Here is a 144179-nt window from a genome sequence, read left to right on the forward strand (position 1 = left end):
TCACTCTACACAACATTGAAAACATCACTCTATACATCACTCTACACAACATTGTATAAATCACTCTACACATGACTCTACACAACATTGAAAAAATCACTCTGTACCCCACTCTGCACAACATTGAATACATCACTCTATCGATCACTCTGCAGAACATTAAAAACATCACTCTACACATCACTCTCCACAACATTTAAATATCACGCTACACATCACTCTACACAACATTGAAATCATCACACTACACATCACTCTGCAAAACATTGAAAACATCACTCTACACATCACTCTACACAACATTGAAACCATCACTCTACACATCACTCGACACAACATTGAAAACATCACTATACACATCACTCTGCACAACATTGAATACATCACTCTGCAAATCACTCTGCACAACATTGAAAACATCACTCTACACATCACTCTACACAACATTGAAAACATCACTCTACACATCACTCTGCACAACATTGAAAACATCACTCTGCACATCACTCTACACAACATTGAAAACATCACTCTACACATCACTCTACACAACAATGAAAACATCACTCAACACTTCACTCTAAACAACATTGAAAACATCAATCTACACATAACTCTACAGAACATTGAAAACATCACTCTAAACATCACTCGACACAACATTGTAAACATCACTCTACACTTCACTCTGCACACCATTGAAAACATCACTCTACACTTCACTCTACACAACATTGAAAACATCACTCTACACAACAATCTACACAACATTGAAAACATCAATCTACACATCACTCTGCAGAATGTTGAAAACATCACTCTACACATCACTCTACACAACATTGAAAACATCACTTTACACATCACTCTACACAACATTGTAAACATCACTCTACACATGAGTCTACACAACAATTAAAAAGTCACTCTGTACATCATTCTGCACAACATTGAAAACATCACTCTACACATCACTCTACAGAACATTGAAAACATCATTCTACACATCACTCTCCACAACATTGAAATATCACGCTACACATCACTCTGCACAACATTGAAAACATCACTCTACACATCACTCTACACAATATTGAAAACATCACTCTCCACTTCACTTTACACAACATTGAAAACATCACTCAACACATCACTCTACACAACATTGAAAACATCACTCTGCACATCACTCGACACAATATTGAAAACATCACTCTACACAGCACTCTACACAACATTGAAAACATCACTCAACACATCACTCTACACAACATTGAAAACATCACTCTGCACATCACTCTACACAATATTAAAAACATCACTCTACACAGCACTCTACATAACATTGAAAACATCACTCTACACAACAATCTACACAATATTGAAAACATCACTCTACACATCACTCTACACAACATTGAAAACATCACTCTACACAACAATCTACACAACATTGAAAACATCACTCTACACAATATTGAAAACATCACTCTACACAGTACTCTACACAACATTGAAAACATAACTCTACACTTCACTTTACACAACATTGAAAACATCACTCAACACATCACTCTACACAACATTGAAAACATCACTCTGCACATCACTCTACACAATATTGAAAACATCACTCTACACATCACTCTACACAACATTGAAAACATCACTCTACACATCACTCTACACAATATTGAAAACATCACTCTACACAGCACTCTACACAACATTGAAAACATCACTCTACACTTCACTTTACACAACATTGAAAACATCACTCTACACATCACTCTACACAATATTGAAAACATCACTCTATACATCACTCTACACAACATTTAAAACATCACTCTACACATCACTCTACACAACATTGAAAACATCACTCTATACATCACTCTACACAACATTGTAAACATCACTCTACACAGCACTCTACACAACATTGAAAAAATCACTCTGTACCCCACACTGCACAACATTGAATACATCACTCTATAGATCACTCTACATAACATTGAAAACATCACTCTACACATCACTCTCGACAACATTTATATATCACGCTACACATCACTCTACACAACATTGAAATCATCACACTACACATCACTCTGCAGAACATTGAAAACATCACTCTACACAACATTGAAAACATCACTCTACACATCACTCGACACAACATTGAAAACATCACTATGCACATCACTCTGCACAACATTGAAAACATCACTCTGCACATCACTCTGCACAACATTGAAAACATCACTTTACACATCACTCTACACAACATTGAAGACATCATTCTATACACTACTCTGCACAACATTGAAAGCATCACTCTACACATCACTCTGCACACCATTGAAAACATCACTCTACACTTCACTCTACACAACATTGAAAACATCACTCTACACAACAATCTACAGAACATTGAAAACATCAATCTACACATCACTCTGCAGAATATTGAAAACATCACTCTACACATCACTCTACACAACATTGAAAACATCACTCTATACATCACTCGACACAACATTGAAAACATCACTCTGCACATCACTCTACACAACATTGTAAATATCACTCTACACATGAGTCTACACAACAACGAAAAAGTCACTCTGTACATCATTCTGCACACCATTGAAAACATCACTCTACACATCACTCTACAGAACATTGAAAACATCACTCTACACATCACTCTCCACAACATTGAAATATCACGCTACACATCACTCTGCACAACATTGAAAACATCACTCTACACATCACTCTACACAATATTGAAAACATCACTCTACACATCACTCTACACAAGATTTAAAACATCACTCTACACATCACTCTGCACAACATTGAAAACATCACTCTACATATCACTCAGCACAACATTGAAAACATCACTCAACACAGCACTCCACACAACATTGAAAACATCACTCTCCACTTCACTTTACACAACATTGAAAACATCACTCAACACATCACTCTACACAACATTGAAAACATCACTCTGCACATCACTCTACACAATATTGAAAACATCACTCTGCACAGCACTCTACATAACATTGAAAACATCACTCTACACAACAATCTACACAATATTGAAAACAACACTCTACACATCACTCTACACAACATTGAAAACATCACTCTACACAGAACTCTACACAACATTGAAAACATCACTCTACATTTCACTTTACACAACATTGAAAACATCACTCAACACATCACTCTACACAACATTGAAAACATCACTCTGCACATCACTCTACACAAAATTGAAAACATCACTCTACACAGCACTCTACACAACATTGAAATCATCACACTACACATCACTCTGCAGAACATTGAAAACATCACTCTACACATCACTCTACACAACATTGAAAACATCACTCTATACATCACTCTACACAACATTGTAAACATCACTCTACACATGACTCTCCACAACATTGAAAAAATCACTCTGTACCCCACTCTGCACAACATTGAATACATGACTCTATAGATCACTCTACAGAACATTGAAAACATCACTCTACACATCACTCTCCACAACATTTATATATCACGCTACACATCACTCTACACAACATTGAAATCATCACACTACACATCACTCTGCAGAACATTGAAAACATCACTCTACACATCACTCTACACAACATTGAAAACATCACTCTACACATCACTCGACACAACATTGAAAACATCACTGTGCACATCACTCTGCACAACATTGAAAACATCACTCTGCACATCACTCTGCACAACATTGAAAACATCACTGTACACATCACTCTACACAACATTGAAGACATCATTCTATACACTACTCTACACAACATTGAAAGCATCACTCTACACATCACTCTGCACACCATTGAAAACATCACTCTACACTTCACTCTACACAACATTGAAAACATCACTCTACACAACAATCTACAGAACATTGAAAACATCAATCTACACATCACTCTGCAGAATATTGAAAACATCACTCTACACATCACTCTACACAACATTGAAAACATCACTCTATACATCACTCGACACAACATTGAAAACATCACTCTACACATCACTCTACACAACATTGTAAACATCACTCTACACATGAGTCTACAGAACAACGAAAAAGTCACTCTGTACATCATTCTGCACAACATTGAAAACATCACTCTACACATCACTCTACAGAACATTGAAAACATCACTCTACACATCACTCTCCACAACATTGAAATATCACGCTACACATCACTCTGCACAACATTGAAAACATCACTCTACACATCACTCTACACAATATTGAAAACATCACTCTACACATCACTCTACACAATATTGAAAACATCACTCTACACATCACTCTGCACAACATTGAAAACATCACTCTACATATCACTCAGCACAACATTGAAAACATCACTCAACACAGCACTCTACACAACATTGAAAACATCACTCTCCACTTCACTTTACACAACATTGAAAACATCACTCAACACATCACTCTACACAACATTGAAAACATCACTCTGCACATCACTCTACACAATATTGAAAACATCACTCTACACAGCACTCTACACAACATTGAAAACATCACTCAACACATCACTCTACACAACATTGAAAACATCACTCTGCACGTCACTCTACACAATATTGAAAACATCACTCTGCACAGCACTCTACATAACATTGAAAACATCACTCTACACAACAATCTACACAATATTGAAAACAACACTCTACACATCACTCTGCACAACATTGAAAACATCACTCTACAAAACAATCTACACAACATTGAAAACATCACTCTACACAGCACTCTACACAACATTGAAAACATCACTCTGCATTTCACTTTACACAACATTGAAAACATCACTCAACACATCACTCTACACAACATTGAAAACATCACTCTGCACATCACTCTACACAATATTGAAAACAGCACTCTACACAGCACTCTACACAACATTGAAATCATCACACTACACATCACTCTGCAGAACATTGAAAACATCACTCTACACATCACTCTACACAACATTGAAAACATCACTCTACACATCACTCGACACAACATTGAAAACATCACTATGCACATCACTCTGCACAACATTGAAAACATCACTCTGCACATCACTCTGCACAACATTGAAAACATCACTCTACACATCACTCTACACAACATTGAAGACATCATTCTATACACCACTCTGCACAACATTGAAAACATCACTCAACACTTCACTCTAAACAACATTGAAAACATAAATCTACACATCACTCTACAGAACATTGAAAACATCACTCTAAACATCACTCGACACAACATTGTAAACATCACTCTACACATCACTCTGCACACCATTGAAAACATCACTCTACACTTCACTCTACACAACATTGAAAACATCACTCTACACAACAATCTACACAACATTGAAAACATCAATCTACACATCACTCTGCACACCATTGAAAACATCACTCTACACTTCACTCTACACAACATTGAAAACATCACTCTACACATCACTCTCCACAACATTGAAATATAACGCTACACATCAGTCTGCACAACATTGAAAACATCACTCTACACATCACTCTACACAATATTGAAAACATCACTCTACACATCACTCTGCACAACATTGAAAACATCACTCTACATATCACTCTGCACAACATTGAAAACATCACTCTACACAGTACTCTACACAACATTGAAAACATCATTCTCCACTTCACTTTACACAACATTGAAAACATCACTCAACACATCACTCTACACAAAATTGAAAACATCACTCTGCACATCACTCTACACAATATTGAAAACATCACTCTACACAGCACTCTACACAACATTGAAAACATCACTCAACACATCACTCTACACAACATTGAAAACATCACTCTGCACAGCACTCTACACAACATTGAAAACATCACTCTACACTTCACTTTACACAACATTGAAAACATCACTCTACACATCACTCTACACAATATTGAAAACATCACTCTCCACTTCACTTTACACAACATTGAAAACATCACTCAACACATCACTCTACACAACATTGAAAACATCACTCTGCACATCACTCGACACAATATTGAAAACATCACTCTACACAGCACTCTACACAACATTGAAAACATCACTCAACACATCACTCTACACAACATTGAAAACATCACTCTGCACATCACTCTACACAATATTAAAAACATCACTCTACACAGCACTCTACATAACATTGAAAACATCACTCTACACAACAATCTACACAATATTGAAAACATCACTCTACACATCACTCTACACAACATTGAAAACATCACTCTACACAACAATCTACACAACATTGAAAACATCACTCTACACAATATTGAAAACATCACTATACACAGTACTCTACACAACATTGAAAACATAACTCTACACTTCACTTTACACAACATTGAAAACATCACTCAACACATCACTCTACACAACATTGAAAACATCACTCTGCACATCACTCTACACAATATTGAAAACATCACTCTACACATCACTCTACACAACATTGAAAACATCACTCTACACATCACTCTACACAATATTGAAAACATCACTCTACACAGCACTCTACACAACATTGAAAACATCACTCTACACTTCACTTTACACAACATTGAAAACATCACTCTACACATCACTCTACACAATATTGAAAACATCACTCTATACATCACTCTACACAACATTTAAAACATCACTCTACACATCACTCTACACAACATTGAAAACATCACTCTATACATCACTCTACACAACATTGTAAACATCACTCTACACAGCACTCTACACAACATTGAAAAAATCACTCTGTACCCCACTCTGCACAACATTGAATACATCACTCTATAGATCACTCTACATAACATTGAAAACATCACTCTACACATCACTCTCGACAACATTTATATATCACGCTACACATCACTCTACACAACATTGAAATCATCACACTACACATCACTCTGCAGAACATTGAAAACATCACTCTACACAACATTGAAAACATCACTCTACACATCACTCGACACAACATTGAAAACATCACTATGCACATCACTCTGCACAACATTGAAAACATCACTCTGCACATCACTCTGCACAACATTGAAAACATCACTTTACACATCACTCTACACAACATTGAAGACATCATTCTATACACTACTCTGCACAACATTGAAAGCATCACTCTACACATCACTCTGCACACCATTGAAAACATCACTCTACACTTCACTCTACACAACATTGAAAACATCACTCTACACAACAATCTACAGAACATTGAAAACATCAATCTACACATCACTCTGCAGAATATTGAAAACATCACTCTACACATCACTCTACACAACATTGAAAACATCACTCTATACATCACTCGACACAACATTGAAAACATCACTCTGCACATCACTCTACACAACATTGTAAATATCACTCTACACATGAGTCTACACAAAAACGAAAAAGTCACTCTGTACATCATTCTGCACACCATTGAAAACATCACTCTACACATCACTCTACAGAACATTGAAAACATCACTCTACACATCACTCTCCACAACATTGAAATATCACGCTACACATCACTCTGCACAACATTGAAAACATCACTCTACACATCACTCTACACAATATTGAAAACATCACTCTACACATCACTCTACACAAGATTTAAAACATCACTCTACACATCACTCTGCACAACATTGAAAACATCACTCTACATATCACTCAGCACAACATTGAAAACATCACTCAACACAGCACTCCACACAACATTGAAAACATCACTCTCCACTTCACTTTACACAACATTGAAAACATCACTCAACACATCACTCTACACAACATTGAAAACATCACTCTGCACATCACTCTACACAATATTGAAAACATCACTCTGCACAGCACTCTACATAACATTGAAAACATCACTCTACACAACAATCTACACAATATTGAAAACAACACTCTACACATCACTCTGCACAACATTGAAAACATCACTCTACACAACAATCTACACAACATTGAAAACATCACTCTACACAGAACTCTACACAACATTGAAAACATCACTCTACATTTCACTTTACACAACATTGAAAACATCACTCAACACATCACTCTACACAACATTGAAAACATCACTCTGCACATCACTCTACACAAAATTGAAAACATCACTCTACACAGCACTCTACACAACATTGAAATCATCACACTACACATCACTCTGCAGAACATTGAAAACATCACTCTACACATCACTCTACACAACATTGAAAACATCACTCTATACATCACTCTACACAACATTGTAAACATCACTCTACACATGACTCTCCACAACATTGAAAAAATCACTCTGTACCCCACTCTGCACAACATTGAATACATCACTCTATAGATCACTCTACAGAACATTGAAAACATCACTCTACACATCACTCTCCACAACATTTATATATCACGCTACACATCACTCTACACAACATTGAAATCATCACACTACACATCACTCTGCAGAACATTGAAAACATCACTCTACACATCACTCTACACAACATTGAAAACATCACTCTACACATCACTCGACACAACATTGAAAACATCACTGTGCACATCACTCTGCACAACATTGAAAACATCACTCTGCACATCACTCTGCACAACATTGAAAACATCACTGTACACATCACTCTACACAACATTGAAGACATCATTCTATACACTACTCTACACAACATTGAAAGCATCACTCTACACATCACTCTGCACACCATTGAAAACATCACTCTACACTTCACTCTACACAACATTGAAAACATCACTCTACACAACAATCTACAGAACATTGAAAACATCAATCTACACATCACTCTGCAGAATATTGAAAACATCACTCTACACATCACTCTACACAACATTGAAAACATCACTCTATACATCACTCGACACAACATTGAAAACATCACTCTACACATCACTCTACACAACATTGTAAACATCACTCTACACATGAGTCTACAGAACAACGAAAAAGTCACTCTGTACATCATTCTGCACAACATTGAAAACATCACTCTACACATCACTCTACAGAACATTGAAAACATCACTCTACACATCACTCTCCACAACATTGAAATATCACGCTACACATCACTCTGCACAACATTGAAAACATCACTCTACACACCACTCTACACAATATTGAAAACATCACTCTACACATCACTCTACACAATATTGAAAACATCACTCTACACATCACTCTGCACAACATTGAAAACATCACTCTACATATCACTCAGCACAACATTGAAAACATCACTCAACACAGCACTCTACACAACATTGAAAACATCACTCTCCACTTCACTTTACACAACATTGAAAACATCACTCAACACATCACTCTACACAACATTGAAAACATCACTCTGCACATCACTCTACACAATATTGAAAACATCACTCTACACAGCACTCTACACAACATTGAAAACATCACTCAACACATCACTCTACACAACATTGAAAACATCACTCTGCACGTCACTCTACACAATATTGAAAACATCACTCTGCACAGCACTCTACATAACATTGAAAACATCACTCTACACAACAATCTACACAATATTGAAAACAACACTCTACACATCACTCTGCACAACATTGAAAACATCACTCTACAAAACAATCTACACAACATTGAAAACATCACTCTACACAGCACTCTACACAACATTGAAAACATCACTCTACATTTCACTTTACACAACATTGAAAACATCACTCAACACATCACTCTACACAACATTGAAAACATCACTCTGCACATCACTCTACACAATATTGAAAACATCACTCTACACAGCACTCTACACAACATTGAAATCATCACACTACATATCACTCTGCAGAACATTGAAAACATCACTCTACACATCACTCTACACAACATTGAAAACATCACTCTACACATCACTCGACACAACATTGAAAACATCACTATGCACATCACTCTGCACAACATTGAAAACATCACTCTGCACATCACTCTGCACAACATTGAAAACATCACTCTACACATCACTCTACACAACATTGAAGACATCATTCTATACACCACTCTGCACAACATTGAAAACATCACTCAACACTTCACTCTAAACAACATTGAAAACATAAATCTACACATCACTCTACAGAACATTGAAAACATCACTCTAAACATCACTCGACACAACATTGTAAACATCACTCTACACATCACTCTGCACACCATTGAAAACATCACTCTACACTTCACTCTACACAACATTGAAAACATCACTCTACACAACAATCTACACAACATTGAAAACATCAATCTACACATCACTCTGCACACCATTGAAAACATCACTCTACACTTCACTCTACACAACATTGAAAACATCACTCTACACATCACTCTCCACAACATTGAAATATAACGCTACACATCACTCTGCACAACATTGAAAACATCACTCTACACATCACTCTACACAATATTGAAAACATCACTCTACACATCACTCTGCACAACATTGAAAACATCACTCTACATATCACTCTGCACAACATTGAAAACATCACTCTACACAGTACTCTACACAACATTGAAAACATCATTCTCCACTTCACTTTACACAACATTGAAAACATCACTCAACACATCACTCTACACAACATTGAAAACATCACTCTGCACATCACTCTACACAATATTGAAAACATCACTCTACACAGCACTCTACACAACATTGAAAACATCACTCAACACATCACTCTACACAACATTGAAAACATCACTCTGCACAGCACTCTACACAACATTGAAAACATCACTCTACACTTCACTTTACACAACATTGAAAACATCACTCAACACATCACTCTACACAACATTGAAAACATCACTCTGCACATCACTCTACACAATATTGAAAACATCACTCTACACATCACTCTACACAACATTGAAAACATCACTCTACACATCACTCTACACAATATTGAAAACATCACTCTACACAGCGCTCTACACAACATTGAAAACATCACTCTACACATCACTCTGCACAACATTGAAAACATCACTCTACACATCACTCTACACAATATTGAAAACATCACTCTACACATCACTCTACACAATATTGAAAACATCACTCTACACATCACTCTGCACAACATTGAAAACATCACTCTACATATCACTCTGCACAACATTGAAAACATTACTCTACACAGTACTCTACACAACATTGAAAACATCACTCCACACAGCACTCTACACAACATTGAAAACATCACTCTACACAACAATCTACACAATATTGAAAACATCATTCTACACATCACTCTACACAACATTGAAAACATCACTCTACACAACAATCTACACAACATTGAAAACATCACTCTACACATCACTCTACACAATCTTGAAAACATCACTCTGCACAGCACTCTACACAACATTGAAAACATCACTCTACACTTCACTTTACACAACATTGAAAACATCACTCAACACATCACTCTACACAACATTGAAAACATCAATCTACACATCACTCTGCACACCATTGAAAACATCACTCTACACTTCACTCTACACAACATTGAAAACATCACTCTACACATCACTCTCCACAACAATGAAATATAACGCTACACATCACTCTGCACAACATTGAAAACATCACTCTACACATCACTCTACACAATATTGAAAACATCACTCTACACATCACTCTGCACAACATTGAAAACATCACTCTACATATCACTCTGCACAACATTGAAAACATCACTCTACACAGTACTCTACACAACATTGAAAACATCATTCTACACTTCACTTTACACAACATTGAAAACATCACTCAACACATCACTCTACACAACATTGAAAACATCACTCTGCACATCACTCTACACAATATTGAAAACATCACTCTACACAGCACTCTACACAACATTGAAAACATCACTCAACACATCACTCTACACAACATTGAAAACATCACTCTGCACAGCACTCTACACAACATTGAAAACATCACTCTACACTTCACTTTACACAACATTGAAAACATCACTCAACACATCACTCTACACAACATTGAAAACATCACTCTGCACATCACTCTACACAATATTGAAAACATCACTCTACACATCACTCTACACAACATTGAAAACATCACTCTACACATCACTCTACACAATATTGAAAACATCACTCTACACAGCACTCTACACAACATTGAAAACATCACTCTACACATCACTCTGCACAACATTGAAAACATCACTCTACACATCACTCTACACAATATTGAAAACATCACTCTACACATCACTCTACACAATATTGAAAACATCACTCTACACATCACTCTGCACAACATTGAAAACATCACTCTACATATCACTCTGCACAACATTGAAAACATCACTCTACACAGTACTCTACACAACATTGAAAACATCACTCCACACAGCACTCTACACAACATTGAAAACATCACTCTACACAAAATCTACACAATATTGAAAACATCATTCTACACATCACTCTACACAACATTGAAAACATCACTCTACACAACAATCTACACAACATTGAAAACATCACTCTACACATCACTCTACACAATATTGAAAACATCACTCTACACAGCACTCTACACAACATTGAAAACATCACTCTACACTTCACTTTACACAACATTGAAAACATCACTCAACACATCACTCTACACAACATTGAAAACATCACTCTGCACATCACTCTACACAATATTGAAAACATCACTCTACACATCACTCTACACAACATTGAAAACATCACTCTACACATCACTCTACACAATATTGAAAACATCACTCTACACAGCACTCTACACAACATTGAATTCATCACTCTACACTTCACTTTACACAACATTGAAAACATCACTCTACACATCACTCTACACAATATTGAAAACATCACTCTATACATCACTCTACACAACATTTAAAACATCACTCTACACATCACTCTACACAACATTGAAAACATCACTCTATACATCACTCTACACAACATTGTAAACATCACTCTACACATGACTCTACACAACATTGAAAAAATCACTCTGTACCCCACTCTGCACAACATTGAATACATCACTCTATAGATAACTCGATAGAACATTGAAAACATCACTCTACACATCACTCTCCACAACATTTATATATCACGCTACACATCACTCTACACAACATTGAACTCATCACACTACACATCACTCTGCAGAACATTGAAAACATCACTCTACACATCACTCTACACAACATTGAAAACATCACTCTACACATCACTCGACACAACATTGAAAACATCACTATGCACATCACTCTGCACAACATTGAAAACATCACTCTGCACATCACTCTGCACAACATTGAAAACATCACTCTACACATCACTCTACACAACATTGAAGACATCATTCTATACACCACTCTGCACAACATTGAAAGCATCACTCTACACATCACTCTGCACACCATTGAAAACATCACTCTACACTTCACTCTACACAACATTGAAAACATCACTCTACACAACAATCTACAGAACATTGAAAACATCAATCTACACATCACTCTGCAGAATATTGAAAACATCACTCTACACATCACTCTACACAACATTGAAAACATCACTCTATACATCACTCGACACAACATTGAAAACATCACTCTACACATCACTCTACACAACATTGTAAACATCACTCTACACATGAGTCTACACAACAACGAAAAAGTCACTCTGTACTTCATTCTGCACAACATTGAAAACATCACTCTACACATCACTCTACCGAACATTTAAAACATCACTCTACACATCACTCTCCACAACATTGAAATATCACGCTACACATCACTCTGCACAACATTGAAAACATCACTCTACACATCACTCTACACAATATTGAAAACATCACTCTACACATAACTCTACACAATATTGAAAACATCACTCTACACATCACTCTGCACAACATTGAAAACATCACTCTACATATCACTCAGCACAACATTGAAAACATCACTCAACACAGCACTCTACACAACATTGAAAACATCACTCTCCACTTCACTTTACACAACATTGAAAACATCACTCAACACATCACTTTACACAACATTGAAAACATCACTCTGCACATCACTCTACACAATATTGAAAACATCACTCTACACAGCACTCTACACAACATTGAAAACATCACTCAACACATCACTCTACACAACATTGAAAACATCACTCTGCACATCACTCTACACAATATTGAAAACATCACTCTACACAGCACTCTACACAACATTGAAAACATCACTCTACACAACAATCTACACAATATTGAAAACATCACTCTACACATCACTCTACACAACATTGAAAATATCACTCTACACAACAATCTACACAACATTGAAAACATCACTCTACACAGCACTCTACACAATATTGAAAACATCACTCTGCACAGCATTCTACACAACATTGAAAACATCACTCTAAACATCACTCTACACAACATTGAAAACATCACTCTATACATCACTCTACACAACATTGAAAACATCACTCTACACATCACTCCACACAACATTGAAAACATCACTCTATACATCACTCTACACAACATTGTAAACATCACTCTACACATGACTCTACACAACTTTGAAAAAATCACTCTGTACCCCACTCTGCACAACATTGAATACAGCACTCTATCGATCACTCCACAGAACATTGAAAACATCATTCTACACATCACTCTCCACAACATTTAATATCACGCTACACATCACTCTACACAACATTGAAATCATCACACTACACATCACTCTGCAAAACATTGAAAACATCACTCTACACATCACTCTACACAACATTGAAAACATCACTCTGCACATCACTCTACACAATATTGAAAACATCACTCGACACAGCACTCTACACAACATTGAAACATCACTCTACACAACAATCTACAGAACATTGAAAACATCACTCTACACTTCACTCTACACAACATTGAAAACATCACTCTACACAACAATCTGCACAACATTGAAAACATCAATCTACACATCACTCTGCAGAATATTGAAAACATCACTCTACACATCACTCTACACAACATTGAAAACATCACTCTATATATCACTCGACACAACATTGAAAACATCACTCTACACATCACTCTACACAACATTGTAAACATCACTCTACACATGAGTCTACACAACAATGAAAAAGTCACTCTGTACATCATTCTGCACAACATTGAAAACATCACTCTACACATCACTCTACAGAACATTGAAAACATCACTCTACACATCACTCTCCACAACATTGAAATATCACGCTACACATCACTCTGCACAACATTGAAAATATCACTCTACACATCACTCTACACAATATTGAAAACATCACTCTACACATCACTCTGCACAACATTGAAAACATCACTCTACATATCACTCAGCACAACATTGAAAACATCACTCTACACAGCACTCTACACAACATTGAAAACATCACTCTCCACTTCACTTTACACAACATTGAAAACATCACTCAACACATCACTTTACACAACATTGAAAACATCACTCTTCACATCACTCCACACAATATTGAAAACATCACTCTACACAGCACTCTACACAACGTTGAAAACATCACTCAACACATCACTCTACACAACATTGAAAACATCACTCTGCACATCACTCTTCACAATATTGAAAACATCACTCTACACAGCACTCTACACAACATTGAAAACATCACTCTACACTTCACTCTACACAACATTGAAAACATCACTCTGCACATCACTTTACACAACATTGAACACATCACTCTACACATCACTCTACACAATATTGAAAACATCACTCTACACATCACTCTACACAACATTGAAAGCATCACTCTACCCTTCACTTTACACAACATTGAAAACATCACTCTACACATCACTCTACACAATATTGAAAATATCACTCTGCACAGCACTCTACACAACATTTAAAACATCACTCTACACATCACTCTACACAACATTGAAAACATCACTCTATACATCACTCTACACAACATTGTATACATCACTCTACACATGACTCTACACAACATTGAAAAAATCACTCTGTACCCCACTCTGCACAACATTGAATACATCACTCTATCGATCACTCTGCAGAACATTAAAAACATCACTCTACACATCACTCTCCACAACATTTAAATATCACGCTACACATCACTCTACACAACATTGAAATCATCACACTACACATCACTCTGCAAAACATTGAAAACATCACTCTACACATCACTCTACACAACATTGAAACCATCACTCTACACATCACTCGACACAACATTGAAAACATCACTATACACATCACTCTGCACAACATTGAATACATCACTCTGCAAATCACTCTGCACAACATTGAAAACATCACTCTACACATCACTCTACACAACATTGAAAGCATCACTCTACACATCACTCTGCACAACATTGAAAACATCACTCTGCACATCACTCTACACAACATTGAAAACATCACTCTACACATCACTCTACACAACAATGAAAACATCACTCAACACTTCACTCTAAACAACATTGAAAACATCAATCTACACATAACTCTACAGAACATTGAAAACATCACTCTAAACATCACTCGACACAACATTGTAAACATCACTCGACAATTCACTCTGCACACCATTGAAAACATCACTCTACACTTCACTCTACACAACATTGAAAACATCACTCTACACAACAATCTACACAACATTGAAAACATCAATCTACACATCACTCTGCAGAATATTGAAAACATCACTCTACACATCACTCTACACAACATTGAAAACATCACTCTACACATCACTCTACACAACATTGTAAACATCACTCTACACATGAGTCTACACAACAATTAAAAAGTCACTCTGTACATCATTCTGCACAACATTGAAAACATCACTCTACACATCACTCTACAGAACATTGAAAACATCATTCTACACATCACTCTCCACAACATTGAAATATCACGCTACACATCACTCTGCACAACATTGAAAACATCACTCTACACATCACTCTACACAATATTGAAAACATCACTCTCCACTTCACTTTACACAACATTGAAAACATCACTCAACACATCACTCTACACAACATTGAAAACATCACTCTGCACATCACTCGACACAATATTGAAAACATCACTCTACACAGCACTCTACACAACATTGAAAACATCACTCAACACATCACTCTACACAACATTGAAAACATCACTCTGCACATCACTCTACACAATATTAAAAACATCACTCTACACAGCACTCTACATAACATTGAAAACATCACTCTACACAACAATCTACACAATATTGAAAACATCACTCTACACATCACTCTACACAACATTGAAAACATCACTCTACACAACAATCTACACAACATTGAAAACATCACTCTACACATCACTCTACACAATATTGAAAACATCACTCTACACAGTACTCTACACAACATTGAAAACATAACTCTACACTTCACTTTACACAACATTGAAAACATCACTCAACACATCACTCTACACAACATTGTAAACATCACTCTACACATGAGTCTACACAACAACGAAAAAGTCACTCTGTACTTCATTCTGCACAACATTGAAAACATCACTCTACACATCACTCTACAGAACATTTAAAACATCACTCTACACATCACTCTCCACAACATTGAAATATCACGCTACACATCACTCTGCACAACATTGAAAACATCACTCTACACATCACTCTACACAATATTGAAAACATCACTCTACACATAACTCTACACAATATTGAAAACATCACTCTACACATCACTCTGCACAACATTGAAAACATCACTCTACATATCACTCAGCACAACATTGAAAACATCACTCAACACAGCACTCTACACTACATTGAAAACATCACTCTCCACTTCACTTTACACAACATTGAAAACATCACTCAACACATCACTTTACACAACATTGAAAACATCACTCTGCACATCACTCTACACAATATTGAAAACATCACTCTACACAGCACTCTACACAACATTGAAAACATCACTCAACACATCACTCTACACAACATTGAAAACATCACTCTGCACATCACTCTACACAATATTGAAAACATCACTCTACACAGCACTCTACACAACATTGAAAACATCACTCTACACAACAATCTACACAATATTGAAAACATCACTCTACACATCACTCTACACAACATTGAAAATATCACTCTACACAACAATCTACACAACATTGAAAACATCACTCTACACAGCACTCTACACAATATTGAAAACATCACTCTGCACAGCATTCTACACAACATTGAAAACATCACTCTACACATCACTCTACACAACATTGAAAACATCACTCTATACATCACTCTACACAACATTGAAAACATCACTCTACACATCACTCCACACAACATTGAAAACATCACTCTATACATCACTCTACACAACATTGTAAACATCACTCTACACATGACTCTACACAACATTGAAAAAATCACTCTGTACCCCACTCTGCACAACATTGAATACAGCACTCTATCGATCACTCCACAGAACATTGAAAACATCATTCTACACATCACTCTCCACAACATTTAATATCACGCTACACATCACTCTACACAACATTGAAATCATCACACTACACATCACTCTGCAAAACATTGAAAACATCACTCTACACATCACTCTACACAACATTGAAAACATCACTCTGCACATCACTCTACACAATATTGAAAACATCACTCGACACAGCACTCTACACAACATTGAAACATCACTCTACACAACAATCTACAGAACATTGAAAACATCACTCTACACTTCACTCTACACAACATTGAAAACATCACTCTACACAACAATCTGCACAACATTGAAAACATCAATCTACACATCACTCTGCAGAATATTGAAAACATCACTCTACACATCACTCTACACAACATTGAAAACATCACTCTATATATCACTCGACACAACATTGAAAACATCACTCTACACATCACTCTACACAACATTGTAAACATCACTCTACACATGAGTCTACACAACAATGAAAAAGTCACTCTGTACATCATTCTGCACAACATTGAAAACATCACTCTACACATCACTCTACAGAACATTGAAAACATCACTCTACACATCACTCTCCACAACATTGAAATATCACGCTACACATCACTCTGCACAACATTGAAAATATCACTCTACACATCACTCTACACAATATTGAAAACATCACTCTACACATCACTCTGCACAACATTGAAAACATCACTCTACATATCACTCAGCACAACATTGAAAACATCACTCTACACAGCACTCTACACAACATTGAAAACATCACTCTCCACTTCACTTTACACAACATTGAAAACATCACTCAACACATCACTTTACACAACATTGAAAACATCACTCTTCACATCACTCCACACAATATTGAAAACATCACTCTACACAGCACTCTACACAACGTTGAAAACATCACTCAACACATCACTCTACACAACATTGAAAACATCACTCTGCACATCACTCTTCACAATATTGAAAACATCACTCTACACAGCACTCTACACAACATTGAAAACATCACTCTACACTTCACTCTACACAACATTGAAAACATCACTCTGCACATCACTCTACACAACATTGAACACATCACTCTACACATCACTCTACACAATATTGAAAACATCACTCTACACATCACTCTACACAACATTGAAAACATCACTCTACCCTTCACTTTACACAACATTGAAAACATCACTCTACACATCACTCTACACAATATTGAAAATATCACTCTGCACAGCACTCTACACAACATTTAAAACATCACTCTACACATCACTCTACACAACATTGAAAACATCACTCTATACATCACTCTACACAACATTGTATACATCACTCTACACATGACTCTACACAACATTGAAAAAATCACTCTGTACCCCACTCTGCACAACATTGAATACATCACTCTATCGATCACTCTGCAGAACATTAAAAACATCATTCTACACATCACTCTCCACAACATTTAAATATCACGCTACACATCACTCTACACAACATTGAAATCATCACACTACACATCACTCTGCAAAACATTGAAAACATCACTCTACACATCACTCTACACAACATTGAAACCATCACTCTGCACATCACTCGACACAACATTGAAAACATCACTATACACATCACTCTGCACAACATTGAATACATCACTCTGCAAATCACTCTGCACAACATTGAAAACATCACTCTACACATCACTCTACACAACATTGAAAGCATCACTCTACACATCACTCTGCACAACATTGAAAACATCACTCTGCACATCACTCTACACAACATTGAAAACATCACTCTACACATCACTCTACACAACAATGAAAACATCACTCAACACTTCACTCTAAACAACATTGAAAACATCAATCTACACATAAATCTACAGAACATTGAAAACATCACTCTAAACATCACTCGACACAACATTGTAAACATCACTCTACACTTCACTCTGCACACCATTGAAAACATCACTCTACACTTCACTCTACACAACATTGAAAACATCACTCTACACAACAATCTACACAACATTGAAAACATCAATCTACACATCACTCTGCAGAATATTGAAAACATCACTCTACACATCACTCTACACAACATTGAAAACATCACTCTACACATCACTCTACACAACATTGTAAACATCACTCTACACATGAGTCTACACAACAATTAAAAAGTCACTCTGTACATCATTCTGCACAACATTGAAAACATCACTCTACACATCACTCTACAGAACATTGAAAACATCATTCTACACATCACTCTCCACAACATTGAAATATCACGCTACACATCACTCTGCACAACATTGAAAACATCACTCTACACATCACTCTACACAATATTGAAAACATCACTCTCCACTTCACTTTACACAACATTGAAAACATCACTCTACACATCACTCTACACAACATTGAAAACATCACTCTGCACATCACTCGACACAATATTGAAAACATCACTCTACACAGCACTCTACACAACATTGAAAACATCACTCAACACATCACTCTACACAACATTGAAAACATCACTCTGCACATCACTCTACACAATATTAAAAACATCACTCTACACAGCACTCTACATAACATTGAAAACATCACTCTACACAACAATCTACACAATATTGAAAACATCACTCTACACATCACTCTACACAACATTGAAAACATCACTCTACACAACAATCTACACAACATTGAAAACATCAGTCTACACATCACTCTACACAATATTGAAAACATCACTCTACACAGTACTCTACACAACATTGAAAACATAACTCTACACTTCACTTTACACAACATTGAAAACATCACTCAACACATCACTCTACACAACATTGAAAACATCACTCTGCACATCACTCTACACAATATTGAAAACATCACTCTACACATCACTCTACACAACATTGAAAACATCACTCTACACATCACTCTACACAATATTGAAAACATCACTCTACACAGCACTCTACACAACATTGAAAACATCACTCTACACTTCACTTTCCACAACATTGAAAACATCACTCTACACATCACTCTCGACAACATTTATATATCACGCTACACATCACTCTACACAACATTGAAATCATCACACTACACATCACTCTGCAGAACATTGAAAACATCACTCTACACAACATTGAAAACATCACTCTACACATCACTCGACACAACATTGAAAACATCACTATGCACATCACTCTGCACAACATTGAAAACATCACTCTGCGCATCACTCTGCACAACATTGAAAACATCACTTTACACATCACTCTACACAACATTGAAGACATCATTCTATACACTACTCTGCACAACATTGAAAGCATCACTCTACACATCACTCTGCACACCATTGAAAACATCACTCTACACTTCACTCTACACAACATTGAAAACATCACTCTACACAACAATCTACAGAACATTGAAAACATCAATCTACACATCACTCTGCAGAATATTGAAAACATCACTCTACACATCACTCTACACAACATTGAAAACATCACTCTATACATCACTCGACACAACATTGAAAACATCACTCTACACATCACTCTACACAACATTGTAAATATCACTCTACACATGAGTCTACACAACAACGAAAAAGTCACTCTGTACATCATTCTGCACACCATTGAAAACATCACTCTACACATCACTCTACAGAACATTGAAAACATCACTCTACACATCACTCTCCACAACATTGAAATATCACGCTACACATCACTCTGCACAACATTGAAAACATCACTCTACACATCACTCTACACAATATTGAAAACATCACTCTACACATCACTCTACACAATATTTAAAACATCACTCTACACATCACTCTGCACAACATTGAAAACATCACTCTACATATCACTCAGCACAACATTGAAAACATCACTCAACACAGCACTCCACACAACATTGAAAACATCACTCTCCACTTCACTTTACACAACATTGAAAACATCACTCAACACATCACTCTACACAACATTGAAAACATCACTCTGCACATCACTCTACACAATATTGAAAACATCAATCTACACAGCACTCTACACAACATTGAAAACATCACTCTGCACAGCACTCTACATAACATTGAAAACATCACTCTACACAACAATCTACACAATATTGAAAACAACACTCTACACATCACTCTGCACAACATTGAAAACATCACTCTACACAACAATCTACACAACATTGAAAACATCACTCTACACAGAACTCTACACAACATTGAAAACATCACTCTACATTTCACTTTACACAACATTGAAAACATCACTCAACACATCACTCTACACAACATTGAAAACATCACTCTGCACATCACTCTACACAAAATTGAAAACATCACTCTACACAGCACTCTACACAACATTGAAATCATCACACTACACATCACTCTGCAGAACATTGAAAACATCACTCTACACATCACTCTACACAACATTGAAAACATCACTCTATACATCACTCTACACAACATTGTAAACATCACTCTACACATGACTCTCCACAACATTGAAAAAATCACTCTGTACCCCACTCTGCACAACATTGAATACATCACTCTATAGATCACTCTACAGAACATTGAAAACATCACTCTACACATCACTCTCCACAACATTTATATATCACGCTACACATCACTCTACACAACATTGAAATCATCACACTACACATCACTCTGCAGAACATTGAAAACATCACTCTACACATCACTCTACACAACATTGAAAACATCACTCTACACATCACTCGACACAACATTGAAAACATCACTGTGCACATCACTCTGCACAACATTGAAAACATCACTCTGCACATCACTCTGCACAACATTGAAAACATCACTGTACACATCACTCTACACAACATTGAAGACATCATTCTATACACTACTCTACACAACATTGAAAGCATCACTCTACACATCACTCTGCACACCATTGAAAACATCACTCTACACTTCACTCTACACAACATTGAAAACATCACTCTACACAACAATCTACAGAACATTGAAAACATCAATCTACACATCACTCTGCAGAATATTGAAAACATCACTCTACACATCACTCTACACAACATTGAAAACATCACTCTATACATCACTCGACACAACATTGAAAACATCACTCTACACATCACTCTACACAACATTGTAAACATCACTCTACACATGAGTCTACACAACAACGAAAAAGTCACTCTGTACATCATTCTGCACAACATTGAAAACATCACTCTACACATCACTCTACAGAACATTGAAAACATCACTCTACACATCACTCTCCACAACATTGAAATATCACGCTACACATCACTCTGCACAACATTGAAAACATCACTCTACACATCACTCCACACAATATTGAAAACATCACTCTACACATCACTCTACACAATATTGAAAACATCACTCTACACATCACTCTGCACAACATTGAAAACATCACTCTACATATCACTCAGCACAACATTGAAAACATCACTCAACACAGCACTCTACACAACATTGAAAACATCACTCTCCACTTCACTTTACACAACATTGAAAACATCACTCAACACATCACTCTACACAACATTGAAAACATCACTCTGCACATCACTCTACACAATATTGAAAACATCACTCTACACAGCACTCCACACAACATTGAAAACATCACTCAACACATCACTCTACACAACATTGAAAACATCACTCTGCACGTCACTCTACACAATATTGAAAACATCACTCTGCACAGCACTCTACATAACATTGAAAACATCACTCTACACAACAATCTACACAATATTGAAAACAACACTCTACACATCACTCTGCACAACATTGAAAACATCACTCTACACAACAATCTACACAACATTGAAAACATCACTCTACACAGCACTCTACACAACATTGAAAACATCACTCTACATTTCACTTTACACAACATTGAAAACATCACTCAACACATCACTCTACACAACATTGAAAACATCACTCTGCACATCACTCTACACAATATTGAAAACATCACTCTACACAGCACTCTACACAACATTGAAATCATCACACTACACATCACTCTGCAGAACATTGAAAACATCACTCTACACATCACTCTACACAACATTGAAAACATCACTCTACACATCACTCGACACAACATTGAAAACATCACTATGCACATCACTCTGCACAACATTGAAAACATCACTCTGCACATCACTCTGCACAACATTGAAAACATCACTCTACACATCACTCTACACAACATTGAAGACATCATTCTATACACCACTCTGCACAACATTGAAAACATCACTCAACACTTCACTCTAAACAACATTGAAAACATAAATCTACACATCACTCTACAGAACATTGAAAACATCACTCTAAACATCACTCGACACAACATTGTAAACATCACTCTACACATCACTCTGCACACCATTGAAAACATCACTCTACACTTCACTCTACACAACATTGAAAACATCACTCTACACAACAATCTACACAACATTGAAAACATCAATCTACACATCACTCTGCACACCATTGAAAACATCACTCTACACATGACTCTCCACAACATTGAAATATAACGCTACACATCACTCTGCACAACATTGAAAACATCACTCTACACATCACTCTACACAATATTGAAAACATCACTCTACACATCACTCTGCACAACATTGAAAACATCACTCTACATATCACTCTGCACAACATTGAAAACATCACTCTACACAGTACTCTACACAACATTGAAAACATCATTCTCCACTTCACTTTACACAACATTGAAAACATCACTCAACTCATCACTCTACACAACATTGAAAACATCACTCTGCACATCACTCTACACAATATTGAAAACATCACTCTACACAGCACTCTACACAACATTGAAAACATCACTCAACACATCACTCTACACAACATTGAAAACATCACTCTGCACAGCACTCTACACAACATTGAAAACATCACTCTACACTTCACTTTACACAACATTGAAAACATCACTCAACACATCACTCTACACAACATTGAAAACATCACTCTGCACATCACTCTACACAATATTGAAAACATCACTCTACACATCACTCTACACAACATTGAAAACATCACTCTACACATCACTCTACACAATATTGAAAACAACTCTCTACACAGCACTCTACACAACATTGAAAACATCACTCTACACATCACTCTGCACAACATTGAAAACATCACTCTACACATCACTCTACACAATATTGAAAACATCACTCTACACATCACTCTACACAATATTGAAAACATCACTCTACACATCACTCTGCACAACATTGAAAACATCACTCTACATATCACTCTGCACAACATTGAAAACATCACTCTACACAGTACTCTACACAACATTGAAAACATCACTCCACACAGCACTCTACACAACATTGAAAACATCACTCTACACAACAATCTACACAATATTGAAAACATCATTCTACACATCACTCTACACAACATTGAAAACATCACTCTACACAACAATCTACACAACATTGAAAACATCACTCTACACATCACTCTACACAATATTGAAAACATCACTCTACACAGCACTCTACACAACATTGAAAACATCACTCTACACTTCACTTTACACAACATTGAAAACATCACTCAACACATCACTCTACACAACATTGAAAACATCAATCTACACATCACTCTGCACACCATTGAAAACATCACTCTACACTTCACTCTACACAACATTGAAAACATCACTCTACACATCACTCTCCACAACATTGAAATATAACGCTACACATCACTCTGCACAACATTGAAAACATCACTCTACACATCACTCTACACAATATTGAAAACATCACTCTACACATCACTCTGCACAACATTGAAAACATCACTCTACATATCACTCTGCACAACATTGAAAACGTCACTCTACACAGTACTCTACACAACATTGAAAACATAATTCTCCACTTCACTTTACACAACATTGAAAACATCACTCAACACATCACTCTACACAACATTGAAAACATCACTCTGCACATCACTCTACACAATATTGAAAACATCACTCTACACAGCACTCTACACAACATTGAAAACATCACTCAACACATCACTCTACACAACATTGAAAACATCACTCTGCACAGCACTCTACACAACATTGAAAACATCACTCTACACTTCACTTTACACAACATTGAAAACATCACTCAACACATCACTCTACACAACATTGAAAACATCACTCTGCACATCACTCTACACAATATTGAAAACATCACTCTACACATCACTCTACACATCATTGAAAACATCACTCTACACATCACTCTACACAATATTGAAAACATCACTCTACACAGCACTCTACACAACATTGAAAACATCACTCTACACATCACTCTGCACAACATTGAAAACATCACTCTACACATCACTCTACACAATATTGAAAACATCACTCTACACATCACTCTACACAATATTGAAAACATCACTCTACACATCACTCTGCACAACATTGAAAACATCACTCTACATATCATTCTGCACAACATTGAAAACATCACTCTACACAGTACTCTACACAACATTGAAAACATCACTCCACACAGCACTCTACACAACTTTGAAAACATCACTCTACACAACAATCTACACAATATTGAAAACATCATTCTACACATCACTCTACACAACATTGAAAACATCACTCTACACAACAATCTACACAACATTGAAAACATCACTCTACACATCACTCTACACAATATTGAAAACATCACTCTACACAGCACTCTACACAACATTGAATTCATCACTCTACACTTCACTTTACACAACATTGAAAACATCACTCTACACATCACTCTACACAATATTGAAAACATCACTCTATACATCACTCTACACAACATTTAAAACATCACTCTACACATCACTCTACACAACATTGAAAACATCACTCTATACATCACTCTACACAACATTGTAAACATCACTCTACACATGACTCTACACAACATTGAAAAAATCACTCTGTACCCCACTCTGCACAACATTGAATACATCACTCTATAGATAACTCGATAGAACATTGAAAACATCACTCTACACATCACTCTCCACAACATTTATATATCACGCTACACATCACTCTACACAACATTGAACTCATCACACTACACATCACTCTGCAGAACATTGAAAACATCACTCTACACATCACTCTACACAACATTGAAAACATCACTCTACACATCACTCGACACAACATTGAAAACATCACTATGCACATCACTCTGCACAACATTGAAAACATCACTCTGCACATCACTCTGCACAACATTGAATACATCACTCTACACATCACTCTACACAACATTGAAGACATCATTCTATACACCACTCTGCACAACATTGAAAGCATCACTCTACACATCACTCTGCACACCATTGAAAACATCACTCTACACTTCACTCTACACAACATTGAAAACATCACTCTACACAACAATCTACAGAACATTGAAAACATCAATCTACACATCACTCTGCAGAATATTGAAAACATCACTCTACACATCACTCTACACAACATTGAAAACATCACTCTATACATCACTCGACACAACATTGAAAACATCACTCTACACATCACTCTACACAACATTGTAAACATCACTCTACACATGAGTCTACACAACAACGAAAAAGTCACTCTGTACTTCATTCTGCACAACATTGAAAACATCACTCTACACATCACTCTACAGAACATTTAAAACATCACTCTACACATCACTCTCCACAACATTGAAATATCACGCTACACATCACTCTGCACAACATTGAAAACATCACTCTACACATCACTCTACACAATATTGAAAACATCACTATACACATAACTCTACACAATATTGAAAACATCACTCTACACATCACTCTGCACAACATTGAAAACATCACTCTACATATCACTCAGCACAACATTGAAAACATCACTAAACACAGCACTCTACACAACATTGAAAACATCACTCTCCACTTCACTTTACACAACATTGAAAACATCACTCAACACATCACTTTACACAACATTGAAAACATCACTCTGCACATCACTCTACACAATATTGAAAACATCACTCTACACAGCACTCTACACAACATTGAAAACATCACTCAACACATCACTCTACACAACATTGAAAACATCACTCTGCACATCACTCTACACAATATTGAAAACATCACTCTACACAGCACTCTACACAACATTGAAAACATCACTCTACACAACAATCTACACAATATTGAAAACATCACTCTACACATCACTCTACACAACATTGAAAATATCACTCTACACAACAATCTACACAACATTGAAAACATCACTCTACACAGCACTCTACACAACATTGAAAACATCACTCTACACTTCACTTTACACAACATTGAAAACATCACTCAACACATCACTCTACACAACATTGAAAACATCACTCTGTACATCACTCTACACAATATTGAAAACATCACTCTACACAGCACTCTACAAAACATTGAAATCATCACACTACACATCACTCTGCAGAAAATTGAAAACATCACTCTACACATCATTCTACACAACATTGAAAACATCACTCTACACATCACTCGACACAACATTGAAAACATCACTATGCACATCACTCTGCACAACATTGAAAACATCACTCTGCACATCACTCTGCACAACATTGAAAACATCACTCTACACATCACTCTACACAACATTGAAGACATCATTCTATACACCACTCTGCACAACATTGAAAGCATCACTCTACACATCACTCTGCACAACATTGAAAACATCACTCTACACATCACTCTACACAACATTGAAAATATCACTCTACACATCACTCTACACAACATTGAAAACATCACTCAACACTTCACTCTAAACAACATTGAAAACATAAATCTACACATCACTCTACAGAACATTGAAAACATCACTCTAAACATCACTCGACACAACATTGTAAACATCACTCTACACATCACTCTGCACACCATTGAAAACATCACTCTACACTTCACTCTACACAACATTGAAAACATCACTCTACACAACAATCTACACAACATTGAAAACATCAATCTACACATCACTCTGCACACCTTTGAAAACATCACTCTACACTTCACTCTACACAACATTGAAAACATCACTCTACACATCACTCTCCACAACATTGAAATATAACGCTACACATCACTCTGCACAACATTGAAAACATCACTCTACATATCACTCTGCACAACATTGAAAACATCACTCTACACAGTACTCTACACAACATTGTAAACATCACTCTCCACTTCACTTTACACAACATTGAAAACATCACTCAACACATCACTCTACACAACATTGAAAACATCACTCTGCACATCACTCTACACAATATTGAAAACATCACTCTACACAGCACTCTACACAACATTGAAAACATCACTCTTCACATCACTCCACACAATATTGAAAACATCACTCTACACAGCACTCTACACAACGTTGAAAACATCACTCAACACATCACTCTACACAACATTGAAAACATCACTCTGCACATCACTCTTCACAATATTGAAAACATCACTCTACACAGCACTCTACACAACATTGAAAACATCACTCTACACTTCACTCTACACAACATTGAAAACATCACTCTGCACATCACTCTACACAACATTGAACACATCACTCTACACATCACTCTACACAATATTGAAAACATCACTCTACACATCACTCTACACAACATTGAAAACATCACTCTACCCTTCACTTTACACAACATTGAAAACATCACTCTACACATATCTACACAATATTGAAAATATCACTCTGCACAGCACTCTACACAACATTTAAAACATCACTCTACACATCACTCTACATAACATTGAAAACATCACTCTATACATCACTCTACACAACATTGTATACATCACTCTACACATGACTCTACACAACATTGAAAAAATCACTCTGTACCCCACTCTGCACAACATTGAATACATCACTCTATCGATCACTCTGCAGAACATTAAAAACATCACTCTACACATCACTCTCCACAACATTTAAATATCACGCTACACATCACTCTACACAACATTGAAATCATCACACTACACATCACTCTGCAAAACATTGAAAACATCACTCTACACATCACTCTACACAACATTGAAACCATCACTCTACACATCACTCGACACAACATTGAAAACATCACTATACACATCACTCTGCACAACATTGAATACATCACTCTGCAAATCACTCTGCACAACATTGAAAACATCACTCTACACATCACTCTACACAACATTGAAAGCATCACTCTACACATCACTCTGCACAACATTGAAAACATCACTCTGCACATCACTCTACACAACATTGAAAACATCACTCTACACATCACTCTACACAACAATGAAAACATCACTCAACACTTCACTCTAAACAACATTGAAAACATCAATCTACACATAACTCTACAGAACATTGAAAACATCACTCTAAACATCACTCGACACAACATTGTAAACATCACTCTACACTTCACTCTGCACACCATTGAAAACATCACTCTACACTTCACTCTACACAACATTGAAAACATCACTCTACACAACAATCTACACAACATTGAAAACATCAATCTACACATCACTCTGCAGAATATTGAAAACATCACTCTACACATCACTCTACACAACATTGAAAACATCACTCTACACATCACTTTACACAACATTGTAAACATCACTCTACACATGAGTCTACACAACAATTAAAAAGTCACTCTGTACATCATTCTGCACAACATTGAAAACATCACTCTACACATCACTCTACAGAACATTGAAAACATCATTCTACACATCACTCTCCACAACATTGAAATATCACGCTACACATCACTCTGCACAATATTGAAAACATCACTCTCCACTTCACTTTACACAACATTGAAAACATCACTCAACACATCACTCTACACAACATTGAAAACATCACTCTGCACATCACTCGACACAATATTGAAAACATCACTCTACACAGCACTCTACACAACATTGAAAACATCACTCAACACATCACTCTACACAACATTGAAAACATCACTCTGCACATCACTCTACACAATATTAAAAACATCACTCTACACAGCACTCTACATAACATTGAAAACATCACTCTACACAACAATCTACACAATATTGAAAACATCACTCTACACATCACTCTACACAACATTGAAAACATCACTCTACACAACAATCTACACAACATTGAAAACATCACTCTACACATCACTCTACACAATATTGAAAACATCACTCTACACAGTACTCTACACAACATTGAAAACATAACTCTACACTTCACTTTACACAACATTGAAAACATCACTCAACACATCACTCTACACAACATTGTAAACATCACTCTACACATGAGTCTACACAACAACGGAAAAGTCACTCTGTACTTCATTCTGCACAACATTGAAAACATCACTCTACACATCACTCTACAGAACATTTAAAACATCACTCTACACATCACTCTCCACAACATTGAAATATCACGCTACACATCACTCTGCACAACATTGAAAACATCACTCTACACATCACTCTACACAATATTGAAAACATCACTCTACACATAACTCTACACAATATTGAAAACATCACTCTACACATCACTCTGCACAACATTGAAAACATCACTCTACATATCACTCAGCACAACATTGAAAACATCACTCAACACAGCACTCTACACAACATTGAAAACATCACTCTCCACTTCACTTTACACAACATTGAAAACATCACTCAACACATCACTTTACACAACATTGAAAACATCACTCTGCACATCACTCTACACAATATCGAAAACATCACTCTACACAGCACTCTACACAACATTGAAAACATCACTCAACACATCACTCTACACAACATTGAAAACATCACTCTGCACATCACTCTACACAATATTGAAAACATCACTCTACACAGCACTCTACACAACATTGAAAACATCACTCTACACAACAATCTACACAATATTGAAAACATCACTCTACACATCACTCTACACAACATTGAAAATATCACTCTACACAACAATCTACACAACATTGAAAACATCACTCTACACAGCACTCTACACAATATTGAAAACATCACTCTGCACAGCATTCTACACAACATTGAAAACATCACTCTACACATCACTCTACACAACATTGAAAACATCACTCTATACATCACTCTACACAACATTGAAAACATCACTCTACACATCACTCCACACAACATTGAAAACATCACTCTATACATCACTCTACACAACATTGTAAACATCACTCTACACATGACTCTACACAACGTTGAAAAAATCACTCTGTACCCCACTCTGCACAACATTTAATACAGCACTCTATCGATCACTCCACAGAACATTGAAAACATCATTCTACACATCACTCTCCACAACATTTAATATCACGCTACACATCACTCTACACAACATTGAAATCATCACACTACACATCACTCTGCAAAACATTGAAAACATCACTCTACACATCACTCTACACAACATTGAAAACATCACTCTGCACATCACTCTACACAATATTGAAAACATCACTCGACACAGCACTCTACACAACATTGAAACATCACTCTACACAACAATCTACAGAACATTGAAAACATCACTCTACACTTCACTCTACACAACATTGAAAACATCACTCTACACAACAATCTGCACAACATTGAAAACATCAATCTACACATCACTCTGCAGAATATTGAAAACATCACTCTACACATCACTCTACACAACATTGAAAACATCACTCTATATATCACTCGACACAACATTGAAAACATCACTCTACACATCACTCTACACAACATTGTAAACATCACTCTACACATGAGTCTACACAACAATGAAAAAGTCACTCTGTACATCATTCTGCACAACATTGAAAACATCACTCTACACATCACTCTACAGAACATTGAAAACATCACTCTACACATCACTCTCCACAACATTGAAATATCACGCTACACATCACTCTGCACAACATTGAAAATATCACTCTACACATCACTCTACACAATATTGAAAACATCACTCTACACATCACTCTGCACAACATTGAAAACATCACTCTACATATCACTCAGCACAACATTGAAAACATCACTCTACACAGCACTCTACAAAACATTGAAAACATCACTCTCCACTTCACTTTACACAACATTGAAAACATCACTCAACACATCACTTTACACAACATTGAAAACATCACTCTTCACATCACTCCACACAATATTGAAAACATCACTCTACACAGCACTCTACACAACGTTGAAAACATCACTCAACACATCACTCTACACAACATTGAAAACATCACTCTGCACATCACTCTTCACAATATTGAAAACATCACTCTACACAGCACTCTACACAACATTGAAAACATCACTCTACACTTCACTCTACACAACATTGAAAACATCACTCTGCACATCACTCTACACAACATTGAACACATCACTCTACACATCACTCTACACAATATTGAAAACATCACTCTACACATCACTCTACACAACATTGAAAACATCACTCTACCCTTCACTTTACACAACATTGAAAACATCACTCTACACATCACTCTACACAATATTGAAAATATCACTCTGCACAGCACTCTACACAACATTTAAAACATCACTCTACACATCACTCTACACAACATTGAAAACATCACTCTATACATCACTCTACACAACATTGTATACATCACTCTACACATGACTCTACACAACATTGAAAAAATCACTCTGTACCCCACTCTGCACAACATTGAATACATCACTCTATCGATCACTCTGCAGAACATTAAAAACATCATTCTACACATCACTCTCCACAACATTTAAATATCACGCTACACATCACTCTACACAACATTGAAATCATCACACTACACATCACTCTGCAAAACATTGAAAACATCACTCTACACATCACTCTACACAACATTGAAACCATCACTCTGCACATCACTCGACACAACATTGAAAACATCACTATACACATCACTCTGCACAACATTGAATACATCACTCTGCAAATCACTCTGCACAACATTGAAAACATCACTCTACACATCACTCTACACAACATTGAAAGCATCACTCTACACATCACTCTGCACAACATTGAAAACATCACTCTGCACATCACTCTACACAACATTGAAAACATCACTCTACACATCACTCTACACAACAATGAAAACATCACTCAACACTTCACTCTAAACAACATTGAAAACATCAATCTACACATAACTCTACAGAACATTGAAAACATCACTCTAAACATCACTCGACACAACATTGTAAACATCACTCTACACTTCACTCTGCACACCATTGAAAACATCACTCTACACTTCACTCTACACAACATTGAAAACATCACTCTACACAACAATCTACACAACATTGAAAACATCAATCTACACATCACTCTGCAGAATATTGAAAACATCACTCTACACATCACTCTACACAACATTGAAAACATCACTCTACACATCACTCTACACAACATTGTAAACATCACTCTACACATGAGTCTACACAACAATTAAAAAGTCACTCTGTACATCATTCTGCACAACATTGAAAACATCACTCTACACATCACTCTACAGAACATTGAAAACATCATTCTACACATCACTCTCCACAACATTGAAATATCACGCTACACATCACTCTGCACAACATTGAAAACATCACTCTACACATCACTCTACACAATATTGAAAACATCACTCTCCACTTCACTTTACACAACATTGAAAACATCACTCAACACATCACTCTACACAACATTGAAAACATCACTCTGCACATCACTCGACACAATATTGAAAACATCACTCTACACAGCACTCTACACAACATTGAAAACATCACTCAACACATCACTCTACACAACATTGAAAACATCACTCTGCACATCACTCTACACAATATTAAAAACATCACTCTACACAGCACTCTACATAACATTGAAAACATCACTCTACACAACAATCTACACAATATTGAAAACATCACTCTACACATCACTCTACACAACATTGAAAACATCACTCTACACAACAATCTACACAACATTGAAAACATCAGTCTACACATCACTCTACACAATATTGAAAACATCACTCTACACAGTACTCTACACAACATTGAAAACATAACTCTACACTTCACTTTACACAACATTGAAAACATCACTCAACACATCACTCTACACAACATTGAAAACATCACTCTGCACATCACTCTACACAATATTGAAAACATCACTCAACACATCACTCTACACAACATTGAAAACATCACTCTGCACATCACTCTTCACAATATTGAAAACATCACTCTACACAGCACTCTACACAACATTGAAAACATCACTCTACACTTCACTCTACACAACATTGAAAACATCACTCTGCACATCACTCTACACAACATTGAACACATCACTCTACACATCACTCTACACAATATTGAAAACATCACTCTACACATCACTCTACACAACATTGAAAACATCACTCTACCCTTCACTTTACACAACATTGAAAACATCACTCTACACATCACTCTACACAATATTGAAAATATCACTCTGCACAGCACTCTACACAACATTTAAAACATCACTCTACACATCACTCTACACAACATTGAAAACATCACTCTATACATCACTCTACACAACATTGTATACATCACTCTACACATGACTCTACACAACATTGAAAAAATCACTCTGTACCCCACTCTGCACAACATTGAATACATCACTCTATCGATCACTCTGCAGAACATTAAAAACATCATTCTACACATCACTCTCCACAACATTTAAATATCACGCTACACATCACTCTACACAACATTGAAATCATCACACTACACATCACTCTGCAAAACATTGAAAACATCACTCTACACATCACTCTACACAACATTGAAACCATCACTCTGCACATCACTCGACACAACATTGAAAACATCACTATACACATCACTCTGCACAACATTGAATACATCACTCTGCAAATCACTCTGCACAACATTGAAAACATCACTCTACACATCACTCTACACAACATTGAAAGCTTCACTCTACACATCACTCTGCACAACATTGAAAACATCACTCTGCACATCACTCTACACAACATTGAAAACATCACTCTACACATCACTCTACACAACAATGAAAACATCACTCAACACTTCACTCTAAACAACATTGAAAACATCAATCTACACATAACTCTACAGAACATTGAAAACATCACTCTAAACATCACTCGACACAACATTGTAAACATCACTCTACACTTCACTCTGCACACCATTGAAAACATCACTCTACACTTCACTCTACACAACATTGAAAACATCACTCTACACAACAATCTACACAACATTGAAAACATCAATCTACACATCACTCTGCAGAATATTGAAAACATCACTCTACACATCACTCTACACAACATTGAAAACATCACTCTACACATCACTCTACACAACATTGTAAACATCACTCTACACATGAGTCTACACAACAATTAAAAAGTCACTCTGTACATCATTCTGCACAACATTGAAAACATCACTCTACACATCACTCTACAGAACATTGAAAACATCATTCTACACATCACTCTCCACAACATTGAAATATCACGCTACACATCACTCTGCACAACATTGAAAACATCACTCTACACATCACTCTACACAATATTGAAAACATCACTCTCCACTTCACTTTACACAACATTGAAAACATCACTCAACACATCACTCTACACAACATTGAAAACATCACTCTGCACATCACTCGACACAATATTGAAAACATCACTCTACACAGCACTCTACACAACATTGAAAACATCACTCAACACATCACTCTACACAACATTGAAAACATCACTCTGCACATCACTCTACACAATATTAAAAACATCACTCTACACAGCACTCTACATAACATTGAAAACATCACTCTACACAACAATCTACACAATATTGAAAACATCACTCTACACATCACTCTACACAACATTGAAAACATCACTCTACACAACAATCTACACAACATTGAAAACATCAGTCTACACATCACTCTACACAATATTGAAAACATCACTCTACACAGTACTCTACACAACATTGAAAACATAACTCTACACTTCACTTTACACAACATTGAAAACATCACTCAACACATCACTCTACACAACATTGAAAACATCACTCTGCACATCACTCTACACAATATTGAAAACATCACTCTACACATCACTCTACACAACATTGAAAACATCACTCTACACATCACTCTACACAATATTGAAAACATCACTCTACACAGCACTCTACACAACATTGAAAACATCACTCTACACTTCACTTTACACAACATTGAAAACATCACTCTACACATCACTCTCGACAACATTTATATATCACGCTACACATCACTCTACACAACATTGAAATCATCACACTACACATCACTCTGCAGAACATTGAAAACATCACTCTACACAACATTGAAAACATCACTCTACACATCACTCGACACAACATTGAAAACATCACTATGCACATCACTCTGCACAACATTGAAAACATCACTCTGCACATCACTCTGCACAACATTGAAAACATCACTTTACACATCACTCTACACAACATTGAAGACATCATTCTATACACTACTCTGCACAACATTGAAAGCATCACTCTACACATCACTCTGCACACCATTGAAAACATCACTCTACACTTCACTCTACACAACATTGAAAACATCACTCTACACATCACTCTCCACAACATTGAAATATCACGCTACACATCACTCTGCACAACATTGAAAACATCACTCTACACATCACTCTACACAATATTGAAAACATCACTCTACGCATCACTCTACACAATATTTAAAACATCACTCTACACATCACTCTGCACAACATTGAAAACATCACTCTACATATCACTCAGCACAACATTGAAAACATCACTCAACACAGCACTCCACACAACATTGAAAACATCACTCTCCACTTCACTTTACACAACATTGAAAACATCACTCAACACATCACTCTACACAACATTGAAAACATCACTCTGCACATCACTCTACACAATATTGAAAACATCAATCTACACAGCACTCTACACAACATTGAAAACATCACTCTGCACAGCACTCTACATAACATTGAAAACATCACTCTACACAACAATCTACACAATATTGAAAACAACACTCTACACATCACTCTGCACAACATTGAAAACATCACTCTACACAACAATCTACACAACATTGAAAACATCACTCTACACAGAACTCTACACAACATTGAAAACATCACTCTACATTTCACTTTACACAACATTGAAAACATCACTCAACACATCACTCTACACAACATTGAAAACATCACTCTGCACATCACTCTACACAAAATTGAAAACATCACTCTACACAGCACTCTACACAACATTGAAATCATCACACTACACATCACTCTGCAGAACATTGAAAACATCACTCTACACATCACTCTACACAACATTGAAAACATCACTCTATACATCACTCTACACAACATTGTAAACATCACTCTACACATGACTCTCCACAACATTGAAAAAATCACTCTGTACCCCACTCTGCACAACATTGAATACATCACTCTATAGATCACTCTACAGAACATTGAAAACATCACTCTACACATCACTCTCCACAACATTTATATATCACGCTACACATCACTCTACACAACATTGAAATCATCACACTACACATCACTCTGCAGAACATTGAAAACATCACTCTACACATCACTCTACACAACATTGAAAACATCACTCTACACATCACTCGACACAACATTGAAAACATCACTGTGCACATCACTCTGCACAACATTGAAAACATCACTCTGCACATCACTCTGCACAACATTGAAAACATCACTGTACACATCACTCTACACAACATTGAAGACATCATTCTATACACTACTCTACACAACATTGAAAGCATCACTCTACACATCACTCTGCACACCATTGAAAACATCACTCTACACTTCACTCTACACAACATTGAAAACATCACTCTACACAACAATCTACAGAACACTGAAAACATCAATCTACACATCACTCTGCAGAATATTGAAAACATCACTCTACACATCACTCTACACAACATTGAAAACATCACTCTATACATCACTCGACACAACATTGAAAACATCACTCTACACATCACTCTACACAACATTGTAAACATCACTCTACACATGAGTCTACACAACAACGAAAACGTCACTCTGTACATCATTCTGCACAACATTGAAAACATCACTCTACACATCACTCTACAGAACATTGAAAACATCACTCTACACATCACTCTCCACAACATTGAAATATCACGCTACACATCACTCTGCACAACATTGAAAACATCACTCTACACATCACTCTACACAATATTGAAAACATCACTCTACACATCACTCTACACAATATTGAAAACATCACTCTACACATCACTCTGCACAACATTGAAAACATCACTCTACATATCACTCAGCACAACATTGAAAACATCACTCAACACAGCACTCTACACAACATTGAAAACATCACTCTCCACTTCACTTTACACAACATTGAAAACATCACTCAACACATCACTCTACACAACATTGAAAACATCACTCTGCACATCACTCTACACAATATTGAAAACATCACTCTACACAGCACTCCACACAACATTGAAAACATCACTCAACACATCACTCTACACAACATTGAAAACATCACTCTGCACGTCACTCTACACAATATTGAAAACATCACTCTGCACAGCACTCTACATAACATTGAAAACATCACTCTACACAACAATCTACACAATATTGAAAACAACACTCTACACATCACTCTGCACAACATTGAAAACATCACTCTACACAACAATCTACACAACATTGAAAACATCACTCTACACAGCACTCTACACAACATTGAAAACATCACTCTACATTTCACTCTACACAACATTGAAAACATCACTCTACACATCACTCGACACAACATTGAAAACATCACTATGCACATCACTCTGCACAACATTGAAAACATCACTCTGCACATCACTCTGCACAACATTGAAAACATCACTCTACACATCACTCTACACAACATTGAAGACATCATTCTATACACCACTCTGCACAACATTGAAAACATCACTCAACACTTCACTCTAAACAACATTGAAAACATAAATCTACACATCACTCTACAGAACATTGAAAACATCACTCTAAACATCACTCGACACAACATTGTAAACATCACTCTACACATCACTCTGCACACCATTGAAAACATCACTTTACACTTCACTCTACACAACATTGAAAACATCACTCTACACAACAATCTACACAACATTGAAAACATCAATCTACACATCACTCTGCACACCATTGAAAACATCACTCTACACATCACTCTCCACAACATTGAAATATAACGCTACACATCACTCTGCACAACATTGAAAACATCACTCTACACATCACTCTACACAATATTGAAAACATCACTCTACACATCACTCTGCACAACATTGAAAACATCACTCTACATATCACTCTGCACAACATTGAAAACATCACTCTACACAGTACTCTACACAACATTGAAAACATCATTCTCCACTTCACTTTACACAACATTGAAAACATCACTCAACTCATCACTCTACACAACATTGAAAACATCACTCTGCACATCACTCTACACAATATTGAAAACATCACTCTACACAGCACTCTACACAACATTGAAAACATCACTCAACACATCACTCTACACAACATTGAAAACATCACTCTGCACAGCACTCTACACAACATTGAAAACATCACTCTACACTTCACTTTACACAACATTGAAAACATCACTCAACACATCACTCTACACAACATTGAAAACATCACTCTGCACATCACTCTACACAATATTGAAAACATCACTCTACACATCACTCTACACAACATTGAAAACATCACTCTACACATCACTCTACACAATATTGAAAACATCACTCTACACAGCACTCTACACAACATTGAAAACATCACTCTACACATCACTCTGCAGAACATTGAAAACATCACTCTACACATCACTCTACACAATATTGAAAACATCACTCTACACATCACTCTACACAATATTGAAAACATCACTCTACACATCACTCTGCACAACATTGAAAACATCACTCTACATATCACTCTGCACAACATTGAAAACATCACTCTACACAGTACTCTACACAACATTGAAAACATCACTCCACACAACACTCTACACAACATTGAAAACATCACTCTACACAACAATCTACACAATATTGAAAACATCATTCTACACATCACTCTACACAACATTGAAAACATCACTCTACACAACAATCTACACAACATTGAAAACATCACTCTACACATCACTCTACACAATATTGAAAACATCACTCTACACAGCACTCTACACAACATTGAAAACATCACTCTACACTTCACTTTACACAACATTGAAAACATCACTCAACACATCACTCTACACAACATTGAAAACATCAATCTACACATCACTCTGCACACCATTGAAAACATCACTCTACACTTCACTCTACACAACATTGAAAACATCACTCTACACATCACTCTCCACAACATTGAAATATAACGCTACACATCACTCTGCACAACATTGAAAACATCACTCTACACATCACTCTACACAATATTGAAAACATCACTCTACACATCACTCTGCACAACATTGAAAACATCACTCTACATATCACTCTGCACAACATTGAAAACGTCACTCTACACAGTACTCTACACAACACTGAAAACATAATTCTCCACTTCACTTTACACAACATTGAAAACATCACTCAACACATCACTCTACACAACATTGAAAACATCACTCTGCACATCACTCTACACAATATTGAAAACATCACTCTACACAGCACTCTACACAACATTGAAAACATCACTCAACACATCACTCTACACAACATTGAAAACATCACTCTGCACAGCACTCTACACAACATTGAAAACATCACTCTACACTTCACTTTACACAACATTGAAAACATCACTCAACACATCACTCTACACAACATTGAAAACATCACTCTGCACATCACTCTACACAATATTGAAAACATCACTCTACACATCACTCTACACATCATTGAAAACATCACTCTACACATCACTCTACACAATATTGAAAACATCACTCTACACAGCACTCTACACAACATTGAAAACATCACTCTACACATCACTCTGCACAACATTGAAAACATCACTCTACACATCACTCTACACAATATTGAAAACATCACTCTACACATCACTCTACACAATATTGAAAACATCACTCTACACATCACTCTGCACAACATTGAAAACATCACTCTACATATCATTCTGCACAACATTGAAAACATCACTCTACACAGTACTCTACACAACATTGAAAACAGCACTCCACACAGCACTCTACACAACTTTGAAAACATCACTCTACACAACAATCTACACAATATTGAAAACATCATTCTACACATCACTCTACACAACATTGAAAACATCACTCTACACAACAATCTACACAACATTGAAAACATCACTCTACACATCACTCTACAGAATATTGAAAACATCACTCTACACAGCACTCTACACAACATTGAAAACATCACTCTACACTTCACTTTACACAACATTGAAAACATCACTCAACACATCACTCTACACAACATTGAAAACATCACTCTGCACATCACTCTACACAATATTGAAAACATCACTCTACACATCACTCTACACAACATTGAAAACATCACTCTACACATCACTCTACACAATATTGAAAACATCACTCTACACAGCACTCTACACAACATTGAATTCATCACTCTACACTTCACTTTACACAACATTGAAAACATCACTCTACACATCACTCTACACAATATTGAAAACATCACTCTATACATCACTCTACACAACATTTAAAACATCACTCTACACATCACTCTACACAACATTGAAAACATCACTCTATACATCACTCTACACAACATTGTAAACATCACTCTACACATGACTCTACACAACATTGAAAAAATCACTCTGTACCCCACTCTGCACAACATTGAATACATCACTCTATAGATAACTCGATAGAACATTGAAAACATCACTCTACACATCACTCTCCACAACATTTATATATCACGCTACACATCACTCTACACAACATTGAACTCATCACACTACACATCACTCTGCAGAACATTGAAAACATCACTCTACACATCACTCTACACAACATTGAAAACATCACTCTACACATCACTCGACACAACATTGAAAACATCACTATGCACATCACTCTGCACAACATTGAAAACATCACTCTGCACATCACTCTGCACAACATTGAATACATCACTCTACACATCACTCTACACAACATTGAAGACATCATTCTATACACCACTCTGCACAACATTGAAAGCATCACTCTACACATGACTCTGCACACCATTGAAAACATCACTCTACACTTCACTCTACACAACATTGAAAACATCACTCTACACAACAATCTACAGAACATTGAAAACATCAATCTACACATCACTCTGCAGAATATTGAAAACATCACTCTACACATCACTCTACACAACATTGAAAACATCACTCTATACATCACTCGACACAACATTGAAAACATCACTCTACACATCACTCTACACAACATTGTAAACATCACTCTACACATGAGTCTACACAACAACGAAAAAGTCACTCTGTACTTCATTCTGCACAACATTGAAAACATCACTCTACACATCACTCTACAGAACATTTAAAACATCACTCTACACATCACTCTCCACAACATTGAAATATCACGCTACACATCACTCTGCACAACATTGAAAACATCACTCTACACATCACTCTACACAATATTGAAAACATCACTCTACACATAACTCTACACAATATTGAAAACATCACTCTACACATCACTCTGCACAACATTGAAAACATCACTCTACATATCACTCAGCACAACATTGAAAACATCACTCAACACAGCACTCTACACAACATTGAAAACATCACTCTCCACTTCACTTTACACAACATTGAAAACATCACTCAACACATCACTTTACACAACATTGAAAACATCACTCTGCACATCACTCTACACAATATTGAAAACATCACTCTACACAGCACTCTACACAACATTGAAAACATCACTCAACACATCACTCTACACAACATTGAAAACATCACTCTGCACATCACTCTACACAATATTGAAAACATCACTCTACACAGCACTCTACACAACATTGAAAACATCACTCTACACAACAATCTACACAATATTGAAAACATCACTCTACACATCACTCTACACAACATTGAAAATATCACTCTACACAACAATCTACACAACATTGAAAACATCACTCTACACAGCACTCTACACAACATTGAAAACATCACTCTACACTTCACTTTACACAACATTGAAAACATCACTCAACACATCACTCTACACAACATTGAAAACATCACTCTGTACATCACTCTACACAATATTGAAAACATCACTCTACACAGCACTCTACAAAACATTGAAATCATCACACTACACATCACTCTGCAGAAAATTGAAAACATCACTCTACACATCATTCTACACAACATTGAAAACATCACTCTACACATCACTCGACACAACATTGAAAACATCACTATGCACATCACTCTGCACAACATTGAAAACATCACTCTGCACATCACTCTGCACAACATTGAAAACATCACTCTACACATCACTCTACACAACATTGAAGACATCATTCTATACACCACTCTGCACAACATTGAAAGCATCACTCTACACATCACTCTGCACAACATTGAAAACATCACTCTACACATCACTCTACACAACATTGAAAATATCACTCTACACATCACTCTACACAACATTGAAAACATCACTCAACACTTCACTCTAAACAACATTGAAAACATAAATCTACACATCACTCTACAGAACATTGAAAACATCACTCTAAGCATCACTCGACACAACATTGTAAACATCACTCTACACATCACTCTGCACACCATTGAAAACATCACTCTACACTTCACTCTACACAACATTGAAAACATCACTCTACACAACAATCTACACAACATTGAAAACATCAATCTACACATCACTCTGCACACCTTTGAAAACATCACTCTACACTTCACTCTACACAACATTGAAAACATCACTCTACACATCACTCTCCACAACATTGAAATATAACGCTACACATCACTCTGCACAACATTGAAAACATCACTCTACACATCACTCTACACAATATTGAAAACATCACTCTACACATCACTCTGCACAACATTGAAAACATCACTCTACATATCACTCTGCACAACATTGAAAACATCACTCTACACAGTACTCTACACAACATTGTAAACATCACTCTCCACTTCACTTTACACAACATTGAAAACATCACTCAACACATCACTCTACACAACATTGAAAACATCACTCTGCACATCACTCTACACAATATTGAAAACATCACTCTACACAGCACTCTACACAACATTGAAAACATCACTCTACACAACAATCTACACAACATTGAAAACATCACTCTACACATCACTCTACGCAACATTGAAAACATCACTCTACACTACAATCTACACAACATTGAAAACATCACTCTACACATCACTCTGCACAATATTGAAAACATCACTCTACACAGCACTCTACACAACATTGAAAACATCACTCTACACATCACTCTACACAACATTGAAAACATCACTCTATACATCACTCTACACAACATTGTAAACATCACACAACATTGTAAACATCACTCTACACATGACTCTACACAACTTTGAAAATATCACTCTGTACCCCACTCTGCACAACATTGAATACATCACTCTATAGATCACTCTAGAGAACATTGAAAACATCACTCTACACATCACTCTCCACAACATTTAAATATCACGCTACACCTCACTCTACACAACATTGAAATCATCACACTACACATCACTCTGCAGAACATTGAAAACATCACTCTACACATCACTCTACACAACATTGAAAACATCACTCTACACATCACTCGACACAACATTGAAAACATCACTATACACATTACTCTGCACAACATTGAAAACATCACCCTGCACATCACTCTGCACAACATTGAAAACAACACTCCACACATCACTCTACACAACATTGAAAACATCACTCTACACATCACTCTGCACAACATTGAAAACATCACTCTACACATCACTCTGCACAACATTGAAAACATCACTCTACACATCGCTCTACACAACATTGAAAATATCACTCTACACATCACTCTACACAACACTGAAAACATCACTCAACACTTCACTCTAAACAACATTGAAAACATCAAACTACACATCACTCTACAGAACATTGAAAACATCACTCTAAACATCACTCGACACAACATTGTAAACATCACTCGACACATCACTCTGCACACCATTGAAAACATCACTCTACAATTCACTCTACACAACATTGAAAACATCAATCTACACATCACTCTGCAGAATATTGAAAACATCACTCTACACATCACTCTACACAACATTGAAAACATCACTCTATACATCACTCGACACAAAATTGAAAACATCACGCTACACATCACTCTGCACAACTTTGAAAACATCACTCTACACATCACTGTACACAATATTGAAAACATCACTCTACACATCAATCTGCACAACATTGAAAACATCACTCTACACTTCACTCTACACAACATTGAAAACATCACTCTACACAACTATCTACACAACATTGAAAACATCAATCTACACACCACTCTGCAGAGTATTGAAAACATCACTCTACACATCACTCTGCACAACATTGAAATCATCACTCTACATATCACTCAGCACAACATTGAAAACATCACTCTACACAGCACTCTACACAACATTGAAAACATCACTCTCCACTTCACTTTACACAACATTGAAAACATCACTCAACACATCACTCTACACAACATTGAAAACATCACTCTGCACATCACTCTACACAATATTGAAAACATCACTCTACACAGCACTCTACACAACATTGAAAACATCACTCAACACATCACTCTACACAACATTGAAAACATCACTCTGCACATCACTCTACACAATATTGAAAACATCACTCTACACAGCACTCTACACAACATTGAAAAAATCACTCTACACAACAATCTACACAATATTGAAAACATCACTCTACACATCACTCTACACAACATTGAAAACATCACTCTACACAACAAACTACACAACATTGAAAATATCACTCTACACATCACTCTATACAATATTGAAAACATCACTCTACACAGCACTCTACACAACATTGAAAACATCACTCTACACAACAATCTACGCAACATTGAAAACATCACTCTACACATCACTCTACACAACATTGAAAACATCACTCTACACAACAATCTACACAACATTGAAAACATCACTCTACACATCACTCTACACAATATTGAAAACCTCACTCTACACAGCACTCTACACAGCATTGAAAACATCACTCTACACATCACTCTACACAACATTGAAAACATCACTCTATACATCACTCTACACAACATTGTAAACATCACTCTACACATGACTCGACACAACATTGAAAAAATCACTCTGTACCCCACTCTGCACAACATTGAATACATCACTCTATAGATCACTCTACAGAACATTGAAAACATCACTCTACACATCACTCTCCACAACATTTAAATATCACGCTGCACATCACTCTACACAACATTGAAATCATCACACTACACATCACTCTGCAGAACATTGAAAACATCACTCTACACATCACTCTACACAACATTGAAAACATCACTCTACACATCACTCGACACAACAATGAAAACATCACTATGCACATCACTCTGCACAACATTGAAAACATCACTCTGCACATCACTCTGCACAACATTGAAAACATCACTCTACACATAACTCTACACAACATTGAAGACATCATTCTATACACCACTCTGCACAACATTGAAAGCATCACTCTACACATCACTCTGCACAACATTGAAAACATCACTCTACACATCACTCTACACAACATTGAAAATATCACTCTACACATCACTCCACACAACACTGAAAACATCACTCAACACTTCACTCTAAACAACATTGTAAACATAAATCTACACATCACTCTACAGAACATTGAAAACATCACTCTAAACATCACTCGACACAACATTGTAAACATCACTCTACACATCACTCTGCACACCATTGAAAACATCACTCTACACTTCACTCTACACAACATTGAAAACATCACTCTACACAACAATCTACACAACATTGAAAACATCAATCTACACATCACTCTGCAGAATATTGAAAACATCACTCTACACATCACCCTACACAACATTGAAAACATCACTCTATACATCACTCGACACAACATTGAAAACATCACTCTACATTTCACTCGACACAACATTGTAAACATCACTCTACACATGAGTCTACACAACATTGAAAACATCACTCTACACATCAATCTGCAGAATATTGAAAACATCACTCTGCACATCACTCTGCACAACATTGAACACATCACTCTACACATCACTCTACACAACCTTGAAAACATCACTCTACACATCACACTGCACAACATTGAAAGCATCACTCTACACATCACTCTGCACAACATTGAAAACATCACTCTACACATCACTCTACACAACATTGAAAATATCATTCTACACATCACTCTACACAACACTGAAAACATCACTCAACACTTCACTCTAAACAACATTGAAAACATCAATCTACACATCACTCTACACAACATTGAAAACATCACTCTAAACATCACTCGACACAACATTGTAAACATCACTCTACACATCACTCTGCACACCATTGAAAACATCACTCTACACTTCACTCTACACAACATTGAAAACATCACTCTACACAACAATCTACACAACATTGAAAACATCACTCTACACATCACTCTGCACACCATTGAAAACATCACTCTACACTTCACTCTACACATCATTGAAAACATCACTCTACACATCACTCTCCACAACATTGAAATATAACGCTACACATCACTCTGCACAACATTGAAAACATCACTCTACACATCACTCTGCACAACATTGAAAACATCACTCTACATATCACTCTGCACAACATTGAAAACATCACTCTACACAGCACTCTACACAACATTGAAAACATCACTCTCCACTTCACTTTACACAACATTGAAAACATCACTCAACCCATCACTCTACACAACATTGAAAACATCACTCTGCACATCACTCTACACAATATTGAAAACATCACTCTACACAGCACTCTACACAACATTGAAAACATCACTCTACACAACAATCTACACAACATTGAAAACATCACTCTACACATCACTCTACGCAACATTGAAAACATCACTCTACACTACAATCTACACAACATTGAAAACATCACTCTACACATCACTCTACACAATATTGTAAACATCACTCTAAACAGCACTCTACACAACATTGAAAACATCACTCTACACATCACTCTACACAACATTGAAAACATCACTCTATACATCACTCTACACAACATTGTAAACATCACTCTACACATGACTCTACACAACATTGAAAATATCACTCTGTACCCCACTCTGCACAACATTGAATACATCACTCTATAGATCACTCTAGAGAACATTGAAAACATCACTCTACACATCACTCTCGACAACATTTAAATATCACGCTACACCTCACTCTACACAACATTGAAATCATCACTCTATAGATCACTCTGCACAACATTGAAAACATCACTCTACACATCACTCGACACAACATTGAAATCATCACACTACACATCACTCTACACAACATTGAAAACATCACTCTGCACATCACTCTGCACAACATTGAAAACATCACTCTACACATTACTCTGCACAACATTGAAAACATCACCCTGCACATCACTCTGCACAACATTGAAAACATCACTCTGCACATCACTCTGCACAACATTGAAAACATCACTCTACACATCACTCTACACAACATTGAAAACATCACTCTATACATCACTCGACACAACATTGAAAACATCACTCTACATTTCACTCGACACAACATTGTAAACATCACTCTACACATGAGTCTACACAACATTGAAAACATCACTCTACACATCACTCTGCACAACATTGAAAACATCACTCTGCACATCACTCTACACAACATTGAAAACATCACTCTACACAACAATCTACACAACTTGGAAACATCACTCTACACATCACTCTGCACACCATTGAAAACATCACTCTACACTTCACTCTACACATCATTGAAAACATCACTCTACACATCACTCTCCACAACATTGAAATATAACGCTACACATCACTCTGCACAACATTGAAAACATCACTCTGCACATCACTCTGCACAACATTGAAAACATCACTCTACATATCACTCTGCACAACATTGAAAACATCACTCTACACAGCACTCCACACAACATTGAAAACTTCACTCTCCACTTCACTTTACACAACATTGAAAACATCACTCAACACATCACTCTACACAACATTGAAAACATCACTCTGCACATCACTCTACAAAATATTGAAAACATCACTCTACACAGCACTCTACACAACATTGAAAACATCACTCTACATAACAATCTACACAACATTGAAAACATCACTCTACACATCACTCTACGCAACATTGAAAACATCACTCTACACTACAATCTACACAACATTGAAAACATCACTCTACACATCACTCCACACAATATTGAAAACATCACTCTAAACAGCACTCTACACAACATTGAAAACATCACTCTACATATCACTCTACACTACATTGAAAACATCACTCTATACATCACTCTACACAACATTGTAAACATCACTCTACACATGACTCTACACAACATTGAAAATATCACTCTGTACCCCACTCTGCACAACATTGAATACATCACTCTATAGATCACTCTAGAGAACATTGAAAACATCACTCTACACATCACTCTCCACAACATTTAAATATCACGCTACACCTCACTCTACACAACATTGAAATCATCACACTACACATCACTCTGCAGAACATTGAAAACATCACTCTACACATCACTCGACACAACATTGAAATCATCACACTACACATCACTCTACACAACATTGAAAACATCACTCTGCACATCACTCTGCACAACATTGAAAACATCACTCTACACATTACTCTGCACAACATTGAAAACATCACCCTGCACATCACTCTGCACAACATTGAAAACATCACTCTACACATCACTCTGCACAACATTGAAAACATCACTCTACACATCACTCTACAAAACATTGAAAACATCACTCTATACATCACTCGACACAACATTGAAAACATCACTCTACATTTCACTCGACACAACATTGTACACATCACTCTACACATGAGTCTACATAACATTGAAAACATCACTCTACACATCACTCTGCACAACATTGAAAACATCACTCTGCACATCACTCTGCACAACATTGAACACATCACTCTACACATCACTCTACACAACCTTGAAAACATCACTCTACACATCACACTGCACAACATTGAAAGCATCACTCTACACATCACTCTGCACAACATTGAAAACATCACTCTACACATCACTCTACACAACATTGAAAACATCACTCAACACTTCACTCTAAACAACATTGAAAACATCAATCTACACATCACTCTACAGAACATTGAAAACATCACTCTAAACATCACTCGACACAACATTGTAAACATCAGTCTACACATCACTCTGCACACCATTGAAAGCATCACTCTACACTTCACTCTACACAACATTGAAAACATCACTCTACACAACAATCTACACAACATTGAAAACATCACTCTACACTTCACTCTACACATCATTGAAAACATCACTCTACACATCACTCTCCACAACATTGAAATATAACGCTACACATCACTCTGCACAACATTGAAAACATCACTCTACACATCACTCTGCACAACATTGAAAACATCACTCTACACATCACTCCACACAACATTGAAAACATCACTCTACATATCATTCTGCACAACATTGAAAACATCACTCTACATATCACATCACTCTACACACTACTCTACGCAACATTGAAAACATCACTCTATACATCACTCTACACAGCATTGTAAACATCACTCTACACATCACTCTGCACAACATTGAGAACATCACTCTGCACAGCACTCTACACAACATTGAAAACATCACTCTACACATCACTCGACACAACATTGAAAACATTACTCTACACATCACTCTACAGAACATTGAAAACATCACTCTACACATCATTCTGCACAACATTGTAAACTTCACTCTACACACCACTCTACACAACATTGAAAACATCACTCTATACATCACTCTACAGAACATTGAAAACATCACTCTACACATCACTCTCCACAACATTGAAATATCACGCTACACATCACTCTACACAACATTGAAATCATCACTCTACACATCACTCTGCACAACATTGAAAACATCACTCTACACATCACTCTACACAACATTGAAAACATCACTCTACACATCACTCGACACAACATTGAAAACATCACTCTACACATCACTCTACACAACATTGAAAACGTCACTCTACACTTCACTTTACACAACATTGAAAACATCACTCAACACATCACTCTACACAACATTGAAAACATCACTCTGCACATCACTCTAAACAATATTGAAAACATCACTCTACACAGCACTCTACACAACATTGAAAACATCACTCTACACAACAATCTACACAACATTGAAAACATCACTCTACACATCACTCTACACAACATTGAAAACATCACTCTACACATCACTCTGCACACCATTGAAAACATCACTCTGCACATCAATCTGTACAACATTGAAAACATCACTCTACACATCACTCTACACAACATTGAAAACATCACTCTACACATCACTCTACACAACATTGACAACATCACTCTACACATCACTCTGCACAACATTGAAAACATCACTCTACACATCACTCTGCACAACATTGAAAACATCACTCTACACTTCACTTTACACAACATTGAAAACATCACTATACACATCACTCTACACGACATTGAAAACATCACTCTACACAACACTCTACAGAACATTGAAAACATCACTCTACACATCACTCTACACAACATTGAAAATATCACTCTGCACATCACTCTACACAATATTGAAAACATCACTCTGCACAGCACTCTACACAACATTGAAAACATCACTCTACACAACAATCTACACAACATTGAAAACATCACTCTACACAACATTGAAAACATCACTCTACACAACAATCTACACAACATTGAAAACATCACTCTATATATCACTCTACACAACATTGAAAACATCACTCCACACAGCACTCTACACAGCATTGAAAATATCACTCCACACATCACTCTACACAACATTGAAAACATCACTCTATACATCACTCCACACAACATTGTAAACATCACTCTACACATGACTCTACACAACATTGAAAAAATCACTCTGTACCCCTCTCTGCACAACATTGAATACATCACTCTCTACATCACTCTACAGAACATTGAAAACATCACTCTACACATCACTCTCCACAACATTTAAATATCACGCTACACATCACTCTACATAACACTGAAATCATCACTCTACACATCACTCTGCACAACATTGAAAACATCACTCTACACATCACTCAACACAACATTGAAAACATCACTCTACACATCACTCGACACAACATTGAAAACATCACTATACACATCACTCTACACAACATTGAAAACATCACTCTGCGCAACAATCTACACAACATTGAAAACATCACTCTACACATCACTCTACACAACATTGAAAACATCACTCTACACAGCACTCTACACAGCATTGAAAACATCACTCTACACATCACTCTACACAACATTGAAAACATCACTCTATACATCACTCTACAAAACATTGTAAACACCACTCTACACATGACTCTACACAACATTGAAAAAATCACTCTGTACCCCACTCTGCACAACATTGAAAACATCACTCTACACATCACTCTACACAACATGGAAAACATCACTCTACACAACAATCTATACAATATTGAAAATATCACTATGCACCTCACTCTGCACAACATTGAAAACATCACTCTACACATCACTCTACACAACATTGCAAACATCACTCTATACATCACTTTACACAGCATTGTAAACATCACTCTACACATCACTCTGCACAACATTGAGAACATCACTCTGCACATCACTCTACACAACATTGAAAACATCACTCTACACATCACTCGACACAACATTGAAAACATTACTCTACATATCACTCTACAGAACATTGAAAACATCACTCTACACATCATTCTGCACAACATTGAAAACATCACTCTATACATCACTCTGCACAACATTGTAAACATCACTCTGCACATGACTCTACACAACATTGAAAAAATCACTCTGTATCCCACTCTGCACAACATTGAATACATCACTCTATACATCACTCCATACAACAGAGAAAACATCACTCTGCACCTCACTCTACACAACATTGAAAACATCACTCGACACATCACTTCACACAACATTGAAAACATCACTCTATATATCACTCTACACTGCTTTGTAAACATCACTCTACACATCACTCTGCACAACATTGAGAACGTCACTCTGCACATCACTCTACACAACATTGAAAACATCACTCTACACATCACTCGACACAACATTGAATACATTACTCTACATATCACTCTACAGAACATTGAAAACATCACTCTACACATCACTCTCACAACATTGAAAACATCACTCTATACATCACTCTACACAACATTGTAAACATCACTCTGCACATGACTCTACACAACATTGAAAAAATCACTCTGTATCCCACTCTGCACAACATTGAATACATCACTCTATACGTCACTCTACAGAACATTGAAAACATCACTCTACACCTCACTCTCCACAACTTTGAAATATCACGCTACACATCACTCTACACAACATTGAAATCATCACTCTACCCATCACTCTGCACAACATTGAAAACATCACTCTACACATCACTCGACACAACATTGAATACATTACTCTACATATCACTCTACAGAACATTGAAAACATCACTCTACACATCACTCTCACAACATTGAAAACATCACTCTATACATCACTCTACACAACATTGTAAACATCACTCTGCACATGACTCTACACAACATTGAAAAAATCATTCTGCATCCCACTCTGCACAACATTGAATACATCACTCTACACATCACTCTGCACAACATTGAAAACATCACTCCACACATCACTCTACACAACATTGAAAACATCACTCTACACTTCACTTTACACAACATTGAAAACATCACTCAACACATCACTCTACACAACATTGAAAACATCACTCTGCACATCACTCTACACAGCACTCTACACAACATTGAAAACATCACTCTACACAACAATCTACGCAACATTGATAACATCACTCTACACATCACTCGACACAACATTGAAAACATCACTCTACAAAACAATCTGCACAATATTGAAAACATCACTCTACCCAGCACTCTACACAACATTGAAAACATCAATCTACACATCACTCTACACAACATTGAAAACATCACTCTATACATCACTCCACAGAACGTTGAAAACATCACTCTACACATCACTCTCCACAACATTTAAATATCAAGCTACACATCACTCTACACAACATTGAAATCATCATTCTACACATCACTCTGCACAACATTGAAAACATCACTCTACACATCACTCTACACAACATTGAACACATCACTCTACACATCACTCGACACAACATTGAAAACATCACTATACACATCACTCTGCACAAAATTGAAAACATCACTCTGCACATCACTCTGCACAACATTGAAAACATCACTCTACACATCACTCTACACAACATTGACAACATCACTCTACACATCACTCTGCACAACATTGAAAACATCACTCTACACATCACTCTGCACAACATTGAAAACATCACTCTACACATCACTCTACACAACATTGAAAACATCACTCTACACTTCACTTTACACAACATTGAAAACATCACTCAACACATCACTCTACACAACATTGAAAACATCACTCTGCACATCACTCTAAACAATATTGAAAACATCACTCTACACAGCACTCTACACAACATTGAAAACATCACTCTACACAACAATCTACACAACATTGAAAACATCACTCTACACATCACTCTACACAACATTGAAAACATCACTCTACACATCACTCTGCACACCATTGAAAACATCACTCTGCACATCAATCTGTACAACATTGAAAACATCACTCTACACATCACTCTACACAACATTGAAAACATCACTCTACACATCACTCTGCACAACATTGAAAACATCACTCTACACATCACTCTGCACAACATTGAAAACATCACTCTGCACATCACTCTACACAACATTGAAAACATCACTCTACACTTCGCTTTACACAACATTGAAAACATCACTATACACATCACTCTACACGACATTGAAAACATCACTCTACACAACACTCTACAGAACATTGAAAACATCACTCTACACATCACTCTACACAACATTGAAAACATCACTCTGCACATCACTCTACACAATATTGAAAACATCACTCTGCACAGCACTCTACACAACATTGAAAACATCACTCTACACAACAATCTACACAACTTTGAAAACATCACTCTACACAACATTGAAAACATCACTCTACACAACAATCTACACAACATTGAAAACATCACTCTATATATCACTCTACACAACATTGAAAACATCACTCCACACAGCACTCTACACAGCATTGAAAATATCACTCCACACATCACTCTACACAACATTGAAAACATCACTCTATACATCACTCCACACAACATTGTAAACATCACTCTACACATGACTCTACACAACATTGAAAAAATCACTCTGTACCCCTCTCTGCACAACATTGAATACATCACTCTCTACATCACTCTACAGAACATTGAAAATATCACTCTACACATCACTCTCCACAACATTTAAATATCACGCTACACATCACTCTACATAACACTGAAATCATCACTCTACACATCACTCTGCACAACATTGAAAACATCACTCTACACATCACTCAACACAACATTGAAAACATCACTCTACACATCACTCGACACAACATTGAAAACATCACTATACACATCACTCTACACAACATTGAAAACATCACTCTGCGCAACAATCTACACAACATTGAAAACATCACTCTACACATCACTCTACACAACATTGAAAACATCACTCTACACAGCACTCTACACAGCATTGAAAACATCACTCTACACATCACTCTACACAACATTGAAAACATCACTCTATACATCACTCTACACAACATTGTAAACACCACTCTACACATGACTTACACAACATTGAAAAAATCACTCTGTACCCCACTCTGCACAACATTGAAAACATCACTCTACACATCACTCTACACAACATGGAAAACATCACTCTACACAACAATCTATACAATATTGAAAATATCACTATGCACCTCACTCTGCACAACATTGAAAACATCACTCTACACATCACTCTACACAACATTGCAAACATCACTCTATACATCACTTTACACAGCATTGTAAACATCACTCTACACATCACTCTGCACAACATTGAGAACATCACTCTGCACATCACTCTACACAACATTGAAAACATCACTCTACACATCACTCGACACAACATTGAAAACTTTACTCTACATATCACTCTACAGAACATTGAAAACATCACTCTACACATCATTCTGCACAACATTGAAAACATCACTCTATACATCACTCTGCACAACATTGTAAACATCACTCTGCACATGACTCTACACAACATTGAAAAAATCACTCTGTATCCCACTCTGCACAACATTCAATACATCACTCTATACATCACTCCATACAACATAGAAAACATCACTCTGCACCTCACTCTACACAACATTGAAAACATCACTCTACACAACAATCTACACAACATTGAAATATCACGCTACACATCACTCTACACAACATTGAAATCATCACTCTACACATCACTCTGCACAACATTGAAAACATCACTCTACACATCACTCTACACAACATTGAAAACATCACTCTACCCATCACTCGACACAACATTGAAAACATCAATCTACACAGCACTCTACACAACATTGAAAACATTACTCAACACATCACTCTACACAACATTGAATACATCACTCTACACAGCACTCTACACAGCATTGAAAACATCACTCTACACATCACTCTACACAACATTGAAAACATCACTCTATACATCACTCTACACAACATTGCAAACATCACTCTACACATCACTCTCCACAACATTTAAATATCACGCTACACATCACTCTACATAACACTGAAATCATCACTCTACACATCACTCTGCACAACATTGAAAACATCACTCTACACATCACTCTACACAACATTGAAAACATCACTCTACACATCACTCGACACAACATTGAAAACATCACTATACACATCACTCTACACAACATTGAAAACATCACTCTACACAACAATCTACACAACATTGAAAACATCACTCTACACATCACTCTAGGCAACATTGAAAACATCACTCTACGCAACAATCTACACAACATTGAAAACATCAATCTACACATCACTCTACACAACATTGAAAACATCACTCTGCACAGCACTCTACACAGCATTGAAAACATCACTCTACACATCACTCTACACAACATTGAAAACATCACTGTACACATCACTCTACACAACATGGAAAACATCACTCTACACAACAATCTATACAATATTGAAAATATCACTCTGCACCTCACTCTGCACAACATTGAAAACATCACTCTACACATCACTCTACACAATATTGCAAACATCACTCTATACATCACTTTACACAGCATTGTAAACATCACTCTACACATCACTCTGCACAACATTGAGAACATCACTCTGCACATCACTCTACACAACATTGAAAACATCACTCTACACATCACTCGACACAACATTGAAAACATTACTCTACATATCACTCTACAGAACATTGAAAACATCACTCTACACATCATTCTGCACAACATTGAAAACATCACTCTATACATCACTCTGCACAACAGTGTAAACATCACTCTGCACATGACTCTACACAACATTGAAAAAATCACTCTGTATCCCACTCTGCACAACATTGAATACATCACTCTATACATCACTCTATACAACATAGACAACATCACTCTGCACCTCACTCTGCACAACATTGAAAACATCACTCTACACATCACTTCACACAACATTGAAAACATCACTCTATACATCACTCTACACTGCTTTGGAAACATCACTCTACACATCACTCTGCACAACATTGAGAACGTCACTCTGCACATCACTCTACACAACATTGAAAACATCACTCTTACATCACTTCACACAACATTGAAAACATCACTCTATACATCACTCTACACTGCTTTGTAAACATCACTCTACACATCACTCTGCACAACATTGAGAACGTCACTCTGCACATCACTCTACACAACATTGAAAACATCACTCTACACATCACTCGACACAACATTGAATACATTACTCTACATATCACTCTACAGAACATTGAAAACATCACTCTACACATCACTCTCACAACATTGAAAACATCACTCTATACATCACTCTACACAACATTGTAAACATCACTCTGCACATGACTCTACACAACATTGAAAAAATCACTCTGTATCCCACTCTGCACAACATTGAATACATCACTCTATACGTCACTCTACAGAACATTGAAAACATCACTCTACACCTCACTCTCCACAACATTGAAATATCACGCTACACATCACTCTACACAACATTGATATCATCACTCTACACATCACTCTACACAACATTGAAAACATCACTCTATATATCACTCTACACAACATTGAAAACATCACTCTACACATCGCTCGACACAACATTGAAAAGGTCACTCTACACATCACTCTACACATCACTCTAAACAACATTGAAAACATCACTCTACACATCACTCTACACAACACTGAAAACATCACTCAAAACATCACTCTGCACAACATTGAAAACATCACTCTGCACATCACTCTACACAATATTGAAAACATCACTCTACACAGCACTCTACACAACATTGAAAACATCACTCAACACATCACTCTACACAACATTGAAAACATCACTCTACACATCACTCTCACAACATTGAAAACATCACTCTATACATCACTCTACACAACATTGTAAACATCACTCTGCACATGACTCTACACAACATTGAAAAAATCACTCTGTATCCCACTCTGCACAACATTGAATACATCACTCTATACGTCACTCTACAGAACATTGAAAACATCACTCTACACCTCACTCTCCACAACATTGAAATATCACGCTACACATCACTCTACACAACATTGATATCATCACTCTACACATCACTCTACACAACATTGAAAACATCACTCTATATATCACTCTACACAACATTGAAAACATCACTCTACACATCGCTCGACACAACATTGAAAAGGTCACTCTACACATCACTCTACACATCACTCTAAACAACATTGAAAACATCACTCTACACATCACTCTACACAACACTGAAAACATCACTCAAAACATCACTCTGCACAACATTGAAAACATCATTCTACACATCACTCTACAGAACATTGAAAACATCACTCTACACATCACTCGACACAACATTGTAAACATCACTCTAAACATCACTCTGCACACCATTGAAAACATCACTCTACACTTCACTCTACACAACATTGAAAACATCACTCTACACAACAATCTACACAACATTGAAAACATCAATCTACACATCACTCTGCAGAATATTGAAAACATCACACTACACATCACTCTACACAACATTGAAAACATCACTCTACATATCACTCTACACAACATTGAAAACATCACTCTACACATCACTCTACACAACATTGAAAACATCACTCTACACTACATTGAAAACATCACTCTACACATGACTCTACACAACATTGAAAATATCACTCTATACATCACTCCGCACAACATTGAAAACATCACTCTACACATCAATCGACACAACATTGAAAATATCACTCTACACAACATTGAAAACATCACTCTACACAACAATCTACACAACATTGAAAACATCACTCTATATATCACTCTACACAACATTGAAAACATCACTCCACACAGCACTCTACACAGCATTGAAAATAACACTCCACACATCACTCTACACAACATTGAAAACATCACTCTATACATCACTCCACACAACATTGTAAACATCACTCTACACATGACACTACACAACATTGAAAAAATCACTCTGTACCCCACTCTGCACAACATTGAATACATCACTCTCTACATCACTCTACAGAACATTGAAAACATCACTCTACACATCACTCTCCACAACATTTAAATATCACGCTACACATCACTCTACATAACACTGAAATCATCACTCTACACATCACTCTGCACAACATTGAAAACATCACTCTACACATCACTCAACACAACATTGAAAACATCACTCTACACATCACTCGACACAACATTGAAAACATCACTATACACATCACTCTACACAACATTGAAAACATCACTCTACGCAACAATCTACACAACATTGAAAACATCACTCTACACATCACTCTACACAACATTGAAAACATCACTCTACACAGCACTCTACACAGCATTGAAAACATCACTCTGCACATCACTCTACACAACATTGAAAACATCACTCTATACATCACTCTACACAACATTGTAAACACCACTCTACACATGACTCTACACAACATTGAAAAAATCACTCTGTACCCCACTCTGCACAACATTGAAAACATCACTCTACACATCACTCGACACAACATTGAATACATTACTCTACATATCACTCTACAGAACATTGAAAACATCACTCTACACATCACTCTCACAACATTGAAAACATCACTCTATACATCACTCTACACAACATTGTAAACATCACTCTGCACATGACTCTACACAACATTGAAAAAATCACTCTGTATCCCACTCTGCACAACATTGAATACATCACTCTATAAGTCACTCTACAGAACATTGAAAACATCACTCTACACCTCACTCTCCACAACATTGAAATATCACGCTACACATCACTCTACACAACATTGAAATCATCACTCTACACATCACTCTGCACAACATTGAAAACATCACTCTACACATCACTCTACACAACATTGAAAACATCACTCTACCCATCACTCGACACAACATTGAAAACATCAATCTACACAGCACTCTACACAACATTGAAAACATTACTCAACACATCACTCTACACAACATTGAAAACATCACTCTACACAGCACTCTACACAGCATTGAAAACATCACTCTACACATCACTCTACACAACATTGAAAACATCACTCTATACATCACTCTACACAACATTGCAAACATCACTCTACACATCACTCTCCACAACATTTAAATATCACGCTACACATCACTCTACATAACACTGAAATCATCACTCTACACATCACTCTGCACAACATTGAAAACATCACTCTACACATCACTCTACACAACATTGAAAACATCACTCTACACATCACTCGACACAACATTGAAAACATCACTATACACATCACTCTACACAACATTGAAAACATCACTCTACACAACAATCTACACAACATTGAAAACATCAATCTACACATCACTCTAGGCAACATTGAAAACATCACTCTACGCAACAATCTACACAACATTGAAAACATCAATCTACACATCACTCTACACAACATTGAAAACATCACTCTGCACAGCACTCTACACAGCATTGAAAACATCACTCTACACATCACTCTACACAACATTGAAAACATCACTGTACACATCACTCTACACAACATGGAAAACATCACTCTACACAACAATCTATACAATATTGAAAATATCACTCTGCACCTCACTCTGCACAACATTGAAAACATCACTCTACACATCACTCTACACAATATTGCAAACATCACTCTATACATCACTTTACACAGCATTGTAAACATCACTCTACACATCACTCTGCACAACATTGAGAACATCACTCTGCACATCAACCTACACAACATTGAAAACATCACTCTACACATCACTCGACACAACATTGAAAACATTACTCTACATATCACTCTACAGAACATTGAAAACATCACTCTACACATCATTCTGCACAACATTGAAAACATCACTCTATACATCACTCTGCACAACATTGTAAACATCACTCTGCACATGACTCTACACAACATTGAAAAAATCACTCTGTATCCCACTCTGCACAACATTGAATACATCACTCTATACATCACTCTATACAACATAGACAACATCACTCTGCACCTCACTCTGCACAACATTGAAAACATCACTCTACACATCACTTCACACAACATTGAAAACATCACTCTATACATCACTCTACACTGCTTTGGAAACATCACTCTACACATCACTCTGCACAACATTGAGAACGTCACTCTGCACATCACTCTACACAACATTGAAAACATCACTCTACACATCACTCGACACAACATTGAATACATTACTCTACATATCACTCTACAGAACATTGAAAACATCACTCTACACATCACTCTCACAACATTGAAAACATCACTCTATACATCACTCTACACAACATTGTAAACATCACTCTGCACATGACTCTACACAACATTGAAAAAATCACTCTGTATCCCACTCTGCACAACATTGAATACATCACTCTATACGTCACTCTACAGAACATTGAAAACATCACTCTACACCTCACTCTCCACAACATTGAAATATCACGCTACACATCACTCTACACAACATTGAAATCATCACTCTACACATCACTCTGCACAACATTGAAAACATCACTCTACACATCACTCTACACAACATTGAAAACATCACTCTACACATCACTCGACACAACATTGAAAACATCAATCTACACAGCACTCTACACAAGATTGAAAACATTACTCAACACATCACTCTACACAACATTGAAAACATCACTCTACACAGCATTGAAAACATCACTCTACACATCACTCTACACAACATTGAAAACATCACTCTATACATCACTCTGCACAACATTGTAAACATCACTCTACACATGACTCTGCACAACATTGAAAAAATCACTCTCTACCCCACTCTGCACAACATTGAAAACATCACTCTACACATCACTCTACACAACATTGAAAACATCACTCTACACAACAATCTATACAATATTGAAAATATCACTCTACACCTCACTCTGCACAACATTGAAAACATCACTCTACACATCACTCTACACAGCATTGAAAACATCACTCTATACATCACTCTACACAGCATTGTAAACATCACTCTGCACATCACTCTGCACAACATTGAGAACATCACTCTGCACATCACTCTACACAACATTGAAAACATCACTCTACACATCACTCGACACAACATTGAAAACATTACTCTACATATCACTCTACAGAACATTGAAAACATCACTCTACACATCATTCTGCACAACATTGAAAACATCACTCTACACATTACTCTACACAACATTGAAAAAATCACTCTGTATCCCACTCTGCACAACATTGAATACATCACTCTATACATCACTGTATACAACATAGAAAACATCACTCTGCACCTCACTCTGCACAACATTGAAAACATCACTCTACACATCATTCTACACAACATTGAAAACAACACTCTATACATCACTCTACACTGCTTTGTAAACATCACTCTACACATCACTCTGCACAACATTGAGAACATCACTCTGCACATCACTCTACACAACATTGAAAATATCACTCTGCACATCACTCTCACAACATTTAAAACATCACTCTATACATCACTCTACACAACATTGTAAACATCACTCTGCACATGACTCTACACAACATTGAAAAAATCACTCTGTATCCCACTCTGCACAACATTGAATACATCACTCTATACGTCACTCTACAGAACATTGAAAACATCACTCTACACCTCACTCTCCACAACATTGAAATATCACGCTACACATCACTCTACACAACATTGAAATCATCACTCTACACATCACTCTGCACAACATTGAAAACATCACTCTACACATCACTCTACACAACATTGAAAACATCACTCTACAAATCACTCGACACAACATTGAAAACATCAGTCTACACAGCACTCTACACAACATTGAAAACATTACTCAACACATCACTCTGCACAACTATGAAAACATCACATGCACATCACTCTGCACAACATTGGAAACATCACTCTACATATCACTCTGCACAAAATTGAAAACATCACTCTACACAACATTAAAAACATCACTCTACACATCACTCTCCACAACATTGAAAACATCACTCTACACTACATTGAAAACATCACTCTACACATGACTCTACACAACACTGAAAACATCACTCAACACATCACTCGACACAACATTGAAAACATCAATCTACACAGCACTCTACACAACATTGAAAACATTACTCTACACATCACTCGACACAACATTGAAAACATCACTCTTTACATCACCTTGCACAACATTGAAAACATAATTCTGTACATCACTCTGCACAACATTGAAAACATCACTCTGCACCTCACTCTGCACAACACTGAAAACATCACTCCACACATCACTCTACACAACATTGAAAACATCACTCTACACATCACTCTACATAACATTGAAAACATCACTATACACTTCACTTTACACAACATTGAAAACATCACTCAAAACATCACTCTACACAACATTGAAAACATCACTCTGCACATCATTCTGCACAACATTGAAAACATCACTCTACACAGCACTCTACACAGCATTGAAAACATCACTCTACACATCACTCTACACAACATTGAAAACATCACTCTATACATCACTCTACACAACATTGTAAACATCACTCTACACATGACTCTACACATCATTGAAAAAATCACTCTGTACCGCACGTTGCACAACATTGAATACATCACTCTATACATCACTCTACAGAACATTGAAAACATCACTCTACACATCACTCTCCACAAAATTTAAATATCACGCTACACATCACTCTACACAACATTGAAATCATCACTCTACACATCACTCTGCACAACATTGAAAACATCACTCTACACATCACTCTACACAACATTGAAAACATCACTCTACACATCACTCGACACAACATTGAAAACATCACTTTTCACATCACTCTGCACAGCATTGAAAACATCACTCGACACAACACTCTGCACAACATTGAAAACATCACTCTACACATCACTCTGCACAACATTGAAAACATCATTCTACACATCACTCTACACAACATTGAAAACATCACTCTACACATCACTCTACACAACATTGAAAACATCACTCTACACTACATTGAAAACATCACTCTACACATGACTCTACACAACATTGAAAATATCACTCTATACATCACTCGACACAACATTGAAAAAATCACTCTACACATCAGTCTACACAACATTGTAAACATCACTCTACACATCACTCTACACACCATTGAAAACATCACTCTGTACCCCACGTTGCACAACATTGAATACATCACTCTATACATCACTCTACAGAACATTGAAAACATCACTCTACACATCACTCTCCACAACATTTAAATATCACGCTACACATCACTCTACACAACATTGAAATCATCACTCTACACATCACTCTGCACAACATTGAAAACATCACTCTACACATCACTCTGCACAACATTGAAAACATCACTCTACACATCACTCTGCACAACATTGAAAACATCATTCTACACATCACTCTGCACAACATTGAAAACATCACTCTACACATCACTCTGCACAACATTGGAAACATCACTCTACATATCACTCTGCACACAATTGAAAACATCACTCTACACAACATTGAAAACATCACTCTACACATCACTCTACACAACATTGAAAACATCACTCTACACTACATTGAAAACATCACTCTACACATGACTCTACACAACATTGAAAATATCACTCTATACATCACTCGACACAACATTGAAAAAATCACTCTACACATCAGTCTACACAACATTGTAAACATCACTCTAAACATCACTCTACACACCATTGGAAACATCACTCTACACATCACTCTACACAACACTGAAAACATCACTCAACACATCACTCGACACAACATTGAAAACATCAATCTACACAGCACTCTACACAACATTGAAAACATTACTCAACACATCACTCGACACAACATTGAAAACATCACTCTTTACATCACTCTGCACAACATTGAAAACTTAATTCTGTACATCACTCTGCACAACATTGAAATCATCACTCTTCACATCACTCTGCACAACATTGAAAACATCACTCTACACATCACTCTGCACAACATTGAAAATATCACTCTACACTTCATTTTACACAACATTGAAAACATCACTCAACACATCACTCTTCACAACATTGAAAACATCACTCTGCACATCACTCTACACAATATTGAAAACATCACTCTACGCAGCACTCTACACAACATTGAAAACATCACTCTACATACAATCTACAAAACATTGAAAACATCACTCTACACATCACTCTACACAATATTGAAAACATCACTCGACACAACATTGAAAACATTACTCTACACATCACTCTACTCAACATTGAAAACATCACTCTACACATCACTCTACTCAACATTGAAAACATCACTCTACACATCACTCTACACATCACTCTAAACAACATTGAAAACATCACTCTACACATCACTCTACACAAAACTGAAAACATCACTCAAAACATCACTCTGCACAACATTGAAAACATCATTCTACACATCACTCTACAGAACATTGAAAACATCACTCTACACATCACTCGACACAACATTGTAAACATCACTCTACACATCACTCTGCACACCATTGAAAACATCACTCTACACTTCACTCTACACAACATTGATAACATCACTCTACACAACAATCTACACAACATTGAAAACATCAATCTACACATCACTCTGCAGAATATTGAAAACATCACTCTACACATCACTCTACACAACATTGAAAACATCACTCTACATATCACTCTACACAACATTGAAAACATCACTCTACACATCACTCTACACAACATTGAAAACATCACTCTACACTACATTGAAAACATCACTCTACACATGACTCTACACAACATTGAAAATATCACTCTATACATCACTCGACACAACATTGAAAAAATCACTCTGCACATCAGTCTACACAACATTGTAAACATCACTCTACCCATCACTCTAAACACCATTGAAAACATCACTCTACACATCACTCTACACAACACTGAAAACATCACTCAAAATATCACTCTACACAACATTGAAAACATCAATCTACACATCACTCTACAGAACATTGAAAACATCACTCTACACATCACTCGACACAACATTGTAAACATCACTCTACACATCACTCTGCACACCATTGAAAACATCACTCTACACTTCACTCTACACAACATTGAAAACATCACTCTACACAACAATCTACACAACATTGAAAACATAAATCTACACATCACTCTGCAGAATATTGAAAACATCACTCTACACATCACTCTACACAACATTCAAAACATCACTCTACGTATCACTCTACACAACATTGAAAACATCACTCTACACATCACTCTACACAACATTGAAAACATCACTCTACACTACATTGAAAACATCACTCTACACATGACTCTACACAACATTGAAAATATCACGCTATACATCACTCTGCACAACATTGAACACATCACTCTACACATCAATCGACACAACATTGAAAATATCACTCTACATATCACTCTGCACAACATTGAAAACATCACTCTACACATCACTCTGTACAACATAGAAAACATCACTCTGCACCTCACTCTGCACAACATTGAAAACATCACTCTACACATCACTCCAAACAACATTGAAAACATCACTCTACACATCACTCAGCACAACATTGAAAACATCACTCTACACATCACTCTGCACAACATTGAAAACATCACTCTACACAACTTTGAAAACATCACTCTACACTTCACTCTACACAACATTGAAAACATCACTCTACACATCACTCTACACAACATTGAAAACATCACTCTACACTACATTGAAAACATCACTCTACACATGACTCTACACAACATTGAAAATATCACTCTATACATCACTCGACACAACATTGAAAAAATCACTCTACACATCAGTCTACACAACATTGTAAACATCACTCTAAACATCACTCTACACACCATTGGAAACATCACTCTACACATCACTCTACACAACACTGAAAACATCACTCAACACATCACTCGACACAACATTGAAAACATCAATCTACACAGCACTCTACACAACATTGAAAACATTACTCAACACATCACTCGACACAACATTGAAAACATCACTCTTTACATCACTCTGCACAACATTGAAAACTTAATTCTGTACATCACTCTGCACAACATTGAAATCATCACTCTTCACATCACTCTGCACAACATTGAAAACATCACTCTACACATCACTCTGCACAACATTGAAAATATCACTCTACACTTCATTTTACACAACATTGAAAACATCACTCAACACATCACTCTTCACAACATTGAAAACATCACTCTGCACATCACTCTACACAATATTGAAAACATCACTCTACGCAGCACTCTACACAACATTGAAAACATCACTCTACATACAATCTACAAAACATTGAAAACATCACTCTACACATCACTCTACACAATATTGAAAACATCACTCGACACAACATTGAAAACATTACTCTACACATCACTCTACTCAACATTGAAAACATCACTCTACACATCACTCTACTCAACATTGAAAACATCACTCTACACATCACTCTACACATCACTCTAAACAACATTGAAAACATCACTCTACACATCACTCTACACAAAACTGAAAACATCACTCAAAACATCACTCTGCACAACATTGAAAACATCATTCTACACATCACTCTACAGAACATTGAAAACATCACTCTACACATCACTCGACACAACATTGTAAACATCACTCTACACATCACTCTGCACACCATTGAAAACATCACTCTACACTTCACTCTACACAACATTGATAACATCACTCTACACAACAATCTACACAACATTGAAAACATCAATCTACACATCACTCTGCAGAATATTGAAAACATCACTCTACACATCACTCTACACAACATTGAAAACATCACTCTACATATCACTCTACACAACATTGAAAACATCACTCTACACATCACTCTACACAACATTGAAAACATCACTCTACACTACATTGAAAACATCACTCTACACATGACTCTACACAACATTGAAAATATCACTCTATACATCACTCGACACAACATTGAAAAAATCACTCTGCACATCAGTCTACACAACATTGTAAACATCACTCTACCCATCACTCTAAACACCATTGAAAACATCACTCTACACATCACTCTACACAACACTGAAAACATCACTCAAAATATCACTCTACACAACATTGAAAACATCAATCTACACATCACTCTACAGAACATTGAAAACATCACTCTACACATCACTCGACACAACATTGTAAACATCACTCTACACATCACTCTGCACACCATTGAAAACATCACTCTACACTTCACTCTACACAACATTGAAAACATCACTCTACACAACAATCTACACAACATTGAAAACATAAATCTACACATCACTCTGCAGAATATTGAAAACATCACTCTACACATCACTCTACACAACATTCAAAACATCACTCTACGTATCACTCTACACAACATTGAAAACATCACTCTACACATCACTCTACACAACATTGAAAACATCACTCTACACTACATTGAAAACATCACTCTACACATGACTCTACACAACATTGAAAATATCACGCTATACATCACTCTGCACAACATTGAACACATCACTCTACACATCAATCGACACAACATTGAAAATATCACTCTACATATCACTCTGCACAACATTGAAAACATCACTCTACACATCACTCTGTACAACATAGAAAACATCACTCTGCACCTCACTCTGCACAACATTGAAAACATCACTCTACACATCACTCCAAACAACATTGAAAACATCACTCTACACATCACTCAGCACAACATTGAAAACATCACTCTACACATCACTCTGCACAACATTGAAAACATCACTCTACACAACTTTGAAAACATCACTCTACACTTCACTCTACACAACATTGAAAACATCACTCAACACATCACTCTACACAACATTGAAAACATCACTCTGCACATCACTCTACACAACATTGAAAACATCACTCTACATATCACTCTGCACAACATTGAAAACATCACTCTACACATCACTCTGTACAACATAGAAAACATCACTCTGCACCTCACTCTGCACAACATTGAAAACATCACTCTACACATCACTCCAAACAACATTGAAAACATCACTCTACACATCACTCAGCACAACATTGAAAACATCACTCTACACATCACTCTGCACAACATTGAAAACATCACTCTACACAACTTTGAAAACATCACTCTACACTTCACTCTACACAACATTGAAAACATCACTCAACACATCACTCTACACAACATTGAAAACATCACTCTGCACATCACTCTACACAACATTGAAAACATCACTCTACAGAGCACTAGACACAACATTGAAAACATCACTCTACACAACAATCTACACAACATTGAAAAGATCACTCTACACATCACTCTACACAACATTGAAAACATCACTCTACACATCAATCTATACAATATTGAATACATCACTCTACACATCACTCCACACAACATTGAAAACATCACTCTACATATCACTCTGCACAACATTGAAAACATCACTATACATATCACATCATTCTACACAACATTGAAAACATCAATCTACACATAATTCTGCAGAATATTGAAAACATCACTGTACACAACACTCTACACAACATTGTAAACATCACTCTATACATCACTCTACACAGCATTGTAAACATCACTCTACACATCACTCTGCACAACATTGAGAACATCACTCTGCACATCACTCTACACAACATTGAAATCATCACCCTACACATCACTCTGCACAACATTGAAAACATCACTCTACACATCACTCGACACAACATTGAATACATTACTCTACATATCACTCTACAGAACATTGAAAACATCACTCTACACATCACTCTCACAACATTGAAAACATCACTCTATACATCACTCTACACAACATTGTAAACATCACTCTGCACATGACTCTACACAACATTGAAAAAATCACACTGTATCCCACTCTGCACAACATTGAATACATCACTCTATACGTCACTCTACAGAACATTGAAAACATCACTCTACACCTCACTCTCCACAACATTGAAATATCACGCTACACATCACTCTACACAACATTGAAATCATCACTCTACACATCACTCTACACAACATTGAAAACATCACTCTATATATCACTCTACACAACATTGAAAACATCACTCTACACATCGCTCGACACAACATTGAAAAAATCACTCTACACATCACTCTACACATCACTCTAAACAACATTGAAAACATCACTCTACACATCACTCTACACAACACTGAAAACATCACTCAAAACATCACTCTGCACAACATTGAAAACATCATTCTACACATCACTCTACAGAACATTGAAAACATCACTCTACACATCACTCGACACAACATTGTAAACATCACTCTACACATCACTCTGCACACCATTGAAAACATCACTCTACACTTCACTCTACACAACATTGAAAACATCACTCTACACAACAATCTACACAACATTGAAAACATCAATCTACAAATCACTCTGCAGAATATTGAAAACATCACTCTACACATCACTCTACACAACATTGAAAACATCACTCTACATATCACTCTACACAACATTGAAAACATCATTCTACACATCACTCTACACAACATTGAAAACATCACTCTACACTACATTGAAAACATCACTCTACACATGACTCTACACAACATTGAAAATATCACTATATACATCACTCGACACAACATTGAAAAAATCACTCTGCACATCAGTCTACACAACATTGTAAACATCACGCTACACATCACTCTAAACACCATTGAAAACATCACTCTACACATCACTCTACACAACACTGAAAACATCACTCAAAATATCACTCTACACAAAATTGAAAACATCAATCTACACATCACTCTACAGAACATTGAAAACATCACTCTACACATCACTCGACACAACATTGTAAACATCACTCTACACATCACTCTGCACACCATTGAAAACATCACTCTACACATCACTCTACACAACATTGAAAACATCACTCTACACAACAATCTACACAACATTGTAAACATCAATCTACACATCACTCTGCAGAATATTGAAAACATCACTCTACACATCACTCGACACAACATTGAAAACATCACTCTACATATCACTCTACACAACATTGAAAACATCACTCTACACATCACTCTACACACCATTGAAAACATCACTCTACACTACATTGAAAACATCACTCTACACATGACTCTACACAACATTGAAAATATCACTCTATACATCACTCTGCACAACATTGAAAACATCACTCTACACATCAATCGACACAACATTGAATATATCACTCTACATATCACTCTGCACAACATTGAAAACATCACTCTACACATCACTCTGTACAACATAGAAAACATCACTCTGCATCTCACTCTGCACAACATTGAAAACATCACTCTACACATCACTCCAAACAACATTGAAAACATCACTCTACACATCACTCAGCACAACATTGAAAACATCACTCCACACATCACTCTACACAACTTTGAAAACATCACTCTACACTTCACTCTACACAACATTGAAAACATCACTCAAAATATCACTCTACACAAAATTGAAAACATCAATCTACACATCACTCTACAGAACAGTGAAAACATCACTCTACACATCACTCGACACAACATTGTAAACATCACTCTACACATCACTCTGCACACCATTGAAAACATCACTCTACACTTCACTCTACACAACATTGAAAACATCACTCTACACAACAATCTACACAACATTGTAAACATCAATCTACACATCACTCTGCAGAATATTGAAAACATCACTCTACACATCACTCGACACAACATTGAAAACATCACTCTACATATCACTCTACACAACATTGAAAACATCACTCTACACATCACTCTACACACCATTGAAAACATCACTCTACACTACATTGAAAACATCACTCTACACATGACTCTACACAACATTGAAAATATCACTCTATACATCACTCTGCACAACATTGAAAACATCACTCTACACATCAATCGACACAACATTGAAAATATCACTCTACATATCACTCTGCACAACATTGAAAACATCACTCTACACATCACTCTGTACAACATAGAAAACATCACTCTGCACCTCACTCTGCACAACATTGAAAACATCACTCTACACATCACTCCAAACAACATTGAAAACATCACTCTACACATCACTCAGCACAACATTGAAAACATCACTCTACACATCACTCTACACAACTTTGAAAACATCACTCTACACTTCACTCTACACAACATTGAAAACATCACTCAACACATCACTCTACACAACATTGAAAACATCACTCTGCACATCACTCTACACAACATTGAAAACATCACTCTACAGAGCACTCGACACAACATTGAAAACATCACTCTACACAACAATCTACACAACATTGAAAAGATCACTCTACACATCACTCTACACAACATTGAAAACATCACTCTACACATCAATCTATACAATATTGAATACATCACTCTATACATCAATCCACACAACATTGAAAACATCACTCTACATATCACTCTGCACAACATTGAAAACATCACTATACATATCACATCATTCTACACAACATTGAAAACATCAATCTACACATCATTCTGCAGAATATTGAAAACTTCACTGTACACAACACTCTACACAACATTGTAAACATAACTCTATACATCACTCTACTCAGCATTGTAAACATCACTCTACACATCACTCTGCACAACATTGAGAACATCACTCTGCACATCACTCTACACAACATTGAAATCATCACTCTACACATCACTCTGCACAACATTGAATACATCACTCTACACATCACTCGACACAACATTGAAAACATCACTCTACACAGCACTCTACACAGCATTGAAAACATCACTCTACACATCACTCTACACAACATTGAAAACATCACTCTATACATCACTCTACACAACATTGCAAACATCACTCTACACATGACTCTGCACAACATTGAAAAAATCACTCTGTACCCCACTCTGCACGACATTGAAAACATCACTCTACACATCACTCAACACAACATTGAAAACATCACTCTACACAACAATCTATACAATATTTAAAATATCACTCTACACCTCACTCTGCACAACATTGAAAACATCACTCTACACATCACTCTACACAGCATTGAAAACATCACTCTATACATCACTCTACACAGCATTGTAAACATCACTCTGCAAATCACTCTGCACAACCTTGAGAACATCACTCTGCATATCACTCTACACAACATTGAAAACATCACTCTACACATCACTCGACACAACATTGAAAACATTACTCTACATATCACTCTACAGAACATTGAAAACATCACTCTACACATCACTCTACAGAACATTGAAAACATCACTCTACACATCACTCTCCACAACATTGAAAACATCACTCTACACATCACTCTAGGCAACATTGAAAACATCACTCTACGCAACAATCTACACAACATTGAAAACATCACTCTACACATCACTCTACACAACATTGAAAACATCACTCTACACAGCACTCTACACAGCATTGAAAACATCACTCTACACATCACTCTACACAACATTGAAAACATCACTGTACACATCACTCTACACAACATGGAAAACATCACTCTACACAACAATCTATACAATATTGAAAATATCACTCTGCACCTCACTCTGCACAACATTGAAGACATCACTCTACACATCACTCTACACAATATTGCAAACATCACTCTATAAATCACTTTACACAGCATTGTAAACATCACTCTACACATCACTCTGCACCACATTGAGAACATCACTCTGCACATCACTCTACACAACATTGAAAACATCACTCTACACATCACTCGACACAACATTGAAAACATTACTCTACATATCACTCTACAGAACATTGAAAACATCACTCTACACATCATTCTGCACAACATTGAAAACATCACTCTATACATCACTCTGCACAACATTGTAAACATCACTCTGCACATGACTCTACACAACATTGAAAAAATCACTCTGCATCCCACTCTGCAAAACATTGAATACATCACTCTATACATCACTCTATACAACATAGAAAACATCACTCTGCACCTCACTCTGCACAACATTGAAAACATCACTCTACACATCACTTCACACAACATTGAAAACATCACTCTATACATCACTCTACACTGCTTTGGAAACATCATTCTACACATCACTCTGCACAACATTGAGAACGTCACTCTGCACATCACTCTACACAACATTGAAAACATCACTCTACACATCACTCGACACAACATTGAATACATTACTCTACATATCACTCTACAGAACATTGAAAACATCACTCTACACATCACGCTCACAACATTGAAAACATCACTCTACACATCACTCTACACAACATTGAAAACATCACTCTACAAATCACTCGACACAACATTGAAAACATCAATCTACACAGCACTCTACACAACATTGAAAACATTACTCAACACATCACTCTGCACAACTATGAAAACATCACATGCACATCACTCTGCACAACATTGAAAACATCACTCTACACATCACTCTCCACAACATTGAAATCATCACTCTACACATCACTCTGCACAACATTGAAAACATCACTCTACACTTCACTTTACACAACATTGAAAACATCACTCAACACATCAATCTACACAATATTGAAAACATTACTCGACACAGCACTCTACCCAACATTGAAAACATCACTCCACACAACAATCTACACAACAATGAAAAAATCACTCTACACATCACTCAACACAACATTGAAAACATCACTCTACACATCAATCTATACAATATTGAAAACATCACTCGACACATCACTCCACACAACTTTGAAAACATCACTCTACATATCACTCTGCACAACATTGAAAACATCACTCTACACATCAATCGACACAACATTGAAAATATCACTCTACATATCACTCTGCACAACATTGAAAACATCACTCTACACATCACTCTGTACAACATAGAAAACATCACTCTGCACCTCACTCTGCACAACATTGAAAACATCACTCTACACATCACTCCAAACAACATTGAAAACATCACTCTACACATCACTCAGCACAACATTGAAAACATCACTCTACACATCACTCTGCACAACATTGAAAACATCACTCTACACATCACTCTACACAACTTTGAAAACATCACTCTACACTTCACTCTACACAACATTGAAAACATCACTCAACACATCACTCTACACAACATTGAAAACATCACTCTGCACATCACTCTACACAACATTGAAAACATCACTCTACAGAGCACTCGACACAACATAGAAAACATCACTCTACACAACAATCTACACAACATTGAAAAGATCACTCTACACATCACTCTACACAACATTGAAAACATCACTCTACACATCAATCTATACAATATTGAATACATCACTCTACACATCACTCCACACAACATTGAAAACATCACTCTACATATCACTCTGCACAACATTGAAAACATCACTCTACACATCACTCTACACAACTTTGAAAACATCACTCTGCGCACCACTCTACACAAGATTGAAAACAACACTCTACAAATCACTTGACACAACATTGAAAAAATCACTCTGCACATCAATCTACACAACATTGTAAACATCACTCTACACATCACTCTACACACCATTGAAAACATCACTCCACACATTACTCTACACAACACTGAAATCATCACTCAACACATCAATCTACACAACATTGAAAACATCACTCTACACATCACTCTACACAACATTGAAAACATCAATCTACACATCACTCTACAGATTATTGAAAACATCACTCTACACAACATTGAAAACATCACTCTACACATCACTCTACACAACATTGTAAACATCACTCTACACATGACTCTCCACAACATTGAAATATCACGCTACACATCACTCTGCACAACTTTGAAAACATCACTCTGCACCTCACTCTGCACAACATTGAAAACATCACTGTACACATCACTCTGCACAACATTGGAAACTTCACTCTACGTATCACTCTGCACAACATTGAAAACATTACTCTTCACATCACATCACTCTACACACCACTCTACACAACATTGAACACATCACTCTACACATCACTCTACACAACATTGAAAACATCACTCTACACTTCACTCTGCACAACATTGAAAACATCACTCGACACAACATTGAAAAGATCACCCTACACATCACTATGCACAACATTCAAAATATCGCTCTACACATCACTCGACACAACATTGAAAACACCACTCTACACATCACTCTACACAACATTGAAAACATCACTCTACACATCACTCTACACAACATAGAAAACATCATTCTGCACCTCACTCTGCACAACAATGAAAACATCACTCTGCACATCACTCTGCACAACATTGAAAACATCACTCTACATATCACTCTACACAACTTTGAAAACATCACTCTACACTTCTCTCCACACAAGATTGAAAACATCACTCAACTCATCACTCTACACAACATTGAAAACATCATTCTGCACATCACTCTACACAACATTTAAAACATCACTCTAAACAGAACTCTACACAACATTGAAAACATCACTCTACACATCACTCTACACAACATTGAAAACATCACTCGACACAACATTGAAAAGATCACCCTACACATCACTATGCACAACATTCAAAATATCGCTCTACACATCACTCGACACAACATTGAAAACACCACTCTACACATCACTCTACACAACATTGAAAACATCACTCTACACATCACTCTACACAACATAGAAAACATCATTCTGCACCTCACTCTGCACAACAATGAAAACATCACTCTGCACATCACTCTGCACAACATTGAAAACATCACTCTACATATCACTCTACACAACTTTGAAAACATCACTCTACACTTCTCTCCACACAAGATTGAAAACATCACTCAACTCATCACTCCACACAACATTGTAAACATCACTCTACATATCACTCTGCACAACATTGAAAACATCACTCTACACATCACTCTACACAACATTGAAATCATCACTCTACATATCACTCTGCATAACATTGAAAACATCACTATCCATATCAGATCACTCTGCACATCACTCTACACAGCATTGAAAAGATCACTCCACACATCACCCTACACAACATTGAAAACATCACTCTACATATCACTCTACATAACATTGAAAACATCACTCTACACAACATTGAAAAGATCACTCTACACATCACTATACACAACATTCAAAATAGCACTCTACACATCACTCTACACAACATTGAAAACATCACTCTACACATCACTCGACACTACATTGAACGCATCACTCTACACATCACTCAACACAACATTGTAAACATCACTCTACACATCACTCTGCACAACAATGAAAACATCACTCTGCACATTACTCTGCACAACATTGAAAAAATCATTCTACACAACAATCTACACAACATTGGAAACATCACTCAACACATCACTCTGCTCAACATTGAAAACATCTCTCTACACATCACTCTACACAACATTGAAAACATCACTCTACACAGCACTCTACACAACATTGAAAACATCACTCTACACAACAATCTGCACAACATTGAAAACATCACTCGACATATCTCATCATTCTGCACCTCACTCTGCACAACATTGAAAACATCACTCCACACATCTATCTATACAATATTGAAAACATCACTGTACACATCACTCCACACAACATTGAAAACATCACTCTACATACCACTCTGCACAACATTGAAAACATCACTCTACACAACAATCTACACAACATTGAAAACATCACTCAACACATCACTCTGCTCAACATTGAAAACATCACTCTACACATCACTCTACACAACATTGAAAACATCACTCTACACAGCACTCTACACAACATTGAAAACATCACTCCACACATCTATCTATACAATATTGAAAACATCACTGTACACATCACTCCACACAACATTGAAAACATCACTCTACATACCACTCTGCACAACATTGAAAACATCACACTACACATCACTCTACACAACATTGAAAACAGCACTGTACATATCACTCCGCACAACATTGAAAACATCACTCTGCACATCACCCTACACAACATTGAAAACATCACTCTATACATTACTCTACATAACATTGAAAACATCACTCTACACAACATTGAAAAGATCACTCTACACATCACTTTACACAACATTGAAAATATCACTCTGCACATCACTCTGCACAACATACAAAACATCACTCTACATATCGCTCTGCACAACATGGAAAACATGACTCTACATGTTACATCACTCTACACATCACTCTACACAACATTGTAAACATCACTCTACACATCACCGTACACAACATTGAAAACATCACTCTACACATCACTCTACACAACATTGAAAACATCACTCTACACAACATTGAAAAGAACACTCTACACATCACTATGCACAACATTCAAAATATCACTCTACACATCACTCGACACAACATTGAAAACATCACTCTACACATCACTCTACACAACATTGAAAACATCACTCTACACAACATAGAAAACATCATTCTGCAACTCACTCTGCACAAGAATGAAAACATCACTCTGCACATTACTCTGCACAACATTGAAAACATCACGCTACATATCACTCTACACAACTTTGAAAACATCACTCTACACTTCCCTCCACACAAGATTGAAAACATCACTCAACTCATCACTCTACACAGCATTGAAAACATCACTCTACACATCACCCTACACAACATTGAAAACATCACTCTACATATCACTCTGCACAACATTGAAAACATCACTCGACATATCTCATCATTCTGCACCTCACTCTGCACAACATTGAAAACATCACTCTACACATCACTCTACATAACATTGAAAACATCACTCTACACAACATTGAAAAGATCACTCTACACATCACTACACACAACATTCAAAATATCACTCTACACATCACTCTACACAACATTGAAAACATCACTCTACACATCACTCGACATTACATTGAAAGCATCACTCTACACATCACTCGACACAACATTGTAAACATCACTCTATACATCACTCTACACAACATTGAAATCATCACTCCACACATCTATCTACACAACATTGAAAAGAACACTCTACACATCACTATGCACAACATTCAAAATATCACTCTACACATCACTCGACACAACATTGAAAACATCACTCTACACATCACTCTACACAACATTGAAAACATCACTCTACACAACATAGAAAACATCATTCTGCACCTCACTCTGCACAAGAATGAAAACATCACTCTGCACATTACTCTGCACAACATTGAAAACATCACGCTACATATCACTCTACACAACTTTGAAAACATCACTCTACACTTCCCTCCACACAAGATTGAAAACATCACTCAACTCATCACTCTACACAGCATTGAAAACATCACTCTACACATCACCCTACACAACATTGAAAACATCACTCTACATATCACTCTGCACAACATTGAAAACATCACTCGACATATCTCATCATTCTGCACCTCACTCTGCACAACATTGAAAACATCACTCTACACATCACTCTACATAACATTGAAAACATCACTCTACACAACATTGAAAAGATCACTCTACACATCACTACACACAACATTCAAAATATCACTCTACACATCACTCTACACAACATTGAAAACATCACTCAACACATCACTCGACATTACATTGAAAGCATCACTCTACACATCACTCGACACAACATTGTAAACATCACTCTATACATCACTCTACACAACATTGAAATCATCACTCCACACATCTATCTATACAATATTGAAAACATCACTGTACACATCACTCCACACAACATTGAAAACATCACTCTACATACCACTCTGCACAACATTGAAAACATCACTCTACACATCACTCTCCACAACATTGAAATATCACGCTACACATTACTCTGCAAAACATAGAAAACATCACTCTGCACCTCACTCTGCACAACATTGAAACCATCACTCTACACATCACTCTACACAACATTGAAAACATCACTCTACACATCACCCTACACAAAATTGAAAACATCAATCTACACAGCACTCTACACAACATTGAAAAAATCACTCTACACATCACTCGACACAACATTGTAAACATCACTCTACACATCACTCTACACACCATTGAAAACATCACTCTACACATCACTCTACACAACACTGTAAACATCACTCAACACATCACTCTACACAACATTGAAAACATCACTATACACATCACTCTGCACAGCATTGAAAACATCATTCTACACATCACTCTACAGAATATTGAAAACATCACTCTACATATCACTCTACACAACATTGAAAACATCACTCTATACATCACTCTATACAACATTGAAAACATCACTCTACACATAACTCGACACAGCATTGTAAACATCACTCTACACATGAGTCTACACAACATTGAAAAAATCACTCTGTACAACATTCTGCACAACATTGAAAACATCACTCTACACATCACTCTCCACAACATTGAAATATCACGCTACACATCACTCTGCACAACATTGAAAACATTACTCTACACATCACTCTATACAACATAGAAAACATCACTCTGCACCTCACTCTGCACAACATTGAAAACATCACTCTACACTGCACTCTACACAACATTGAAAACATCACTCTACAAAACTATCTACACAACATTGCAAACATCACTCTACACATCACTCTGCGCAACATTGAAAACATCAATCTACACATCAATCTATACAATATTGAAAACATCACTCTACACATCACTCCACACAACATTGAAATATCACGCTACACATCACTCTGTACAACATTGAAAACATCACTCTACAAATCACTCTGCACAACATTGAAAACATCACTCTACACATCACTCTACACAACATTGAAAACATCACTCTACACATCACTCAGCACAACATTGAAAACATCACTCTACACATCGCTCTGCACAACATTGAAAACATCACTCTACACAGCACTCTACACAACATTGAAAACATCACTCTACAAAACTATCTACACAACATTGAAATATCACGCTACACATCACTCTGCACAACATTGAAAACATCACTCTACACATCACTCTGCACAACATTGAAAACATCACTCTACACATCACTCCACACAACATTGAAAACATCACTCTACACATCACTCTACACAACATTGAAAACATCACCCTAAACATCACTCTATACAACATAGAAAACATCACTCTGCACCTCACTCTGCACAACATTGAAAACATCACTCTACACATCACTCTACACAACATTGAAAACATCACTCTACACATCACTCAGCACAAAATTGAAAACATCACTCTACACATCGCTCTGCACAACATTGAAAACATCACTCTACACAGCACTCTACACAACATTGAAAACATCACTCTACAAAACAATCTACACAACATTGAAAACATCACTCTACACATCACTCTATGCAAAATTGAAAACATCACTCTAGACATCAATCTATACAATATTGACAACACCACTCTACACATCACTCCACACAACATTGAAATATCATGCTACACATCACTCTGCACAACATTGAAAACATCACTCTACACATCACTCAGCACAAAATTGAAAACATCACTCTACACATCACTCTATACAACATAGAACACATCACTCTGCACCTCACTCTGCACAACATTGAAAACATCACTCTACTCATCACTATACACAACATTGAAAACATCACTCTACACATCACTCTGCACAACATTTGAAAACATCACTCTACACATCACTCTGCACAACATTGAAAACATCACTCTACACAGCACTCTACACAACATTGAAAACATCATTCTACACAACAATCTACACAACATTGAAAACATCACTCTATACATCACTCTACACAACATTGAAAACATCACTCTACACATCAATCTATACAATATTGAAAACATCACTGTACACATCACTCCACACAACATTGAAAAAATCACTCTACATACCACTCTGCACAACATTGAAAACATCACTCTACACATCACTCTACACAACATTGAAAACATCACTCTACACATCACTCTACATAACATTGAAAACATCACTCTACAAAACATTGAAAAGATCACTCTACACATCACTTTACACAACATTGAAAATATCACTCTACACATCACTCTGCACAATATTCAAAATATCCCTCTACACATCACTCTACACAACATTGAAAACATCACTCTACACATCACTCTACACAACATTGAAAACATCACTCTACACAGCACTCTACACAACATAGAAAACATCACTCTGCACCTCACTCTGCACAACATTGAAAACATCACTCTACATATCACTCTGCACAACATTGAAAACATCACTCTACATATGACTCTACACAACTTTGAAAACATCACTCTACACTTCCCTCCACATAAGATTGAAAACATCACTCAACTCATCACTCTACACAACATTGAAAACATCACTCTGCACATCACTCTACACAACATTGAAAACATCACACTAAACAGCAATCTACACAACATTGAAAACATCACTCTACACAGCAATCAACACAATATTGAAAACATCACTCTACACAACAATCTACACAAAATTGAAATTATCACTCTATACATCACTCTACACAACATTGAAAACATCACTCTGCACATCTATCTATACAATATTGAAAACATCACTGTACACATCACTCCACACAACATTGAAAACATCACTCTACATACCACTCTGCACAACATTGAAAACATCACTCTACACATCACTCTACACAACATTGAAAACATCACTGTACATATCACTCCGCACAACATTGAAAACATCACTCTGCACATCACCCTACACAACATTGAAAACATCACTCTACACATCACTCTACATAACATTGAAAACATCACTCTACACAACATTGAAAAGATCACTCTACACATCACTTTACACAACATTGAAAATATCACTCTGCACATCACTCTGCACAACATACAAAACATCACTCTACATATCACTCTGCACAACACTGAAAACATCACTCTACAAGTTACATCACTCTACACATCACTCTACACAACATTGAAAACATCACTCTGCACATCACCGTACACAACATTGAAAACATCACAATACACATCACTCTACACAACATTGAAAACATCACTCTACACAACATTGAAAAGATCACTCTACACATCACTATGCACAACATTCAAAATATCACTCTACACATCACTCTACACAACATTGAAAACATCACTCTACACATCACTCTACACAACATTGAAAACATCACTCTACACATAACTCTACACAACATAGTAAACATCACTCTGCACCTCACTCTGCACAACAATGAAAACATCACTCTGCACATCACTCTGCACAACATTGAAAACATCACTCTACACATCACTCTACACAACTTTGAAAACATCACTCTGCACTTCACTCTACACAACATTGAAAACATCACTCTACACATCACTCTGCACAACATACAAAACATCACTCTACATATCACTCTGCACAACATTGAAAACATCACTCTACATGTCACATCACTCTACACATCACTATGCACAACATTCAAAATATCACTCTACACATCACTCTACACAACATTGAAAACTTCACTCTACACATCACTCTACACAACATTGAAAACATCACTCTACACAGCACTCCACACAACATAGAAAACATCACTCTGCACCTCACTCTGCACAACATTGAAAACATCACTCTACACATCACTCTGCACAACATTGAAAACATCACTCTACATATCACTCTACACAACTTTGAAAACATCACTCTACACTTCCCTCCACACAAGATTGAAAGCATCACTCAACTCATCACTCTACACAACATTGAAAACATCACTCTGCACATCACTCTACACAACATTGAAAACATCACACTAAACAGCACTCTACACAACATTGAAAACATCACTCTACACAACATTCAACACAACATTGAAAACATCACTCTACACATCAATCTATACAATATTGAATACATCACTCTACACAACACTCCACACAACATTGAAAACATCACTCTACATATCACTCTGCACAGTATTGAAAACATCACTCTGCACATCACTCTACACAGCATTGAAAACATCACTCTACAAATCACCCTACACAACATTGAAAACATCACTCTACATATCACTCTGCACAACATTGAAAACATCACTATACATATCACATCACTCTACACAACATTGTAAACATCACTCTGCACATCACGCTACACAACATTGAAAACATCACTCTACACATCACTCTACATAACATTGAAAACATCACTCTACACAACATTGAAAAGATCACTCTACACATCATATACACAACATTCAAAATATCACTCTACACATCACTCTACACAACATTGAAAACATCACTCCACACATCAATCGACACTACATTGAAAGCATCACTCTACACATCACTCGACACAACATTGTAAATATCACTCTACACATCACTCTGCACACAATTGAAAACATCACTCTACACTTCACTCTACACAACATTGAAAAATCACTCTACACAACAATCTACACAACATTGAAAACATCACTCAACACATCACTCTACTCAACATTGAAAACATCACTCTACACATCACTCTACACAACATTGAAAACATCACTCTACACATTACTCTACATAACATTGAAAACATCACTCTACACAACATTGAATAGATCACTCTACACATCACTTTACACAACATTGAAAATATCACTCTGCAAATCACTCTGCACAACATACAAAACATCACTCTACATATCACTCTGCACAACATTGAAAACATCACTCTACATGTTACATCACTCTACACATCACTCTACACAACATTGTAAACATCACTCTACACATCACCCTACACAACATTGAAAACATCACTCTACACATCACTCTACACAACATTGAAAACATCACTCGACACAACATTGAAAAGATCACCCTACACATCACTATGCACAACATTCAAAATATCGCTCTACACATCACTCGACACAACATTGAAAACACCACTCTACACATCACTCTACACAACATTGAAATCATCACTCTACACATCACTCTACACAACATAGAAAACATCATTCTGCACCTCACTCTGCACAACAATGAAAACATCACTCTGCACATCACTCTGCACAACATTGAAAACATCACTCTACATATCACTCTACACAACATTGAAAACATCACTCTACACAACGTTGAAAAGATCACTCTACACATCACTATACACAACATTCAAAATATCACTCTACAGATCACTCTACACAACATTGAAAACATCACTCTACACAACATTGAAAACAGCACTCTGCACATCACTCTACACAACATAGAAAATATCACTCTGCACCTCACTCTGCACAACATTGAAAACATCAATCTACACATCACTCTACACAACATTGAAAACATCACTCTACACATCAATCTATACAATATTGAAAACATCACTCTGCACATCACTCTGCACAACATTGAAAACATCACTCTACACATCACTCGACACAAAATTGAAAACATCACTCTACACATCACTCTACACAACATTGAAAACATCAATCTACACAGCACTCTACACAACATTGAAAACATCACTCAACACTTCACTCTACACGACATTGAAACATCACTCAAAACATCACTCTCATAAACATTGAAAACATCAATCTACACAGCACTCTACACAACATAGAAAACATCACTCTGCACCTCACTCTGCACAACATTGAAAACATCACTCTGCACATCACTCTGCACAACATTGAAAACATCACTGTACACATCACTTTGCACAACATTGAAAACTTCACTCTACGTATCACTCTGCACAACATTGAAAACATTACTCTACACATCACATCACTCTACACATCACTCTACACAACATTGTAAACATCACTCTACACATCACTCTACACGACATTGAAAACATCACTCTACACTTCACTCTACACAACATTGAAAATATCACTCTACACTACATTGAAAACATCACTCTACACATCATTCTACACAACATTGAAAACAACACTCTATATATCGCTCGACACAACATTGAATAAATCACTCTACACATCACTCTACACAACATTGTAAACATCACTCTACACATCACTCTACACACCATTGAAAACATCACTCTACACATCACTCTACACAATACGGTAAACATCACTCAAAACATCACTCTACACAACATTGAAATCATCACTCTACACATCACTCTACACAACATTGAAAACATCAATCTAAACATCACTCTACAGAATATTGAAAACATCACTCTGCACATCACTCTACACAACATTGAAAACATCACTCAATACATCACTCTACACAACATTGAAAACATTACTCTACACATCACTCTACACAACATTGTAAACATCACTCTACACATGACTCTGCACAACATTGAAAACATCACTCTGCACATAACTCTACACAACATTGAAAACATCACTCTACACAACATTGAAAACATCTCTCTACGCATCACTCTACACAACATTGAAAACGTCACTCTACACATCATTCTACACAACATTGAAAACAACACTCTATACATCGCTCGACACAACATTGAAAAAATCACTCTACACATCACTCTACACAACATTGTAAACATCACTCTACACATCACTCTACACACCATTGAAAACATCACTTTACACATCACTCTACACAATACTGAAAACATCACTCAACACATCACTCTACACAACATTGAAATCATCACTCTACACCACAATCTACACAACATTGAAAACATCACTCTACACATCAAGCTATACAATATTGAAAACGTCACTCTACACATCACTCCACACAACATTGAAAACATCACTCTACATATCGCTCTGCACAACATTGAAAACATCACTCTACACATCATTCTACACAACATTGAAAACATCACTCTACATATCACTCTGCACAACATTGAAAACATCACTATACATATCACATCAGTCTACACATCACTCTAAACAGCATTGAAAACATCACTCTACACATCACCCCACACAACATTGAAAACATCACTCTACATATCACTCTGCACAACATTGAAAACATCACTCTGCATATCACATCACTCTACACATCACTCTACACAACATTGTAAACATCACTCTGCACATCACGCTACACAACATTGAAAACATCACTCTACACATCACTCTACATAACATTGAAAACATCACTCTACACAACATTGAAAAGATCACTCTACACATCACTATACACAACATTCAAAATATCACTCTACACATCACTCTACACAACATTGAAAACATCACTCCACACATCACTCGACACTACATTGAAAGCATCACTCTACACATCACTCGACACAACATTGTAAACATCACTCTACACATCACTCTGCACACAATTGAAAACATCACTCTACACTTCACGCTACACAACATTGAAAAAATCACTCTACACAACAATCTACACAACATTGAAAACATCACTCAACACATCACTCTACTCAACATTGAAAACATCACTCTACACATCACTCTACACAACATTGAAAACATCACTCTACACAGCACTCTACACAACATTGAAAACATCACTCTACACAACAATCTACACAACATTGAAACCATCACTCTATACATCACTCTACACAACATTGAAAACATCACTGTACATATCACTCCGCACAACATTGAAAACATCACTCTGCACATCAACCTACACAACATTTAAAACATCACTCTACACATTACTCTACATAACATTGAAAACATCACTCTACACAACATTGAAAAGATCACTCTACACATCACTTTACACTTCATTGAAAATATCACTCTGCACATCACTCTGCACAACATACAAAACATCACTCTACATATCACTCTGCACAACATTGAAAACATCACTCCACATGTTACATCACTCTACACATCACTCTACACAACATTGTAAACATCACTCTACACATCACCCTACACAACATTGAAAACATCACTCTACACATCACTCTACACAACATTGAAAACATCACTCTACACAACATTGAAAACATCACTCTGCACATCACTCTACACAACATTGAAAACATCACTCTAAAGAGAACTCTACACAACATTGAAAACATCACTCTACACAACAATCAACACAACATTGAAAACATCACTCTCCACATCAATCTATACAATATTGAAAACATCACTCTACCTGTTACATCACTCTACACATCACTCTACACAACATTGTAAACATCACTCCTACATATCACTCTGCACAACATTGAAAACATCACTCTACACATCACTCTACACAACATTGAAAACTTCACTCTAAATATCACTCTGCATAACATTGAAAACATCACTATACATATCAGATCACTCTGCACATCACTCTACACAGCATTGAAATCATCACTCTACACATTACCCTACACAACATTGAAAACATCACTCTACATATCACTCTGCACAACATTGAAAACATCACTCTACATATCACATCACGCTACACATCACTCTACACAACATTGTAAACATCACTCTGCACATCACGCTACACAACATTGAAAACATCACTCTACACATCACTCTACATAACATTGAAAACATCACTCTACACAACATTGAAAAGATCACTCTACACATCACTATACACAACATTCAAAATATCACTCTACACATCACTCTACAGAACATTGAAAACATCACTCTGCACATCACTCGACACTACATTGAAAGCATCACTCTACACATCACTCGACACAACATTGTAAACATCACTCTACACATCACTCTGCACACAATTGAAAACATCACTCTACACTTCACTCGATACAACATTGAAAAAATCACTCTACACAACAATCTACACAACATTGAAAACATCACTCAACACATCACTCTACTCAACATTGAAAACATCACTCTACACATCACTCTACACAACATTGAAAACATCACTCTACACAGCACTCTACACAACATTGAAAACATCACTCTACACAACAATCTACACAACATTGAAACCATCACTCTATACATCACTCTACACAACATTGAAAACATCACTCCACACATCTATCTATACAATATTGAAAACATCACTGTACACAACAATCTACACAACATTGAAAACATCACTCAACACATCACTCTACTCAACATTGAAAACATCACTCGACACATCACTCTACACAACATTGAAAACATCACTCTACACAGCACTCTACACAACATTGAAAACATCACTCTACACAACAATCTACACAACATTGAAACCATCACTCTATACATCACTCTACACAACATTGAAAACATCACTCCACACATCTATCTATACAATATTGAAAACATCACTGTACACATCACTCCACACAACATTGAAAACATCACTCTACATACCACTCTGCACAACATTGAAAACATCACTCTACACATCACTCTACACAACATTGTAAACATCACTCTACACATCATTGAAAACATCACTCTACACATCGCTCTACACAACACTGAAAACATCACTCAACACATCATTCTACACAACATTGAATACATCACGCCACACATCACTCTACACAACATTGAAAACATCAATCTACACATCACTCTACAGAATATTGAAAACATCACTCTACACATCACTCTACACAACATTGAAAACATCACTCTACACATCACTCTACACAACATTGAAAACATCACTCTACACATCACTCTACACAACATTGAAAATATCACTCTGCACATCACTCTACACAACATAGAAAACATCACTCTGCACCTCACTCTGCACAACATTGAAAACATCACTATACACATCACTCTACACAACATTGAAAACATCGCTCTATACATCACTCTACACAACATTGAAAACATCACTCTACACATCACTCTCGACAACATTGAAATATCACGCTACACATCACTCTGCACAACATTGAAAACATCACTCTGTACATCATTCTGCACAACATTGAAAACATCACTCTACACATCACTCTTCAGAACATTGAAAACATCACTCTACACATCACTCTCGACAACATTGAAATATCACGCTACACATCACTCTGCACAACATTGAAAACATTATTCTGCACATCACTCTACACAACATTGAAAACATCACTCTACACATCACTCTACACAACATTGACAACATCACTCTACACATCACTCTACACAACATTAAAAACATCACTTTACACATCACTCTACACAACATAGAAAACATCACTCTGCACCTCACTCTGCACAACATTGAAAAAATCACTCTACACATCACTCTACACAACATTGAAAACATCACTCTACACATCACTCAGCACAACATTGAAAACATCACTCGACACATCACTCTGCAAAACATTGAAAACATCACTCTACACATCACTCTACACAACTTTGAAAACATCACTCTACACTTCACTCTACACAACATTGAAAACATCACTCAACACATCACTCTACACAACATTGAAAACATCACTCTGCACATCACTATACACAAAATTGAAAACATCACTCTACACAGCACTCTACACAACATTGAAAAAATCACTCTACACAACAATCTACACAACATTGAAAACATCACTCTACACATCACTCTGCACAACATTGAAAACATCACTCTACACATCAATCTATTCAATATTGAAAACATCACTTTACACATCACTCCACACAACATTGAAAACATCATTCTATATATCACTCTGCACAACATTGAAAACATTACTCTACACATCACATCACTCTACACATCACTCTGCACAACATTGAAAACATCACTCTACACATCACTCTACACAACATTGAAAACATCACTCTACACATCACTCTACACAACATTGAAAACATCACTCTACACATCACTCTGCACAACATTGAAAACATCACTCTATACAACATAGAAAACATCACTCTGCATCTCACTCTGCACAACATTGAAAACATCACTCTACACATCACTCCACACAACATTGAACATATCACTCTACACATCACTCGACACGACATTGTAAACATCACTCTACGCATCACTCTGCACACTATTGAAAACATAACTCCACACTTCACTCGACACAACATTGAAAACATCACTCTACACAACAATCTAGACAACATTGAATACATCACTCAACACATCACTCTACACAACATTGTAAACATCACTCTACACATCACTCAAACAACATTTAAAACATCACTCCACACTGCACTCGACACAACATTGAAAACATCACTCTACACAACAATCTACACAACATTGAAAACATCACTCTACACATCACTCTACACAACATTGAAAACATCACTCTACACATCAATCTATACACTATTGGAAACATCAGTCTACACATCACTCCACACAACATTGAAAACATCATTCTACATATCACTCTGCACAACATGGAAAACATCACTCTACACATCACTCTACACAACATTGAAAATATCACTCTACACTACATTGAAAACATCACTCTACGCATCACTCTACACAAGATTGAAAACAGCACTCTACAAATCACTCGATACAACATTGAAAAAATCACTCTGCACATCATTCTACACAACATTGTAAACATCACTCTACACATCACTCTACACATCATTAAAAACATCACTCTACACATCACTCTACACATCACTGAAAACATCACTCAACACATCAATCTACACAACATTGAAAACATCACTCGGCACATCACTCTACACAACATTGAAAACATCAATCTACACAGCACTCTACAGATTATTGGAAACATCACTCTACACATCACTCTACACAACATTGAAAACATCACTCTACACATCACTCTACACAACATTGTAAACATCACTCTACACATGACTCTACACAACATTGAAAACATCACTCTACACATCACTCTACACAACATTGTAAACATCACTCTACACATGACTCTACACAACATTGAAAAAATCACTCTGTACATCACTCTACACAACATTGAAAACATCACTTTACACATCAATCTATACAATATTGAAAACATCACTCTCCACATCACTCCACACAACATTGAAAACATCATTCTACATATCACTCTGCACAACATTGAAAACATCACTCTACACATCACTCTACACAACATTGAAAACATCACTCTACACTTCACTCAACACAACATTAAAATCATCACTCTACACTACATTGAAAACATCACTCTACACAAGATTGAAAACAACACTCTACACATCACGCCACACAACATTGAAATATCACGCTACACATCACTCTGCACAACATTGAAAACATCACTCTACACATCACTCTTCACAACATTGAAAACATCACTCTACACATCACTCTACACAACATTGAAAACATCACTCTGCGCATCACTCTACACAACATTGAAAACATCACTCTACACATCACTCTATACAACAGAGAAAACATCACTCTGCACCTCACTCTGCACAGCATTGAAAAAAACACTCTTCACATCACTCTACACAACATTGAAAACATCACTCTACACATCACTCAGCACAACATTGAAAACATCACTCTACACATCACTCTGCACAACATTGAAAACATCACTCTACACATCACTCTACACAACTTTGAAAACATCACTCTGCGCACCACTCTACACAAGATTGAAAACAACACTCTACAAATCACTTGACACAACATTGAAAAAATCACTCTGCACATCAATCTACACAACATTGTAAACATCACTCTACACATCACTCTACACACCATTGAAAACATCACTCCACACATTACTCTACACAACACTGAAATCATCACTCAACACATCAATCTACACAACATTGAAAACATCACTCTACACATCACTCTACACAACATTGAAAACATCAATCTACACATCACTCTACAGATTATTGAAAACATCACTCTACACAACATTGAAAACATCACTCTACACATCACTCTACACAACATTGTAAACATCACTCTACACATGACTCTCCACAACATTGAAATATCACGCTACACATCACTCTGCACAACTTTGAAAACATCACTCTGCACCTCACTCTGCACAACATTGAAAACATCACTGTACACATCACTCTGCACAACATTGGAAACTTCACTCTACGTATCACTCTGCACAACATTGAAAACATTACTCTTCACATCACATCACTCTACACACCACTCTACACAACATTGAACACATCACTCTACACATCACTCTACACAACATTGAAAACATCACTCTACACTTCACTCTGCACAACATTGAAAACATCACTCTACACTACATTGAAAACATCACTCTACACATGACTCTACACAACATTGAAAACATCACTCTACACATCACTCTACACAACATTGAAAACATCACTCTGTACATCACTCTACACAACATTGAAAACATCACTCTACACATAACTCGACACAACATTGTAAACATCACTCTACACATGAGTCTACAAAACATTGAAAAAATCACTCTGTACATCATTCTGCACAACATTGAAAACATCACTCCACACATCACTCTCCACAACATTGAAATATCACGCTACACATCACTCTGCACAACATTGAAAACATCACTCTATACATCACTCCGCACAACATTGAAAACATCAATCTACACATCACTACACATCATTGAAAACATCACTCTACACAACATTGAAAACATCACTCTGTACATCACTCTACACAACATTGAAAACATCACTCTACACATAACTCGACACAACATTGCAAACATCACTCTACACATGAGTCTACACAACATTGAAAAAATCACTCTGTACATCATTCTGCACAACATTGAAAACATCACTCCACACATCACTCTCCACAACATTGAAATATCACACTACACAACAATCTACACAACATTGAATACATCACTCAACACATGACTCTACACAACATTGTAAACATCACTCTACACATCACTCAAACAACATTTAAAACATCACTCTACACTGCACTCGACACAACATTGAAAACATCACTCTACACAACAATCTACACAACATTGAAAACATCATTCTACACATCACTCTACACCACATTGAAAACATCACTCTACACATCAATCTATGCACTATTGGAAACATCAGTCTACACATCACTCCACACAACATTGAAAACATCATTCTACATAATCACTCTGCACAACATGGAAAACATCTCTCTACACATCACTCTACACAACATTGAAAACATCACTCTACACTTCACTCTACACAACATTGAAAATATCACTCTACACTACATTGAAAACATCACTCTACGCAACACTCTGCACAAGATTGAAAACAGCACTCTACAAATCACTCGATACAACATTGAAAAAATCACTCGGCACATCACTCTACACAACATTGTAAACATCACTCTACACATCACTCTACACACCATTGAAAACATCACTCTACACATCACTCTACACAACACTGAAAACATCACTCAACACATCAATCTACACGACATTGAAAACATCACTCTACACATCATTCTACACAACATTGAAAACATCAATCTACACAGCACTCTACAGATTATTGAAAACATCACTCTACACATCAATCTATACAATATTGAAAACATCACTCTGAACATCACTCCACACAACATTGAAATATCACGCTACACATCACTCTGTACAACATTGAAAACATCATTCTACACATCACTCTGCACAACATTGAAAACATCACTCTACACACCACTCTACACAACATTGAAAACATCACTCTACACATCACTCTGCACAACATTGAAAACATCACTCTATACAACATAGAAAACATCACTCTGCATCTCACTCTGCACAACATTGAAAACATCACTCTACACATCACTCCACACAACATTGAACATATCACTCTACACATCACTCGACACGACATTGTAAACATCACTCTACGCATCACTCTGCACACTATTGAAAACATAACTCTACACTTCACTCGACACAACATTGAAAACATCACTCTACACAACAATCTACACAACATTGAATACATCACTCAACACATCACTCTACACAACATTGTAAGCATCACTCTACACATCACTCAAACAACATTTAAAACATCACTCTACACTGCACTCGACACAACATTGAAAACATCACTCTACACAACAATCTACACAACATTGAAAACATCACTCTACACATCACTCTACACAACATTGAAAACATCACTCTACACATCAATCTATACACTATTGGAAACATCAGTCTACACATCACTCCACACAACATTGAAAACATCATTCTGCATATCACTCTGCACAACATGGAAAACATCACTCTACACATCACTCTACACAACATTGAAAACATCACTCTACACTTCACTCTACACAACATTGAAAATATCACTCTACACTACATTGAAAACATCACTCTACGCATCACTCTACACAAGATTGAAAACAGCACTCTACAAATCACTCGATACAACATTGAAAAAATCACTCTGCACATCACTCTACACAACATTGTAAACATCACTCTACACATCACTCTACACACCATTGAAAACATCACTCTACACATCACTCTACACAACACTGAAAACATCACTCAACACATCAATCTACACAACATTGAAAACATCACTCTACACATCACTCTACACAACATTGAAAACATCAATCTACACAGCACTCTACAGATTATTGAAAACATCACTCTACACATCACTCTACACAACATTGAAAACATCACTTTACACATCAATCTATACAATATTGAAAACATCACTCTACACATCACTCCACACAACATTGAAAACATCATTCTACACATCACTCTACACAACATTGTAAACATCACTCTACACATCACTCTACACAACATTGAAAACATCACTCTACACTTCACTCAACACAACATTGAAATCATCACTCTACACTACATTGAAAACATCACTCTACACATCAATCCACACAAGATTGAAAACAACACTCTACACATCACGCCACACAACATTGAAATATCACGCTACACATCACTCTGCACAACATTGAAAACATCACTCTGCACATCACTCTTCACAACATTGAAAACATCACTCTACACATCACTCTACACAACATTGAAAACATCACTCTGCGCATCACTCTACACAACATTGAAAACATCACTCTACACATCATTCTATACAACAGAGAAAACATCACTCTGCACCTCACTCTGCACAACATTGAAAAAAAGACTCTACACATCACTCTACACAACATTGAAAACATCACTCCACACATCACTCAGCACAACATTGAAAACATCACTCTACACATCACTCTGCACAACATTGAAAACATCACTCTACACATCACTCTACAGAACTTTGAAAACATCACTCTACTCATCACTCTACACAAGATTGAAAACAACACTTGTTGTAGAGAGTAGATATATATAGACTTAGGCATTAGGCACCTGCTGGATATTTAAAACTCACATAAGCTTAAATGGACACACACATAAAATGGCTGCCCAGGCATGATGGGAAACCAGGTAGTCAAGCTGTGAACTGTTGAACGTTCACTGACCGAGCAATAACCCTGTGAGGCCCACTGTAGGAATGCCTGGGAAGGCAGAGATAAGAAGGAAGCCATCTCCTGTGAACAAGGCCATAAACCAATTAATTCCCCAGGAAGAAAGATAAGAGGGAAACCATTTGCTGTAAACCAGGCTACAAACCAATTATTTCTCCCAGATGAAAGAACTAGGGAGAGAACATATAAAGTCATCGATCAACCCAAATTGACAATGGTTCCCTGGTTACTAGGAGAATTCTATTGGATTAAAGAACCTATATGTAATCTATAATCGTTGTGATTGGCTTGTGTCCAGCCGTGATGAGCTGTGTAGCTGCAGTAAACTGTTTTGTAACTGTTGTGAAACATATAAAGGTACATGTAACTCTTTGTTCTGTGAAGAGAAACCTGGATACGGTCCTGAGTTTTTCCTTCCCGCTGAGCGTAATAAAAGCTGCTTCAGCATTGGAACCGACCCTGAGTGTTGAGTGATTCTTCTAAGAAAACACTAACGCTAACAATGGCGTAGTCGACGGGATTTCCCGGAGTCGCTGGACGCCCTTGGAAAAAAACCCGGGTGAGTATAAAAAACAATTTTTAAGTATAAAGGGTGCGGAAGGTGGAAGCTGGTTGATCGACATGAGGAGACGGTCTAATATCTCAAACGCCTAGCCTGAGCCTGAATTAAGAGGACTTTTGTCCCACGTGACGGCCAGGAACCAAGTAGGCGTAGGGAACACACTTAGACCGTGGGATCGTGATACCGAGAGACATCTTCCGGACCCAGTAGTGAAATTTGAAATACCCCGGGGTAGAACCAAGCGGTGTACAGCGGCTAACGGAATCCAAACCTGTGAACAGGGTCGGACCAACAGGCTGAGCGGTGGTAGGTAGTCGTTAAGGATATGTAGAGCACTGCGGGAATTGCTTAAACGCGTTTTTAAGAATTGTATAAGTTTGTGTAACAGCAGAACTTGTGACCTGACAGTAGCCAAGAGACAGTTTACTACAAGTCGCGCTAGAAAGAAAGCGGACCGCTGAGAGTAGATTCCTAACGATACCAGTCCTACCCAGGAATGGCCATGAAAACAAGTAAACTCGAGTGGGGACCAGAAGGGTCGCTTACCCGCCACCTGGCGGAAAAACAAAAGAAGCTAATTGAAAAAATTCCCTGAAAGGTCATGGATCCAAAAATAGAGCCGGCCAAAACAAGAAGAGAGACTGTTGTAAATGTCTGATCGTTGAGTGAGAAGTGTCTGTGTGATTTTTGACTGCAGAATGAATTTTTGTTTTATGTTTTCATGTTCCGAAAGCCTGGTTGGAAGAGGAATGCAAGTGTCTGTTTATTTTAGAAACAGAGTGAAAGTCTTTTTTTTAAACCCTTTGTAATGTTGTCCTGTATGTGGGAAGTTTTAAGACATTTAAGTTAGAAACGCAGGTGTGGATTTATTCGGATGATAAGTTACGGAGCTAGGAAAATAAACAAATAAAGAATAGGTTTGTTGAGCAAAATATTTATTTGACATGCTCACTTACTTGCCGAAAGAAAACATGCAATGATTGATTGGGTTGAAAGACATAAATTTAGTCTCGGAATGAGATAAAGAATGCTTTAAAAAAAAAGAGCTTCTAAAAAAAAAAGTTTTAAATAAAGATTGAAATTACAACGTTTGAATTGGGATTTTGAGATATTCAGAGAAGGCACAGGAAATACTGAGGTGGATTTAAAAAAAAAAGAGAAAGATTAAATTAAATCTGATCAGGTCAAACTCCTGGGCAAGTGGCGAGCTATCTGCGAAGGTGTAAAAGGAACTTTTGGAAAATGTTAAAAAAAAAAACAGCAAGCTTCAGTAACGACTTTGAAACTGGAGCATTTTGAGATAACGAAAAAGCACTCAAACTCTCAAAGATGGACTTCATTCCAGTTATGGAGAAAAAGAAAAAGATAAAGACGCCACTTTGAAAGTAAACAAATTAACAACTTTATGGAGTTACGAACCCTCCGTGTAAAATACAAAACCTAATTTGAAGAAAGAAAAAAAAAGATGTAACGGACTAAATGGAAAAAGACATAACTTACTAAATACTAGTTGATGTTTGCTGTGAAAAAGATATTGGTTTAATTAGAAAAAAAAAAAAAAAAATTGGAATAAGTAAAAAACACTCTACATGGATTCGAATTTTCAATTATGAAAAAGTTTCAATGCAGTTTGAAAAGATTTCCAAAATGTCCCGAACAGTCTAAACAAGCAGGAGGGTTTTGAAGATAACGAGGAGAAAGAGAGAAATAAAAAAAAACAGAATTGAATTTCAGTAAACAAAATTGCTATTGTATGTGTGGTCTTGTTTTAAAACAATTTAAAAAAAAAAAATTCTTTGGCAAGTACTTGAATTAGAAGTTAAGAAAACATTGGAGTTTACTCTAATGATTTATGCTGTTTAACGGATTCCTAATTTCGAAGCCAGTTTTGAAGGCACAAAGACTTTTTTTTTCCAGATGATTACGTGAAGTCACGTAATGACATCAGGTCTTCTTACAAACCTGGAAAGGAGTTAACCCTTTCCATTGACAGCCGTTTTATACTGAACATTATTAATTTGGATTTCTTAATAGGGAAAAAAAAAGACTCACCTAACAGAGGAAACAAAAATAAAAACAGAACTAGCTTATGTAATAATACTTGCCTGATACAATAAAGAAATAGATATTCAATAAAACAAATTGAAGAGTTAAAAGCTAAGATAAACAGGCTGGAAGAGATAACGGGACTAGACGGATAGTGCAGTGCGCAGCCATAGCACCATCACCTCTGGCAATAGAGCCAATGTACCCCACGGTGGGTAGGTGTAGTCCACAAACCCAACCTAACGGTAAAGCAGACAGCGATGTTTGGAGGAATAGCTTTGGCCTTGGTCATAATAGGAGTTTGGGTAATATTTAAGTGGGTAAAGACACGGGCGCACGCCCTACAGATTCAGCTCGAAATGGTTCGATTATAACCTTGTCCTTCTGATTTTGCAGGGTGACAGGGACACTCGTAGAGCAAAAAAACTTAACCCCTGGTGACGACCAGGCCGTCTGTTTAAAATTACAGATAATACTTACCGGAATGGGAATACGAACGGCGCTACTCGTAATATGGATAGCCCTGCGACATGCACGTACCCTGGGCAACACCGACGGACAGCAGAGCACGCTGGAAATAAACAACTATATGAACTATGGAGTCTTGTTTAATTTAACGGACGGAATGTGCTTCCCAGCAGCCAAGGACTGGAGAAAGGACAGGACTTATTTTAATAAGAATCCTAATAAGAATAAGAGTATGTGTACAGTGCTCCACGGGTATAAGGAGCAGATGCATTAAACGGAGGGATGTCAAAGGGCCTGATGAATGTACTTTCGGCATAATTTGCGCGCCTCCGGGACAATCCCAGCAATCAGTCATCCGCAAGAAGGGAATGGGGCTGTGTGGGTATTACGAGGAGGCGGGGGCGGCTGCAATATAATTGTATGTATGTTTCTCACCCCCTCCGACACCGCGCCCCATAAGAATCACTACATTGCCCGAAGAACTGCCTTGTCCCATAACTACTAAGGGACCAGAAAATGGGATTGCAATGTACAACGAAGGGGAATTATTGTATGATAATGTTAAACATGAAATTGTGCCTGTTCTGATCAATATTTCAGGCATCCAGATGCCGGAATATTGTACCGAACAGTCAAGGAAGATGTACAATGTATTAAGTAAAGTTGTAATGCAGCAGGCTGCCGATGCAATGGGTGCCAGTAGGTTCCGGGGACAGGGGTTAGCCCCCAGGGTGAAGAGGGAAATAGTAAATGATGTTGCTACCGTTTTCAATACAGGAACCTCCGTAGTGAACTCGATAGACATACAAGGATTAAATGAGAGGGTGGAGCAAAACCAGGAAGACCAGGCCAACCTAGGAAAGGAGGGTGCCAAAATCCAGTTGGATGGCATCTCAGTCCTGGAAGCTCACGCTAAAACCATCAATCACCTCATTGATAGAGAACAATAAAGCAAAGACAGGGGCAACTCTGTCATGCTTATGGTCTGTGGATGGTGGGACAGATCCGCCACAACCTCGACCAGATCCAACGCGGGGAAGTACCCGATTGGATAGACAGTTCACATTTAGCTCAGTTGGCGAACCAAAGGGGGACACTGGATAATTGTACTCTGAAGGGACTGACCCGAGTATACCCCGCAATTCCAGATTGCCAGATGGGTAGGACTACCGGGATAGGGATAGTCCTGTTGATCCCTATAGCAACGCCGGACTCAGGGCCGTTCCCCTTATACCAACTAGAGAATATCGGAGTAATACGGGAAAATGTCTCCATACGCTACTACCTAACCACCACCTCTGCCGTTCGTCGAAACAACATACTTACCGGGATTTCCCTAGCAGATTGCAAGCAAAGGGGGGGAAATCACAGTATGCCCTCACCCGGTGGGCCGAGGTGAACTAGACGAGTGCGGGTTTAACCGAACCAACGGGTGTGTACTAGAAATAGTGCCCGCACACATGCACTTCGCGAGGGCAGGCTACGGAGGGAGGGGAAGATACTGCGTCTCTACTACTGAGAGTTCATACCAGTATAATGACCTGCAGTGCCCTATACCGCAGCCAAACTTTTGCTTTACACCACTACGACCTGTCGCGATCGGGCAAGCGCATATCACCCAGGTTAGGCGCCGGAAGTCCGAAGTTATTGAAGTAACTGATCAGCTCCATGATCATTTGCAGGATTATGACGAGCCAGAGCAAGTCCCTATCCCACATCTAACCGAAGTATTACGGGAGTTAAGGCTCAGAGTGGGGCAATCCGTAAAACTCTATCACCAGCTACAAACTAAAATCAAAGAACTGGAAGAAGATACCGAGGTAGACTTACAAAGTCAGAGTTGGTGGAGAAAGGTCTGGGACTGGGGAATAAATGTGAACATCCACCCATGGATCCGAATTATTTCACACACACTGGTCGGAATACAATTAATCTTAGCAATAACATGGGGCGTGATGGCCTGCCAGGTATGCAGGCGCCACAAACGGCGGAAACGGACCAATCACCGTTCCCTGGATATTAAACAAGCCTGTTTGATAAGGGGACGGGAGGAGCTAGCCTTTGTTAATTTGATCTAAGCAACCGGGACTCCTGAAACCGCGTGACTGGCCAGCACGTTGAGGCAAGGAGTACCGGGCAGTGCACAAATATCAGATAAAGGCAGTACGGTCGGTTAAAAGGGGACTAGGACTAGTCCCTTTACCGAAAGGGGGGAATTGTTGTAGAGAGTAGATATATATAGACTTAGGCATTAGGCACCTGCTGGATATTTAAAACTCACATAAGCTTAAATGGACACACACATAAAATGGCTGCCCAGGCATGATGGGAAACCAGGTAGTCAAGCTGTGAACTGTTGAACGTTCACTGACCGAGCAATAACCCTGTGAGGCCCACTGTAGGAATGCCTGGGAAGGCAGAGATAAGAAGGAAGCCATCTCCTGTGAACAAGGCCATAAACCAATTAATTCCCCAGGAAGAAAGATAAGAGGGAAACCATTTGCTGTAAACCAGGCTACAAACCAATTATTTCTCCCAGATGAAAGAACTAGGGAGAGAACATATAAAGTCATCGATCAACCCAAATTGACAATGGTTCCCTGGTTACTAGGAGAATTCTATTGGATTAAAGAACCTATATGTAATCTATAATCGTTGTGATTGGCTTGTGTCCAGCCGTGATGAGCTGTGTAGCTGCAGTAAACTGTTTTGTAACTGTTGTGAAACATATAAAGGTACATGTAACTCTTTGTTCTGTGAAGAGAAACCTGGATACGGTCCTGAGTTTTTCCTTCCCGCTGAGCGTAATAAAAGCTGCTTCAGCATTGGAACCGACCCTGAGTGTTGAGTGATTCTTCTAAGAAAACACTAACGCTAACAGAAAACATCACTCTACACAGCACTCTACACAGCATTGAAAACATCACTCTACACATCACTCTACACAACATTGAAAACATCACTCTATACATCACTCTACACAACATTGTAAATATCACTCTACACATCACTCTACACAGCATTGTAAACATCACTCTGCACATCACTCTGCACAACATTGAGAACATCACTCTGCACATCACTCTACACAACATTGAAAACATCACTCTACACATCACTCGACACAACATTGAAAACATTACTCTACATATCACTCTACAGAACATTGAAAACATCACTCTACACATCATTCTGCACAACATTGAAAAAATCACTCTGTATCCCACTCTGCACAACATTGAATACATCACTCTATACATCCCTGTATACAACATAGAAAACATCACTCTGCACCTCACTCTGCACAACATTGAAAACATCACTCTACACATCACTCTACACAACATTGAAAACATCACTCTATACATCACTCTGCACTGCTTTGTAAACATCACTCTACACATCACTCTGCACAACATTGAGAACATCACTCTGCACATCACTCTACACAACATTGAAAACATCACCCTACACATCACTCTCACAACATTTAAAACATCACTCTATACATCACTCTGCACAACATTATAAACATCACTCTGCACATGACTCTACACAACATTGAAAAAATCACTCTGTATCCCATTTTGCACAACATTGAATACATCACTCTATACGTCACTCTACAGAACATTGAAAACATCACTCTACACATCACTCTCCACAACATTTAAATATCACGCTACACATCACTCTACATAACACTGAAATCATCACTCTACACATCACTCTGCACAACATTGAAAACATCACTCTACACATCACTCTACACAACATTGAAAACATCACTCTACACATCACTCGACACAACATTGAAAACATCACTATACACATCACTCTACACAACATTGAAAACATCACTCTACACAACAATCTACACAACATTGAAAACATCACTCTACACATCACTCTAGGCAACATTGAAAACATCACTCTACGCAACAATCTACACAACATTGAAAACATCACTCTACACATCACTCTACACAACATTGAAAACATCACTCTACACAGCACTCTACACAGCATTGAAAACATCACTCTACACATCACTCTACACAACATTGAAAACATCACTGTACACATCACTCTACACAACATGGAAAACATCACTCTACACATCACTCTACACAACATTGAAAACATCAATCTACACATCACTCGACACAACATTGAAAATATCAATCTTCACAGCACTCTACACAACATTGAAGACATTACTCAACACATCACTCTGCACAACTATGAAAACATCACATGCACATCACTCTGCACAACATTGAAAACATCACTCTACACATCACTCTCCACAACATTGAAATCATCACTCTACACATCACTCTACACAACATTGAAAACATCACTCTACACTTCACTTTACACAACATTGAAAACATCACTCAACACATCAATCTACACAATATTGAAAACATCACTCTACACAGCACTCTACCCAACATTGAAAACATCACTCCACACAATAATCTACACAACATTGAAAAAATCACTCTACACATCACTCAACACAACATTGAAAACATCACTCTACACATCAATCTATACAATACTGAAAACATCACTCGACACATCACTCGACACAACATTGTAAACAGCACTCTACACATCACTCTGCACACCATTGAAAACATCACTCTACACTTCACTCTACACAACATTGAAAACATCACTCTACACAACAATCTACACAACATTGAAAACATCACTCTACACATCACTCTACACAACATTGAAAACATCACTCTACACATCAATATATACAATATTGAAAATATCACTTTACACATCACTCCACACAACATTGAAAATATCACTCTACATATCACTCTGCACAACATTGAAAACATCACTCTCAACATCACTCTACACAACATTGAAAAAAAACACTCTACATATCACTCTGCACAACATTGAAAACATCACTCTATATATCACATCACTCTACACACCACTCAACACAACATTGAAAACATCACTTTACACATCACTCTGCACAACATTGTTAACATCACTCTGCACATCACTCTGCACAACATTGAAACCATCACTCGACACATCACTCTACACAACATTGAAAATATCACTCTACACATCACTTTGCACAACATTGAAAACATCACTCTACATATCACTCTGCACAACATTGAAAACATCATTCTACATATCACATCACTCTACACATCACTCTACACAACATTTTAAACATCACTCTGCACATCAACCTACACAACATTGAAAACAACACTCTACACAACATTGAAAACATCACTCTACACATCACTATACACAACATTCAAAATATCACTCTACACATAACTCTACACAACATTGAAAACATCAATCTACACATCACTCTACACAACATTCAAAACATCACTCTACACATCACTCGACACAACATTGTAAACATCACTCTACACATCACTCTGCACACCATTGAAAACATCACTCTACACTTCACACGACACAACATTGAAATCATCACTCTACACAACAATCTACACAACATTGAAAACATCACTCAACACATCACTCTACACAACATCGAAAACATCACTCTACACAACAATCTACACAACATTGAAAACATTACTCTACATATCACTCTACACAACATTGAAAACTTCACTCTACACATCAATCTATACAAAATTGAAAATATCACTCTACACATCACTCCACACAACATTGAAAACATCACTCTACATATCACTCTGCACAACATTGAAAACCTCACTCTGCACATTACTCTACACAACATTGAAAACATCACTCTACATATCACTCTGCACAACATTGAAAACATCACTCTACATATCACATCCCTCTACACAACATTGTAAACATCATTCTGCACATAACCCTACACAACATTGAAAACATCACTCTACACATCACTCTGCATAACATTGAAAACATCACTCTACACAGCATTGAAAATATCACTCTACACATCACTCTGCACAACATTGAAAACATCACTCTACATATCACTCTGCACAACATTGAAAACATCACTCTACATATCACATCACTCTACACATCACTCTACAAAACATTGTAAACATCACTCTACATATCACCCTACACAGCATTGAAAACATCACTCTACACATCACTCTACACAACATTGAAAACATCACTTTACACATCACTCTGCATAACATTGAAAACATCACTCTACACATCACTCTACACAACATTGAAAACCTCACTCTACATATCACTCTGCACAACATTGAAAACATCATTCTACATATCACATCACTCTACACATCACTCTACACAACATTTTAAACATCACTCTACACATCACTCTACACAACATTGAAAATATCAATCTACACAACATTGAAAAGATCACTCTACACATCACTATACACAACATTCAAAATATCACTCTACTCATCACTCTACACAACATTGAAAACATCACTCTGCACATCACTCTACACAACATTGAAAATATCACTCTACATATCACTCTGCACAACATTGAAAACATCACTCTACATATCACTCTGCACAACATTGAAAACATCACTCTACACATCACTATACACAACATTCAAAATATCACTCTACACATCAGTCTACACAACATTGAAAACATCACTATACACAACATTCAAAATATCACTCTACACATCACTCTGCACAACATTGAAAACATCACTCTGCACCTCACTCTACACAACATTGAAAATATCACTCGACACATCACTCTCGACACAACATTGTAAACATCACTCTATACATCACTCTGCACAACATTGAAATCATCACTCTACACAACAATCTACACAACATTGAAAACATCACTCAACACATCACTCTACACAACATTGAAAACATCACTCTACACATCACTCTCAACAACATTGAAAACATCACTCTACACATCACTCTACACAACATTGAAAACATCACTCCACACAACAATCTACACAACATTGAAAACATCACTCAACACATCACTCTACACAACATTGAAAACATCACTCTACACATCAATCTATACAAAAATGAAAATATCACTCTACACATCACTCCACACAACATTGAAAACATCACTCTACATATCACTCTGCACAACATTGAAAACATCACTCTACATATCACATCACTCTACACATCACTCTACACAACATTGTAAACATCACTCTACAAATCACCCTACACAATATTGAAAAAATCACTCTACACATCACTCTACACAACATTGAAAACATCACTCTACACAACATTGAAAAGATCACTCTGCACATCACTATACACAACATTTAAAATGTCACTCTACACATCACTCTGCACAACATTGAAAACATCACTCTACATATCACTCTGCACAACATTGAAAACATCATTCTACATATCACATCACTCTACACATCACTCTACACAACATTTTAAACATCACTCTGCACATCAACCTGCACAACATTGAAAACAACACTCTACACAACATTGAAAACATCACTCTACACATCACTATACACAACATTCAAAATATCACTCTACACATCACTCTGCACAACATTGAAAAAAACATTCTACACATCACTCTACACAACATTGAAAACATCACTCTACACATCACTCGACACAACATTGTAAACATCACTCTACACATAACTCTGCACACCATTGAAAACATCACTCTACACTTCACACTGCACAACATTGAAATCATCACTCTACACAACAATCTACACAACATTGAAAACATCACTCAACACATCACTCTACACAACATTGAAAACATCACTCTACACATCACTCTAAACAACATTGAAAACATCACTCTACACAGCACTCTACACAACATTGAAAACATCACACAACACAACAATCTACACAACATTGAAAACATCATTCTACACATCACTCTACACAACATTGAAAACATCACTCTACACATCAATCTATACAAAATTGAAAATATCACACTACACATCACTCCACACAACATTGAAAACATCACTCTACATATCACTCTGCACAACATTGAAAACATCACTCTGCACAACATTGAAAACATCACTCTACATATCACTCTGCACAACATTGAAAACATCACTCTACATATCACATCACTCTAAACATCACTCTACACAACATTGTAAACATCACTCTACACATCACCCTACACAACATTGAAAACATCACTCTACACATCACTCTACACAACATTGAAAACATCACTCTGCACCTCACTCTACACAACATTGGAAACATCACTCTAAACATCACTCTACACATCACTCTGCACAACATTGAAAAGATCACTCTACACAGCACTTTACACAACATTGAAAATATCACTCTACACATCACTCTGCACAACATTGAAAACATCACTCTACATATCACTCTGCACAACATTGAAAACATCACTCTACATATCACATCACACTACACATCACTCTACACAACATTGTAAACATCACTCTACACATCACCCTACACAACATTGAAAACATCACTCTACACCTCACTCTACACAACTTTGAAAACATCACTCTACACAACATTGAAAAGATCACTCTACACATCACTATAAACAACATTCAAAATATCACTCTACACATCACTCGACACAACATTGTAAACATCACTCTATACATCACTCTGCACAACATTGGAAACATCACTCTAAACATCACTCTACACATCACTCTGCACAACATTGTAAACATCACTCTACATCATCACTCTGCACAACATTGAAAACATCACTCGAAACATCACTCTGCACAACATTGAATACATCACTCTACATATCACATCACTCTACACAACATTGTAAACATCACTCTGCACATAACCCTACACAACATTGAAAACATCATTCTACACATCACTCTACACAACATTTAAAACATCACTCTACACTACATTGAAAACATCTCTCTACACATCACTCTACACAAGATTGAAAACAACACTCTATGCATCACTCGACACAACATTGAAAAAATCACTCTACACATCACTCTACACACCATTGAAAACATCACTCTACACATCACTCTACACAACACTGAAAACATCACTCAACACATCACTCTATACAACATTGAAAACATCACTCTACACATCACTCTACACAACATTGAAAACATCAATCTGCACATCACTCTACAGATTATTGAAAACATCACTCTACACAACATTGAAAACATCACTCAATACATCACTCTACACAGCATTGAAAACATCACTCTACACATCACTCTACACAACATTGTAAACATCACTCTACACATGACTCTACACAACATTGACAAAATCACTCTGTCCATCATTCTGCAAAACATTGAAAACATCACTCTGCACATCACTCTACAGAACTTTGAAAACATCACTCTACACATCACTCTCCACAACATTGAAATATCACGCTACACATCACTCTGCACAACATTGAAAACATCACTCTACACATCACTATATACAACATAGAAAACATCACTCTGCACCTCACTCTGCACAACCTTGAAAACATCGATGTACACATCACTCTGCACAACATTGGAAACTTCACTCTACGTATCACTCTGCACAACATTGAAAACATTACTTTACACATCACATCACTCTACTCATCACTCTACACAACATTGAAAACATCACTCTACACATCACTCTACACAACATTGAAAACATCACTCTACACTTCACTCTACACAACATTGAAAACATCACTCTACACATCACTCTACACAACATTGAAAAAAACACTCTACACATGACTCTACACAACATTGAAAACATCACTCTCTACATCACTCGACACAACATTGAAAAATTCACTCTACACATCACTCCACACAACATTGAAAACAACACTCTACAAATCACTCTACACAACACTGAAAACATCACTCAACACATCACTCTACACAACTTTGAAAACATCACTCTACACATCACTCTACAGAATATTGAAAACATCACTCTACACATCACTCTACACAACATTGAAAACATCACTCTACACATCACTCGACGCAACATTGAAAACATCGCTCTACACATCAATCTATACGATTTTGAAAACATCACTCTACACATCACGCCACACAACATTGAAATATCACGCTACACATCACTCTGCACAACATCGAAAACATCACTCTACACATCACTCTTCACAGCATTGAAAACATCACTCTACACATCACTCTACACAACATTGAAAACATCACTCTACACATCACTCCACACAACATTGAAAACATCATTCTACATATCACTCTGCACAACATTGAAAACATCACTCTACACATCACTCTACACAACATTGAAAACATCACTCTACACTTCACTCTACACAACATTGAAAACATCACTCTACACTACATTGAAAACATCTCTGTACACATCACTCTACAAAAGATTGAAAACAACACTCTATACATCACTCGACACAACATTGAAAAAATCACTCTACACATCACTCTACACACCATTGAAAACATCACTCTACACATCACTCTACACAACACTGAAAACATCACTCAACACATCACTCTATACAACATTGAAAACATCACTCTACACATCACTCTACACAACATTGAAAACATCAATCTGCACATCACTCTACAGATTATTGAAAACATCACTCTACACAGCATTGAAAACATCACTCTATACATCACTCTACACAACATTGAAAACATCACTCTACACATCACTCGACACAACATTGTAAACATCACTCTACACATCACTCCACACAACATTGAAAACATCATTCTACATATCACTCTGCACAACATTGAAAACATCACTCTACACATCACTCTACACAAAATTGAAAACATCACTCTACACTTCACTCTACACAACATTGAAAACATCACTCTACACTTCACTCTACACAACATTGAAAACATCACTCTACACTACATTGAAAACATCTCTGTACACATCACTCTACAAAAGATTGAAAACAACACTCTATACATCACTCGACACAACATTGAAAAAATCACTCTACACATCACTCTACACACCATTGAAAACATCACTCTACACATCACTCTACACAACACTGAAAACATCACTCAACACATCACTCTATACAACATTGAAAACATCACTCTACACATCACTCTACACAACATTGAAAACATCAATCTGCACATCACTCTACAGATTATTGAAAACATCACTCTACACAGCATTGAAAACATCACTCTATACATCACTCTACACAACATTGAAAACATCACTCTACACATCACTCGACACAACATTGTAAACATCACTCTACACATCACTCCACACAACATTGAAAACATCATTCTACATATCACTCTGCACAACATTGAAAACATCACTCTACACATCACTCTACACAAAATTGAAAACATCACTCTACACTTCACTCTACACAACATTGAAAACATCACTCTACACTACATTGAAAACATCTCTCTACACATCACTCTACAAAAGATTGAAAACAACACTCTATACATCACTCGACACAACATTGAAAAAAATCACTCTACACATCACTCTACACACCATTGAAAACATCACTCTACACATCACTCTACACAACACTGAAAACATCACTCAACACATCACTCTATACAACATTGAAAACATCACTCTACACATCACTCTACACAACATTGAAAACATCAATCTACACATCACTCTACACAACATTGAAAAAATCACTCTACACATCACTCTACACAACATTGTAAACATCACTCCACACATGACTCTACACAACATTGAAAAAATCACTCTGTACATCATTCTGCACAACACTGAAAACATCACTCTGCACATCACTCTACAGAACATTGAAAACATCACTCTATACATCACACTCCACAACATTGAAATATCACGCTACACATCACTCTGCACAACATTGAAAACATCACTCTACACATCACTGTATACAACATAGAAAACATCACTCTGCACCTCACTCTGCACAACATTGAAAACATCACTGCACACATCACTCTGCACAACATTGGAAACTTCACTCTACGTATCACCCTGCACAACAGTGAAAACATTACTCTTCACATCACATCACTCTACACATCACTCTACACAACATTGAACACATCACTCTACACATCACTCTACACAACATTGAAAACATCACTCTACACATCACTCTACACAACATTGAAAACATCACTCTATACATCACTCTACACAACATTGAAAACATCACTCTACACATCACTCTACACATCATTGAAAACATCACTCTACACTTCACTCTACACAACATTGAAATCATCACTCTACACTACATTGAAAACATCACTCTACACATGACACTACACAACATTGAAAACATCACTCTACACATCACTCTACACAACATTGAAAACATCACTCTATACATCACTCTACACAACATTGAAAAAATCACTCTACACATAACTCGACACAACATTGTAAACATCACTCTGCACATGAGTCTACACAACATTGAGAAAATCACTCTCTCTACATCATTCTGCACAACATTGAAAACATCACTCCACACATCACTCTCCACAACATTGAAATATCACGCTACACATCACTCTACGCAACATTGAAAACATCACTCTCCACATCAATCTATACGATATTGAAAACATCACTCTACACATCACGCCACACAACATTGAAATATCACTCTACACATCACTCTACACAACACTGAAAACATCACTCAACACATCACTCTATACAACATTGAAAACATCACTCTACACATCACTCTACACAACATTGAAAACATTATTCTGCACATCACTCTACAGATTATTGAAAACATCACTCTACACAACATTGAAAACATCACTCAATACATCACTCTACACAGCATTGAAAACATCACTCTACACATCACTCTACACAGCATTGAAAACATCACTCTACACATCACTCTACAGAACATTGAAAACATCACTCTACACATCACTCGCCACAACATTGAAATATCACGCTACACATCACTCTGCACAACATTGAAAACATCACTCTACACATCACTCTGCACAACATAGAAAACATCACTCTACACATCACTATATACAACATAGAAAACATCACTCTGCACCTCACTCTGCACAACCTTGAAAACATCGCTGTACACATCACTCTGCACAACATTGGAAACTTCACTCTACGTATCACTCTGCACAACATTGAAAACATTACTTTACACATCACATCACTCTACTCATCACTCTACACAACATTGAAAACATCACTCTACACATCACTCTACACAACATTGAAAACATCACTCTACACTTCACTCTACACTACATTGAAAACATCACTCTACACATCACTCTACACAACATTGAAAAAACACTCTACACATGACTCTACACAACATTGAAAACATCACTCTCTACATCACTCGACACAACATTGAAAAATTCACTCTACACATCACTCCACACAACATTGAAAACAACACTCTACAAATCACTCTACACAACACTGAAAACATCACTCAACACATCACTCTACACAACTTTGAAAACATCACTCTACACATCACTCTACAGAATATTGAAAACATCACTCTACACATCACTCTACACAACATTGAAAACATCACTCTACACATCACTCGACGCAACATTGAAAACATCGCTCTACACATCAATCTATACGATTTTGAAAACATCACTCTACACATCACGCCACACAACATTGAAATATCACGCTACACATCACTCTGCACAACATCGAAAACATCACTCTACACATCACTCTTCATAGCATTGAAAACATCACTCTACACATCACTCTACACAACATTGAAAACATCACTCTACACATCACTCCACACAACATTGAAAACATCATTCTACATATCACTCTGCACAACATTGAAAACATCACTCTACACATCACTCTACACAACATTGAAAACATCACTCTACACTTCACTCTACACAACATTGAAAACATCACTCTACACTACATTGAAAACATCTCTGTACACATCACTCTACAAAAGATTGAAAACAACACTCTATACATCACTCGACACAACATTGAAAAACTCACTCTACACATCACTCTACACACCATTGAAAACATCACTCTACACATCACTCTACACAACACTGAAAACATCACTCAACACATCACTCTATACAACATTGAAAACATCACTCTACACATCACTCTACACAACATTGAAAACATCAATCTGCACATCACTCTACAGATTATTGAAAACATCACTCTACACAGCATTGAAAACATCACTCTATACATCACTCTACACAACATTGAAAACATCACTCTACACATCACTCGACACAACATTGTAAACATCACTCTACACATGAGTCTACACAACATTGAAAAAATCACTCTGTACATCATTCTGCACAACATTGAAAACATCACTCTACACATCACTCTCCACAACATTGAAATATCACGCTACACATCACTCTGTACAACATTGAAAACATCACTCTATATATCACTCTGCACAACATTGGAAACAACACTCTACACATCACTCGACACAACATTGAAAACATCACTCTACACATCACTCTACGCAACATTGAAAACATCACTCTACACATCACTCAGCACAACATTGAAAACATCACTCTACACATCACTCTGCACAACGTTGAAAACATCACTCTACACAGCACTCTACACAACATTGAAAACATCACTCTACAAAACAATCTACACAACATTGAAAACATCACTCTACACATCACTCTACGCAACATTGAAAACATCACTCTACACATCAATCTATACAATATTGAAAACATCACTCTACACATCACTCCACACAACATTGAAATATCACGCTACACATCACTCTGCACAACATTGAAAACATCACTCTACACATCACTCTTCACAACATTGAAAACATCACTCTACACATCACTCCACACAACATTGAAAACATCACTCTACACATCACTCTGCACAGCATTGAAAACATCACTCTACACATCACTCTATACAACATAGAATACATCACTCTGCACCTCACTCTGCACAACATTGAAAAAAACACTCTACACATCACTCTACACAACATTGAAAACATCACTCTACCCATAACTCAGCACAACATTGAAAACATCACTCTACACATCACTCTACACAACATTGAAAACATCACTCTACACATCACTCAGCACAACATTGAAAACATCACTCAACACATCACTCTACACAACACTGAAAACATTGCTCAACACATCATTCTACACAACATTGAAAAATTCACTCTACACATCACTCTACACAACTTTGAAAAAATCAATCTACACATCACTCTACAGATTATTGAAAACATCACTCTACACCACATTGAAAACATCACTCTATACATCACTCTACACAACATTGAAAACGTCACTCTGCACATCACCCTACACAACACTGAAAACATCACTCTCCACAGCACTCTACACAACATTATAAACATCACTCTACACATCACTCTGCACAACATTGAAAACTTCACACTACATATCACTCTTGACAACATTGAAAACATCACTCTACATATCACATCACTCTACACATCACTCTACACACCATTGTAAACATCACTCTACACATCACGCTACACAACATTGTAAACATCACTCTACACATCACTCTACACAACATTGAAAACATCACTCTACACATCAATCTATACAATATTGAAAACATCACTCTACACATCACACTGCACAACATTGAAAACATCACTCTACATATCACTCGACACAAAATTGAAAACATCACTCTACACATCACTCTACACACCATTAAAAACATCACTCTACAAATCACTCCACACAACACTGAAAACATTACTCAACACATCACTCTACACAACATTGAAAACATCACTCTACACATCACTCTACACAACATTGAAAACATCAATCTACACATCACTCTACAGATTATTGAAAACATCACTCTACACAACATTGAAAACATCACTCTATATATCACTCTACACAACATTGAAAAAATCACTCTACACATCACTCTACACAACATTGTAAACATCACTCCACACATGACTCTACACAACATTGAAAAAATCACTCTGTACATCATTCTGCACAACACTGAAAACATCACTCTGCACATCACTCTACAGAACAATAAAAACATCACTCTATACATCACTCTCCACAACATTGAAATATCACGCTACACATCACTCTGCACAACATTGAAAACATCGCTCTACACATCACTATATACAACATAGAAAACATCACTCTGCACCTCACTCTGCACAACATTGAAAACATCACTGTACACATCACTCTGCACAACATTGAAAACATCACTCTACACATCACTCAGCACAACATTGAAAACATCACTCTACACATCACTCCACACAACATTGAAAACATCACTCTACACAGCACTCTACACAACATTGAAAACATCACTCTACAAAACAATCTACACAACATTGAAAACATCACTCTACACATCACTCTACGCAACATTGAAAACATCACTCTACACATCAATCTATACAATATTGAAAACATCACTCTACATATCACTCCACACAACATTGAAATATCACGCTACACATCACTCTGCACAACATTGAAAACATCACTCTACACATCACTCTTCACAACATTGAAAACATCACTCTACACATCACTCCACACAACATTGAAAACATCACTCTACACATCACTCTGCACAACATTGAAAACATCACTCTACACATCACTCTATACAACATAGAATACATCACTCTGCACCTCACTCTGCACAACATTGAAAAAAACACTCTACACATCACTCTACACAACATTGAAAACATCACTCTACCCATAACTCAGCACAACATTGAAAACATCACTCTACACATCACTCTACACAACATTGAAAACATCACTCTACACATCACTCAGCACAACATTGAAAACATCACTCAACACATCACTCTACACAACACTGAAAACATTGCTCAACACATCATTCTACACAACATTGAAAACATCACTCTACACATCACTCTACACAACTTTGAAAACATCAATCTACACATCACTCTACAGATTATTGAAAACATCACTCTACACCACATTGAAAACATCACTCTATACATCACTCTACACAACATTGAAAACGTCACACTGCACATCACCCTACACAACACTGAAAACATCACTCACCACAGCACTCTGCACAACATTATAAACATCACTCTACACATCACTCTGCACAACATTGAAAACTTCACACTACATATCACTCTTGACAACATTGAAAACATCACTCTACATATCACATCACTCTACACATCACTCTACACACCATTGTAAACATCACTCTACACATCACCCTACACAACATTGTAAACATCACTCTACACATCACTCTACACAACATTGAAAACATCACTCTACACATCAATCTATACAATATTGAAAACATCACTCTACACATCACAGTGCACAACATTGAAAACATCACTCTACATATCACTCGACACAAAATTGAAAACATCACTATACACATCACTCTACACACCATTAAAAACATCACTCTACAAATCACTCCACACAACACTGAAAACATTACTCAACACATCACTCTACACAACATTGAAAACATCATTCTACACATCACTCTACACAACATTGAAAACATCAATCTACACATCACTCTACAGATTATTGAAAACATCACCCTGCACAACATTGAAAACATTACTCTTCACATCAAATCACTCTACACATCACTCTACACAACATTGAACACATCACTCTACACATCACCCTGCACAACATTGAAAACATTACTCTTCACATCACATCACTCTACACATCACTCTACACAACATTGAACACATCACTCTACACATCACTCTACACAACATTGAAATCATCACTCTACACTACATTGAAAACATCACTCTACACATGACTCTACACAACATTGAAAACATCACTCCACACATCACTCCACACCACATTGAAAACATCACTCTATACATCACTCTACACAACATTGAAAACATCACTCTACACATCACTCTATACAACATTGAAAACATCACTCTACACTTCACTCTACACAACATTGAAATCATCACTCTACACTACATTGAAAACATCACTCTACACATGACTCTACACAACATTGAAAACATCACTCCACACATCACTCTCCACAACATTGAAATATCACGCTACACATCACTCTACGCAACATTGAAAATATCACTCTACACATCAATCTATACGATATTGAAAACATCACTCTACACATCACGCCACACAACATTGAAATATCACGCTACACATCACTCTGCACAACATCGAAAACATCACTCTACACATCACTCTTCACAACATTGAAAACATCACTCTACACATCACTCTACACAACATTGAAAACATCACTCTACACATCACTCCACACAACATTGAAAACATCATTCTACATATCACTCTGCACAACATTGAAAACATCACTCTACACAACACTCTACACAACATTGAAAACATCACTCTACACTTCACTCTACACAACATTGAAAACATCACTCCACACTACATTGAAAACATCTCTCTACACATCACTCTACACAAGATTGAAAACAACACTCTATACATCACTCGACACAACATTGAAAAAATCACTCTCCACATCACTCTACACACCATTGAAAACATCACTCTACACATCACTCTACACAACACTGAAAACATCACTCAACACATCACTCTATACAACATTGAAAACATCACTCTACACATCACTCTACACAACATTGAAAACATCAATCTGCACATCACTCTATACAACATTGAAAACATCACTCTACACATCACTCGACACAACATTGAAAACATCAATCTGCACATCACTCTACAGATTATTGAAAACATCACTCTACACATCACTCTCCACAACATTGAAATATCACGCTACACATCACTCTGCACAACATTGAAAACATCACTCTACACATCACTCTGCACAACATTGAAAACATCACTCTACACAGCACTATATACAACATAGAAAACATCACTCTGCACCTCACTCTGCACAACCTTGAAAACATCGCTGTACACATCACTCTGCACAACATTGGAAACTTCACTCTACGTATCACTCTGCACAACATTGAAAACATTAATCTACACATCACATCACTCTACTCATCACTCTACACAACATTGAAAACATCACTCTACACATCACTCGACACAACATTGAAAACATCACTCTACACTTCACTCTACACAACATTGAAAACATCACTCTACACTACATTGAAAACATCACTCTACACATGACTCTACACAACATTGAAAACATCACTCTATACATCACTCGACACAACATTGAAAAATTCACTCTACACATCACTCTTCACAACATTGAAAACATCACTCTACACATCACTCTACACAACATTGAAAACATCACTCTACACATCACTCCACACAACATTGAAAACATCATTCTACATATCACTCTGCACAACATTGAAAACATCACTCTACACAACACTCTACACAACATTGAAAACATCACTCTACACTTCACTCTACACAACATTGAAAACATCACTCCACACTACATTGAAAACATCTCTCTACACATCACTCTACACAAGATTGAAAACAACACTCTATACATCACTCGACACAACATTGAAAAAATCACTCTCCACATCACTCTACACACCATTGAAAACATCACTCTACACATCACTCTACACAACACTGAAAACATCACTCAACACATCACTCTATACAACATTGAAAACATCACTCTACACATCACTCTACACAACATTGAAAACATCAATCTGCACATCACTCTATACAACATTGAAAACATCACTCTACACATCACTCGACACAACATTGAAAACATCAATCTGCACATCACTCTACAGATTATTGAAAACATCACTCTACACATCACTCTCCACAACATTGAAATATCACGCTACACATCACTCTGCACAACATTGAAAACATCACTCTACACATCACTCTGCACAACATTGAAAACATCACTCTACACAGCACTATATACAACATAGAAAACATCACTCTGCACCTCACTCTGCACAACCTTGAAAACATCGCTGTACACATCACTCTGCACAACATTGGAAACTTCACTCTACGTATCACTCTGCACAACATTGAAAACATTAATCTACACATCACATCACTCTACTCATCACTCTACACAACATTGAAAACATCACTCTACACATCACTCGACACAACATTGAAAACATCACTCTACACTTCACTCTACACAACATTGAAAACATCACTCTACACTACATTGAAAACATCACTCTACACATGACTCTACACAACATTGAAAACATCACTCTATACATCACTCGACACAACATTGAAAAATTCACTCTACACATCACTCTACACAAAATAGAAAACAACACTCTACAAATCACTCTACACAACACTGAAAACATCACTCAACACATCACTCTACACAACTTTGAAAACATCACTCTACACATCACTCAACACACCATTGAAAACATCACTCTACACATCACTCTACACAACATTGAAAACATCAATCTACACATCACTCCACAGAACATTGAAAACATCACTCTACACATCACTCGACACAACATTGTAAACATCACTCTACACATCACTCTGCACACCATTGAAAATATCACTCTGCACTTCACTCTACACAACATTGAAAACATCAATCTACACATCACTCCACAGAACATTGAAAACATCACTCAACACATCGCTCTACACACCATTGAAAACATCACTCTACATATCACTCTGCACAACATTGAAAACATCACTATACATATCACATCACTCTTCACATCACTCTACACAACATTGAAAACATCACTCTACACATCACTCTACACAACATTGAAAACATCACTCTACACTTCACTCTACACAACATTGAAAACATCACTCTACACTACATTGAAAACATCACTCCACATATCACTCTACACAACATTGAAAACAAAACTCTATACATCACTCTACACAACATTGAAAACATCAATCTACACATCACTCCACAGAACATTGAAAACATCACTCTACACTACATTGAAAACATCACTCTACACATCACTCTACACAACATTGAAAACAACACTCTATACATCACTCAACACACCATTGAAAACATCAATCAACACATCACTCTACACAACATTGAAAACTTCAATCTACACATCACTCCACAGAACATTGAAAACATCACTCTACACATCACTCGACACAACATTGTAAACATCACTCTACACATCACTCTGCACACCATTGAAAATATCACTCTGCACTTCACTCTACACAACATTGAAAAAATCGCACTAAACAACAATCTACACAACATTGAAAACATCAATCTACACTTCACTCTGCAGAATATTGAAAACATCACTCTACACATCACTCTACACAACATTGAATACATCACTCTACACATCACCCTACACAAGATTGAAAACAACACTCTACACATCACGCCACACAACATTGAAATATCACGCTACACATCACTCTGCACAACATTGAAAACATCACTCTACACATCACTCTTCACAACATTGAAAACATCACTCTTCACATCACTCTACACAACATTGAAAACATCACTCTACACATCACTCGACACAACATTGAAAACATCACTCTACACATCACTCTATACAACAGAGAAAACATCACTCTACACATCACTCTACACAACATGGAAAACATCACTCTACACAACAATCTATACAATATTGAAAATATCACTATGCACCTCACTCTGCACAACATTGAAAACATCACTCTACACATCACTCTACACAACATTGCAAACATCACTCTATACATCACTTTACACAGCATTGTAAACATCACTCTACACATCACTCTGCACAACATTGAGAAAATCACTCTGCACATCACTCTACACAACATTGAAAACATCACTCTACACATCACTCGACACAACATTGAAAACATTACTCTACATATCACTCTACAGAACATTGAAAACATCACTCTACACATCATTCTGCACAACATTGAAAACATCACTCTATACATCACTCTGCACAACATTGTAAACATCACTCTGCACATGACTCTACACAACATTGAAAAAATCACTCTGTATCCCACTCTGCACAACATTGAATACATCACTCCATACATCACTCTATACAACATAGAAAACATCACTCTGCACCTCACTCTACACAACATTGAAAACATCACTCTACACATCACTTCACACAACATTGAAAACATCACTCTATACATCACTCTACACTGCTTTGTAAACATCACTCTACACATCACTCTGCACAACATTGAGAACGTCACTCTGCACATCACTCTACACAACATTGAAAACATCACTCTACACATCACTCGACACAACATTGAATACATTACTCTACATATCACTCTACAGAACATTGAAAACATCACTCTACACATCACTCTCACAACATTGAAAACATCACTCTATACATCACTCTACACAACATTGTAAACATCACTCTGCACATGACTCTACACAACATTGAAAAAATCACTCTGTATCCCACTCTGCACAACATTGAATACATCACTCTATACATCACTCTACAGAACATTGAAAACATCACTCTACACCTCACTCTCCACAACATTGAAATATCACGCTACACATCACTCTACACAACATTGAAATCATCACTCTACCCATCACTCTGCACAACATTGAAAACATCACTCTACACATCACTCGACACAACATTGAATACATTACTCTACATATCACTCTACAGAACATTGAAAACATCACTCTACACATCACTCTCACAACATTGAAAACATCACTCTATACATCACTCTACACAACATTGTAAACATCACTCTGCACATGACTCTACACAACATTGAAAAAATCACTCTGTATCCCACTCTGCACAACATTGAATACATCACTCTATACGTCACTCTACAGAAAATTGAAAACATCACTATACACCTCACTCTCCACAACATTGAAATATCACGCTACACATCACTCTACACAACATTGAAATCATCACTCTACACATCACTCTACACAACATTGAAAACATCACTCTATATATCACTCTACACAACATTGAAAACATCACTCTACACATCGCTCGACACAACATTGAAAAAATCACTCTACACATCACTCTACACATCACTCTAAACAACATTGAAAACATCACTCTACACATCACTCTACACAACACTGAAAACATCACTCAAAACATCACTCTGCACAACATTGAAAACATCATTCTACACATCACTCTACAGAACATTGAAAACATCACTCTACACATCACTCGACACAACATTGTAAACATCACTCTACACAACAATCTACACAACATTGAAAACATCAATCTACACATCACTCTGCAGAATATTGAAAACATCACTCTACACATCACTCTACACAACATTGAAAACATCACTCTACATATCACTCTACACAACATTGAAAACATCACTCTACACATCACTCTACACAACATTAAAAACATCACTCTACACTACATTGAAAACATCACTCTACACATGACTCTACACAACATTGAAAATATCACTCTATACATCACTCTGCACAACATTGAAAACATCACTCTACACATCAATCGACACAACATTGAAAATATCACTCTACACAACATTGAAAACATCACTCTACACAACAATCTACACAACATTGAAAACATCACTCTATATATCACTCTACACAACATTGAAAACATCACTCCACACAGCACTCTACACAGCATTGAAAATATCACTCCACACATCACTCTACACAACATTGAAAACATCACTCTATACATCACTCCACACAACATCGTAAACATCACTCTACACATGACTCTACACAACATTGAAAAAATCACTCTGTACCCCACTCTGCACAACATTGAATACATCAGTCTCTACATCACTCTACAGAACATTGAAAACATCACTCTACACATCACTCTCCACAACATTTAAATATCACGCTACACATCACTCTACATAACACTGAAATCATCACTCTACACATCACTCTGCACAACATTGAAAACATCACTCTACACATCACTCAACACAACATTGAAAACATCACTCTACACATCACTCGACACAACATTGAAAACATCACTATACACATCACTCTACACAACATTGAAAACATCACTCTACGCAACAATCTACACAACATTGAAAACATCACTCTACACATCACTCTACACAACATTGAAAACATCACTCTGTACCCCACTCTGCACATCATTGAAAACATCACTCTACACATCACTCTACACAACATGGAAAACATCACTCTACACAACAATCTATACAATATTGAAAATATCACTATGCACCTCACTCTGCACAACATTGAAAACATCACTCTACACATCACTCTACACAACATTGCAAACATCACTCTATACATCACTTTACACAGCATTGTAAACATCACTCTACACATCACTCTGCACAACATTGAGAACATCACTCTGCTCATCACTCTACACAACATTGAAAACATCACTCTACACATCACTTGACACAACATTGAAAACATTACTCTACATATCACTCTACAGAACATTGAAAACATCACTCTACACATCATTCTGCACAACCTTGAAAACATCACTCTATACATCACTCTGCACAACATTGTAAACATCACTCTGCACATGACTCTACACAACATTGAAAAAATCACTCTGTATCCCACTCTGCACAACATTGAATACATCACTCTATACATCACTCTATACAACATAGAAAACATCACTCTGCACCTCACTCTACACAACATTGAAAACATCACTCTACACATCACTTCACACAACATTGAAATCATCACTCTATACATCACTCTACACTGCTTTGTAAACATCACTCTACACATCACTCCGCACAACATTGAGAACGTCACTCTGCACATCACTCTACACAACATTGAAAACATCACTCTACACATCACTCTCACAACATTGAAAACATCACTCTGCACATGACTCTACACAACATTGAAAAAATCACTCTGTATCCCACTCTGCACAACATTGAATACATCACTCTATACGTCACTCTACAGAACATTGAAAACATCACTCTACACCTCACTCTCCACAACATTGAAATATCACGCTACACATCACTCTACACAACATTGAAATCATCACTCTACCCATCACTCTGCACAACATTGAAAACATCACTCTACACATCACTCGACACAACATTGAATACATTACTCTACATATCACTCTACAGAACATTGAAAACATCACTCTACACATCACTCTCACAACATTGAAAACATCACTCTATATATCACTCTACACAACATTGAAAACATCACTCTACACATCGCTCGACACAACATTGAAAAAATCACTCTACACATCACTCTACACATCACTCGAAACAACATTGAAAACATCACTCTACACATCACTCTACACAACACTGAAAACATCACTCAAAACATCACTCTGCACAACATTGAAAACATCATTCTACACATCACTCTACAGAACATTGAAAACATCACTCTACACATCACTCGACACAACATTGTAAACATCACTCTACACAACAATCTACACAACATTAAAAACATCAATCTACACATCACTCTGCAGAATATTGAAAACATCACTCTACACATCACTCTACACAACATTGAAAACATCACTCTACATATCACTCTACACAACATTGAAAACATCACTCTACACATCACTCTACACAACATTAAAAACATCACTCTACACTACATTGAAAACATCACTCTACACATGACTCTACACAACATTGAAAATATCACTCTATACATCACTCTGCACAACATTGAAAACATCACTCTACACATCAATCGACACAACATTGAAAATATCACTCTACACAACATTGAAAACATCACTCTACACAACAATCTACACAACATTGAAAACATCACTCTATATATCACTCTACACAACATTGAAAACATCACTCCACACAGCACTCTACACAGCATTGAAAATATCACTCCACACATCACTCTACACAACATTGAAAACATCACTCTATACATCACTCCACACAACATCGTAAACATCACTCTACACATGACTCTACACAACATTGAAAAAATCACTCTGTACCCCACTCTGCACAACATTGAATACATCACTCTCTACATCACTCTACAGAACATTGAAAACATCGCTCTACACATCACTCTCCACAACATTTAAATATCACGCTACACATCACTCTACATAACACTGAAATCATCACTCTACACATCACTCTGCACAACATTGAAAACATCACTCTACACATCACTCAACACAACATTGAAAACATCACTCTACACATCACTCGACACAACATTGAAAACATCACTATACACATCACTCTACACAACATTGAAAACATCACTCTACGCAACAATCTACACAACATTGAAAACATCACTCTACACATCACTCTACACAACATTGAAAACATCACTCTACACAGCACTCTACACAGCATTGAAAACATCACTCTACACATCACTCTACACAACATTGAAAACATCACTCTATACATCACTCTACACAACATTGTAAACACCACTCTACACATGACTCTACACAACATTGAAAAAATCACTCTGTACCCCACTCTGCACAACATTGAATACATCAGTCTCTACATCACTCTACAGAACATTGAAAACATCACTCTACACATCACTCTCCACAACATTTAAATATCACGCTACACATCACTCTACATAACACTGAAATCATCACTCTACACATCACTCTGCACAACATTGAAAACATCACTCTACACATCACTCAACACAACATTGAAAACATCACTCTACACATCACTCGACACAACATTGAAAACATCACTATACACATCACTCTACACAACATTGAAAACATCACTCTACGCAACAATCTACACAACATTGAAAACATCACTCTACACATCACTCTACACAACATTGAAAACATCACTCTGTACCCCACTCTGCACATCATTGAAAACATCACTCTACACATCACTCTACACAACATGGAAAACATCACTCTACACAACAATCTATACAATATTGAAAATATCACTATGCACCTCACTCTGCACAACATTGAAAACATCACTCTACACATCACTCTACACAACATTGCAAACATCACTCTATACATCACTTTACACAGCATTGTAAACATCACTCTACACATCACTCTGCACAACATTGAGAACATCACTCTGCTCATCACTCTACACAACATTGAAAACATCACTCTACACATCACTCGACACAACATTGAAAACATTACTCTACATATCACTCTACAGAACATTGAAAACATCACTCTACACATCATTCTGCACAACCTTGAAAACATCACTCTATACATCACTCTGCACAACATTGTAAACATCACTCTGCACATGACTCTACACAACATTGAAAAAATCACTCTGTATCCCACTCTGCACAACATTGAATACATCACTCTATACATCACTCTATACAACATAGAAAACATCACTCTGCACCTCACTCTACACAACATTGAAAACATCACTCTACACATCACTTCACACAACATTGAAATCATCACTCTATACATCACTCTACACTGCTTTGTAAACATCACTCTACACATCACTCCGCACAACATTGAGAACGTCACTCTGCACATCACTCTACACAACATTGAAAACATCACTCTACACATCACTCTCACAACATTGAAAACATCACTCTATACATCACTCTACACAACATTGTAAACATCACTCTGCACATGACTCTACACAACATTGAAAAAATCACTCTGTATCCCACTCTGCACAACATTGAATACATCACTCTATACGTCACTCTACAGAACATTGAAAACATCACTCTACACCTCACTCTCCACAACATTGAAATATCACGCTACACATCACTCTACACAACATTGAAATCATCACTCTACCCATCACTCTGCACAACATTGAAAACATCACTCTACACATCACTCGACACAACATTGAATACATTACTCTACATATCACTCTACAGAACATTGAAAACATCACTCTACACATCACTCTCACAACATTGAAAACATCACTCTATATATCACTCTACACAACATTGAAAACATCACTCTACACATCGCTCGACACAACATTGAAAAAATCACTCTACACATCACTCTACACATCACTCGAAACAACATTGAAAACATCACTCTACACATCACTCTACACAACACTGAAAACATCACTCAAAACATCACTCTGCACAACATTGAAAACATCATTCTACACATCACTCTACAGAACATTGAAAACATCACTCTACACATCACTCGACACAACATTGTAAACATCACTCTACACAACAATCTACACAACATTAAAAACATCAATCTACACATCACTCTGCAGAATATTGAAAACATCACTCTACACATCACTCTACACAACATTGAAAACATCACTCTACATATCACTCTACACAACATTGAAAACATCACTCTACACATCACTCTACACAACATTAAAAACATCACTCTACACTACATTGAAAACATCACTCTACACATGACTCTACACAACATTGAAAATATCACTCTATACATCACTCTGCACAACATTGAAAACATCACTCTACACATCAATCGACACAACATTGAAAATATCACTCTACACAACATTGAAAACATCACTCTACGCAACAATCTACACAACATTGAAAACATCACTCTATATATCACTCTACACAACATTGAAAACATCACTCCACACAGCACTCTACACAGCATTGAAAATATCACTCCACACATCACTCTACACAACATTGAAAACATCACTCTATACATCACTCCACACAACATCGTAAACATCACTCTACACATGACTCTACACAACATTGAAAAAATCACTCTGTACCCCACTCTGCACAACATTGAATACATCACTCTCTACATCACTCTACAGAACATTGAAAACATCGCTCTACACATCACTCTCCACAACATTTAAATATCACGCTACACATCACTCTACATAACACTGAAATCATCACTCTACACATCACTCTGCACAACATTGAAAACATCACTCTACACATCACTCAACACAACATTGAAAACATCACTCTACACATCACTCGACACAACATTGAAAACATCACTATACACATCACTCTACACAACATTGAAAACATCACTCTACGCAACAATCTACACAACATTGAAAACATCACTCTACACATCACTCTACACAACATTGAAAACATCACTCTACACAGCACTCTACACAGCATTGAAAACATCACTCTACACATCACTCTACACAACATTGAAAACATCACTCTATACATCACTCTACACAACATTGTAAACACCACTCTACACATGACTCTACACAACATTGAAAAAATCACTCTGTACCCCACTCTGCACAACATTGAAAACATCACTCTACACATCACTCTACACAACATGGAAAACATCACTCTACACAACAATCTATACAATATTGAAAATATCACTATGCACCTCACTCTGCACAACATTGAAAACATCACTCTACACATCACTCTACACAACATTGCAAACATCACTCTATACATCACTTTACACAGCATTGTAAACATCACTCTACACATCACTCTGCACAACATTGAGAACATCACTCTGCACATCACTCTACACAACATTGAAAACATCACTCTACACATCACTCGACACAACATTGAAAACATTACTCTACATATCACTCTACAGAACATTGAAAACATCACTCTACACATCATTCTGCACAACATTGAAAACATCACTCTATACATCACTCTGCACAACATTGTAAACATCACTCTGCACATGACTCTACACAACATTGAAAAAATCACTCTGTATCCCACTCTGCACAACATTGAATACATCACTCTATACATCACTCTATACAACATAGAAAACATCACTCTGCACCTCACTCTACACAACATTGAAAACATCACTCTACACATCACTTCACACAACATTGAAAACATCACTCTATACATCACTCTACACTGCTTTGTAAACATCACTCTACACATCACTCTGCACAACATTGAGAACGTCACTCTGCACATCACTCTACACAACATTGAAAACATCACTCTACACATCACTCGACACAACATTGAATATATTACTCTACATATCACTCTACAGAACATTGAAAACATCACTCTACACATCACTCTCACAACATTGAAAACATCACTCTATACATCACTCTACACAACATTGTAAACATCACTCTGCACATGACTCTACACAACATTGAAAAAATCACTCTGTATCCCACTCTGCACAACATTGAATACATCACTCTATACGTCACTCTACAGAACTTTGAAAACATCACTCTACACCTCACTCTCCACAACATTGAAATATCACGCTACACATCACTCTACACAACATTGAAATCATCACTCTACACATCACTCTGCAGAACATTGAAAACATCACTCTACACATCACTCTACACAACATTGAAAACATCACTCTACACATCACTCGACACAACATTGAAAACATCAATCTACACAGCACTCTACACAACATTGAAAACATTACTCAACACATCACTCTACACAACATTGAAAACATCACTCTACACAGCACTCTACACAGCATTGAAAACATCACTCTACACATCACTCTACACAACATTGAAAACATCGCTCTATACATCACTCTACACAACATTGCAAACATCACTCTACACAGCACTCTCCACAACATTTAAATATCACGCTACACATCACTCTACATAACACTGAAATCATCACTCTACACATCACTCTGCACAACATTGAAAACATCACTCTACACAACATTGAAAACATAACTCTACACATCACTCGACACAACATTGAAAACATCACTATACACATCACTCTACACAACATTGAAAACATCACTCTACACAACAATCTACACAACATTGAAAACATCACTCTACACATCACTCTAGGCAACATTGAAAACATCACTCTACGCAACAATCTACACAACATTGAAAACATCAATCTACACATCACTCTACACAACATTGAAAACATCACTCTGCACAGCACTCTACACAGCATTGAAAACATCACTCTACACATCACTCTACACAACATTGAAAACATCACTGTACACATCACTCTACACAACATGGAAAACATCACTCTACACAACAATCTATACAATATTGAAAATATCACTCTGCACCTCACTCTGCACAACATTGAAAACATCACTCTACACATCACTCTACACAATATTGCAAACATCACTCTATACATCACTTTACACAGCATTGTAAACATCACTCTACACATCACTCTGCACAACATTGAGAACATCACTCTGCACATCACTCTACACAACATTGAAAACATCACTCTACACATCACTCGACACAACATTGAAAACATTACTCTACATATCACTCTACAGAACATTGAAAACATCACTCTACACATCATTCTGCACAACATTGAAAACATCACTCTATACATCACTCTGCACAACATTGTAAACATCACTCTGCACATGACTCTACACAACATTGAAAAAATCACTCTGTATCCCACTCTGCACAACATTGAATACATCACTCTATACATCACTCTATACAACATAGAAAACATCACTCTGCACCTCACTCTGCACAACATTGAAAACATCACTCTACACATCACTTCACACAACATTGAAAACATCACTCTATACATCACTCTACACTGCTTTGGAAACATCACTCTACACATCACTCTGCACAACATTGAGAACGTCACTCTGCACATCACTCTACACAACATTGAAAACATCACTCTACATATCACTCGACACAACATTGAATACATTACTCTACATATCACTCTACAGAACATTGAAAACATCACTCTACACATCACTCTCACAACATTGAAAACATCACTCTATACATCACTCTACACAACATTGTAAACATCACTCTGCACATGACTCTACACAACATTGAAAAAATCACTCTGTATCCCACTCTGCACAACATTGAATACATCACTCTATACGTCACTCTACAGAACATTGAAAACATCACTCTACACCTCACTCTCCACAACATTGAAATATCACGCTACACATCACTCTACACAACATTGAAATCATCACTCTACACATCACTCTGCACAACATTGAAAACATCACTCTACACATCACTCTACACAACATTGAAAACATCACTCTACACATCACTCGACACAACATTGAAAACATCAATCTACACAGCACTCTACACAAGATTGAAAACATTACTCAACACATCACTCTACACAACATTGAAAACATCACTCTACACAGCATTGAAAACATCACTCTACACATCACTCTACACAACATTGAAAACATCACTCTATACATCACTCTGCACACCATTGTAAACATCACTCTACACATGACTCTGCACAACATTGAAAAAATCACTCTCTACCCCACTCTGCACAACATTGAAAACATCACTCTACACATCACTCTACACAACATTGAAAACATCACTCTACACAACAATCTATACAATATTGAAAATATCACTCTACACCTCACTCTGCACAACATTGAAAACATCACTCTACACATCACTCTACACAGCATTGAAAACATCACTCTATACATCACTCTACACAGCATTGTAAACATCACTCTGCACATCACTCTGCACAACATTGAGAACATCACTCTGCACATCACTCTACACAACATTCAAAACATCACTCTACACATCACTCGACACAACATTGAAAACATTACTCTACATATCACTCTACAGAACATTGAAAACATCACTCTACACATCATTCTGCACAACATTGAAAATATCACTCTACACATTACTCTACACAACATTGAAAAAATCACTCTGTATCCCACTCTGCACAACATTGAATACATCACTCTATACATCACTGTATACAACATAGAAAACATCACTCTGCACCTCACTCTGCACAACATTGAAAACATCACTCTACACATCACTCTACACAACATTGAAAACATCACTCTATACATCACTCTACACTGCTTTGTAAACATCACTCTACACATCACTCTGCACAACATTGAGAATATCACTCTGCACATCACTCTACACAACATTGAAAACATCACTCTACACATCACTCTCACAACATTTAAAACATCACTCTATACATCACTCTACACAACATTGTAAACATCACTCTGCACATGACTCTACACAACATTGAAAAAATCACTCTGTATCCCACTCTGCACAACATTGAATACATCACTCTATACGTCACTCTACAGAACATTGAAAACATCACTCTACACCTCACTCTCCACAACATTGAAATATCACGCTACACATCACTCTACACAACATTGAAATCATCACTCTACACATCACTCTGCACAACATTGAAAACATCACTCTACACATCACTCTACACAACATTGAAAACATCACTCTACAAATCACTCGACACAACATTGAAAACATCAGTCTACACAGCACTCTACACAACATTGAAAACATTACTCAACACATCACTAGGCACAACTATGAAAACATCACATGCACATCACTCTGCACAACATTGGAAACATCACTCTACATATCACTCTGCACAAAATTGAAAACATCACTCTACACAACATTAAAAACATCACTCTACACATCACTCTCCACAACATTGAAAACATCACTCTAAACTACATTGAAAACATCACTCTACACATGACTCTACACAACACTGAAAACATCACTCAACACATCACTCGACACAACATTGAAAACATCAATCTACACAGCACTCTACACAACATTGAAAACATTACTCTACACATCACTCGACACAACATTGAAAACATCACTCTTTACATCACCTTGCACAACATTGAAAACATAATTCTGTACATCACTCTGCACAACATTGAAAACATCACTCCGCACCTCACTCTGCACAACACTGAAAACATCACTCTACACATCACTCTACATAACATTGAAAACATCACTATACACTTCACTTTACACAACATTGAAAACATCACTCAAAACTTCACTCTACACAACATTGAAAACATCACTCTGCACATCATTCTGCACAACATTGAAAACATCACTCTACACAGCACTCTACACAGCATTGAAAACATCACTCTACACATCACTCCACACAACATTGAAAACATCACTCTATACATCACTCTACACAACATTGTAAACATCACTCTACACATGACTCTACACAACATTGAAAAAATCACTCTGTACCGCACGTTGCACAACATTGAATACATCACTCTATACATCACTCTACAGAACATTGAAAACATCACTCTACACATCACTCTCCACAAAATTTAAATATCACGCTACACATCACTCTACACAACATTGAAATCATCACTCTACACATCACTCTGCACAACATTGAAAACATCACTCTACACATCACTCGACACAACATTGAAAACATCACTTTTCACATCACTCTGCACAGCATTGAAAACATCACTCGACACAACACTCTGCACAACATTGAAAACATCACTCTACACATCACTCTGCACAACATTGAAAACATCATTCTACACATCACTCTACACAACATTGAAAACATCACTCTACACATCACTCTACACAACATTGAAAACATCACTCTACACTACATTGAAAACATCACTCTACACATGACTCTACACAACATTGAAAATATCACTCTATACATCACTCGACACAACATTGAAAAAATCACTCTACACATCAGTCTACACAACATTGTAAACATCACTCTACACATCACTCTACACACCATTGAAAACATCACTCTGTACCCCACGTTGCACAACATTGAATACATCACTCTATACATCACTCTACAGAACATTGAAAACATCACTCTACACATCACTCTCCACAACATTTAAATATCACGCTACACATCACTCTACACAACATTGAAATCATCACTCTACACATCACTCTGCACAACATTGAAAACATCACTCTACACATCACTCTGCACAACATTGAAAACATCACTCTACACATCACTCTGCACAACATTGAAAACATCATTCTACACATCACTCTACACAACATTGAAAACATCACTCTACACATCACTCTGCACAACATTGGAAACATCACTCTACATATCACTCTGCACACAATTGAAAACATCACTCTACACAACATTGAAAACATCACTCTACACATCACTCTACACAACATTGAAAACATCACTCTACACTACATTGAAAACATCACTCTACACATGACTCTACACAACATTGAAAAAATCACTCTGCACATCAGTCTACACAACATTGAAAACATCACTCTACACAACAATCTACACAACATTGAAAACATCACTCTACACATCACTCTAGGCAACATTGAAAACATCACTCTACGCAACAATCTACACAACATTGAAAACATCAATCTACACATCACTCTACACAACATTGAAAACATCACTCTGCACAGCACTCTACACAGCATTGAAAACATCACTCTACACATCACTCTACACAACATTGAAAACATCACTGTACACATCACTCTACACAACATGGAAAACATCACTCTACACATTACTCTCCACAACATTGAAATCATCACTCTACACATCACTCTGCACAACATTGAAAACATCACTCTACACTTCACTTTACACAACATTGAAAACATCACTCAACACATCAATCTACACAATATTGAAAACATTACTCGACACAGCACTCTACTCAACATTGAAAACATCACTCCACACAACAATCTACACAACATTGAAAAAATCACTCTACACATCACTCAACACAACATTGAAAACATCACTCTACACATCAATCTATACAATATTGAAAACATCACTCGACACATCACTCCACACAACTTTGAAAACATCACTCTACATATCACTCTGCACAACATTGAAAACATCACTCTACACATCAATCGACACAACATTGAAAATATCACTCTACATATCACTCTGCACAACATTGAAAACATCACTCTACACATCACTCTGTACAACATAGAAAACATCACTCTGCACCTCACTCTGCACAACATTGAAAACATCACTCTACACATCACTCCAAACAACATTGAAAACATCACTCTACATATCACTCTGCACAACATTGAAAACATCACTATACATATCACATCATTCTACACAACATTGAAAACATCAATCTACACATCATTCTGCAGAATATTGAAAACATCACTGTACACAACACTCTACACAACATTGTAAACATCACTCTATACATCACTCTACACAGCATTGTAAACATCACTCTACACATCACTCTGCACAACATTGAGAACATCACTCTGAACATCACTCTACACAACATTGAAATCATCACTCTACACATCACTCTGCACAACATTGAAAACATCACTCTACACATCACTCTACACAACATTGAAAACATCACTCTACACATCACTCGACACAACATTGAAAACATCAATCTACACAGCACTCTACACAACATTGAAAACATTACTCAACACATCACTCTACACAACATTGAAAACATCACTCTACACAGCACTCTACACAGCATTGAAAACATCACTCTACACATCACTCTACACAACATTGAAAACATCACTCTATACATCACTCTACACAACATTGTAAACATCACTCTACACATCACTCTACACAGCATTGTAAACATCACTCTGCACATCACTCTGCACACCATTGAGAACATCACTCTGCACATCACTCTACACAACATTGAAAACATCACTCTACACATCACTCGACACAACATTGAAAACATTACTCTACATATCACTCTACAGAACATTGAAAACATCACTCTACACATCATTCTGCACAACATTGAAAAAATCACTTTGTATCCCACTCTGCACAACATTGAATACATCACTCTATACATCACTGTATACAACATAGAAAACATCACTCTGCACCTCACACTGCACAACATTGAAAACATCACTCTACACATCACTCTACACAACATTGAAAACATCACTCTATACATCACTCTGCACTGCTTTGTAAACATCACTCTACACATCACTCTGCACAACATTGAGAACATCACTCTGCACATCACTCTACACAACATTGAAAACATCACTCTACACATCACTCTCACAACATTTAAAACATCACTCTATACATCACTCTACACAACATTGTAAACATCACTCTGCACATGACTCTACACAACATTGAAAAAATCACTCTGTATCCCACTTTGCACAACATTGAATACATCACTCTATACGTCACTCTACAGAACATTGAAAACATCACTCTACACATCACTCTCCACAACATTTAAATATCACGCTACACATCACTCTACATAACACTGAAATCATCACTCTACACATCACTCTGCACAACATTGAAAACATCACTCTACACATCACTCTACACAACATTGAAAACATCACTCTACACATCACTCGACACAACATTGAAAACATCACTATACACATCACTCTACACAACATTGAAAACATCACTCTACACAACAATCTACACAACATTGAAAACATCACTCTACACATCACTCTAGGCAACATTGAAAACATCACTCTACGCAACAATCTACAAAACATTGAAATCATCACTCTACACATCACTCTACACAACATTGAAAACATCACTCTACACAGCACTCTACACAGCATTGAAAACATCACTCTACACATCACTCTACACAACATTGAAAACATCACTGTACACATCACTCTACACAACATGGAAAACATCACTCTACACATCACTCTACACAACATTGAAAACATCAATCTACACATCACTCGACACAACATTGAAAACATCAATCTACACAGCACTCTACACAACATTGAAAACATTACTCAACACATCACTCTGCACAACTATGAAAACATCACATGCACATCACTCTGCACAACATTGAAAACATCACTCTACACATCACTCTCCACAACATTGAAATCATCACTCTACACATCACTCTACACAACATTGAAAACATCACTCTACACTTCACTTTACACAACATTGAAAACATCACTCAACACATCAATCTACACAATATTGAAAACATCACTCTACACAGCACTCTACCCAACATTGAAAACATCACTCCACACAATAATCTACACAACATTGAAAAAATCACTCTACACATCACTCAACACAACATTGAAAACATCACTCTACACATCAATCTATACAATATTGAAAACATCACTCGACACATCACTCGACACAACATTGTAAACAGCACTCTGCACATCACTCTGCACACCATTGAAAACATCACTCTACACTTCACTCTACACAACATTGAAAACATCACTCTACACAACAATCTACACAACATTGAAAACATCACTCTACACATCACTCTACACAACATTGAAAACATCACTCTACACATCAATATATACAATATTGAAAATATCACTTTACACATCACTCCACACAACATTGAAAATATCACTCTACATATCACTCTGCACAACATTGAAAACATCACTCTCAACATCACTCTACACAACATTGAAAAAAAACACTCTACATATCACTCTGCACAACATTGAAAACATCACTCTATATATCACATCACTCTACACACCACTCAACACAACATTGAAAACATCACTGTACACATCACTCTGCACAACATTGTTAACATCACTCTGCACATCACTCTGCACAACATTGAATCCATCACTCGACACATCACTCTACACAACATTGAAAATATCACTCTACACATCACTCTGCATAACATTGAAAACATCACTCTAAACAGCATTGAAAATATCACTCTACACATCATTCTGCACAACATTGAAAACATCACTCTACATATCACTCTGCACAACATTGAAAACATCACTCTACATATCACATCACTCTACACATCACTCTACAAAACATTGTAAACATCACTCTACACATCACCCTACACAGCATTGAAAACATCACTCTACACATCACTCTACACAACATTGAAAACATCACTCTACACATCACTCTGCATAACATTGAAAACATCACTCTACACATCACTCTACACAACATTGAAAACCTCACTCTACATATCACTCTGCACAACATTGAAAACATCATTCTACATATCACATCACTCTACACATCACTCTACACAACATTTTAAACATCACTCTACACATCACTCTACACAACATTGAAAACATCAATCTACACAACATTGAAAACATCACTCTGCACATCACTCTACACAACATTGAAAATATCACTCTACACATCACTCTGCACAACATTGAAAACATCACTCTACATATCACTCTGCACAACATTGAAAACATCACTCTACACATCACTAT

The sequence above is a fragment of the Pristiophorus japonicus genome, chromosome 29, assembly GCF_044704955.1.
Source record: "Pristiophorus japonicus isolate sPriJap1 chromosome 29, sPriJap1.hap1, whole genome shotgun sequence".
Taxonomy (NCBI): domain Eukaryota; kingdom Metazoa; phylum Chordata; class Chondrichthyes; family Pristiophoridae; genus Pristiophorus; species Pristiophorus japonicus.